The sequence below is a fragment of the Dunckerocampus dactyliophorus genome, chromosome 15 (genome assembly GCF_027744805.1).
Source record: "Dunckerocampus dactyliophorus isolate RoL2022-P2 chromosome 15, RoL_Ddac_1.1, whole genome shotgun sequence".
Classification (NCBI taxonomy): domain Eukaryota; kingdom Metazoa; phylum Chordata; class Actinopteri; order Syngnathiformes; family Syngnathidae; genus Dunckerocampus; species Dunckerocampus dactyliophorus.
In genome coordinates, this window is record NC_072833.1 from 13,677,388 (window position 1) to 13,799,283 (window position 121,896).

At 40.3% G+C, this 121,896-nt stretch overlaps 5 protein-coding genes across 10 annotated transcripts; 4 read left to right on the plus strand and 1 right to left on the minus strand.

The window, feature by feature from the left end:
- Nucleotides 1-281: 281 nt before the first annotated feature.
- On the plus strand, nucleotides 282-9,827 carry LOC129168516 (uncharacterized). The gene is made up of 7 exons (XM_054753877.1): nucleotides 282-400; nucleotides 1,979-2,088; nucleotides 2,167-2,251; nucleotides 5,331-5,526; nucleotides 5,649-7,476; nucleotides 7,546-7,749; nucleotides 8,881-9,827. Exons 1-7 carry the CDS (start codon nucleotides 309-311, stop codon nucleotides 9,132-9,134), a joined length of 2,769 nt encoding a protein of 922 aa, XP_054609852.1. The 5' UTR covers nucleotides 282-308; the 3' UTR covers nucleotides 9,135-9,827.
- Nucleotides 9,828-11,192: 1,365 nt separating this feature from the next.
- mfsd8 (major facilitator superfamily domain containing 8) lies at nucleotides 11,193-17,593 on the plus strand. The gene is made up of 12 exons (XM_054800385.1): nucleotides 11,193-11,547; nucleotides 11,623-11,705; nucleotides 12,430-12,473; nucleotides 12,562-12,802; nucleotides 12,878-12,991; nucleotides 13,861-14,005; nucleotides 14,085-14,143; nucleotides 14,208-14,316; nucleotides 14,408-14,542; nucleotides 15,825-15,928; nucleotides 16,003-16,214; nucleotides 17,375-17,593. Exons 1-12 carry the CDS (start codon nucleotides 11,489-11,491, stop codon nucleotides 17,579-17,581), a joined length of 1,512 nt encoding a protein of 503 aa, XP_054656360.1. The 5' UTR covers nucleotides 11,193-11,488; the 3' UTR covers nucleotides 17,582-17,593.
- Nucleotides 17,594-18,845: 1,252 nt separating this feature from the next.
- LOC129194885 (tetratricopeptide repeat protein 31-like) lies at nucleotides 18,846-50,524 on the plus strand. 2 transcript variants are annotated; one of them, XM_054800383.1, is made up of 15 exons: nucleotides 19,715-19,954; nucleotides 23,310-23,340; nucleotides 31,877-32,034; nucleotides 32,119-32,199; nucleotides 33,696-33,884; nucleotides 35,755-35,959; nucleotides 36,033-36,123; nucleotides 36,562-36,703; nucleotides 37,352-37,456; nucleotides 37,539-37,708; nucleotides 38,241-38,315; nucleotides 38,404-38,506; nucleotides 38,581-38,699; nucleotides 42,543-42,586; nucleotides 49,967-50,524. In XM_054800383.1, the coding sequence occupies exons 1-15, from the start codon at nucleotides 19,715-19,717 to the stop codon at nucleotides 49,999-50,001; spliced, it is 1,788 nt and encodes a 595-aa protein (XP_054656358.1). In that variant the 3' UTR covers nucleotides 50,002-50,524. The 2 variants fall into 2 exon arrangements, with proteins under 2 accessions (XP_054656359.1, XP_054656358.1); XM_054800384.1 differs by lacking the exons at nucleotides 19,715-19,954; nucleotides 23,310-23,340 and adding an exon at nucleotides 18,846-18,977.
- A 2,170-nt stretch (nucleotides 50,525-52,694) lies between these two features.
- Nucleotides 52,695-97,268, plus strand: LOC129195096 (RNA-binding protein with multiple splicing-like). 5 transcript variants are annotated; one of them, XM_054800823.1, is made up of 9 exons: nucleotides 52,698-53,071; nucleotides 64,707-64,784; nucleotides 67,020-67,058; nucleotides 70,270-70,332; nucleotides 75,865-76,015; nucleotides 80,741-80,868; nucleotides 86,335-86,404; nucleotides 94,101-94,218; nucleotides 95,443-97,268. In XM_054800823.1, the coding sequence occupies exons 1-7, from the start codon at nucleotides 53,015-53,017 to the stop codon at nucleotides 86,395-86,397; spliced, it is 579 nt and encodes a 192-aa protein (XP_054656798.1). In that variant the 5' UTR covers nucleotides 52,698-53,014; the 3' UTR covers nucleotides 86,398-86,404; nucleotides 94,101-94,218; nucleotides 95,443-97,268. The 5 variants fall into 5 exon arrangements, with proteins under 5 accessions (XP_054656802.1, XP_054656803.1, XP_054656801.1 ...); XM_054800824.1 differs by having other exon boundaries at nucleotides 86,335-86,398; XM_054800827.1 differs by lacking the exon at nucleotides 80,741-80,868 and having other exon boundaries at nucleotides 52,695-53,071; nucleotides 95,382-97,268.
- A 3,334-nt stretch (nucleotides 97,269-100,602) lies between these two features.
- On the minus strand, nucleotides 100,603-103,203 carry LOC129195097 (fatty acid-binding protein, intestinal-like). The gene is made up of 4 exons (XM_054800829.1): nucleotides 103,037-103,203; nucleotides 101,264-101,436; nucleotides 101,059-101,166; nucleotides 100,603-100,986 (listed from the first exon to the last, which is right to left on the minus strand). Exons 1-4 carry the CDS (start codon nucleotides 103,116-103,118, stop codon nucleotides 100,936-100,938), a joined length of 414 nt encoding a protein of 137 aa, XP_054656804.1. The 5' UTR covers nucleotides 103,119-103,203; the 3' UTR covers nucleotides 100,603-100,935.
- Nucleotides 103,204-121,896: the final 18,693 nt, after the last annotated feature.

Consider the following 121,896-nt stretch of genomic DNA (forward strand, 5'->3'; position numbering starts at 1 on the left):
ACCCGGAGTATATTAGAGCTGAGGCCATTATTAGTGGAACTCCAGTATGCAGGAGGTATTTAATTATAATAATATAGTAATATTAGATATTATATCAGCGAATACAAATAATTATTAAAAAAATATGAATGAATAATTTTTTTAATTTGAATGAACAATTATTTAAATGTTATGAATAAATAAAATCATTTTTCGGTGTTTATTACTTAATCCCATTTTACTACTAGCAAAACAGCAGCTACTGCTAAACAGGATGCTGTGCGCCTGCGCATTTGACACCACCACCACAGTCTGGGAAGGCAGTCCTAATGGCGGAGAATGTGCGGTCGCCCTTTGACTACCGGGAGCCCCCGACGCTCGACAGCGACGGTGATGGCAGCAAACCACCGCCGCAACGTGGGTGAGTAAAGCCTGCTTTTCAGCTCTTCTTTCATTTTTGTCCTACTATTCCACCGGGCTACATTGCTAGCTTAAACGCTAGCGCTGAAGACGCACGTTACAAGCCCCGTTGTGTATGCTTTTTAGCCTGTTATTATGACACAAAACTACGCATTTGAGATGTTTTTGTGTATGTTAGGTGTTATATATTGTGGTATCCCCTACCAGGCGTCACTAAATATGTAATTTCAGCCCCAAGCGTGCTTATTCGTCATGTTTTGACGCTCTTTTTAGGAATGCTAACTGGTATAGCAAGCTTCAGCATTGGATGTGTTGATGATGAATGAAACTGATCTGAGATCTGCTTTGTAGTGCATTGTAAACGTCAAGTGACATTAAGAAACGTCTGCAGTAGAATATAAAGCAGAAATTACATTTTTTTTTTAGAAAAATAAATGTTAGATTCCGAATTATATGATCAGAAATATAATAAAGCTATTAATATTTAAAACTAATTATGCTTTGGTGACCTTATTTAGGGCAGTTCCACGCCTTGTGTCATGTAAAAATCAACAAAATTTTATGCTGTAACTTTGAAGTGTCGCCAAAACTGTACTTGACTAGGTCCAAACTCCAAAGTTTTTGTGCAACTTAAACACAATTTCCCCCGAAAACTTTTGATGTATGCTCTTCATAAGTGTTGCAAAAACCTCAGAAAATAAAGGTGCATGTATTTTATTGGACAGGGACCATATAACAACATTATTAAATATTTATATGATTTTAGTATTTGTTTTTAAAATGTCTTATCGAAAAAACTGCAATACATTTTCCTTGTTTCGGTATGCATGCATTTTATTATGCAGCAAATTGTTCAGTTACAATATTATTTAAGAATATGATTACATATTTTATTTTGGTATTTTTTCCAATAACAATTTAAAATAAAATTGCAATTTAGTATTTATCTTAACAGTGGAAACTCACTTAGCGTCCGCCCAGGTTTGTGTGTTTATGTCGGAAATTTACGCCACAAATTTGCCTCGTTTTGCGTGCATTCTCCAGTTAGCATGCAATATGGCGTGTCTTTTCGAGTTGTTAATACACCACGTGAGTCTAACTGCGTTCTGAATGAAACTTTTATCACAAAACATCCTTCCTTGTTAGCATTCTGTTAGCTAACAAACCCTGCAGTGGTAGAAACGTTTTTTTCCACTTTCACAAAATCAACTGGAAAAGATGCCCCAGGCCAGCTGGACCAGGCGGACAACAGGCCTACAACTACAATGTCGCTATAGCTCGGTTAATATGCAGGCGCGGCATGTAACTGAGGCGTTGTTGGCGGTTTTTGGAAGGGTTTTGTTTAGGGGGCTTTTTTGTTGAGGGAATCCCATTATGTGCATTATTAGCGTCCTTGTGCTAGTAGTTTTTCACTATGTAGAACACACAGAAAAGGGAAATACGTGTGTTATTGTCACACAAAAGGATTCCAGAATAAAGTGCAGTTTTACTTTAGAAGTTTATTTTTCTCTAACAACACTTTCTGTTTTACAGATACCACTTGCCAATCAGGGTGTTTATTTTTTGTTTGTTTTTGCAGTCGCGTTTGTGGGAGAAAACGGAAAGGGACGCCCGTGAAAGTGTGTGACCGGGCATACGTAACAGAGGATGAGGAGGAGGAGAGCTTGTCGGAGCACAGCTACAGCCCTGGTATACGCTAATGCTAATGATCATGGAAGTAAGAACCGTGTTGTCGTGGTGGATTCACACTGCCTTTATTTACTACAGGTGAGGGCCAGTACCCAGAGGGCGCAGAGGACCGCCTCCCCCCACCCGGCAGTCCCTACTACCTGCCCGATCCCGCCCAGCTCTGGTAAGGAGGGCCATTGTTATTAGGTTTGGGTATCAATCGATCTGCACCGATTTCCTTAGTTTGGGGGGATCGGCCGATCCTTACATATGAAACTGATCTTATCCACTGAACTCATCTACCTCCGCAAAGGTCTGAAAGTCAGCCACTGTTCCCTTTTGCTCTGCCATACTGACAGCTAGCAATCAAGCTAAGGCTAAAGCTAAAGCCAGCCGGAGCAAAGAGGCAGGTAGCGGCCTGTTGTTAGTGCTTATGAGCAGTGAAAAGAGCAAAGCTAATACAAGGAAAATGATGGCGTTTGTGGCATTGGACAACCAGCCATTTTTGGTTGATGATGTGGATTTTAATTTTGGTAAAAGGCTCAAAGCAGATTTGCAGTGTAACCTGTTGCGAAAGTTTTGTTTGTTTTTAAAAGACTAAACCTCATGTGCAGTTAAAACATGTTTGTATTTTTTCACAGATATTGTTCAATGTTTTTTTAACAAAATAAGACTGGAACATTGAAGATGTAGGCTGTCAGTTATTTAAACATTTTTTTTTTAAACTTTATCGGTCAAAATGGGACTTGGCTGGTCAAGCTTTTTAAAGATTGTTGATGGGCCAAAAAATTGTAATCGGTGCACCACTAGGTATTAATCCAATACCGGCGACAAATCAGTGGTGGTGCTTAAAGGTACTGTCCCTCTTCAGCTCCAGCTTTTTTGAAAATAAAAAAACATAACACCGTCACCACTGACCAGCATATGTTACCAATAGTGGTTTAAAAGATGATTGTCACAATTTGAAGTCATACTTTGTAAGCAGTTGTTGTGTGTGCAGGCTAAATAACATGACACGTTCATGGCTTTTGCTTACATCTCTTGTACATGCATGCATGTACGTACATGCCTTTAGTGCATCCACAAAACAAAAAGCAGTCTCGGAGAAGTGCCATACCATTTTCAGTCTGTGTGTGGTTATGATATGCTGTACATTATTTTATTAGCTGACAACAAACATAATTAGTGCTTGTGCATGGGTGTTATGTGGGGCGTGGCTTGTTGGAACAGGAAGAGGGCAGGTTTAGAATCTTTGAGCACTTTCAAATGTTAGCGCCCCCTCCCATGCAGTACCTAACTAAGGCAGACAGCACTTTTAAGCGGTGGCCGAACAGATACTTAAAAACAGGAAAACACAAAATTTGTTCCACAATACCTTTTTTATTTTTATGGAATATTGTGACATGCAAGTTCAACAGAATAGTAGTTTAAATACCGTCGTCGCCACTTTGCAGTTGGAACATCACTGCCTCACTCGATTGTGGTTCTCCAAAAATGTGTTGATTTATAAATGATTGCTGTTTCGTGGTTAACTATGGCCTATTATTAGTCAAAAACTATTGAAAGACAAGTCATGTATTCTGGTCACTAAGCGTCAGTAATATTACACTGTTGCAATCATTCTCCATCAAACCGAAGATTCATTTACAAGCTAGCAAGCAAGCAAGCCAGCCAGCCAGCGATGACACAGGAGACGCGGCACGAAGGAGATTGATTGACAATGGTCTACAGCCGATCAGGACGCACATAACAATGGGCGGTGCAGAAAGCAATGGGCGATGCAGACGAGAGAGGGAAGAGAGAAACACTCAACTTCCCACAAAGCAATTCTTCTTAAAGGGCCAGTCTCGGCCTGTAACAGTGTTAATAAAAAAAAAAAAAAGACTCACAAAAAAAATCAGTGCGACATGAACCGCGATAGAGCGAGGGAACACTGTACTTACAAGACGTTAATTGCGCAATATACCCTTCAAGCACTTGTTTCAGGTGGTGAAGTCGGCATCTTTTGAGGTGAAGTACAGTTTTGTAGTTGGAGCATAGAAAACCTATTTATGACTTTCTAAATATGTTTTTAACATTATTAGAGGCCAAGAGACATTAAATAACACCCCTATAGTCACCATTACACTCCTGTTATTCATTGTTTACACCGAATTGCACAACTATTAATGCTGTAGGGACTCTAGATGGCCGCTAACTAGTGAGCTAACCAGTTAGCCTCAATTTTTTTTCTTATAAACTTGAGAAATGGTGTCAAATGGAGTGGGGAAGGAGGACATAATAAGAAGCCACAAACGTATGACTTCCACACGGAATGGGAGGAGATTCTGTTTTCAATCTCAAGCGCAAGGTAATTACAGCTGTCTTGTGGCAAGAACACTACATATCACTTGCATTTCAATATGTTTTGACTAATAATAGACCGTAGTGTGCCACAAAACAGCGACGAAGCAGCACTACGTTCCTCGTCACGGGAATCCGCCCAGAACTGGACTCTCTGGACCAAATGTTGAGTCGCTGTTGATATAGTCCACTGCTGATGGGGATGTCATACAACTTCATGTAAAAAAAAAAAAAAAAATCCGAACTATCTCTTTAAGTTCTGAAAAACCGCAATATCATGAACAACTGTACAACCAAACTTTGATATGACAGTCTTGTGAGTCTTGGAGGCACCTGTAGTGAAGACCTGGGGTAGGCTGTCTTAAGTGTGTTGGCTCACCCTATTAAGAATGATGACAAAGACACTAGGTCGTCACGCCTCATGTATATAACAATGCTGATATTCCTGAATTTTTCTGTTCATGAATGCACACTGTGACCATGATTCGTTGATAATGGTAAGTGTTGTGTTGCTGTTGTGGACAGCACTACAACGAAATATGTGTGTGATGTTGGAATTGAGCACTGCTGCAATAATGTTTAAAAGAACGTCAGACTATCTGACAAGGTTTAGAAGGCATGACTTGTACAAAATCATCTTCAAGAACTTGAGTCTGCATGAATGTTTGCATTTTCGTCGGCACCAGTACCACGGAAGTGAATTTTGGTACCCATCCATACACTCCATTTTTGCGTCATTTCCGTTCAGTATTATTAATTTAGCACTGAAATTGAGGCACCGATATTTACTTAGTTTTTTGGCCTGGTTACTCCCGTTTTTGTTGGCATTATGGTACAGAGTTTCGGTATTCATTCTCACTTGTTACCATGGTAACCGACCATGCAGGCTCTGACAGTCTTCCACGTTTGTGCCTTGACAGTGTGCCAGAGCTGGGCGAGGAGGGTGCCGGCGGAGTCCGGGGCCCTGTGCTGTTCCACCCGCCCCCCAATTGCAGAATCCGTGAGGTGCACTGCGGGACTCAGGTGCGGCTGGTCGTCATAGCGATCCGGGACATTGCCAAAGGGGAGGAGATCACGGTAGACTACAGCTTGACGGACTGGGGCGAGAACGCAATGGTATGATATGGACAGTGTGTCCACAAATACCTTACCCCTAATAAATTCCTGGTACTCCGTGCATTTTTTAGTAAATCCATGGTTACTGTGTTTGGTTCATGTAGTTCTCTTACATTCACCAGGAAGAAGAGGGCGGCCCCCACCCACTCTCCCTGTCCGTTTCCGATTACCTCACCCCTTCGTGGTCGCTATCGCCCTCATCCTCCCCACTCACCCACTCGGAGCCCAGTGACTCGGACCGTGAGGAGGACGAGGAGGAGGAAGACGATGATGATGATGACGATGATGAGGAGGAGGACATGGAGGAGATGCGGGGCCGCATGCTCCGCCGCCGCAAGAAGCGCAAAATCGCTGCGGTAGGGGTTGGCGCCAAGAAAAAGGGTGCCCCTACCTCCTCGCGAGGGCCCGGCCGCCCCTGCTTGTCCTTTTCCCGCCCCACGCCTGTTGGACCGCCCCCTAGGTCTCCACCTAAGCCGGTCAGCGCTCGAGCACCGCCGCCTCCAACCACCAACATCAACAATAACATTAACATAAACATCGGCAGCTCTAGTGGCGCCACAGTGAGCCGTCGGCAGCACTGTCCCTACTGCGGACGCCACTATCGCTCTTTGCCACGCCATCTGGAGAAGCACCACGCCAGCCAGCCGGAGGTCAGGTCGGCCATGGAGCTGGCGCACCTCCGCACACACTCCAATGGCACCGCCAAGCACCCTTTGTCCACTGTTGCCTCCTCTCACGGTCATTCCTTCGCAGTCCCGCAGTCATCACCTCCCAACCCGACGGTGGCGCCACCCTCTCTCTTCACTCGGGAGCGGGAATCGCCACGTACGGGCACTGGCGGAGTTTCTTTCTCATTGTCCTTGTCGCCGCCCGCTTCCAAAAAAAATCCACCGGCGGCTAGCTCGCCCACAAAGCGCGCCGCCCCCCCTCCGGTGGCGCCTCGGATAAAGAGCCCGACACCTCCTCCCCCGCCTCCATCACCTCCCAGGCGGGGTCGCAGGTTGAAGAGGGAGAAGCATGAAGAGCCGCAGAAGATAGAAGAGGATCTGGCTCCGCCTCCGACGCCAGAACCAGACATAGATCCGGATGAAGATATAGAGCTTAGTGCAGATGGCGAGTGTGACACTCCAGAGGAGAAGAATGGGGATGCTACAAGGTCACGTCGGCATCACATCTCCCCACTTCTTTCCTCCCTCTCCATTTTGGTGCTCTACCTCCGACAGCAGCAGCGATCTGCCTTCCTTGCGCTTAACCATTCCCGCTCGGCCGAGGCCTGGCGTCAGCTGTGCCACTCCAGCCTCTCCCTGCTCATCCTCTACAACCGCCACCGTGAGTGTGAGGTGGCCAAGCTCACTATCCAGGACTACCGTAAGCGAGCCACCCCGGAGAACCCTCGTAATGCCTCCCCCTCTGACATGGAGGCTCTCCTGTCCCCCTTTGAACGCAATGTCCTCTGCCACCTCTCACGGGCCAGCGTCATGGGCAAACGCGGGCGACTCCAACCCCTCATCCTGCCCCCGAACTCTGAATCCTGCCTAGACCTGCTCCTTCAAACGAGCCCCGAGGTGGGCGTGGACCCTGAGAGCCCTTATGTCTTCTCCCGCCCCTATCATTCCCCCGCTACACCTCTCCGGGGCACAGACCTCCTGCGGAATCTTGCACGAGCCAGTGGGGCCAAGAACCCTGGGGCGATAACGGGAACGCGAGTGCGCCGGCAGGTCGCCATCTTCACTCAGCTGCTGCTCCTCGAGGAGGGCGAGGGTCAAGGCGGTGCCACCAAGCGCTTGGAAAACTTCTTAGAGACGGAGTACCATGTGACGCAGAACTGCTCTTCCATCGTACGGGACGCTGCCCTTATGGGTCGTGTGGGGCGCGTCGTTCTCTACGGGGAGAAGGAGGGCGTTCTTTTCCGTGGGATGAGCCTCCAGCACATCTGTCTTGAGTTGGATGGTAAGCTTTCAAACATTTTAAATGACATACCTAAATGACTTTAAAAATAATTATCTCGTTGCCTCGCAGTGATGTCCGGCAACTCGGCAGACTCCTTCTCGGAAGAGTCAGAGCCAGAAGACCACAAGGAGGAAGTGCAAGAAAAGGTGGACGTCGTAGTGAAGAAGAAAGGACCGGGGAGACCACCGAGGAAGAAGAGAGTGCCCATTACTCCGCCAGTTAGTACCTCCGTAGCTGGCACCCAGAAGAGGAGATCGGCCCCACCCAAATCAGGTAATCCTGAGCCTTGTTGATTCCATCTAAATGAGACCTATCATATACAAATAAATATTAAAAAATACCCAAACACAAATCTGTTTTTTTAAATAATGTGAATGGATGCACTTTATTGTTTTTATTTTAGTTTGGATGTGAATAATCCATTTTGAACATGACTGAACATATTTTTGTTAATTATTTTATAAATGTTACTTTATTTTTAATTCATTTATACACTTTGATTTTCAGTAAGTTCATATTTACAACTTGCCAAGGGTATCTGGTTTGGGAGCCTGAAGATCTCGTCTATGCTGTTTTCAGATGATGTGGTCCTGATGGCCTTTTATATTAAATAATTATTTTGTGTATTTCAGTATTTTTTTCCCCATTGAAATCCATTTTTAAAGAATGTTTGTCACATTTTAAAAATACATGTATTAAGGGGACTGTATGCAGCAAGTTCCCCAGCTGCCCAGAGGGCAATGAACTGCAAGCATTATATCCAGACCCTTCCTGCTTTGAGTACATGAGCTACGCCGACGTTACATGCACACGCACAGTAGTCATGATTCTTGTCAGTTACTGATAGCAATTTGGCTACGTTTAGCTACTAATGTTAGCTATCACTGAATGTATAGCTTATCGTAATTTGAATGTAAATAATGATCGCTTCCCTTGAGACAGCTTTTATGCGTGTGCACGTGCTGCGGAAATCTATGTGAATACCAGTCAGCAGTGAGTGACTTATTAGGGTTGAATGACATTAATTTTTATTCCTTCATTTTCTATGCCGCTTGTCCTTGTTTGGGTTGCAAGGGTATACTGGAGCCTATCCCAGCTGACTGTGAGCGAGAGGCAGGGTATACTTTGGACTGGTCGCCAGCCAATCGCAGAGCACATAATGTTGAATGACAATTTACGCAAATTTTTATGAAGTTTAATCTGTAATTGTGAAAAAAATATTTTTTGTACAATCTGTTTTTTTAAACCACTGGATAACATGCTAGCTGGTGGTGGTTTTCTTGTATTTTTTTAATTGAAAAAATGTAGTCTTGAGCCAGCTGCATACAGTCCGTTTCAATAATACAGTATTTTATACTATTTTGTGCACTTTGGATCACTAATGTCTGTATTGACCTTTCATAGGGAAGCGTGGCGTGTTGAAGCGTCCCTGGTCGGAGGCTGAACGCATTTCTGTGGAGACGCACCTGAAGCGTAACCTGGTGGAGCTGCGTGTGCCTGCCAAGGCTGACTGCGAACGCTGCCTGGAGCTCTGCCCGCTGCTAGTCAGCAACCAGCGTGACTGGCGCGCCATCAAGTTCTACGTGCACAACCGCATCCAGCTGCTGAAAAAGCAGGGGCGCAGGGAGAGTGCAGTCATTGCAGCTGCATCCGTTTAAATCGACGACAACGGTAACCTTATTTTCATATAAAAAATAAACACCAGCAATCATGGTGGAGTGCAGCTTCCAACTGTAATATAATATAAAGGGAGTACTATAACAACTGGCTCCCTCTAGTGGTGAACAATCACTTTGTCTCTTGTTAATGTGAACTGCCAATGTAGCATTCATGTATGGGCTACTAATATTCTTTTGATGACCAAACGTGAATGTTTAAAGCAGCAGCATTTTTTCAAAAAGGCCCACAGATGGACTGCGTTGTCTTCTAGGTCAGTGTTTCCCAACTTTCATTGAGCCAAGGCACATATTTTATATTAGATAAATCTCAACTAAACAGCAGGATACACAGGTTAATTATGTATATTCTGCCATCTAGTGGAAGACCATGTATTTGTTCTGCCTGCCCGTATACGTTGCTTACATACAGTAGATAAACAAAGATACATTATTTGTAGTAAATACGTTTTTGGGCCAATGAAGTGAAATTGGATCATTTTCTGTGACACGCATGATGATCACTCACTCTGTATCGGCACAGTGGTTGGGGTTCACTGTTCTAGACTGAGTTGTTTGTTTTTTTTACACACGTATATATGTATACATGTGTGTGTGTGTGTGTGTGTGTGTGTGTATATATATATGTATATGTGTGTGTGTGTATGTATATATATTTCCTGAGAGGGGTACAAAGCATGACATAGCAAGCAAAATTTCTAACCAATTTGCATATTAAAATAAAATATCACTTTAATATATTGCTACATCATCTGTACCTATTACTATAAATGCTTTAAACTTACCTTACATTGTCACAAACATGCACCAAAATGGTGATATATCTTGTACATAACAGAGCTAGTGGATAGACCCCACTTCAAACTCTGTGAGAGACTCAATGCTGTGTTCATGTTTAGTTAGCACACTAGTAACACACTTCACCTTCCACGGAAGCACGATGTTAAAAAAAAAAAAACGGTTCCCCAAAGTGTATTGATTCGCAAAAATAGATCAGTACAAATCATGTATTTTTATGTGGTTATATCTGCAAATCACTGTAGTCTGTGCGTCATGGCCCTCAAAGTGATGGCACCCTCTCTTGTACCCCTTTCAGGAGACTGACTTGTGCGTGCGTGTATGTATGTACAGTATATATATATATATATATATATACAGTATATATATATACTACGTGTGTGTATTCAACTTGTCTTTGCATACTGATATTCATTGGCTGATCAGAAAAAACTGGCCAGTAGTGATCTAATGTACATATTGTAAATATTATCTGTATTAAAGTTAAAGGACTTGTTGTTGTTTTTTAAAACTCGTTGTGAGTTTCTTGTAGTCTGCCTTGTTAAATATTTTGACATTCATCACTTTCACATTTTTATAAAATTTTAGAGCGTAAGTCTTTTTAATTATTCACTTACTGAAAATCATAATGGCATCAAAGTCGAACCGCCTCTGCCTTAAAATTGTGTTTGTAAAGTGTGACACTGTCAAAACTACACTCAAACTAGATTTTCTGTCTATTCATTGTCACTAAATACCAGTTTCTACTTTAGGTTGCAAGCAAAAACAGCTCAAATACACTAATATAATTGTAGTACAATATATATATCAAAGGCTCAAGCATACCCGCGACCCTAGTGAGGACAAGCGGTATAGAAAATACTGTAGATGGATTGACTACAGTATATCTTATTTTGAAGTCTAACCGAAAGTGTTTTAGCTGCTTGTGTGGTATTGTGCAGCATTGCAGCCCTTTTGTGACTCCATCAACTTGTTCAAACATAAATTATTTAGAGACTTACAGAAAACAACGTCGTGTCAAGGTATGTATTTCAAGGTACCGGAAGTGTCTTCAAAATAAGTTTACGACATGTCTGCTATCCATATAAACCTATATAAAACTGGGTTTGTGAATGTGTAATATATAAAATTTTATTGTCTGCTTTATTTTTGCAAGCTGAAATGCAGAAGTACTTAAGATAAGCTTTTATACAATGATACAATTTTGAAATTTAACAGGAAGTGTGTTTTAGCAGCATTAGCTTCAAGTGAAAAATGTCAAGGGTTGCTTGTTGGTATGGTATTACAGTCGTCCGCCTTTGTCGTCATTTTGTCCGGGACTTGATTTAAACATATCGTTGTTAATTGTACATTAGTCAAATTAACACCATGCGTGGCATTTATGCACTTCGCAGACACATAAACGCATGTAATGTTAGTTGTACTGGCTAAAACTAGGCTAGCTAGCTTCTTGGAGGTTTGTGGTAGTTTGTGCTCGATGATAGCCAGTTTACAAATCCCCCGAATTTAGCCTCATACTATTGATATTTTTTCTAAGAATGTCTCAGTTTGTAGATGAGGACGAGACAACGCCATTACTCAGAGACGATCCATCGAGGTGAGTGCTAATATAAGGTATTGAGTCGCCATTTGTTATTGTTTACTTTTTACTGTTTTTTTTTCTTGTGCGCAGCGATGACTTCCAAGATGACAACTACAAAAGCCGATGGAGTTCTATCAGAGTCATGTACTTCACTATGTTTCTCAGCAGTGTGGGTGAGCGTTAGAGTTATTAAAACATGCAATTTTGCACATAATGAACGAAAAGTTTTAAGGAGCTGATGGTGCGCATGACGTGACGTCACTTCAGTTTGCAGCCATTCACAGAATCAAATGAGCTCAGGCAAGCGTATTCGTCGCTAGACGTCATGTAAAGTCAGAGCGAAAATGCCGCATACATTTGCTGTTCTCCCATGCGGAAATCGTCGGAAAAGGTTATTACTAAGATCATCGATCATAAAGGGGAAAAAAACGTTCGAGAAACAACCAAAAAATGTAGAGAAAGGTGTCGACTGAACCTGTTTCGTCGAGTGGAGACAAGTATGAGCACGCTCCAGTTTGCAGGGGTCAACAGAAAGTAACATGTATATTTTACTCCAAAATTCTCATGAAAATGTGAAATGCAGTAATAATAACCTCAACAAAAAAAATAACACTGCTATGACAGCAAAAAAGCAACTTTAAAATGTCTGAAGACTTAACTCATTTCAGACAAGAAATGGAGGCAATACATACACTTGCCATTCACAAAATCTAAATTTTTAAACCATTGCTAGACAACAGGGATGCAACTGAAAAAATGTATTTAACATTGAGGCACAACACAACATTACAGCAACTGTAGATGCTCAATTATAGATGACAGCAAAATATTTGAGAATTGAAAAAAAAATTGAGAATTGAAAAAATAATTTGGACATGTTTTTTTCCTGTCTTCTAGGTTTTACTATTGTTATAACATCACTTTGGCCATACTTGCAAAAGGTTGGTGTGTATTTTCTGTATTTTTATTTTAGCTTTATCAGTATTAGCAGTTCTTTCTTTGTATCTAAATGCGTTTTTTGTCTTCTAGATTGATGACACCGCCAACGCCACCTTCCTTGGCTGGGTTGTGGCCGCCTACAGCCTGGGCCAGATGGTAGCATCGCCCATATTTGGCCTCTGGTCCAATCACAGGCCATGCAGAGAACCACTAGTGTGCTCCATTTTCATCAACCTGGCTGCTAATATCTACTATGCCTACGCACACCTGCCCAAGATGGACAATAAGTACCACATACTCATGTCCAGAGCCTTTGTGGGCTTTGGAGCAGGTACCAAGTCATTCTAGGTCATACATTTTGTGGTACCCACCTTACGTATGCTAACATGAGTCAATGTTATGGTAGGTAATGTGGCTGTAGTAAGGTCCTATGTTGCTGGAGCCACATCCCTGAAGGAGAGGACAAACGCTATGGCCAACATGAGCGCATGTCAAGCTTTGGGTTTCATCCTCGGACCAGGTAAATATGCTTTTTAAAAAAATATATATATCTCTGAGCCGTGGTGCGGGGGGAACCCGCTGAGGGTTACAAATGGTGGTTTGTAACATACAACAACCACGAAGCATACTTCCTGGAGAATGATCCAATATGATTGTAGGCGCCAGAGCACCTGATGGGTGGACATGACCCAGAGGGCACTCAGAGACCACATTTATGCAAATCGGCACAGAGTCCCTGAGAGAAAACTCTTAGGAACCAATGAGACGACTTGGCATAAAACAGCCAGCGTCTAGAATACCAGATTTGCCGGAAGGCCAAGGTGGACTCTGTCAGTATGGGCGGTCGCTGGCGGGCATCCCCTGTTGCTTAGACACATTGAACCAGGAAATCAATTGGATTCTTTTGATAGCAGGTCTTGATACCTTAGGGAGGGTGGTGGGTGGTAAGATACTACGGCCATGTAGCACACTTTCCGGGGAATGAGCCGACCTGATCGTACGTGCTCAGGCAGCTGATAGGTGGAGACGACCCAGTGGGCACTCCCAGACCACGTCTAGGCACATTGGTACCAAGTCCGTGACAGAAAATCTTTGCGAACTGATGGGGCGACTTTGTGTCATAGCTAGTGTCTAAAACACCATTCTGGTGGTTGCTGGGTAGCATCTCCTTGTGTTTTGGTGCATTGTTTGATTAAGCAAAGCGACTCTGTTTGTTTGATACAAAGTCTCTGAAGAAAATCCTGAGGGAGGGTGGTGGTTGGTAAGATACTACAGCCATGTGGCACACCTTCCAGAGAATGGACCAACCTGATTGTAGATGCTCAGGCACCTGCTGGGCAATATCTGAAGTCAGAGAATAGCTTGTCCTGCTTTTATGTGCCCCCTCAGCGCTGCAGGCCTGCCTGTCGTTCATTGGTGAACTCGGCTACACCGTGGACGTCATTGACCTGAAGCTCAACATGTACACTGCTCCAGCACTACTGGCTGCCATCTTCGGCGTCATCAACATCCTTTTGGTGGTCCTGGTGCTCAGGTGAAGTTTTTTGAAAGGCAAAAACAGTTGATATATAAAAGAATGGGTGTGTCTGAAGGTTTCTTGATGTTTTTTGCAGGGAACACCGCATCAGTGATGATGGGCAACACGTCCAAGCCGTCAACTACATATCTGAAGGTAAAGACTGTTGACATCATGGTCTTTATTTGAATAGTTGATCTGAGAGTTTCACGTCTCACAGATCAAGTTGACATCGAAGAGGACTCTGAGGAAACTATCGACCAAGTCGCTGTGCTCACCTCCAACATCCTCTTCTTCGTCGTCATGTTCATTTTTGCCGTTTTCGAGACGTACGTAGTGCTTGCAAGTACGTAGTACGTACGTAGTACGTACTTGCATAGATTTTTGTAATTTACTTCGTTTGCATCCTTTTCTCCTCAGGATTGCCACCCCTTTGTCCATGGACATGTTCGCTTGGACAAGGAAGGAAGCCGTTTTGTACAACGGCATCATCATCTGCTGCATCGGTTTCGAGTCTATCCTGGTCTTCCTGGTGGTCAAAGTGGCCTCTCAAAGGTAACCAGACACAAAATGATAGCCAAAGATACTCTACATGACAGAAATGTGCTGCAGTTTTTAATTACAGACTGCAAGTCAAAGATCATATCAGTGATTCTCAACTGGTGGGTTGCCACCGAAAAGTGAGACCTTTTTTCATTTATGGGGTTGTTGCCTGGGCAAATGGAATTGAACTTTTATTCCGAAGGGGACTTTTTTAATGTAGTGGGTTATCGTATATTAATACTCCTTAAAGTAGCGACAACACTCTGTAGTACCAACAGAGTTTAGCATATTGTGGGTCGAGCTTGAGTTCTGGTGACAACGCTGTGTGTAGTACTATTTGAAACCTGATGTTATAGAAGAAGACCAACAAAGTTTGTTATTATCTTGGGGTGCGCATGAGGAAGGAAATAGTCAGAGGCAAACTTCAGCTTGCTTTAAGAAAGTGCTCTTTATTTGATATTAGCCAGCAAATACTCTCTCCCGTGGTGCAAACAAAACCAACACAACAAATCAATATTAATGGAACACAGCTGCACCACACCGACTATGCAGGTATCAAATGACGCTTACACACTAACATCCATGCAAAACTATACCCACATCTACAACCTACAAGGCGTACTCGGTAACTGTGCCATAGCTATTCCTCCCCACGTGCTACACAGCCCTCCGTGCACGCGACAGTATGCTAATTGAGCATGATGAAACGCTGGTATAAAGGGCAAACCTCAATGTGTTGTATGTGGCGAGGTATTGGTAAAGAAGACTTTATAAGTTATTCCAATTTTAGGATTAAAAAGCTGCTACCACAAGCTGCCACCACAGGCTAAAATATTATTAAACTTGTTGCTCTTTGTTGACCTATTGAGTTAATCAAAAAAGTTACATTTGTTCAAAATCTTGACAAATACTTTTTGTTAAAATCATTTTTCAAGTTTGTGAATAGAAACATATTCTTCCTGAAATGTTCATTAAACTCCTCTTTTGCTGGCACACTGTTATTTTGCACAACCTCATATAGATATTTGAGAAATTTTAGTTGAAATATATCCGCAATTTGGGTCACAGCTTGTTATTAAGGGTTGACAGTGGGTCCCGCAGCCAAAACAGTTGAGAACCACTTTTCTATGTGACAGGAGGGCTGTGCTGTTTTTAAACACCTACAACTGGTCAAATATCAAAGATATCACATGATGGTGTTCTCCAGGGCTCGATTCAAAGTCCCATTCTTTTTAACCTTGGCGACTTTTAATTTTTTTTAAAAATTTACTTACAGTAATTGCATAATTTTTAGGGTTGGGGATCGTCCCGTCTTGCTTGCAGGCTTGGCCATCATATTCTGCGGCTTTTTTGTCCTGCTTCCATGGGGGAACTATTACCCAAAAATCCAGTGGGCAGGTATTTTTTTTAATGCTCTATTTAGCAAAATGGCTAAACCTTCAATGCTAAAGTTTTGTCCTCAACATCCCCAGATCTTAAAAACAACTCATTGGTCAGTCAGATGTCATCCAACGGTACTTGGGAGCCAACTGGGTGCCCGTATGAGCAGACGTGGTGCCAGTACACCCCTGTCATTCACCTGGCTCAGTACATCTCCTCGGATTTCCTCATCGGGGTTGGCTATCCGGCTTGCAACGTAATGTCCTACACCCTCTATTCCAAAATCCTTGGACCGAAACCACAGGTAAAATACTTATATACTCAATCACTGTCTTGATTAGAGTAAGGTTCCCCAGGCTGGCCAAGTTAAACATGAAGGACTGAGGTTCCCCTTGGTCTTGACAAATGTTAATTGAGTGAGGTTCCCCAGAATGGCAAAGACAAAAATGAATGGAGGAAACAAAGGCAAACAGAGTGAGGTTCCCCAGAATGGCAAAGACAAAAATGAATGGAGGAAACAAAGGCAAACAGAGTGAGGTTTCCCAGAATGGCGATTTTATTTTTATTATATTTAGTTTTAAACTATTCTGTCCAGCCAATAGGGCAAGTAGTATTGTTGATCTAGATGCCCTTACGTGCTAAAGAGATGGCCCTGCAAGGGAAAAGTGTAAGATACTTCTTTTGCATAGTTTGTATTGAACTTCATTTGATGTTTTATTATGATGTGTATTTGAAGCAGCCAGACCAGAGCAGGAGGGGATGGAGGAGAGAAAAGGAGACAGATGGGGAGGGGGGGACAAGGCAGAGAGAGACAATTAAATCCACCAACAACAACAGGACTACTACAGGAAAATGTCTACAAGAAACATGGTGTCCGCTGTAGTAATAACAAGATGATTGTAACAAGAACAATGATAATATTGTAGTGACACTGTAATACTTAGTAGTAATAATAATAAATATGCACAACAATAATACAGTAATATTAACAATTGCTATTGGTATGCTTGGAGGGGGACCCTCACCACTCGTGGGAGGAGCTAGAGAGAGAGGGGTCGGTTGCAGTGTGAAATGGGTGACAGCCGAACAACGTACAAGTGACCGTAATTGGTTTCCTCCATAGGATGGCTAGGCTCTCCATTACAGAGAGTGTGAGAAGCTCTTGTCATTCGGGAGAAGCGCGCAGCTTCACATAACGAGGAGCTAGATGAGGTGGCAAGGGCATCTGGCCTCCCAGACGCCTCCCTGGGGAGGTGTTCAGGGCAAATTTAGCCTGTCAGTATCCCTTGCAACTTGGCTACCTAGGTGTCTTCACATGTCACTCATATTTTACAACCATTGGCGTTCCTTCATTTAGTTGTAATTGTAACTACAAAGGTGAGCTGAGAACCTCTGACCATTCCTCCTTTAGTTTGATGTTTGAGTCCCTATATATGTTTTTCTCATGGGTTTCATGTCTTTCAGGGTGTGTACATGGGCTGGCTTACGGCATCTGGCAGCGGAGCACGGACTTTGGGCCCTGTGTTTGTCTCCCATGTTTACACACTCTTGGGATCTCGCTGGGCCTTTGCTCTCATCTGCGTCATGGTGGCGGCCGCCATTGTCCTCCTTAGCGCCGTCTACCACAGACTCATTGCCTTTTCCGTACGTCATGGGAGGATGATAGAATGAGGAGGACGTTTATTTCCTTTTTATGAGGGTTCAAAGATGAGTTTTATAAAAGGGACCAATGAGTTACTACAGTTTTGTTATTGAAACAGCATTTTACTGAACACAATTTTAAAAACTCACTGGTTTAAAAAATGTGACTTAACACGAATGTGAATATCATGCATCGATTTTTAAAACAAAATGAAATATCATATTTTATATATTGCTAAGCTAATATTGTGTTATTTTGTTATTTTTTTTAATTGTATGTGGAGCCCATATAGTCGAGTAATTCTTGAAAAAAATATATACAAAAAGAAAACGGATACAAAAACTTCAAAGGCACTGGTAAAAAAAAACAAACAAACATAATAGTAAAGTTTTCTAAGCTTTTTAGAAATTGTTAAATGTTATATATTACAAATTATTTTTTGTGGGTGTGAATGGTCCAGTAATTCTTTTAAAAAAATATATGAAAAATATGTCCTAAAACATCAGCCACGTTTGCTGGTTTAAATCCGTAATATGATTAATAATGGTTTTTTTTCCTTCTAGAAATAAATCAGATTTATACATTACAACGAACCATTTTAAATCTACTATTTTGTTGGGTTCCTCCCAATATATTATTGTTAATGTTTACATTAAAAAGAAGTGAGCCATTTAATAAAAAAAAATAATTACCAAAGCAGAATTTATGCAAAAAAAACAATACGACACATTGCCATCTCCATCCATCCACCCATTGTCTATAACTCACTAGGGTCGCGGTTATGCTGGGGCCTATTTCAGCTGACTTCGGGCGAGAGGCGGGGTACACCCTGGACTGGTCGCCAGCCAATCGCAGGGCACATACAGTATAAACAAACAAGCATTCACACTCACATTAATACCTATGGACAATTTGGAGTCGCCAATTAACCTAACATGCATGTTTTTGGAATGTGGGAGGAAACCGGAGAGAACATGCACATGTGGAGAGACTCCACACTAGATGCCCAACAGAGATTCGAACCCACATATTCCGATTCTCCTGACTGTGTGGCCAACATGCTAACTGAGCTAGCTTCTGCTTACCTGAGCATGCGTGGAATAACTACTTCCTGACACACCGGAAGAGACGTTAGTTACCGGAACTTCCGAATTGCAACATCAAGACTAGCGCAAGAGTCGTCGGCGAATGTTTTGAATGGGATTACGGCGTTTATTGATACTATTTGTATCATACTTCCATACGTATTAGCAGATTTCAAGGAGTCAGTTGATATTTTTTTGGTGCTGGAATGGGTAAGAAAACTTTTAGAACTTCATACGGTGTGTGACTTGTATGGGTAGCGTTAATTAGCTATTGGCGTTAGCATTTAGCTAATGAAGTTCTCGTTTTCTGTTTTTTCCAGATTCAACAGAAACCCCCCTCGTATGTACACCCTTCGTTTTGTCCATTGACTCGTGTCTGTACGGTCGAAAGTAGGAAAGCTAGAACGCATTCCCATCTGACACCTTTTCATGATGGGTATTGGGTTTGATACTGCATTTGTCACACACTTGGTGTCCATCTGCTTGTAGTAAAGTGCTTGAATCAAACACACAGTCATGACAAAAAAAAACATTGGCACCCTTGTGCTTCTTTCAGATAATGCACCACTTCTCCAAAAAAAGGTAGCAATTACAAATGCTTCGGTTTGTTTTGTTTGTGTTGGAATAACACACAATAGCAGAGGAAAAAAGGCTAATCTGATCACATAGAACTCTAAAAATGGACAAAATTATCGGCACCTTATTAAAATTATAAGAAATAATTGTATCACAAGAATGCCATATTCCTTTTAATTTGTAGTTATATACTTCTGTGGCAATATGTGCTTGCAATTTAGAAACCACACCTGCGGCCATTTACAATGAAAAGGTGACTCATCCTTAGTGTTGCATCTCTGTACCACACTCAGCATGGAGAAATGAAAGAAGAGCAAAGAATTGTCAGGGTTTGAAAACCAAGATTGTAGAAAAGCATGGGCAATCTCAAGGGTACATGTCCATCACGAGAGATCTGAATGTTCCTGTGTCTACTGTGCATCAGCAAGAAGTTCACAGCCCGTGGTAACCAACCTCCCTGGACGCGGACAGAAGACAAAAATTGTTCAAAGATTGCCACAAATGATTGTTCGAAGCTCGATCCACTTTCAAATCCATTCAAGCTCACCTGTAGACATGAGTACAACAGTGTCATCTCGCAGTATCCGTCACTATCTGAATGAAAAGGGACGCTATGCTGGGAGACCCAGGAGGACCCCACTGCTGACATGGATACATAAAAAGCCAGGCTGGAGTTTGACAACACTTATGGAGATGCCAAAATCCTTCTTGGAGAATGTCTTGTGGACAGATAAGACCAAGGTAAAGCACATCACTGTACTGTTTACCAAAAACTAATTGAGGCCTTCAAAGAAAGCATGGTTCCTACGGTCAAAAATGGAGGCTCATTGATCTTTTGGGGTTGCGTTGCGGATGCCTTGATTGTGTGGACGGTATCGTGAAATCTGTAGACTACAAACTATTTTTGGGGTGCAATGTAGGGACCAGTGACAGAAAGCAGGGTCTCTGTCAGAGGTCCAAACCACCCGTAAAATGGCTAAAACAAAGTGCTGGAAAGTTGTGAAGTGGCCAGCAATTAGTCCAGATCTGAATCCCAGAACACTTGTTCTGTGGGATCTGAAAGCAGCAGATCCCAAACAGAAGTTGGGAAGAGGCACCCTTTAAATCAGAGAGATCCGGGGCGAAGAAGAGTGGGCCAAAATTGCAACAGAGAGGAACAGTATAGGAAACTTGATTACAGTAAACGATTGATTTCAGTAATTTTTTCCAAAGGATGTGCTACCAAATATTAAGTTTAGGGTGCCAATCATTTTGTCCAGTCCATTTTTACACATTTAGCTTTTTTTTTCCCCTGTGCTTTTTTGTGTTGTTCCAATGCAAACTAAAGAAAAACGTGATACAAGATGTATCAGCGCAGCGTATTTGTGCAATTTTCAATGTGAACATGAAAAACTTCCACATACGCTGCGCAAGATACATCTTTGTGTAGTCTATGAAGCGGACATACAAGTTTGTTTGCATCTCAGCTGCACGTTCACCTAATGTTCTCAGAAGGAAGATGGCATTGCAAGTTCTTTCTGTCTTTCTTAAAGCCAACTTGCTCTTCTGCAATCTCAGGATGGATCTTAGTGTTTATCCTCTGTTTGCAGACTCTCAGTACAATCTTAAGCACTGTGATGTTTCTGTAAAACAAAGAAAAGAACGTGGTTGATCTTTTACTGTTAACAGGTTGGAACTCTACTAACAATATACAGTACAAACAAGCAACTTGTACACTTCTTGGTTCCATCCAGTAATTGTGAATTACACCTATCATTACAAGCACATGGCTCATGAGCTTGATAGTTTGGAAGTTGATCCAAGACTAAATTGCAATAAAGTATAAAATTCAATTTGAATTTAAGGCTTTAAAATGTCTAAAATTCATATAAATCTGACAAAACACCTTCAATAAGATTTAAACTTGTCCGTATTAACTGCTACTGCTGCAATTAGTCCACAAGTCAAAGTAATCGATTGAAATTTAGTTTTTTAATATTAATTAAATATTTTTTGTAGTCAACGCATCATTTTACTTTTGGCAAGCCAATCAAATCTTTGCGTGAGCGCGAAACATTGCGACTGTAAATACAAGACAGACGAGAGAGAAGTGAAGTGAGCTCATGTCGCAACGGAACTCGTCTTACTCCAAAATACAGATCCCAGATAGCTTCTACGTGTCAGGCATTTTTTTATTTTATTTATTTATTGATTTATTTTCCCGGCATACTGTTGACTGGAAACGTAAAAATACATGTGATGACCGCTTGTTGTCCAAAATCCGAATAGAAAAACTGCTGTTGCTGCTAATGCTAGGCAGACCAAACCACATTTACAGATGAGCATTCTGCTTCAAACAAGTCAGTGGTTTCAAGAAGAAAGTTTGAGGATTTTGTAAGAATATATGCAGAGGTTGACATCCCATTTGGAACCTTTCCAATTTCCGTTTTTGGTAAAGCACTGCAAACGGGGAGGGACACTGCCTGCAAATGTGAGCAGCCTTCGTCAAATACAGGGAGGCAGGAGGAGAGGGGGGGTGAGAGGTGGTCCAAGCTGATGTTGGACCCACAACTGTCTCTCACAGCTACAGCTGGGGGGGTCCAACTTCAGCTCGGACCACAAAGAAGTAGCTTCTCAACAAAAATGCACAATATATAAAAAAAATTGTGTCCCTCAAATAATTGCTAGAGAGAATATTATCATTAAGAACTAAACCCTTTTGAGAGAATCTAATCATTTTTAGTTCAGTAGCTTAGGGTTATGTTGGGTGCATATACTTTTTGAAGACAAATGCACACTAACAACAAATATTTCCTGTTCTTCCTCTCTTCAAAATAAAAGTCTTGGATGTTTGGCATTACTTGTACAAAAGCACATACATTTAAAAGCACATGTATTAAAAAAGAAACAGTTAAAATTATTTCTTGGTATGAGACACAGGAAACTATTTATATTGGTAAAACATTAATATTGGTGTGTCAACACTACACAGGCATTTTAAATGATTGGGATTATTATCTTTCAGGAGCTGTGAAGTCAGATGCTTGTGCAGTGTGGACATACTCATATTGCTGACAAGTCCACTGCATTTGGGAGTACTGCTCTGAGACATGATCATTTCAGCATTAATCACTTGTTAACAAAAAATATCAAAACAAATTAAAATGTACAATTAATTGTTTTAATCACAAATTCAAATTTGCAATGAATTATTTTAATATTGACGAACTAAAATGTGCACTAAATTATAAAATTATTAACTAAATTATTACTAAATTACTAAATTATTCATATAAAAAATGTGCTTTGAATTATTTTTTTAAACGGTCATAAAAAAAAAAGGTGTGCAATTAATTAGCCAACGAGAGGATCCGGTCAATTTTCAAATTAAAAATTTCAAAATAAAACAGAGACAAATAACCGTAGCCCTGTGTGTGCGCGTTAGTTGCCTATTTGTGTTATTTATCTAAAAAGAGCCTGACAGAGTTGAAAACACGCATCGACACACATATATACACAAAGGCTGCCTATACACACACACCCATATACCTTCAGGGTACACATATCCTACACCGACACACACCCGCAGGCTACACATACACCGACCGTGTCAAGCAGCGCAGAGAAATGAGCCTGGTGTGAGCTGGAGGGCTGCAGCTAGCGTGCGATTTTCGAGGGCGAGCCGCTTCGCAGCACTTCGACGTCCGGTGTGACCCAGGTGGCGTCGGCTGAAACAAAATTATTTATACTATTTACACTTGTCATGGTATAGGTGACGTGTTATATTTTGGGTCTTGAGCTGTATTAAAAAAAAAAAAAAGACGACGAAATTACACACGTTTTTTCAATAAGGCAAATAGTTGAAAAATTTGTCGAAAGTTTAGTTGTAAGAAAACTAGATGTTAGTGGCACGACAAGTGTTACTTTTATTTGAAACAAATGCATGAACTTCACTCTCGCTTTGAAATGTTTTGATTTTTGAGGACGATATACGATAACTACAAAACGGAACAAAGGTAACTGCAGCCGAGTCACAATTCATCGAGCACAAGCAGCTGGACCAGCTAGGAGTGTTTATATGACATTTATCTATATGCAATTCACCTTCCCTTTGCAGGAAAAGGAAGACATACCATCCTCTTTTCTAGGTAAGAAGTCTATATTGTCTTAAAAAGTCTGACTTCATAAATTAATTCCCCAAATATTTTAGCATTTTCTTTGCGCAATTATGACTTACGTAGTTTTATAATATTGCGACTCAAGTCTTGTACAACTCTAACTTTGTTCTCTGTAAATTAGGACTTGTCTGCATATTTTGAATTTGCCAATTCTTGTTACGGTGTGGCGTGTGTTTGTTTGGACCCCAGATGCAGAGGCGAGGAGAGGCGCAGGTTTTTGTCAGAGTCTTTAATGGACGAAACTTGAACAAAAAGCGATGGTGAAAAACGTACCATGAGAAACAAAGCCACAATTTACCCTGGCTGAGGCAGGTAGCTGCTGGAGGCAAAAAGTAATCGGCGAGAACAAAGCTCGGGCGTTTGGTGTAGCAGCAGGTTCAATAATCCGACGCCTCACAGCTGGCAGCACAGGGCCTAAGTAGGTCGGTGTCAATTGGAGTCAGGTGCGTCCAGCAGCTCCGCCTCCCGCTGGGAGTGTGGGGTCTGAAGAGAGGGAAAACAAGGAGAAGGCAGGAACCAAGCGAGGACATGGAATGTAACAGTATCCCCCCCTACCAATGGGCGCCGCCTGGCGGCCTACCTGGCTTCTCCGGGAAACGGCTGTAAAAGTCTGCCAAGAGAGTGGGGTCTAAGATAAGGGCGCGAGCGATCCAGGAGCGGTCCTCGGGACCATACCCCTCCCAGTCTACCAGGTACTGAAAACCCCTGCCCCTTCTTCTCACGTCTAAAATGGCCTTGACCGTGAATGCTGGGTGACCATCGACAAGCCTGGGAGGAGGGGGAGGCACCTCGGGAGGGCTCAGGTCGCTGGAAGTGACCGGTTTGAGGAGGGAGACGTGGAACGCCGGGTGGATCCTGAGGGAGTCCGGGAGGCGAAGCACAACGGAGGAGGGATTGATGATACGTTCGATGGTGTATGGGCCAATGTACCTGGGCTGTAACTTCTTAGAATCCGTGTGGAGAGGAAGGTCTCGGGAGGACAGCCAGACCCTTTGTCCAGGTTTATAATCCGGAGCGACTGTGCGATGCCGGTTGGCCAGGCGTTGATTCCGTTCCGACGTTCGTGCCAATGCTGCCCTGGTGTTGCGCCATGCCTGGCGAGCACGCCGTAGGTGGGACGACACAGAGGGAACTGCAGAAACCGACTCCAACGAGGGGAAGGCCGGAGGCTGATATCCATAGGCCCCATGGAATGGGGAGAGGCCAGTGGCAGAACAAACCAGGGTGTTACGGGCGTACTCTATCCAGGGTAGGTGGAGGGCCCAGGAGGCGGGTTGTTGATGGCACACACATCGGATGGCGGCCTCCAAGTCCTGATTGGCCCGCTCCGTCTGGCCATTAGTCTGAGGATGGTAACCAGACGACAAGCTGGGCGACGCTCCTAGCGCCTTGCAGAAAGCCTTCCACACCGCAGATGAGAATTGTGGCCCCCGGTCCGAGACCACATCGAGGGGAATGCCATGGAGCCGGAACACATGGCGCACCAGCAGGTTAGCCGTCTCGAGGGCAGAGGGGAGTTTGGGAAGGGCGACGAAGTGGGCCAGTTTGGAGAATCGGTCCACCATCGTCAGGATGACTGTGTTGCCGCAGGACGGTGGGAGGCCTGTCACGAAGTCCAGAGCCACGTGAGACCATGGACGGGAGGGCATGGGCAGCGGGCGAAGGAGTCCCGCCGGAGCCTGATGAGACGGCTTGTTCCGGGCACAGATGGGGCAGGCTGCCACAAATGCTTTTGTGTCCGCGCGAAGGGAAGGCCACCAGAACCGCTGCGAGAGAAGGAACATGGTGCGGGACACTCCTGGGTGGCACGCCAACTTAGACTCATGTGCCCAGCGCAGTACCTCTGAGCGCAGTCCCGGGACTACAAACAGGCGCCCGGCAGGGCAGTTCTCAGGGCGGGGGTCGTCCTTGCAGGCCTCTTCAACCCGCCTCTCAACATCCCATTGCAGGGCCCCGAGGATGCGGGACTGGGGCAAAATAGATTCCTGGCGAGCCTCTTCGGAGGGAGGGGAGTGCAGTCTGGAAAGGGCGTCTGGTTTGCCGTTCTGGGAGCCTGGGCGGAACGTCAGTGTGAAATTGAACCTATTGAGGAAAAGGGCCCAGCGTGCCTGTCTGGGGTTCAGTCTTTGAGCGGATCGAAGGTAAGCAAGGTTTTTATGGTCCGTATGCACGATGAAGGGGACCTCTGAACCCTCCAGCCAGTGCCTCCACTCCTGCAGCGCCAGGACGACAGCCAATAGTTCCCTGTTGCCAATATCATAGTTCCGCTCAGCGGGGGTCAGGCGGCGTGAGAAGAAAGCGCAGGGGTGCAGCTTGTGGTCGGAGGTGGAGCGCTGGGAGAGAACTGCTCCCACACCGGTGTTGGAAGCATCCACCTCGACAAAGAATTGAGAGGCGGGGTCAGGGTGAATGAGCACGGGAGCAGAAGTAAACAGTGTCTTAAGTTTTTCAAAAGCAGAATTGGCGTCTGGGGTCCAGTGAAAAGGTACTTTAGTGGATGTGAGCTTAGTCAGAGGTTCTGCAACTCGACTGAAATTTCTAATAAACCGACGGTAGAAATTAGCGAAGCCCAGGAACCTCTGAAGGTGCTTCCTTGTTGTAGGAGCGGGCCACTCGACCACAGCCTGAATCTTGGCAGGGTCGGCTCGGAGCTGCCCCTTCTCCACAATGAACCCCAGGAAGGAAACAGAGGAAGCGTGAAAGGTGCATTTTTCGGCCTTGACAAACAGCCGGTTTATAAGAAGTCTCTGGAGGACTAGCCGGACCTGTTGGATGTGTTCCTCTAGGGTGGCGGAAAAAATTAAAATGTCGTCTAAATAAACGAAAACAAAGCGGCCGAGCATATCGCGAAGGATGTCGTTGATAAGATTTTGGAATACAGCTGGGGCATTAGTGAGGCCGAAAGGCATGACGAGGTATTCGAAGTGACCGAGAGGGGTATTAAAAGCGGTTTTCCATTCGTCCCCCTCCCGGATCCGAACTAGATGGTAGGCGTTCTGCAGGTCGAGTTTGGTAAAAAATTTTGCACAGTGGAGGGAGTCAAAGGCAGAGTCTAGTAAAGGGAGAGGATATTTGTTTTTAACTGTGATGTCATTAAGTGCGCGGTAGTCAATGCACGGGCGGAGGGAGTTGTCTTTCTTTTCCACAAAAAAAAACCCTGCTGCTAAAGGTGAGGAGGATGGGCGTATGAGGCCAGAGGCGAGCGAGGTCGAAATGTACTCTTCCAGAGCCACCCTCTCTGGTCGGGAAATATTATAAAGGCGTGACGCCGGCAGTGCTGCGCCAGGCAGCAGGTCAATGGGGCAGTCATACGGGCGATGGGGGGGGAGTGAGCGAGCGCGATCTTTGCTAAACACCTCCCGGAGGTCGTGATAGGCAGTAGGAATTACGGATAGGTCGATAGCTTCGGGGGTGGAGGAATGGGTGGCGGCGAGGCGCGGGCGAGCAGCCTTAAGACAATGAATATGGCAAAATGCGCTCCAGTTGAGGATAGCGGGTTTAGCCCAATCGATGTGAGGGTTATGCTTGAGAAGCCAGGTTAGACCTAACACGACAGGGGCTGAGCGAGATGGAATAACAAAGAACCTAGCGGATTCGAGGTGATTGCCGGATAAGCGTAGCGAGAGAAAATCAGTCTGACGGGTGACGTCAGCCAGAGGACGCCCATCGAGAGAGCGAACTACTTTAGTAGTGTGCAACGGAGTTACAGGAATAGAAAAGCGTTTAATCAAGGCTTCATCAATGAAGCAGTCGTCCGCCCCAGAGTCAATAAACGCCATGATGTCTATGTCCTTGTCGGACCAGGAGAGCGTACCTGGGAGTTGTAGGCGGCTGGCCGACAGCGTCGATGTGGCGAGTCTGGGAGCAGGGGCCGGCGCCGAGGAGTTCCTACGCGGCGGGCTGGCTGCTGGAGAGCGATGGCGGTCCGGGCGAACCGGACAGCGGGCGATGGGGTGATCAGCTTGGCCGCAGTAGATGCAGAGGTGCAGCTGGTGGCGTCGACTCCTCTCTGCCGGCGTGAGGCGGCTGCCTCCAAGTTGCATGGGCTCGTCGCCCGGGAGAGCACCGTGTGACTTGGTGTAGGAGTGGCGCACCCCGTCATCGTTTGTGGCGTGAGGAAATGTTGAGGGCGCCCGTCGATGGCCTTTATCCTCCTCTCGGGCGGCGAGGCGCTTATCCATCCGGACAGCCAGGGAAATGAGGTCGTCCAGGTCCGAAGGGGATTCTACAGAGATCATGTGATCCTTGATGGCGTCTGATAGTCCGGAAAAAAATGCATCCAGAAGTGCCGCGGGGTTCCAGTCACTTTGGGCTGCAAGCGCACGGAACTCTATGGCGTAGTCCGATACGCTGCGCCGTCCTTGGCGGAGACGAAGGAGTGCACGTGAAGCCTCGCGGCCTGGCGGCGTCCTTTGAAAGATTTGTTCCAGAGTTCGGGAGAAGACTGCATAGGAGGAGCAGACGGGGGATTGGCGCCCCCATTCGGCAGTGGCCCAGGCCGCCGCTCGTCCAGACAGGTGAGAGGTGACAAACGCCACCCGGGCCCTTTCAGAGCGGAAGGCCCCTGCTTGTAACTCGAAATGGAGTTCACACTGAGTTAAAAAAGAGCGTACGTCACCGGTGTCCCCAGAAAAGCGCTCAGGCCTTGAGAGCAAGGAGCAAATGGAGGGCGAGCCGGCGTCAGGGGCCGCGGGAAGGTCGGGGAGCGAAGGGGTCGCGTCGGTTGCAGGAAGGGGTGTGGAGGCGGCGCTGAGCTGAACGGCCGACAGGAGGGCGCTGATCTGGGTCTCGAGGGTTTTCAACCGAGAGTCCTGTCGCTCGGCCATGTTGGTCACACAGGCGCCCAGTGCACCAACCTGCTCTTCCTGCTGACCCATGCGATGCGCAAGGTTGTGGAGTGCTCGCTTGAGGGGGTCGGACTCCGCGGGGTCCATAATCCTTTGGTCGGATTATTCTGTTACGGTGTGGCGTGTGTTTGTTTGGACCCCAGATGCAGAGGCGAGGAGAGGCGCAGGTTTTTGTCAGAGTCTTTAATGGACGAAACTTGAACAAAAAGCGATGGTGAAAAACGTACCATGAGAAACAAAGCCACAATTTACCCTGGCTGAGGCAGGTAGCTGCTGGAGGCAAAAAGTAATCGGCGAGAACAAAGCTCGGGCGTTTGGTGTAGCAGCAGGTTCAATAATCCGACGCCTCACAGCTGGCAGCACAGGGCCTAAGTAGGTCGGTGTCAATTGGAGTCAGGTGCGTCCAGCAGCTCCGCCTCCCGCTGGGAGTGTGGGGTCTGAAGAGAGGGAAAACAAGGAGAAGGCAGGAACCAAGCGAGGACATGGAATGTAACAAATTCTGCCAGCATACTGTTGACTGGAAATGTAAAAATACATGTGATGACCACTTGTAGTCCAAAAGCCGTATGAAAAAAAACAAAGAAACAAAGCGTGCTGCTGCTAATGCTAGTCAGACCAACCCACATTTACAGATGAGCATTCTGCTTCAAACAAGTCAGCGGATTCAAGAAGAACGTTTTAAGGATTGTGTAAGAATATATGCAGAGGCTGACATCCCATTGGAACTCTTCCAATGTCCGTTTCTGGTAAAGCACTGCAAACAGGGAGGGACGCTGCCTGGAAATGTGAGCAGCCTTCGTCAAATTCACCTGCCCAAAGTGTTTGAGCGACACATCTTTGTGGGAAACCTAAATGGGGAGAGACCTCACAAGGACTAGCGAGTCCTACTATGAGAGTATTTGTCCTAAGGCAATCATTTGATAAGGTGATGTTTACAATGTTACGATGTTTGTTTACAAAGTAAAGTTCCGTTCCATAACTCGAGTTTTATTCCTTCCTGCATCATTGCCTTGCTTTTCATGCATTTTTTTTCCAATTCCAGGTTGTTTTAAGAGCACCTTTTGTTACAGATAAGAGAGGCTGAAATTAAGTGTTGTTTACAGTCTGCGTTTACATAAACAAAAAGCTTATTGAGCACTGTTTTTCAACCAAAAAAACTAAATGAAATGGACTTGGTTACATTGTTATTTCTTTTACTTGAAACCATGTAAAATTATAAGCTCTTTGTACTTAAATTACTTATGGGTACAACGCTACTGTATTTTAAATGTAAGGATTTTTGTATTAAAACACATTTTATTTAGTGACACAAAAAGCACACATTTTATGGTGATAAAATAAGTGTAAAAGACAGAATTTGGGGGGGAAAAGAGGGATTTCATAGGGTCCTAAATTTTTACCTTGTATTCGTCATTCTGAGATGTTGCTTTCATAGATTTATGACCTCATTCTTGCATTATTCTGCCTTTATTCTCATATTTCAATGTTATTCTCATAAAATGACTTTTCTCACAATACTTAGAATTTATTTGCACAATTTGCAAGGCTTTGCGTTACAAAAAAAGCTCGCAGTTCTGACTTCTAACTAGGGTTGAGGCGGTCATTTTTATATACCGGTATACCAGCATAAATTCTTCCCAATTATAAGAAAATGACTTATACCGGTATAAATGATCATTTTAAACGGAAAAAAGCAGGAAAGTGTTTTTCCTGTGACTGCGTGCCGCAGCGCACTGTATTGACTCATTGGCGCCTCACGTGTACCACAACATGGTCCAGTGGTGGCAAAAGAGAGAAAATGAGCATGACTGAAGGCGGCAGGGAAGCGAAGACTATAGACGAAGGAACTGTTGCTAAATGGGGAGGTACCTCTGTAATATGGAAGTGGTTTGGTTTCGATAGAGCAGATGTGGAGCAAGAGACCATAATATGCAAAGTTTGCAAAGCAACGGTGACGGCAAAAGACAAATTTGTTCTACCATCTCAAGCGCAAACTCATAATTGAGTACGAAGTGTGTCAAGAAGCGTCAGACAGAGTCAGCGAGCACGTCTACACTACACACAGTCAAAAATACAAAACGTTTTTGCTCATGGCCGTCCTTACGAAGGAAAGAAAAGTGAACGATGGCATGAACTGACTGACTGTGGATCTATATTATTTAGCCAAAGACATTATGCCTTTATACTAGGGCTGGGCGATATGACCTCAAATCAATATCACGATAAATTGGGGAGTTTTACCTTGATAATGATAAAGGCACGATAAATCCCTGATCACTATATATCTTTGCCATCCGAAAATAATTGCAGGAAATGCAAATTAACTGCTTTTTGTTGATTTATTGAAGCATAGTGTCCTTAAAAACTGCTACCAACAACCAACTAAGGATGGAAAAAACAGATTTCATAGGACCCTAAGAGAGTTTGTTTAAAAAAAAAAAAAAAGCCATATATTGTAAATGACACTACATATTGATCTATAACCATGTCAAATGATTAGTTAGTTTTGCATGACCCATTTTTTCCAATTTGATCTTTTATTGGACGGACTTTTATTGGATTACTCAGAGGTTTGTTAAAAAAACACATTTGTTACAAAAACCACATTGTTGGTCATGCTGTGTAATAAAGTAAATTCAGCAATATGCTGAAAGCATTTGAAGAGCCATTTTTATAACCATATTAAATTGCACATATTCATGTTTGTAACAAAAGGTTATTATTATAATTTTAAAAAAGGATAGGTAACGGATCGGCAAGACTATAAAAAAACATCAGGTCCAAAGCCAAAAAGTATGGATTGGGACATCCCTACTATAAAGTAGGCCTGGGCGATAAACCGAAAATTTACCATTACCGAAATTTACCATGATAACTGATGTCATTTTGCCTATGTTGGTAAATTTGTTGTTTTAATAAAAAAGAAAAGTCTTTTTTTTTTGTCTGCTTTGACTGTGTGTGCTGGGATGCTATGTTCATTCCCCTTGAAGACAAGGTACAGCGTGTGTAGTCACGTGACCCCACCCATCCAGCCTATTACCCGATCTTCAAGATACAGCGGCTCGGCAGCCGGATTGGAACAACCCTATTTTATACAAAAGGACAATATTTAGCTGTATTACTGCTTTGCAATTTGCAGTTGATACTAAACTGTATACTTCTGAATACTTTGCACTGATCTAGTTTGGTAGACACTAAATGTGCTTGCTGTATTGCACAGTTTGTTACCAATAAATCAATAAATGTGCTTTACAATTTGAAACAAGTGTATTTAATTGTGTGGGGTAAGGTTTGTAGCTTTTTATACAAGACTCAACTGAATGTAATTATATCGTCATATCATGATACATGTCAAAAATATTGTGATACATGCTAATGTCCATATCGCCCAAACCTACTTGTGACTATATAAGTTCTCTTTCTGTAAAATGTCGACTTTGTCATAATTATGACTCCAAATGTCATTCTGAGCGAAATTGTTATTCTTGTAATAATCCACTTATTTTTACTCTGTGAAAATGACGACTTAATCACGATTATTATTGTTTACAAAATCATTTCTGTAAAATTTCAAATTTGCGTAATTCACAACTGACCTAAAATACTAACTTTATGGACGTGAAATGGCAACTTTAACGTTCCCTTTTCCCTGCCTACAGACGTAAGATCCAGAGTACGGGAAGACCAGCTGGAGTTGTACGATTTCTTCTACGGATTTCTCCACAACGAAGACAGCGCAGAATCAAGCAGATTCAGGAAACTATGTAACATTCCTATTACTCAAACACGTTTTGTTCAAGAGAAGACCCAAGAGAGTGTACGTGTTCTTCTAGTTAGCGAGCTAAATGTGGCTATTTTAATGGTTATCTTAACAATATTGTGCAACTTCTTTTCCCTGTAGGATGCTGAATTGAATGAGGCGTTCCCACCTGAGCAGGATAAAGTCAAAGGAAAGGCGGAAAAGAGTCAGCTGAAGAAACTGGTAGCAATTAATGTTACAAAGTCATTGTCATATAATTCCGACCTTATTCATTACCGAATTCCTATGCAGTACACACATTAATTAGTAAAGAACGAGAAGTGTTTCTTGTGTTATGTGTTTGCTCGGCAATCAAAATATAAGCAGCCACCAAAGGCAACACATTCACTGCAGAAGCGGAGATCCACGTGTGCACGGCACTTCCACAAGTCCGGGGAGTGTGCATTAAAGCAGTCATAAAAAGACAAGACCCTCTCCTTCCCCGTCTTTGTGTCCTCTGTCCATTCTTTTGATTAATTTCCATCCATAATTGCTGCTGAAACATCAGCACACATTACAAAGCATACCTGCCATTTGAGATTGAAGACGTGATTCATGACGTGACTGTTCCCAAATACACAATGTGGCAGCGAGATCAGCACAGGCACCACATTCCTGTTTTGCCATGAGTTATTTCTTCAGTTCAATAGTGTTTCTCACCTAACCCAAAATGGAGCCAAAGAAAGTTGTGCCAGTGCCAAGTTGTGACAAAGCTCATTTTTTTCATCTATTATGATCCCCCAAAATTTATTTTTGTTCACCCTTTCAATGTCCACACCATTAATTTGTACCGTATTTGCGCGTACATGTCCTTTCTGCTATTACCAAATAGCATCATTTTAGTTTTACTTAGGTTCAAGGATAATCTATTTTAATCAAACCATCTTTTTAATATGACCATTTCACTTCATTTGTACATTCAACAGGAGTTGTTTGGTAGTGGTGGGAGCCTGTGTCAGTCACCTAGCCAGTACCGCCGGTACACCTTCCCTGCGCCCTCTTTTCTTTTTTAGGTGGTGACATTGTAATTCATTTTCATTCAGAGTTTACATTCTGTCTAGCAAGGGATGAATATGCATAAAGTTACCATTTGTCATATTTTCAGGATGAAGAGCAAGTAACAGCTGGTGACTATAAACAAGCCTGACAGTGTCTCTGCCACTGGCCTGTAAAACATAGGTGAACTTAATGTTTAAGCGAACCTTCGAGCTCAGGGCACTTGGGTGCTAGGAGACTAGGAGACTACCAGACATTCAAACTGCTCGTGGGTTGCACAGACCAGACAGCGTTGAGCGCCCCTTATCATAATACCAGTTGAAAAATTGCAAGAATTCACATTTTACACGGTTGGATCTTAAGGAGGTTTTAAGTAGAGCTTCAAAATGCAAAAAGAAGAAATGAGTAAGACAAAAAAAATTGCGTAAGCATTCCATTCTATTTTCATCTACCTACCCGGGCTGCGATATTTTGACTTCATTCTCACAATTACATTATGCTGTTAATTTTAAGATGTGATGTTTGTAAAATTGGAACTGTATGCTCGTATTATTTTTACTTAATTCTCGTAATTGAATTCTCATAAGTGTTAAGTGGAAAAGTTTTATTCTTTATTCATTATTGTTGTAATGTTGTAACAGTTTACCTCCTTCATTTTTACACATTTTTTTTCCATCCGACAGAGATTGAAGGAAAGAAAGCGCCTGAAGAAACTGGAGAAGACAAAATCCAACATGGAGGAGGAGGATAACACCAAAATCGTCGACAAAATGGAGCACAGCATAGCTAAACCATCAACTTCAGCTAATGACCTGCACCCCGTTGCTAGCGACAAGATTGCATGCGACAGTGACGAGTCCTATGATTGTGAGGTATGTTTGTAATTGTAAGATTGCATTTTAGAACTTTATTCTTGAAAAAAAAACATAACAATGATAAGAAGAAAAACATTATTCCTGTCAAATTTACTGAGTATTTTGCTCTGGTGATGATTCTTAGTATAGAAAAGTGAGTACCTGTACACCCCTGACATTTCTGCTGATGTTTTATTATGTTTTTATGGGACAACACTGAAGAAATGACACTTACACTTGATACAATGTAAAGTAGTGTACAGCTTTTATAACAGTGTCAATGTACTGCCAACAAATGGGAGTACATCCCTAAGTGAAAATGTCAAATTTGGGCCTCAAATTAACCATTTCCCCATGTGACTTGTTAAAGTTACAAGGTGTCAGGTGTGAATATGGAGCAGGTGTGTTAATTTTGGTGTTGCTTATATAACTGCTATTACCCAATATAGTAGACAGAGTAAATAAGCCATTAAGACATGTGCTTGTGTGTGTTGCTATAAATATGTTCCTTGGGGGAGATGAGTGGCAGGCGGACAGGAAGTGACGTCGATGGTTCAGCATTGAGTTTTAGCTTGCCATGGGTTATGGCCGCAACAGTAGCTTGTGCTTTTACTAGGGGTTAATGTGCCCCTTGTGAGATAATTCAGACCTGCAATAAAAGCCTGTTGTTCTGGCGAGCAAGTCTCTTGTTTCTGTCTCACCGAACATTAGAGACACCTAGTGACCAGTATAAAGTACTACATATTCACAGCGTCTTCTGAATGCCTTATATTTGTATTTTAGTTCATTTAGCCATTTCTATGCTAGAAAATAAATTTTAATTTTGCTAAATACATAACATTTCTTGAATGTACATATTTTTGATTAATAGGACGTATTGAACCGCGACACAGCATTAATTATTAATATATTTTTTAAAATAAATAGTGAGAGTGAATCTGTGAAATTTGAACTACGAAGTGACTGAAATAAGCCATCAAATACATTTTACAAAAATGTGTAGTCTCGGCCATTTTAATTTCATTAAAAAAAATGTCTGAGACCCCTGGCCTAGGCTATATGAAGATGGCCAACACAGAGCTGAAACAGAGCTGCAACATGGTAGCTCAGACCATGCAGCGATTTAACAGGATGGCTTTCACTCAGAACAGGCCTCGCCATGGTCCACTGAAGAAGTTGAGTGCACGTGTTTGACATTATATCCGGAGGGTGTGTTTGGAAAATAGATGTAGCCTGTAGTGCTCGGACCATACGCTGCACACTGCATCAAATTTGTCTTCATGGCTGGCTGTCGTCCCAGAAGGAAGCCTCTATTGAAGATGATAAACAAGAAATCCTGCTAACAGTTTGCTTAAGACATAGAGGTTTAGATAGTGTCAAGCACATACAGTATGGCGGAAACCAGGTGAGGAGTACAATGACAAGTGTGTTTAGACACTTGGCTGACATAATCCCACACTTGTTTTTTTACTGATACCGGACCGATATCAATATTATATCGGGACACCCCAGCTAAACCTTACCGAGGTGGTGGTGGTGATGGTGAGGAAGATGACCCAAAATCGGGGTGTTTGCATTTAACGTTTAACGTCTTTTAATATTAAATTGTATCATTTTTTCTTTCTAGTTCACCAATAGCAAATCTCGTCGACAAATTATTATAATCAACTGTTGATTATGTCGACTAATTGTTGCTAATATTTTTCTGAAATTAACATTGTACAGTTTTTGTTTTTTTTTATGATGTGGGGGGTGATTGAACACTGCAGTAAATATGCAATTTTTTGGTTCAGCTCAACTTTAAATTTGGACTCCCTTGCCAGGGTTTTAGTTCGCAAGTTGGGAGAATGTGTCCTAAATTATATTTTTTAACTTGGTGTCTATTAAGGGACTGGATATGAAAAGTTCTTTTGTGAACAAAGCTGCCCAAAGAGTTCAGAGCAAGATGGATCAGAAGCCCAAGTTGGAGAAGAAGGAGAAAAAGAAACCGCCGCCGCCCAAAAACGTACTTCCCAAGGAAGGAGACGAGGCAGACGATGAGACTTGTGACGTTGCTTTCGAAGACAACGTTAAGATAAGCAACAAAATTGCCGGTGAGCGTCTCATCTTGTGCATTTTGAGCTTCTTTATAACAAACTAGTTTTCCCTTTTCTCCCACCTTAAAAGCCATTGGCAATGACTGCGCTAGTGCCGGGCAGTTTGATGCAGCCGTGCAGAATTTTACCAAAGCTATCCAGTACAATCCTACGGAGTACAAGTAAGACCACTGACTCTACAATGTTTTAATTTTATGTTTGCATTTTATATATTCTGTGCATGTGCATTCATAGATACAAAAATAGCACATTTATAGTAACATTTCATATACAGTATATGTGTGATATATATTTATTATATAGGTAAGATGAAATATCGCTTTTTTTTCTCTGTAAATATACATATTATATACACAGAGAAAAAAATGGCAATGCATGCTTTTCATTAGACAATGGAAAAACATATTTTAATAATCTGTATTGTATACAATTGTTTATCCATCCATCCATCCATTTTCTATACCGCTTCTCCTCTTTAGGGTTGCGGGGGCATGCTGGAGCTTTTCATATTTTTCACCCTTTAGTCAGGAAAAAAATGTATCTCCACATTTTGTGAATATATACTGTATATATTGAAACAACACTGCTTCACCTTTAAGGTTCTACGGAAATCGTTCCTTCTGTTTTGAGAAGCTGAAGAAATACGAGAAGGCTCTTGCCGACGCTGAGGTGTCACTCAACTTGTGCCCAGGCTGGACTAAAGGTTTTTTTAGGAAGGGACGGGCTTTGGCCGGGTTAAAGGTGATTATTCATGCTGTGGACTATATCATGCTATGGGTGCAAGTTCAAGTAGAGCGGGTACCTTTATTTGAGGAAAAAGGGTATATCCCAACACGTTAAGTCATAGGAACGGTAATCACTGCCCCTCGTGGCAACTGCCTATTTTTTGTTGTTGTTGGTTTTTTTTGTTTTTGTTTTTGTTTTTTTTACTGGAGGCATCTATTTGGCGGGGGATGGCGTCCAGTAGAACTGGGGCCATTATTTGAAAAAATAGAGTATTTCTCTGCATGTCATATTAAAAGGTAATCACTGCCCCTAGTGGTGTTGTTTTTGTGTTTTATTTGGTAGGCTATGTAGTCTAGTAGAGCAGGGGCATTTATTTGAGGAAAAAGGGTATATTTCAACACGTTAAGTTAGTAATGGTCATCACTGCCCCTGCCTATTTTTTTTTTTTACCTGGAGGCGTCTATCTGTTGGGGTATGGTGTCTAATCCAGCAGGGGCCATTATTTGAGGGAATAGTGTTGCGCAGCAAACCAACAGTCTCAAAAACAATTTCAGCCCCTTAGTGAGGACAACCAGCTGTTTTTAGTCCTGATGTTCTCTATTTGGGGCGTGTCTACTCGATGAAGCCACTGTTTGACGAAATGATGTGTTCATCCCATGCCAGAGACACGAGGAGGCTGCCCAAGCCTTCCAGGAGGTTCTGAACCTGGACAACACTTGTATTGAGGCATCCCAGGAAATGATGAAGGAGCAGATACTGCAGCTAATGGTGCGTTTCAGGCTATAATTGAACCACCAGATGAGCAACGATAAATGGAAAGCTGGTGTCAAAAGGTGCGTGTTTCATTCAGGAGGGAGGCTTCACGCGGACACAGTGCACCAATGCCTTACTTCTACACGGCACAGTCCAGAAAGCACGGGAACTGCTGAACGAGCTACGTTCAAGTGAGTTGAACACGGCGGGAGGCAGACCGTTCCTGCCGGACCCTGCAGTTGGGGCCTCTGGGGTCCCCAAACCCTTGTAAGTAAATGACCCACCAATTTAATACCTGGGGTAAACTAATGATCCATTTATCAATTTAATTTGTATTTTTTTTAATCATATGTTTACTGCTTGTTGCTACCAAGTAGTGAAAATCTAAATTAGTATTGTACACATCAGGGGTGTCAAACTTACACGTGGCCTACCTTAGCTCAGGCTCGTGACAGCTTTCAATGGTGTTTGTTAACAAGTTAGTCACGGATGCGCGGATGGAGACTGCTGCGACAGGAGACTCTCGTGTTGCAGCAGTCTCCATCTGCGGATGTAAACACACACAATATGTGTGTGTACAATACATCCCAGTATTGGACAGGCAGAAAAGAAAAAAAAAGGACAGAAAAAAAGGACCAAAAATCTGCAAAAAAAAAAAAAAAAGCATCCAGGACCATAAGTAAATAATGTGCAAATGTGTGGGTATCCACTGTACATATAAAAATTCTATCCTGCACCACCATTTAATAAGTGTGCTTGGAGGTAATGATGTTGATGTTGATGTTTCTCCTTCCAACAGGGAGCTGTTCCCAATCTGGGTGGGGAACTTGAGCGTTTCAGTGACTGAGTGGAACCTCAACAAGCTGTTCAGCAAGTAAGACCAACAAAACAAAAAACGCCAAACACAACCTCTATACACTTGATATTTTTGTAGTGGTAATAATAAAGGTCTTCCTCTGCAGGGCTGGCTTTGTTTACAGCCTCAAGCTCCTGACCTTCAAACAATGCGCCTTCATCAACTTCACACAACAGGAGAGCTGCCAAGAAGCCATAAACAGATTTAATGTACGTTCCACCATTTGTTAAATACTTTAAAATTATATTGGACACAACTAATATATAGGCTCACCTCTCACCAGGGCTATGAGCTGATGGGCAGCCAGATCAGCGTTCGATACCCAGACAGGATGCCTGTGGGCATGGGCATCTCCAAGTTGGCCCTCAAGGCTCGAGATGTCCGCAACGACAGTTGCCACCTGTAAGTCCGATTAGTCTTCGTATAAACATTGTATAGACTTGAGTAAACATTATGCATAATCCTGTATTGACCCAAATATCAGACAACTTAGCTGAAATTAATTCAGTCATATTTAGACAATTTTTCTTCTGAACTTCCAACTTTGCAGATGGCATTATTAGGGTTTGTAATTATGGATCCCAGATGGAGAGACGAGAGGCAGATGGCAGGAATAAAATGTAGTTTTAATAAAGACTAGGGGAAAAACACAAATCCATGGTGCCAAAAGGAACACCATGAAGGGTCAGTCAGTCAATTAGGTTCCCAGTGGTTTCGCTTCCAGCCAAAGTGAGGGACACTGCAATGACAACAGCAAACCACAAGGAGTAAGCAGAGACAAAACAATAGAAACAGCAGGAGCACGACGTGGCACACATCAGCCATGTTGTACTATGGCCCCCGTTCCAAAATTGTACTTGTTTTCATATTTGAATATTAAATAATAGTAATAAAACAAGATACTATATTAACAGCGCAAGATAATAATACACAAATGTAACAAATACAATTAAATTTGACTTCTTGTAAAAATGTATAATTTTTTGTTGTAGTTGATTTCAGTAGTAAATAAAACATACATATTTTAAATAAATACATCAGGAGAACATTTATACAGTATCAGATTTATTATATTAAATGTGAGCAGCTTCTTCCTGAATCCAGTATTACAGCCTTTTCCCTGTGGCTTTGCTTTGTAGATGCCATGTTGTATTATGGCCTCTGTTACAAACTTTAATAACCTAGAATTGTTATCCATAAGTTAATATTAAATAATGCTACAATAAGATACTATATTAACAGTATGAGGTAATATTTACACAATTTCAGAATATTTTGACTTTAATGTCATAAAATGCCTTACTTCATATATACACTAGGTCCCCAACTTACGAACACAATTGGTTCCAGACGACCGTTCTTATGTCAAATTGTTCTTAAGTAGGGGAAAAGGTAATATTACCAATGATATAGGTACTACATGTACGTGTATACATATACAGCATATGTGTATGTCTGTGATTATGAGTTTGGATGCAGTAGTAATATTAAACGAGGATAATTAATGAAAAAAACAATAATAAAAGTGATATAATACGTAATGATAAATGTTATTTACCTTTGAAGAGGAGTGGTCGAGCATGCGTTTTTGTGGTGGAGTTGGAGGAGGAGTTATTGAAAAAAAGGACAAATCGTTGTCGTCGTTAGACTCTTCTAAAAGAGGTAGTGTTCTGTGGGTGGTGTAGAATTAAGCAGGCCTATTAACTCTTCATAAACTTTAATCATACGCTCTGTCCGGGTTGTATAATTTAGCTTTCCATTTAGCTTTATCTCCCCAGCGTCTAACTCTTCCTCTGTTGGTCCCATTAGCAGTGTCCCAGTGCCCTCTACTGGTCAAGCATGTACAGTAGCAGTATAAATACTGATTGAGCGACTACAAGGCAAAATAAAATAAAATAAAATATAGACCAGTTGGCTTGTGTTCGTATCTGCGAATGTTCGCTAGTCGAGTGTTCGTAAGTTGGGGACCTAGTGTGTGTATGTGTATATACATATATATATATATATATGCACGCACACACACACACACGCACACACACACACTCTTGATCAAAATCTTAAGACCAGTTGAAAAATTGCTAGAATTTGCATTTTGCACATTTGGATCTTAATGAGGTTTTAAGTCAAGCTACAATATGCAAAAGCAAGAAGAGGGAGTGAGACAAAAACAATTTGGAGATTGTAATTAGGTTGTTTATAACCTGATCAAAAGTTTAAGACTACAGGCTACAGTAAAAGCCAAAATCTGCTCAAAATGTTCATTTTCTGTCAGGCATTCACACTGTCATGCCCTGCTGATGGCCAAAGCTAAGAAGCTTTCTCTTTTTGAACGTGGTCGGATAGTGGAGCTGCATAAGCAAGGCCTCTCGCAGCGTCCATTGCTGCTGAGGTTGGGCGCAGTAAGACAGTCATTCTAAAATAAATTTAAAGACCTGAGCATTGTAGAACAAAAAAGTCAAGTGGTAGACCCAAAAAAATCACACCTGCACTGAGCCGGAGGATCTGATTGGCTGTCCATCAAGACACAGGGCGGTCTTCAACCCAAATTAAGGCCCTTAATGGTGCCGACTGCAGCGCAATAACCATCAGATGGCATCTGCAGGAAAAGAGTTTAAAAAAATAATTTGAAGACCTCATTTCCTTCAACGCTACAAAACTGCCGTTTAGCCTTTGTCAGGGAGCATCAAACATGGGACATTGAAAGGTGGAAAAAAGTTTTATTCTTTGATGAGAAAAAATGTAACCTTGACGGTCCAGTTGGCTTCCAACGTTACTGGCATGACAAGGAGATCCCACCTGAGATGTTTTCTGCCCGGCACAGTGGAGGGGGGTCCATTATGATCTGGGGTGCTTTTTTAGTCAGTGGAACACTGGTGCTTCAGGTTGGTGCAGGGTCATGAAACGGCGGCTGCTTACGTGCGGATGTTGCAGCTGGCATCCCTTATGACTGAGGGCTCTCATCTGTGTGGTAACAGCTGGGTTTTTCAACAGGACAACTCTGCAGTTCACAATGCTCGCTTGACCAAGGACTCTTTTGGACCATCCTGCATGTTCCCCTCATTTAAATCCCATACAGAACATTTGGGGATGGATGGAAAGGGAAGTTTATAAAAATGGCCATCAGTTCCAGACAGTTGATGCCCTTCGTGTAGCCATCGTCACCACTTGGAGCAATGTTCCCACGAGCCTCCTGGAAACACTCGCATCAAGCATGCCCAAACCAATTTTTGAAGTGATTAACAAGAACGGTGGAGCTACTCATTACTGAGTCCTACTGAGAACATTTTTGGTTCTGGTTGGGAGAGTTTTTTGTCATTTTTTTGAGCGATGGTCTTAAACTTTTGATCAGCTCATAAACAGCCTATTTCAGTTTAATTGTTTTCAGTAAATTAGTTTCCCAAAGTGCTTTTTGTCTCATTCCCCCTTCTTGCTTTTGCATATTGTGGCTCTACTTAAAACCTCATTAAGATCCAAATATGCAAAATCTGGCAATTTTTCAACTGGTCTTAAGATTTTGACCAGGTCTATACATACATACATACACACATACACACACACACACACACACACACACACACACATATATATATACATATACATATATATATAAATAACTTAATGTGTTGTTTCTAGGCAAAATGCGGGCGGAGGCTACTATGGACACCCTAACAGAGTGCCCCCAGACTCCAGAGGCTATCCCAAACACTAAACACTGCCAAAGTGACATTGTCGTTTCTCTACCTGTTTACTGTTTTTTGCATGTTAAATTTACACTAAACCAAAGACATTCTATCATGTTTCTGCCTAAAAGGACTACAGGTGGTCTTTGGGTTACGAACGAGGTCCGTTCCTAGACTTCGATATAAGTTGAGCTTTGGTATAAGTCCGATCTTACACCTAAATGAACACCTATGTCACTCACACTGTACACAGAAAACATGAAGGACATGTAAAACAATATTTAAGCCTTGTCTTGAATCAACATAAGGCTCACTGGGATATTAATTCTGTTTTTCCAGTCAATAATAACACCACCTTAATTAATACTGCTTCTTTCATAGGAGCAGATCCTATAATATGCTCAAGAATATGATCTTTATCCTTAACGATGGTTGCAACAGTTGATAAGAGACCAAAAGTGAGGCCAAAAGTGTTCAGTGTTTCTCCTCTCTCAGGCACTTTCTACGATGTTCGTTTTTGCTTCCATGGTAATGGCTTTTCTTTTCTTTGGTGTATTTCCACCAGAAGAGCCTGCCTTCCGCTTGGGAGACACATTGAAGTGCACAAAGGTAATTAATAAGCAATGTTAGCTACTCTGTATAGCTGAGCTGTGTAGCACACTGTATTCATCTGCGGCGAGCAAGACGAAGCATAAAATGCATCCATGCAGCGTGCAGCATGTACTGTATTCGTCCACTGTAACTAGTTCTCAAGCGAGGACCAATATTAAGTTTTTAATGATTTTATGGGAGTGCGTTTCTAACCACGAAATACCCTAACATGGAAGGCCATAACTAGAAGACCACCTGTACTTTTGTATTTTTATGTGACATTAATTGAGCCAATGTTGCCTTTTACACTCAACAAAAATATAAATGCAACTCTTTTGTTTTAGCTCCCATTTTTCATGAGCTGTACTCAAAGATCTAAAACTTTTTCAGTGTTCACAAAAGGCCTTTCTCTCTCTCAAATATTGTTCACAAATCTGTCTAAATCTGTTAGTGAGCTTTCATAAGTCATCCCCTATTCATTATAATCGATTATTAGCACCCCAGGACCACATGAAAAGTGTCGCGCATCGATTCTCGAGCATTGACTAACATTCCAATTCTCCCGTGATCGTTAAAATGTTTTAATTTCGATTTCTAGTTTCGATGTCCTGTCTGCCAACTGGAAGAAATAGTCGTAAACACCAACGAAAGAGAAGGAGCAGGAAGCTGTTCATTGCAACCATGGTTAGTGTGTGGCGGCACTCAAAACTTTGGCTGAACTTTAGTAAGAAAAAAAACAGTCTGCTCAGTGCAGCATTTGCAATACAGTTAGATTGTGCAAAGGAGGGTGCATGACCAACATGATTAAACACCTCTGAATTCATGGTATAGACATAAGAGAGCCCCGTCTTTGACGTGTTGCACTGTCCTTCCTCTAGGGGTCGGCAGCACTCTGCTCCGGAACCGCATGCAGTTCTTCAGCTGCTTTGTTGTGGCTACCTTTGCAAATGATACACTGGAGTGGGGAAAATGCGCATTTTTTAAAAAGGCAGCTGGGATAAGCTCCAGCATTCCCCGCGACCCTAATAAGGATAAGCGGCACAGAAAATAGATGTTTACTGGTTATATTTTATATATATAAGAGAGAGATCATGTTGCCCTGTAACTTGTATGGTGAAAGTGTGCACCCCTGATATACAACGTACATAAATACTCATATTTATAAATAGCGTAACTCTATTACACAATTATATATTTATAGAAATGTTTTCGATGTTTATAGCAGGAGGTAGATCGCGAGCTGAAAAAGTGTGAGCACCCCAACACAGGACAAACAACAGGATATGTGTAAATGTTTTTTTCATGAGTTTTCTTTTGTGAAAGTGTACTCCAGTGGAAAGAAACTTCATAACATTTATATTCAAGTTGAATGGTTTGATATTTATCTGCTGGTGGAAAATAGCCTTGTGAGAAATTTATAGAAAAGTTATATAATAAAAAAAAAAAAAAAATCTGGAAAAATTCCAACATTTCATCCAAAAAGAACTCTGGTTAGCGCTCTCATTTGAACTATGCAAACTTTTATGACCTGTCTCTTAAAAGAATCTGATTCGAAACAAGGAATTGGGAGCAAAATCGTTCACATTCAAACAATGCCCAACTCTACGCTTGCGGTGCCCACGAGCCAGGTTTTCATTCAGGTTTCCAGTCAATAATGTGAAATACAGTGTTCCCTTGCGGGGGATATGTTCCCAATATGTTCCGCGAATTAGCCAACTATATTTTTGTACAATTATTGTATATGTTTTAAGGCTGTAAAAGCCCAGACTATATACTTTTCTCAGACAGGCATTAACATGTTATCACATTTCTCTTTTGTTTAAACACTCTCAAAGTTGAACTTTGATGATCAATTTACAAGATTGGACACAAGAAATTAAATGACTCACGCGAATTCACTCCTCTGATCGTGTCCTTGCGCCGTTAGGCTGTAACGATTCTGTATCCTTGTTAAACATATTCCTCCTCATCGTCCTCCAATCTTCCAACCGAAGATTCATTTACAGTATTCCAGGCGCCCTACAGCCGCGTACCTTCTGCCTTCATTTTGCATGTATGATCACTAGCAGCTAGCGATCATACAACAGGAAACAGGCAGTGTTGCATGAAGGAGATTGGCTGTAGACCATCAATCAGAACGCACAATGGGTGGGTTCTCCTTTAGCCAATCAGGGCTGGTGTGGCTCTATATCTACTGAGAACCGGACACATCTTCAACTCTCACATGAGTATACAACACCCTCTACTGGTAGCAGTAGTAAATACAATAACAGATACATGCAACAGAGCACAGATGGATCCCTCTAATAGACCACAAGGACACAGAACGCAAGGAGCGTGCATAGCTGTTAAAAAAAAAAGTACAAAATTGCACTTAAAAATCCACAAGAGCGAATCCGTGAAAGGTGATGTAGCGAGGGAACACCGTACATTGAAATGGTTTGAGATCTTTGAGTTAAGCTCACGAAAAATGGGAGCAAAAAGTGTTTATAATTTGGTTCATTACTTGCTCTGCTCCATCCATTTAGCCATGTTGTACAATTCCAGACAATTGTGATGCTGTAGCATTTTTACCATATTGAAACAACAATGAAGAATATTTTACGTTTGTTTGATGAAAGGCACACCTTGATTTTCTGTTCATATACGTTCATATTGAACATTTTCAGTTTTATATCAACGCAGCGTGTTTTGTACTGCATTTTTTAAATATGCAGTATATATTGAACATTTAATTTACATGTTTTATAATCTGTGCAGTATACATTTTTTGATTGCTTCAATAAACACAAGTTTAAAAAAAAAGTGAATGTATTAGATATATTTATTTTAAATGTGAATGATTTTAGTTTTAAATTAATTCTATAGAGTAGTACCACACAAAACTAAGTATATACCTTTTCCAGTACTGCCTTAAGTCTCCTGGGCATAGAGTTCATTAAAACTTCACAGGTTGCCTCTGGAATCCTCTTTCAGGCCTCCATGACAGCATTATGGAGCTGGTGGACGTTAGACACCTTGCACTCATCCACCTTCCGTTTAAGGGATTCCTCACGGATGCTCAATAGAGTTTAGGTCCATCACCTTGACCCTCAGCTTCTTTTGCATGATCATGCTCTGCTTCAGTGTATCACTACATGTTGCATTCATGTTTCTTATCATGAACTGTAGCTCCCCAGTGCCAACAGCACTCATGCAGCCCCAGAACATGACACTCCCACCACCATGCTTGACTGTTGGCAAGATACTTTCTTTGTATTCCTTATCTGGTTGCCCTCACACATGTTTGACACAATCTAAACTAAATAGGTTATACTGGGTCCAGTAATCCACGTATGATTGTCTTCAGCAAACTGTTAGGAGGCTTTCTTCTGGGACGACAGACAGCCATGCAGACCAATTTGATGAAAAGTGTGGCGCATGATCATCATCAGAGCATGGGAAACTGAGACGCAGGGCAGTATTCCAACATGAAAGGGATCCAAAACACACTGCTAAGTTGACCACTGCCTTGCAAAAGAAGCTGAGGGTCAAGGTGATTGGACATTTTCACTTCGTTCTTGCCAGCAGTTTAGACATTAATGGCGATGTATCGACTCATTTTGAGGGGACAGTGAATTGATACAGTTGATACAGTAATGTCCCATGAAACAATGTAATAAAATATTTGCAAGGTACTGTGTCAATGAAATATATTGTGATATTTCATTATTAGGACTAACATATACATTTATTCATCTTTTCATAAAAAAAAATACATGTAAAATAGCCAGTAAAATAATGATTTAAAAAATTCTCTGTTAAGTAAATGTCAAATATAACCATAATTATTTTTTAAACTGTCTTTTTCGATATTTCACATTAAAATTGATGAATGGATTTACTTTGACCTACATTTATTCTTATTTGGATTTTTAAAAATTTGAATAAAATGTGAAATTCAACCATCACTTTTGAAGCAAATTAAGCAAGTTAAATTAATTCATATACTTGCCATTAAGTTTAATATTAATTTTAAACTACTTATGCAATTAAAGAAATTCAGCTACTGGATATTTAGATTGACATTTAATTGCTTTTGATTGACTTAATTTAATTTAGGCTATGACATATGAGGGTTTTTTTTCCCCCAAGTCAATGGAATAAATACAATTCACATTAATTAAATAAAAGATAAATTAATTACTTAATTTGTACATTACTTTAAGTGTGACATAAAATATAAATCAATATACTTATAATTTGATTAAAATCACAATAATGTCATAAATTTAACTATTCTGGCCACTAGATGGCAGCAATGATTATATTAATTGTGTGTGCTACTTTTTAGCGAGTCACATGACCTGACCCATGGAAAGGTCACAAAGTCATTGACATTTTTGGTGGCCATGTTCTGCTGTATATGTTCATGCTCTCTGTCTGCAAGTTTAGTGTTCTAGTTTGATGTCTAGGTTTTCCTGTAGTTCTGTATCCAAATCTTATGACATCATGTGTCTATGTTCTATACGTTCACGTTCCATGTGGATGCGTTCTTGGGCTGTGTTGTGCGCTGGGTCCAAATTGTATGTGTTCATTGCTGTGTTTGTGGTGTGTGTGTTCAAGTCTGTGTGTTCATTTACTAGGGAGTCTGTTGTAGTTCTACGTCTGCATGTTATACTGTGGCCATGTTTTATGTTTCCACATTCGTGTTCTGTGCCATGTGTTAGAACATTGACACATTAAATATTATGTGTCCATGGTTCTATATGTTCACAACGTGTGCCCATCATTAGTGTTCTATTTTTGTGTCTATGGTCTCTCTGCCTCATATCATACCAGGTGTCCGTGTTGCTATGTGGTCTAAGTCTGTGTCCATGTTCTATGTGGTGTAGCGCTGTGTAGCCATAGAACTAGTACATATAGAATACGGACACAGTTATGTGTGTATGTGTTATTTGTGTAGTAGTTCGACAGTAGTTGTATGTGTGCATGTTCTATAGGTAGGAGTTCTGCAGCAGTTGTATGTTCATGTTCATATATCTGTATGTTAATGTTCTAGTTGCATGAGTGGATACAGTATGTCCATGTTCTGTTGATGTTCTATGCTGATGCTGCGCTATGAAGATATCGTTGTCGCATACAGTGTAACAATAGTGTGACTGAGCGGACTTGACTAAGAAGTGTGCATGCTTGCTGTCCTGTGTAGTGTGCACTCCCATGTTATTGAGTAAAACCAGGAAATAGGGTGGGGGGGTGTAATTTCTCTTTCAAATACACAGAGGAGAGCTAAAAATAGCCGTCTCCAAATATAGAGCGTCACATTTGAACTTCCTCTCAAATTCCTGCCTTCACTTATCATCATCTTCATCATTGATATTTTGTTTGTGATTAAACGCCCCCCCCAGCACACTCACAGCATCTAACATGTCATGTTCCCAAAAATACAAACTAATAGAAAGGAATGGCCCTGTGTGACCTCCATTACTGCACTAATTGAAGTGCCCATAGGAATTCATGCAAATAAAAATAATCTGTTTCAGTCAAACCGCCACCATTAGAAATGATACACAGTCGTCCCCCGCTACATCGCGGTTAGAACATCGGGGTTCAGCTCTGTAGCTTGTTATGCTGGCGGCAGCTGTCTTTTATGTCCCTGCAGTGATCCCACGAGTTGCGCAATGCGGTGTAAACAAAGAATAATAGGAGAGTAAATGTGACCATAGGTGTGTTATTTCATATCTACAGGGCCCTAATGTTAAAAAACGTATTTAGAAGTCATAAACAGGTTTTCTTTGCTCTAACTATGAAAATATTTCATTTATTAATATTGAATCCTACTTCGGAGAAATTCACTTGTCGCGATCGGGTCTGGAACCAATTAACCGCGATAAACGAACGACGACTGTAATAAATTTGTAATTCATTCTTGACAGTCACACAAGTATAAAAATAAGATGACCACTGTAAATAAAATCAATAACAGTGGGTGTGGCTGACATTGGCCAGTGGGTGAGTACTGCCGTGAACTCTGCAATGGCAATAAGGGACCAGGGAGAAGAATGCTAGTTCAGGTGGAAAGAAAGATGAGAACCTCATGGAGATGGTTTTACTTTAACTTTTTACTGGATTCACTGAACTGTGAAAAACAATCTAGAACATTTTAGGAGCACTCAGTTTTCAAAGGGAACATTAAAGGCCATTCATTACCTGTGTCAACACTTGGACTTGAAGCCCAATATAGACACTTACCAATATGGACGTCTACATGTCATTTAAACAACTTCAATGGGTATGGGTGGCATATGCCAATTTTGTTTCATTAGCCTAAGGGTTAGAATGGGCCTTAGGAATTCTGCCTAGCCACAAGTTGCTGGTGTTACGTGACCTGGGCCCTCATTTATGAAAGTGTGCGTAGATTCCAGCGCAAAACATTCCATAATCACAAACCTCAGAATCGACATATGCAAGAAAAAATTCGAATCTATAAAAAACAATGTGGAAAAAGTCTTCTCATAAATCCCACCTGCAGTGATTTATGCGCACAAGAGCTTCAACCTGGTGTCATTCCACTACTCCTCCCACGATCATTCTAAATCAGTGCTAAATAGCTCATGAATATGTTGATGCTTTTAATGAGCACGTGTTGGCTCTGTCGACAATGTAAAGATGGAAAAGAAGAACAAGAGGGCGACATTTACAGATTGTGAAATAGAGATGGTCATTACGTCAAGCGCCGTATTCAAGTTAAGTTTAAATTCAAGTTAGTTTTTGGATATAGTAACAAAAAACAATTGGAATGTCAAGATTTGATCAAGTTAATAATGTCTCCTCCATTGTGAGATTTTTTTGCTGTCGCAACAAATGAGTTTCCGCAATATAGGTTTCAATGTTAATAAATGGAATATTTTTGTAGTTAGAGCAAAACCTGTTTATGACTTTCTAAACACAGTTTGTAACATCATTAGAGCCCTGTGAAATGAAATGAAATATCATGCCTATAGTCACCTTTACACTCCTATTATTCATTGTTTGCAGCGCAGTGCACAACTCATATGCTGGAGGGACTCGAGATGGTCGTTAGCTAGCGAGCTAACCAGTTAGCCTCAAATGAATGAATGTATAAACTTAAAGGGTTTTAAACGGAGTGGAGAAGAAAGACAAAGTATAAAGCTAAAAACTTACCACTTCCACATGCAATGGGAGGAGAACCTTTTTTCACCCCCCCCCCCCGATGGGCGATGGGCAACCACGTCAACTACGGAACAGGTGACCATTTAGTAATTAATTCTTTTTTTTTTTTAAACTGCATTATCATGAGGGAGCGATATTCGAACCACGATATAGCGAGGGACAACTGTATTTGTTTTGTCATAATTCATCCATCCATCCATTTTCTATACCGCTTCTCATCTTTAGGGTCGCGGGGGCATGCTGGAGCCTATCCCAGCTGACTTTGGGCGACAGGCGGGGTACACCCTGGACTGGTCGCCAGCCAATGGCAGGCCACATATAGACAAACAACCATTCACACTCACATTCATACCTATGGACAATTTAGAGTCACCAATTAACCTAACATGCATGTTTTTGGAATGTGGGAGGAAACCGGAGTACCCGGAGAAAACCCACACACGCACGGGGAGAACATGCAAACTCCACACAGAAATGCCCAAGGGAGAATCAAACCCAGGTCTTCCCGATCTCCAGACTGGTACTGTGTTGGCAAACAAGCTAACCACTAGACCGCCGTGCGGCCCGTCATAATTCATCATTGATTCATAATTGATTAAAGTATTTTTCCTTGTGATCGTACAGCTTCATTTGCATCAATGTGCTACTTATTCTTGTTTTTTTTTTGCTTTTGTTCATTTCTATTTTTTTTCTTGCAATATTATCATTATTATTTGTAGTAGTATTATGATTTTTGTCATGTGTTTGAATAGCATCATTGTCTATAAATAATGTCTGCATATAAGGACGTCCTCCATTGCTTTTCTCTAAGCAACTAAACAGCTAAAGTGTGTGCATGTTTTCCTTCCATAGCGGGTAGGAGGCCTCCTTCCTCCCCCCCTGCTCTCCCTTCCTCTCTGTTCCTCCCCCTTAGTCCCCTCCCTGTATTAGCATCAGACCACACAGCTCAGCCGTGAGACCTGTCAAACACAGCTGGGACATGTCCCCCCCCCTTCCAGTCCTCCCCTTAGACTCCGGCAAGAAGCTTTGATACCGAGGAACATTTCCATTTTTATCCCTCCTCCTCCTCAGCATAAAACCCACTTTTTTTAGACGGCACTATCATTGCAAGAGACATGATGGGGAGAGGCAAAAACGTCCCCTCCTGTCCACTTTCCTCTGTCCAACCAGCCATACTGTCAGCTTTGAGGGTTTTCACTGTGAAATAAAAAAGAGAAGAATCAGCAGCTGAAAATAAATGTCCAGGGAGTGTTCAAAGCCTCTATGATGTTTAAAAGCGATGTTATTGTTGCACAAATGCAGTAGATGTGCCGCAACATCTTCAGGCATCACTTCCAGAGCTGCAGTGTCTTAAAAACCCCCCACAAAAAATAACATCTGTTAATCATATCTCCAGCTTTTATTGTCTTAACTTCATTTAGAGGTGTTGTCTTCTTGAGTGTGTCATCAGTGCTCATATACTGCTGAGTCATACATGTTTCCTCAGTCCCCCCCACCTGTTTTTTTTTTATTACTTAACTGCAGATAGTGCCAGGGGTCCATTAGAGGTAAGATGTTACAGAACAAAAATTACATTTTTTATGAAACAATTTAAAACTTGATTAAAAAGACAAAATAATATTCTAATCTTTAATCTTTAATAACCTTCTAACCTTTAAAATGTTAATATATTAAAGGGGGAAGAAGAAGAAGACGCTTTATTGTCATTGCTAGGGGATAGAATGAAATTCCGATTGGCGGCATCTCCTGGAAAGGTGTTTATTAGGAGAAAAGCCTCTATTTTATATCCATTCATTGTTACAATTAAAAAAAATGAACACATTTTATATATACAGTATGCACTATATATATATATATATATATATATATATATAAGATTTATAACAAATTTGAATGAGCTAATATAAAATGATCTATTTTTTAAAATTTGAAAACAAATAATGATAAATAAAATAAAGTTTTAATTTGTGCAATATTTTATGTATTTTAATAACTTTTGTAGTATTTATTTTTGTTTTCATTTTATTGTCATAAAATAATAAAGTATACGATATTGGCCTCTTCCTCTCATAATTTATTGCAGTTGTTTTATTCTCATATTTTTAATTATACAATATTAATAGTTGACAAAATAGCTACAAATTTGTTTTATGAATCATCAAGATCATCAAAATAATATATTACTATAGAAAATATTCTTATATTTTGTCTTTTTCAACTTTATTCTCATAAAATTACTAAACCTCTTTGACTAGGGGACCAGGTGTCTATTAGAGGTAAGGCATTTATGTAATAATTATAATCTAATAATCTAATAATTTATTGCAGCTATTTAATTATGATCTTTTTAATGAAACAATTGGAAAAAATATTTTTCAAAAATATTAATCATTATTTCCTCAAGTAAAGGATGATAAATGGCCATATAATATCTTCCACAATTACATGTATTTTAATCATTTTATTCTTGTAATATTTCTTCAAGTTTATTCTCATAAAATGACTCAACTTTGACAAGGAGACTTGGCGTCTATTCGGGGCAAGATGTTTATTCAGGGGTGGCTTTTATTTGTACAAACCACTTCTTGATAACAACATGAAATGTTTTGGGGATTAAAAAGTATATATTTTTATTTACTTGATGTCAAAGGGTACCATGCCTCTATTAGGGCCAAGGTGTCTATTAGGGGAGCGAGCGGTATCTATTTTTGTAAATTCATTTTTTAAAAACTATAGCTATTATATGATTACTAACATTTTTTCATCACTTCTGAATCATGTATTGCTACTAATGCAATTAAATATTACACAGTAAAAGAGATATATTTTAATTTTTTCCACAAATAATACCAGAAATGTGCCCGGCATGAAATACAAAGCTAACCACGCCCTTGCCCTTATCCATCAGAAGCCCCGCCCCTATCCTCCTCTCACTATTCCATGCATGGTCTCTCCCTTCCTCCTCTCCCTTCCTCCTGTGAGATGAGGCGAAGTTGAACATTTTCCTGTCATTGATTCACATCAGGAGGACATACTGAGGACTATCTCAAATACTTCACTTTTTTTTTTTTACATGTTTTTAGTTAAAACAAGAAGAAGGAAATATTCCACATCGATGCAAACTAATTAAGTGGGAGGTTCTGGTCGGACAGCTGACGCACGCGCACGGACTGACTTGTCTGTTTAATTAACGGCACTTTTTGTGCACATCCATATTTTTGTACATTTGTGTTTATTTAACGAGGACATTGTTGTGTCAAAGTGTGACTCAGGATGAACAACAACAAAATCGAGAAGGAGAACGAGCAGACTGAATTCCAAGAAGAAGAGGTGAGGCTCGCGCACCTGGTCCTCTTATTTGTTGTCAGACTAGAATAAAACTCTACTTTGAGCTATCTGTAAAGTTTTTTTAACGTTATTTTAACAGTAAATACCGTCATAACTGTGACTTGTAACTATCTGTAACTGTCACTTCCATGTTGTACTTTTTGTATGTTACGGTATACGAACTTTTAGATAGCTAATATTCCTGTGTTGCTAATGCTTTTATCAATAGTAGATGTACTTTGTATTTTTGCTTTTTTTCAACTTTTCTATCTCCTCTTACCCTCCCTGTAGTTTTTCAAATTCAGGCATATTGTACCCACAATCTGATTAAGGTTTAGCGCAGAGGTGTTATTCACTTATTGACACCATAGCTAGCATTATGATATAAACTCAGTACAGTATATGCACTGGAAATATATTTAATGTCTTCAATGTCTGACAATCAGATCATTTTCAGGCAAAAAGTTATGAGACTTTGCATTATCATTATTATTATTATTATTGTTCACATACATTTGTTGACTTTGCCATATTGTACTGAGCAGCCAGGGCAGCGATGCATGTAACCCAATAGCTAGAATTATGACGTAACAATGTACAGTATTTGTCCGAAAAAACACTTTCCAAAAATGCTTGTCTACCTCTGATATGTTTGTAGTCTCAAAACAATTTTTTTCCCCGGAGAAATACATTTATTTCTGGATCACAAATGGGGAGTGTCCTCAGCTAACTAACACGGATGTCAAGTTAAGAGAGTTAGACCAGATAGCTAGCGTAATGACGTAACAGTGTACAGTATTTATACAAAAAATATGTTTCAGAGATGCTTGTCTACTTCTGATATTTTCGTAGGCCCAAAACATTTTTTTTCCTATATAAATACTTTTGTTACTGGGTCGCCAATGGGAGATGTTGGGGGGCCTGGGGTGCGCCCCAGCAACTAACAAGGGTCAAAGTGACGTCAATAACGAACACTGCATTATAGTCATTCTCATTAACATAATAATGGATGTGCTGTACCACACATGATTACTCATGTCCTTAAGAAATGGATATTTGTTACGTAGCGTTCACTGCTGAAACAATTCGTAATGTAACGTTGTCGTATTATTATTGTTGTTATTATACAGTATATATGTATACATACAGTTGTCCCTCGCTACATCACAGTGAGAACATTGAACCTTCACTGTATCGCGTTTTTTAAAATTAATTACTTAACTCATTCACTCCCAGCCATTTTTCAAAAGACAACCTCTTCAGTACGGCCGTTTTAGACAATTTTGACTGATCTTTCAAGCTACACAGAATATTATGTTCTATAGCTATATAAACATGGAACCTACCAAAAGAAGAAGATTAGACTCATCAGAAAAAAAAGTCTACCTTTTTCCATTCTTTGGTAATCAGCAGGAGAGCATAAATGAGTTTCAGGAAAATTTCAGATCCTGACTAAAAAAGGGAGAAAAACAGCTTTTTGTGAAAAGATACAGTTGAAGCCTAACTTTCACTGTGACACAAATTATTTTTTGCTTTTGTGACAGCTGAAATATCTAATTAACCATACCAACATTACCAACGCAAAAAAGGGAATCATCAGAATAATAACACGGGCGACTGTTGGGGCCATAACCCAAGACAACCTAAAACTCAACTCTGAACCTCCAATGTAACTTCCTGTCTGTCCGCCACTAAGGTCCTTGCGTTTTATTAACGTCTTAAATAGTTTATTTACTCTTATTATGTCTACTATATTGGGTCATACAAGTATAAAGCCATTTAAAGCTGCCATCATAGCTCTAACTTGTGAGTCTGTTGTCTTATTTATGTCTAATATGTCTTCTTTTCTCTGATTATATCTATTATATTGGGTAATACTAATGTAAAGGTGACTGTATGGGTGGTATTTTGTGTCTAAAAATTTATGTATGTATTTACAAGATCTAAAGAAAAAGCAAAAACACTGGCAGAGTTCATCTTTTAGTTGCAAAAAAGAGCAAGCTACTCTAATGTCTCACGTTGTCGCAATGAGTTCCATTCAGCTAATAACATCTGGTATTACTTTTGTTGCTAGGTCTCAAATGGGGGGCATCAAGTTACATTAAAAAAGAGAGTTTGCATTATTATTAGTATCATTAATATATTGACGCATGCACTGTACCACTTATGTTGCTACGCTACCACTACATAAAAATATTTTTCTCTTTCTGTGCTGGCGTTTCCTGAAGTTGTGTACTGCTAGCACTTTCTTATGTAACTTTTAACTCACTTCTGAGCATACAGTTTCAAAAAGGAATGACAGTGATGCCGTTTTCAAGAATTTCTACTATTACTTACAGCGTTTCTGAAATTCATGTGATTAAAAACAACGATAAATGGAACCAAACCTTTAGAAAGGCACCAGCTTTGTCTTTCAAAGAAAAGTATCAGCTGAGAAATGTGGTGTTTGCGGGATGGTGGAAGTTGCGTTAGCTATAAAACGCTAACTCTGACCTTACCAGAGGCAAAGTTTAACAACCTCTAAGGTATGACTCTCACATGCTGAACAACAACACAAGAATGTAACACACCACTCAATGGATCACTGATTCGCAGCAGTTAAAGAGCCGTAATGCTGCTCATCATGCTTCGCTACACTCCCCGACATCATGCGCTACCAAAACCTGATGCAGGGTAGTTGTTAGCCAAATACGGTGCTGCTGCAGGCAAGCTATGTCGGCATTTTATCTTGCTTTGATAAGCTATCAGGTGCTCTGGATGCTTTCACGTAGCATGACACTTAGCATTTGCTGATTTTGCGGAGGTGACCACTAGCTTCCAGACCTAGTATGGACATGTGACCTTAACATTTTAAGACTGCGCTTGGGTTCCAATCGGAAAATCCGGGGTGGCTGACGGGCCTTGCGTTAGCGACATAAATAGAGTTAGTTAGCATTGTAGCATAACATAAATCTGCGTACTGACAACTGTGAAAAACCTCTCCGTCGATGGAGAGATCATTTGACAGATCATTAAGAATAGAAAAAGTTATCACATTATCAATGTTATCACCATCTTCTTCAAAATTTGATTCAGATATATTTGCATTACGTTTATTGTACAGTTGGCTCCCTAACTCATTATTGCTAATATTGAAATCCCTAAATCTAAAATGTCTAGCATCACCATAAGATACATTTTCGCCTTTTTCTGCATACTTTCCGTCGTTTTTCCGCCAATCTAAAATTACAAGCATCGTGAGAAGTTACATATTTTCCATTGTACAGCATTTCCACCATGGAAAATTACTAGCTAGCTAGCTGCTGGGAATGTTTTGGTTGTAAATATTGTTCTATTGTTTCACCTAGATGCTATGCTACTGCTACGTCGTAATCAGTTTATATAAGATAATTGATAACCTAATATAATTATCCTAATATTTAATAAATACAAAGAAATAAAAAAAATGAGGTTAGTATAAGTAACACGATGGCCACAATTTTACCCCGGAACGGATGATTTCTTTTTAATTTATTTCCAACAAATGAAAAGTCAAAAATCCAAAAATATCAGGATTTTTTTCTGCCAAATGAAAACATTTGATTCCATTTGGCCTGGTTGAGCTTTGATCTAGTTTTACTACTACCGTGCATGTCCATCTTTTTTTAAACATTTTTTATAAACGCTGTCACATCGAAAACGTCTTTGTAACGCAGCAGGGGTTTGACCCTTGTACGACGTTTGTTGACTCTTTAGTTGCAAGCTCCCCCAAGAAGATAATATCACTCCAGCATTTGGGGGGGTACATCTCCCTGGGGTGTCACAGTCCATTTTTTCTTGGAGTTATCATCCGCCAGGTGGAATAGCGGGTCAGCCGTGACCTTTTCCCTGTATGCTACACGGGGGGCTACACAGTGGTCCGTCGCTGCACTGGCGATGAAAAGGGCAAACTGATATATTAACTCTCTGTGACATCACATGCTTATATTGTAAAATAAATAAATAAATAAATAAAGATACTACACAAAAAACAGCTTTTCTCTCACCCCCCCCTCCGCCCTCCCTCCCTTGTCTGATAGCTTTGCAGTTTATTTATAAAAGCGGCGGGGGAATTGTCATCTTATCTTAGCCATTTGTCAGCTGTGCGACAAGAGCTATTTGAAAAGACAACAACAAGACTTAACGTCAGGAACGGCTGGCTAATGAGAAAGTGGCATGTGAGCTTACTAAAATACATCGTATGCACTGTATAAACTAGTTATAAAGAAGTCATCGATTGGGAAAATAGCTTACAGCAGTGCTCACCAACCTTTTTGAGACCAAGATCCCAGGTCTCAGCCGTGAACCTGAATAAGCTCTCCTTTTTTTTTTGGAGGTGCACGTCTATGGAGTTATATTTGTGCCTTAACTTTGCGGTAGCAAAGGCAGACTTTGAGCCCTATTAACGTGCAATAACTACTGTTGTGTGCGCAAGCACAACGCTGCAGCACTCTGTCACTCCCTCCCTCTCTCACTCAACCTTTTTGCTAGCGTGGGGGGCGAGTCGGTTACTAGTGTACCTCTGGCCGGGTTTTGGGGACTGAGCGTCTTGCTGGGTCTTGCGGGTTGCTGCCTGGATAGCGGCGAGGCGTACGGGTGTGTTCAGTGGACAAAATGCGTGCCTGTTGGTCACTCTACGGGCGGCGAGGGCACTGATATGATAATACATTTTTTTCAAAATGTTCTCGCAATCGACCAGCAAAGTCCCAAAGATCGACTAGTAGCTCACGATCGACGGGTTGGCGACCCCTGGCTTACAGAGTTCCATGGTCAAACTGTCACTGGTCAAACTGTAAAACCTTTACTAATTGTATGTGTTAATTCATATTTATTATTCAATATCAAATAATGTTTTAGCTGGTTAATTGTATTTAATGTGTTTATTATTTTTAGCAATCATACAAGTGTTATTATGTATTTATTTTATCCATTTTCTATGCCGCTTATCCTCAGTAGGGTCGCGGGGGCATGCTGGAACTGACTTCGGGCGAGAGGGCGAGAGGTGGGGCGCATCCTGGACTGGTCGCCAGCCAATCGCAGGGCTACTACCAGCTGGAGTGTCATTTATTTAACTTTAATATAGAAGTAACTTAAATGTATTTATGTACAGTATGTTTAGGTACAGGCACATTCATTTATGTATTACTCTAACATACAAGTAAAAGTTTAATTTTTTTATTGATACTATTTTTTGAAGTCATACAAGTGTGAAAAGAAGTTAACTATGAGACCACACGTGTGTGGTTTACACCAGAATCTTACAACTTTAATTTACATTTTTTTATTTAATATATTTTAAAAATATATTTATAATAAAAACAATTGGTTATGTAAATATTTTTTTCATTTTTTAAGTATAAAATTCTACTTAAATATTGATTAAAAATAATAAAATTCTAATTATAAAAATTTATATTGATTTTTGTTGTAATTTCTTATTATTTTGTTAATGATAAACACATTCATTATTTGAATAGAATACTATTATAATTGTTCCAAAATGTCATGAAACAATCCAATTATTTTTCACTTATTTTTTTGGAACAGAGGTTCTATTTTAAGCCCCTAACCCTTTGTCTGGGAACTCCTATATTAAATATTACAATTTATAAGTAAAGAAGATTCTACCGCCTTTGTCTGTCTCACTATATTTATGTGCTTATTCTATCCAATGCAAGCTATAATTAGACACTTCACCTTCCTTTCCACACTTTTATCTGTCCTTTTCCTCACTTCCTTCCCTCTGCCACACCCCTTTTCTTTCAGAAACAACTTTATCTTGTTCTGGAAGCAGTTTCCTCCCTTCCTCATATAATTTTGCCACATTTGCTAAACCATTTAATCCCAGTCGGCTCAGCTCCTTAAAGGGAAGTACCTTGAGTTTCCAAACAGAAGCACCATATATGGTCACAGGGAAGTGCCAGATTGTCATCTCTACCAGTGGCAAGACTGATAAAATTCCAGAAAATGGCTAAAATTGTGGCAAAGAGCTTTATTACAGCAAAAAAAAAAAAAAAAAAGTCTTAGCATGTAACACACATGACTTGTCACACACGACTTGAGTCGGGTAACAACGTTTTGCAAAACATAGTAAAGTGGCAAACAGGATAAATATGCACATTCATTTTGAAAAGGTACCAAAGTTTATTGATACCACGACATTTCGAATGCAATCTGCTTTGGGATACTGGTTGAGTTTTGTGCAATTTTGGGTGTATTATTCCGCATCCTGCAACCCCAGCTCCATGTGTTTTTAGAAGTTCCACTCTTCTGTGTGATTTATTATTGTTATTATTAAACCACTTTAAGGGCGTGTTCGTGGGGAAGCGGAAACAAAGGGAAGTCCAGGAAGTTGCCGACATTGGCTTGGCCCATTAGCTCGCGTTAACGACTGTTTTGGAATGCTGGAAAAATGGAAGATGTGAGTAAAGTAGTCTCTGAGCAAAGAGACATAAAAACCTTTAAAGGTTAACCTGTTGGATCATTGACAGGTCTGGCAAGCTTTAATAGCTGCTTGATAGAACATCTAAGCTAAAAAGTGGAGGAGTGCTCTCAACCTCGCCCTCGGCAATAAATGCACCCAACCTCTGACCTCGACGTTTGCGCAGCTCTTGGCATCTTGAGCTTTGGCGATTAGCAGACAAATGGAGTCGTCTTACAATGCTAATGAATGTGGTCTGTCACTCTTCACAAACTCTTAATGCTAACGGAAAGCAGCGACTAGCAACAAAACTCAAACTTCTCCCATTTGTTTTCGCTGAAGGCAAGACGAAAAGACACAATGAACAATAAAGTTTGACTAGTTGTCGTAAATTAATTATCAAAGTTGTTTGTTTGTGTGTAATTTTTCAGGAAAAAAAACAACATACAGCTATTATCAAGTAAATAATAAGAGTGATAGTATGTTAAAAATAGCCATAAAAGAAACCTGGAAAACAACTTTGGGCGTCTTGGCCGCATACTACACAGTAAGTTAAATCAATTTAAATGTACGTAGTGTTTGTATGACGGAATGGACAAATGAAAGTAATGCTAGTGGGCATAAGCTTGTGGTCAGTTCACATTCAAATGTCCACATGAAACCGATCAGATATTCATGAACAAATGTGCAACTGGAGTTAAATTTTACTATCCAATACTTCACCTCATTCACCACAAGGTTGTTTTACAGCGGTGCAGGTAATTGTTCTACAAATTAGACTATAAACATTTTGTGTTTTCTGGCTAATATAAGCTCTTCTCAAGTGTCTATTGTGGCCGTGAACAGTAGCTTCTAAGACGACTGACACTTGTACAACAGACTACTGTGCTTCAAAATTGAAGCTGTGTCCATCCACAATGTGGATAGAAGGTCCTCTTATCTATTAACTTGGCTGCGGAACACACGCATGCACACCAAGGTCATGTCCCTCATTGAGACAGGACGGAACGGTCACCCAGTCCTCTTGTGAAGTGATAACTTGGGATGGACATGTTGAAGGTAACTTCTGATGTACGGTATATATAGTTCTTCTCTTTTCACGTTCTTCTCCTCTTGACACTCCTTGTTCATGCTACTTCTATTTTCGGCATAAGTATCGCAAAAAACTGCGCTTTGCCAGATGGAACTCTGAAGTTGTATGCAATGTAAACGCACATTTTTCCTGAAAAATTTGCATTCTCAATTATACTGTAGTGAAAAAATTGTTAACTGATGATTTTTTGTTTATTTAACCATGGAGCTGTATTTCCCCCCCAAAATTCTGACTGCCGATGTACAGTAATCCCTAAATTCTGACTGCCGATGTACAGTAATCCCTAGTTTATGGTGGTCAATTGGTTCCAGACTCGACCGCGATAAGTGAATTTATGCGAAGGAAGATTCCTTCTTTATAAATTTAATGTTTTGGTATTTACAGCTTAGGTCTTCCAAATATGTTTTTAACATTATTAGAGCCATCTAGACATGAAATAACACACATAGTCACCTTTACATTGGTATTACCCAATGTAGTAGATACTGTATGACCAGAGAAAATCAGCCATTTAAGACAGTTTACCTTGTAGGGAAGTAAACTCAATGGCGGACAGGAAGTGGCGTCAGAGTTGAGATTTAGCTTGCTATGGCCGCAACAGTAATTGTTATTGTTAGGCATGTTGGCCACACAGTCAGGAGATCTGGAAGATCTGGGTTTGAACCTCCGTTTGGGCATCTCTATGTGGAGTTTGCATGTTATCCCCGTGTGTGGTTTTCTCCGGGTACTCCGGTTTCCTCCCCCATTCCAAAAATATGCCTGTTAGGTCAATTGCAGACTCTAAATTGTCCATAGGTATGAATGTGAGTGTGAATGGTTGTTTGTCTATATGTGACCTGCGATTGACTGGTGACCAGTCCAGGGTGTACCCCGCCTCTTGCTCAAAGTCAACTGGGATACCCCCAGCAAACCCCCGTGACCCTAGTGAGGACAAGCGGCATAGAAGATGGATGTTACTATTATTGTCACTGATAATTTAAACCTGCAATAAAAGCCGGTTGTTCAAGTCTGGTCTCGTTGAATAATTACAGACACCTTGTGACCAATGTAGAATACTACATTGACAGGTTGTGGTCTTAATGGCTTATACTGTGTATGTATTTTACTGCATTTAGACATTTTTGTGCTTGAAAATCCTTAATTTGGGCAAAAATATGTACAATTTACTAATAATAGGCAACAGTCAATCATGAAACAGCGATAATTTATTAATTTATGTTTGAAAAAGAGCGATGTTCGAACTGCAGTTTTCCTCTTCCCACTTCCAGAACTTCTAAACAGCACCTAGAACCGCGTATTTCATGAAAGGAGTCAGTTTATTGGGTGTATTTCAGCCCACATTTCAACTTTATAGAGTTCCCCATTGTCGTCTGTGACTGTCACCAGCTTATGTAAGCCACTGAACACATATGTAGAATACTTAGTAACACACCATAAGTGCAGAACTACAGTTAGAGCTTTGAAAGCCAAAGTTTTCTGTATTTCAAAGGGATTTGGATGATTTTTTTGGTGCTCCACACTCTGCGTTATCGTTGCTAAGGAAACCGCCCCAGGTATTTGATCAAAATCTGCATGCCCATATATGGTCAATGCTTCAACCGCCATTCAGCACTACTACTAACCAATAAGAGCCAATAAGAAACATGCTTTATCTGCACTTTTACCCCCCCAAAAACTGCACCTTGACCGTCTGAAAGCACTATAAATAATAATAAGATGGAGCTGTGCTGTAATCCGAAGCAGATGTTCCTGTGAATCAGTGCGGAAACGATGGTGTATCACAACAGCTGACGTCAGGATTTGTGTCGGCAAGGGTCTTTTAAGGTGGACTTTTTAATTAGCTTAGCAAGGAGTTTTCCATTTAAAGAAGTCATATCGATCACCTTAAAAGCCAGAGATGCCCCCTTAGCCATCCCCCTAGCTTTGATAAGATAAGGTGATAAGATTTGGTGGGGTGCCTCAGGATGACAACCACTCGTAACGCCTCTCCCCACCCCAACCCCTCCACCATCTACCAGTTGCTAAGCTCCTTTGTTTTGTGTGTAGCACTCGCCATTGGCATCAGCGCTACCTATCAAGTTACATGTGGGAATGAGTTGTGCTCAGCGCTTTTCCTTTGTCTCCCCCCGACTGATTATTGAATACTTCTATTACTAGAGGGCTAGAAAGCCCCCCCCCACTGCCGCCTTAAAGTCATACAGGATATACTTGGCTCTTACACATGACAAGATGTTTACAAAGCGGCAACATGGCTGCTAATGTGCTTATATTTAGCAACTAGCATTTCCCTTATATGTTAAAAGGAAATAAACAGAACCCCCATGTGAGCAAGCACTTTGGCAGCGGAGGCAAGGAAAAAGCCTCCCCTCAACAGAAAAAACATGGAACAGAACTTAGTAGACGCCTCCATCTTCTTCTCTCCTAGCTTAGCAGCTAACATCTTACAGCAGCTAACAGCTAAAATCAGAAACTAAGTTTTTTAACTTTTTAGAAGTAGTAGTCGAGAAAAAAAAAACCTAATTGTAAAATATCCAGCCAGTTACGGGGAGTTACATGCTCTGATGGACGTTTGTTACAAATTTGACAATAATAATAATAATAATAATAATACGACAATACGCGGGATAGACCTTTTACATAGAACCTCGACAAGACGGGGATCCCGCAATCTGATAATTTGGTGGTGTTAGCACCACAGTGTTTGTTGTAACACGAATAAAGCGGAAACATGGCCTTAAATGATGAACTCCAGCTTTACAGATGGCATGTTTGCTGTATAGGTGGTGTGTAACAACATCAAAATTAGCATTATGTTAATTGTTTAATCCAGATTTTCTGTAGACTTGTTAATAGTAATGAAAAATGTTTACATATTCAGCCAGTTATGCAGAGTTATGCAGTTTGACCGACAATTCATCAAAAATCGTTAAGAGTTGGCACTATTTTCTCGGGCTATATATTTTTTTTCTTCAATCTTCACTTTTAAAACTTATAGTAGCACAAAAATGTGTACATATTCAGCCAGGTACATGATTTAATGGCCAAAAAAAATCGTCCATTATTTCAGTGGCGCACAGGTAGCCATTTTCCAAATTATCTTCAAAATAATGCTGTAAAGATACAGTCTTTTTTTGGTTAATGTTGAAAATTTACGCTATAATTTGTCCCCAGTTTGCATACATTTTCCGGTTTACGTTCTAAATGTCATGTTGGTAATACACTGTTAAGACACAATGTGGCAGCGAGCTCAACACAGACGCCACCTTCCTTTTTATTTCATGAGTTATTTCCTCAAATATTAACAGTTCAATTCAATAATGTTTCTCACCTTCTTCATCAAATGCTGGTACTTCCAACTTTCTTTGGCTCCATTTTGGGTTATTGAGGAGAGAAACACTATTGAATTCGAGAAATAACTCATGGCGAACAGGAAGGTGGTTTCCATATTCATCTCACTGCCACGTCATTTGGAACAGTCACCATCATGTCTTCAATGAAGGTAAAAGTAACCTGAAATGTTCATATATTCCTTTCATTTAGATTTTATATGTATTTATATGCATTTCAAATTGTTTTCTGCATATAAAACTGTAAAAACGTGCTTTGTGTTAACATTTTAGTCTTTCTGACCATGGCAAGAGCACGGGGATGACTTATTCAACACGGATTAAGTCAATTAACATAATTTTACTTGTTGTAACACAGGTTTCTATGCTAGGGCTACCTTTATAAATAAATTAGTCTTAGTTTACTTGTTTTAACACATATTTCTGAGTTAGTGCCACAGTTATAAATGAATTATCATTTGCTTTGTTGTTGTAACACCTCGGTAGCGCTGTACTGTATGCAGATTAGCATGTTGTTGTGCAAGGTAACATCTGCTTTTGCATCCCTTACTGCCACTCTACCTTTTCCTCTTTTCTGTTCTCTTGTTGTAGAACATTTAAATTCCCTGCTAAGGTTGAAAAGTTCAAATGCAAAAGGGAGGTTAGGAGAGCTGCCTTGTTCTGCTGTACTGTACTGTTAAAAAAAGCTCTTAACCTCCTTTGTTACACTGTCTGCTATTTATATAAGAAGTTAATGAAAAGTGCATGTCTTCTTCTAAGGTCCGAACACTCTTTGTGAGCGGGCTACCACTGGATATTAAACCACGAGAGCTCTACCTCCTCTTCAGACCATTTAAGGTATGTTTATATGTTTTAAATGGATGAGCAGCAGCTATTCTTAGCAGCTGTTCTTTCCAGCAGCAGTCCCCCATTAATAGTGATGAAATTAACCGCTATGGAAACTCTCCCCAAGTGTGCCCCTTGTAGTACCAAAACATACAGAAAAAAATCCACAAAACATCATATGAAGCATATTCATGCTGTATTTTTAAAATAATGTATGTACACCACACACATACATACACATACAGTATATACGGTATACACACACAGTATATATATATATATATATATATATATATATATATATATATATATATATATATATATATATATATACATATATATATATATATATATATATGTGTATAGAGTGGTGTGCAAAAGTGCTTGCCCCTTCCTGATTTCGTATTTTTTTGCATGTTTGTCATACTTAAATGTTTCAGATCAAACAAATTTAAATATTAGTTAATGACAACGGCAATTTCTAAAGCTTTGGGACTCCAGCGAACCACAGTGAGAGCCGTTATCCACAAATGGGGAAAAAATTTAACAGTGGCGAAGGAGTGGCTGGCCAACTATAATGACCCCAAGAGCGCAGCGACGACTCATCCAAGAGGTCACAAAAGACCCCACAACAACATTCAAAAAGCTGCAGGCTTCACTTGCCTCAGTTAGGTCAGTGTTCATGACTCCACCATAAGAAAGACACTGGACATAAACGGCCTACATGGCAGACTTCCAAGAGGAAAACCACTGCTGAACAAAAATAAGTTGTCTCAATTTTGCCAGAAAACACCTTGATGAACCCCAAGACCTTTATAAAATAGTCTGTGGTCTGACGAGACAAAAATTTTACGTTTTGGAATGTGTGTGTCCCATTACATCTGGTGTAAAAGTAACGCCACCTTTTAGAAAAAGAATATCATACCAAAAGCAAAATATGGTTTTGTTAGTGTGATGGTCTGGGTCTCTTTTGCTGCTTCAGGACCTGGAAGACTTGTTGTAACAAATGGAACCATGAATTCTGCTGTCTACCAAAAAAATCTTGAAGGAGAATGTCCTATTTGTGACCTCAAGCTGAAACAAACTTGGGTTCTGCAGTAGAACAATGATCCAAAACACACCAGCAAGTCCAAATCTGATTGGTTGAAGAAAAACAAAATGAAGACTTTGGAATGGCCTAGTCCACAGCGCTACTAAAAGACTCATTGCAAGTTAGCGCAAACGCTTGATGGAAGTTGTTGCTGCTAAGGGTGGCCCAACCAGTTATTACGTTTAGGGGGCAATCACTTTTTTTCATACAGGGCCTTAATAGTACAATGTTTCATTTAAAAACTGCATTTTGTGTACAGTTGTGTTGTCATTGAATCATATTTAAATTTGTTTGATGATCTGAGACATTTAAGTGTGACAAACATGCAAAAAAATAAGAAATCAGGATGGGGGCAAACACTTCTTCATACCACTGTATATACTGTATATATACAGTATATATACTGTATATATATCCATAGACATATATATCCATAGACATATATACATATGTGTGTGTGTGTGCGTGTGTGTGTGCGTGCGTGCGTGTGTTTGTGTATATTAGGGCTGTCAAATGATTACAATTTAGCACAAATTAATCTTGATTAATCATAATTAATCACCATTTGCTAGGATGTGTGAAATATGACTATTTTTGCAGCAAATTGTACTTCTGTCGTAAGAATTACGTTAGTGAGAGATAAGAATAGCCACTTACTGTTTTTCTTTGTCTTTGTGTTTATTTAGCTCACACATACACGCATAATAAATACATTCTTGTGATTTTTGGCGTGTCAGTGAATGCACATCTTTGTTGTCTAGTGTCAATGAGTAAATGTCGTTCCCAGGACGAGCTGGCTAGAGACGTGTTTGTAAATTGGGGTTACACATATGGTGTGAGATTGCACTGCTGTTGATGTGTTCAGGTCAGAATAAAGTTATTACAGTGCAGCAGACTCTGTGGGGCCGCTATTGTGGGAGAAAGATGTGGCTTGACAAGATGTGTTTTTCTGGGAGAATGAACAGAACAAGAATTTCATTGCATAGCAGAACTACCTGTTTTACTGTGCATATGACAATAAAACTCTTGAATCTTGAATCATGAATGTGTATGCGTTAATGATGCAAAAATATGATGATGCATTTATGTAATAAATGATATGTATGTATAATATAATATTTTTTTATTTATTAATTGTAACATTTTATTTCTTTCAGGGCTATGAAGGTTCCTTGATAAAGTTTACTTCAAAACAGGTAGGCAACTTCTCATGCACTAGTTTGCTGTCTATGAAAAACATGGTGTTAGCTACAGGATGTCATGCTACCTCCACTGTGACATTGTTACTGTTATATTGTTACTAATAATAATAGGATCAATATCACATAATATTTTTGTGCACTTTTCCTTTGTACTTAACACTGAATTATTTTGTTATAAAATATTTCATTTTGTTATTTTAATATTATTTTTGAGATCAATCAAGGGTATTTATGGACCTTACAAAAGCATTTGATCCAATGAATCATAATATCTTAATTAAATACTCTGACCATTTTGGCATTAGAGGTGTGGGTGAAAATCTACTTAAAAACAGAAAGCATGTGAGGCTAAGACATCAAACTTCTGCATGCCTAGATACATCTTGTGGCGTACCTCAGGGGTCAATTTTAGGACTAAAACTGTTTAACTTCTATATAAACAACATCTGCAAAGTCACAAAAGACCTAAAGCTCGAACCTTCACAGAGGAAACACAGGTTTGAATGGAACAGGCTATCTTTGAATCACAACAAACAGTAACTGGTAACAGTAAAAAAGACACATAGAAATCGAGGGTGTCGATATTGACAGGGTGAAGTAAAACACATTTTAGGGGTCATAATAGATTACAAATTCAGCAGGAAATCTCACATTAATACACAACATAAAATGGCAAGAAACACTTTAATACGGAATAAAGCAAAACATTCTGAGCCAAAAATTATTTTGTTCTTTGGTGTTACAATATCTGAATTATTGTGTGGCGATATGGTAAAACAATTAAATCACTAGAGAAGACACAAACCCAATCACAAGTATTGAAACCGCAGATCTAGTACAATTCCAAACAGCTTAGATTATGCACAAAAGCAAAGAAAAACCTGCTACCAAACAATGTATAACGATTCTTCTCAACAAGCAAGGAGAAATACAACCTCAGGGGAAACTTTAACTTAAAATATTTGTACACACGAACAGCACCTTCAGCGTATAGATTGAGTGAAGAAACCAAACAATATACATATATGAGCAATTTCAAGAAACGCTACAAGCTGTTTATATATATTTACAAAGTATAAGGAACCAAAGCGTTTGATATAACCATCTATTCATCATACAATGTTAAGTAAGATCTATTCTTTTTTTTTTTTACTTATTATTGTTTGTTTATGTCAGCTTAATCTAGACCAGGGGTTACCAACCCGTTGATCGCAAGCCACTAGTCAATCTTTGGGACTTCGCCGGTCGATTGCGAGAATATTAGAAAAAAAAGCATCATCAGTGCGCTCCCCTCCATGTGCCAGTCCTCCATTGTCACGGCAGCTGATCAGAGCTTTGGCTATACAGTAAGGTGGTCGGTCCCTGTTGTGGTGGTAATCCCAGAACCCGTTGGTGAACATCAGTGGTGTGGGATGCCTTCAAGCTGAAGATGATGTCCTATCAGGCCTCTTTTGTCCATGGGGCTCTGGAAGAGCTGACAGGTACTGTCTGTCGAGTTCTTTTGGACTTACGCCATCCTGCACTTGAAATGGCCAAGAAGATTGCCGAGGATGCTTGATCAACTCAACTCCAGTAAACTTTCTTGAGTTTTATTTCACACTTCAACTATTTAAAGGAGCACAGGTTAGGTTGATAACCTTTGAATCAAAGGCCGAGGCAAAAACTCTGACATGGGATAAGTTTGGGGAGAGCGACTTCTGGATGGGTTCAAAGACTACTATCTCTGAGACGGAGGGTGAAGCAGTGCATGGGTAAAACCGTGTATGGTGGGTTGTGCTTCTTCAAAGACTTCAAAGACCTCCTCAATCCCACCGACATGTATTCCAATGAGGAAGCAGTGCCTTGGGACTCTAGTGGGCGCTCCTATCTAGAGGTTACCAAGGTGGTCAAAAACAAAAAGATCCTTGGTGGCAGTTTTGCAGGACACAGCAAGGTTGCATTATCCATCCATCCATCTTCTTTGCCGCTTATCCTCACTTGGGTCGCGGGTATGCTGGAGCCTATCCCAGCTCACTTCGAGCAAGGGGCGCGGTACACCCTGGACTGGTCGCCAGTCAATCGCAGGGCACATATAGACAAACAACCGTTCACTCTCACATTCATACCTACGGTCAATTTAGAGTCGCCAGTTAACCTAACATTCATGTTTTTGGAATGTGGGAGGAAACTGGAGTACCCGGAGAAAACCCACGCACGCACGGGGAGAACATGCAAACTCCACACAGAGATGCCCAACGGAAATTCGAACCCAGATTTTCCCGATCTCCTGAATGTGGCCAACATGCTAACCACTAGGCCACCATGCAGCCCGGTTGCATTATTGACATGCATTATTGCCATAGGTCAAGAGAACTTAAATCTCTATCGTTTGCCAAATTTATAGCATTTCCATCGTATATTGCCCATTCTTAGTTCGAAATATATAAGAAATGTTTAGTAGTTTTGTCATACAGTTTTCTACTTTCCACTGTCTAAGTTGTAATAAAATGGTCAAGATTTTTTGTCGCACCTCGCTATTATTGCTTTTTCGCTGTTTGCTTTATTGTCAACAAGTAAACGGTAAAACGGTAATACCTACATTTTTTCAAGTTTTGACAGAGAAAACATTGTACATACTCAGCCATAAGCACAAATGTGTATTTTGATGGTCATTGTTAAAAAAAAAAAAAATCTGTAACATTTTTTTTAAATCTACCGTCACAAAAGTCTGTAATTTCTTCTGTCTATGTATATTTTTGCTTATATTATGTTTGCTTATTATTATATTATGCTAAGAGCAAGCATAACAAGTTTCCCTTCCGTTTTTTTGATGATGCTATAATGTCGTTAACAAAAAAACCTAACGTCTTTTCACGAATCGACATAGTGCCTTTACCTTATAAGGAAAAAGTCCCATCTCAGAAGCCTTTCTAATTGTATTCTGCCTGTTGACGTCGCCTTTTCTTTTTTTCCCCCTTTTTTCTTTTCAGAATTCCCATAACCCCTTCATACCCGTCTAGCAATAATAGCGAAGATGCTCCGTTATTTCTCCCCCTGGCTGCTTCCTTATTTGGGCGTATAGGGGAGCTTTAATAAACACTGCGAGAGCGCCTACATGAACAAGGAAACAGGATGGAGGAGGGGGGTTGAATAGATGTTTATGTCACTCAGACAGGAATGCCGACTCAGTTTTTTGCCCTAAAATCTGTGTTTCTTGTCTCCCTAGCCGGTGGGGTTTGTCAGCTTTGACAGTCGATCAGAGGCAGAGGCTGCTAAGAATGCCTTGAACGTAAGTACCACGCCCTCAACATCTCCAAGACAAAAATAATCCTCATATTATGCACCAATGCACACAAACACAAACCCTTTGTCTGGCAAAATACGCTGTTATTCCACATAGAAACAGAAGTTATTGAGCTAGGGTTTTATGTGGTTCTCACAGAGACTTATGACCCCCGCTTCCCCAAAAGTTCTCACAGAAACACTAATGAGATCCAATAGTGGATCAAAGTATGCCTTTAACACGACAATTATGCTGTGTTAAACTACATCGTACCAAATAGTAGTATTATTGGTTCTGTATTTTGGGGCAAAAATATTAAAAACAATGCAGGACTTCTAACAAATAACACAGTAATGGTCTAGCTGATTTAGGTTGAATCCCAATTCCACCCCTTAGCCCTTCCCCTTCGTCTTACCCCGAGCCCTTAAAACCAAGGGCCAAGGGGAAAAAGCCATTAAAAAATGGGATACCACTTGATAATAATAATAAGAATAACAATAATAATAATAATAATACAATTTATTTGACGCTTAAGACACTTGATTCTCATTACGTCATCACCCTTCACCGCTTTCTGACTGTTACATACTGTATGTAACACAGCACCACACTTCCGGTTGCCACCTTGGTGTGGCAGGACGCAACTCCCTTTAAGTTCCGTGTCATTCTGTCATTCCTCCTCTTGCTGCTGCAGCTTCTGCTCATCACCGTGGCTGGCGTGCTCAATTGTTTGCTCGCGCCACAGCGATTGAAACTACTGCACCGATACCATTGCTGTTTGTGCTAGTAACCATCCACTCAGGGTCAAATTTTTTCCTCTGAACCCATTGTGTTACATTCCATACCTCCAGTAGTTGAGTCTACTTCTGAGTGCTGCAGTTATACTCATTTGACCGCAGTCAGTTTTTAGCCCCCAGTGCGTTACACATACTGTAGGTAGATGGGGCAATTAACTAGTTCATAATACATGTTACCTACCATAAAGAAAGGTGCATACATTTCTACATTATTTCAATGTTACATAGCCTACCTGAGAACACTTTTTTTTTAAATAAAAGGAACACTTTTTTTTTTTTTACAAACTGTGATATTTATTGCAAAACAACAAACCCAAAAATGTATCAAATATACATATAAAACCGAAATAACAATATAACAAACTTTATGAACATCAACAAATGTATAAACCTTATCAAGCATTATTTCAAGGTTTACAAAAACCTCCCTGTTTTGGCCTCATAGTTGATGTTCTCTCTCAGATTCTTTTGTAAGAAAGGCAAGAATTGCATTTTGTTGCATTTGACTTTTCCGTACTGAGATTGCAGCTTTTGAATGGTACTGGAGTGCTGTGTGGTGTAGCAGATGGCTGACTGACGTTGGGTCAGCATCTCCTGCAGGAATGAAACATATGCATGATTGTTTTGCTACAACTATTAACTAATTGTAAATACCATAATAATAGTAATAGTAGTATAGTATTAGTGCGCTGAAAACAAATATAGCGTGACGGTAAAAAAAAAAAAGATTTTGTAGCAATACAGTATGTGCTGATGCGCCGCACGGTGGCCGAGTGGTTAGCATGTTGGCCACACACTCAGGAGATCGGGAAGGTTCGAATCTCCGTTGGGCATCTCTGTGTGGAGTTTGCATGTTCTCCCCGTGTGTGCGTGGGTTTTCTCCGGGGACTCCGGTTTCCTCCCACATTCCAAAAACATGCATGATAGGTTAATTGGAGACTCAAAATTGTCCATTGGTACGAATGTGAGTGTGAATGGTGTCCTGCGATTGGCTGGCGACCCCGCCTCTCGCTGCGACCCTAATGAGAGTAAGCAGCATAGAAAATGGATGGATGTGCTGAGGCTGACATCCCATTCGAAAAGTTAGCTAAACTACATCCATTTCTCAGTTACTTGGCAAAATGGGCCAATGATGTATTGCATCAATAAATGTAAGGATTTTTGCATTTTTTCCACTAATCCAAATAGCACACATTCCATGCTGGTAAAATAAGTGGAAAAGGTAAAAAACTGAATTCTAAAAAATTAAATGAAGAAAACTGAATTTGGGAAAAAATAAAACGGATTTCATAGGGCCCTAAGAGAGTTTGTTAAAAAAAATCTTATTCTAAATCACACCACAAATTGATCTATAACCATGTGAAATTATTAGTCCTACCCTAAAAGTATTTTGCATGACCATTTTTTCCAATTTTATGTTTTATTGGATCTTTTAGTGAATTAGGGACCTGACTCACAGAGGTTTGTTACAAAAGCCATATGCAATTCCACAAATTCATGTTTCTAACAAAAGCTTATTAAAAAATGTGGATGGGGACATCCCTAGCTGTGTTACATGAGTGATTAGATAACTAATATAAAACGTGAAGGTCACAGTACAATTCAGTAATGTAGTTTCTACAGTAGCTGCGTGAGCTAGCTAGCGAGCAATTTTAAAATGCAACATACTTACAGTGGCTTCAGGCGTTGTGAGTGACGCTGAGACTAGAGAGGTGTTGTGTTACTCAGCCAGGTAAATATAGTTTTTCGTGTTAGCTGCTACAATAACAATATAGCTCTAGCCTGGTTATTATACAGGTATATAATAATAATATATATATAATAAATAATAATAAATGGAACAATGTTTGCCTTTTTTTTAAGGTTTTTTTTAGGGCTTTATCGTCAAAATATCTACCTCCCATAATGTGCAATGTTAGCTGCCTCCCGTTTTCTCTCGTTAGAATGCACAGAAAAGGCAAAGAAATATGTGTTCACGTTTCACATAAGGATTGTGGATGATGGGCAAAATTCCAAAAAAAGTGCAGTTTCCCTTAAAGACTACACAGCTCTACTCCTCGTATGATGTCACAATACCAAGTTAATGAACCCCACCAAATTTGAAATGAAATAGCTCAAGTTCCTCGCAGTGTGCAACATTTTGGAAGCTGTTAACATACTTGGACATGTGGGGAGGTACTCTACATGTCCTCAGTATGTGTTTAAAGAAAATAATCCTGTTTGGGATAACCTTTGAGGTAAAACACAACAATGAGGAATTACGCAAGATGGGACTCACGCATCTCACTTTTTAGCATTCATATCACATAAGTGTAAAAAGAAATTAACCATCGTTAATAGTAAAACAAAATAGTTTTTAAATAAATGGTAAACAGTAAATAAAAAATAGTAAAAACAATAGCGTTAATGAGTTATTACACTATTTGAAGATGGGTCACATCACATTTTTAGCACATTTACTTTATTTTTATATTGAAAATACACGTAACAAATGGGATACAGGCGCTTAGTCTTAAACAATACCTTTCTTTCTCAAGCAGCAAGGTTATAAATAACTTTGAGGGAGTGTGCTTGAAGTTGTGATGAAGCGCAACGAATTTAGACAACCGACGACTCGTTTTTTTGTGGAGCTCTTTGACATTTCTATTTTCGTAATCAGGTGTCCACTTTTTATCTCTCCTTTTTTACAAGTACATAAAAGAAACCTTGGCAAGAAAGGAAGGAAGGAGGGGGGAGAACATTGTCGGTTGGCGGCTATAAATGGTTCAGTTGTGGATTAGCGTGATATTCTGTTTCGGCGGGCATGATGATGGGCGGCGGTGGTGGACGTGATGATACAAAACTGGCATGATGTCATTGAAGGCTATCAATGCTCTCTCAGGTTTAATAGGCGCAACCTTGTTTTGAGAGCACAGCGCATTAGCGGAAAGCGGAGGGATGACTCTTCCCATGAAGGGGAGGGGAATTAACTGGGATTGCCTTGGCTCAGCGTACTGGCAGCCGCTGCCCGTTGAGGCTGTGGAGGTAGAATAACAAATCAAGGCCTTAGCACGTCTCTGATCTTTGAAGAACGTATTGTTACTATGCCTGAGTGTAACCCCTTAGTTCGAAAACAATAAGAAGTAATCAAAATAATCATAGAACTCTTGGGATCAGACCTGACCAATCAGCTCACTTATCTGGCCCACCACCTCTTGACAGACTCGTTTCATAAATTGCTCACAAAATAAATAGACAGACCGATACAAAACAATGAATAAATGGTATTAATTGACAATGTTTTATGTTAGTTTTGGCAAAAATTTGGGTATGCAGTACATCACTAACCCGTTCCCTTTTCAAAAAGTTAATAAGTATATTGTTGTATTTATATTTATGTATTTCATGACTTTTTCTAATATTTTTGGACATTTTTACTTATTTCATGCCATTTTAAAACAATCAATAACATTTCTATTGCTTTTTTCTAATTTATTGAATTGTGTTATTTTATTTTCTGAAATGCTGAAATATATATTTGTTGTTTTGTTTGTCACACTTAAATTTTTCAGATCATCAAACTAATTTAAATATTAGTTAATGACAATACAACTGAACACAAAATGCAGTTTTTAAATGAAACTTTTTATTATTGAGGGAGAAAAAAAATCCAAACCTACATGGCCCTGTGTGAACAAGTGCTTGCTCCTCCCGCCCGATATCAAGAAGCTGGATTTTAACACCAAAACTTTTTGTATTTACAAATGAATTGCAATAGACTGAAAATCCTACGTGTGTATTTAGTTAGTCAGTGGCTAACACAGCAGCTACAATCTCCAAGCTAGACATAATTACCTTAGTGTCCTAATTAAACAGCACCACTTTCTAAAATACAACATTTCGAAAGTATCCCGAACTTCTTGTGAGTAGCATATGAAAAAATGTGTGACTTATACTCCAGAAAATAAAGAATGTTTCACAATTAAATTGACAATGTCATACATTTCACAACAATGTAATTATCTATTTAATTGGGTTTATATTAAAAAGAATTTAATTTCGTTTACTTTTTTTTTGCTGCAATATAAAATATAAAGATAATTCAAACAGGATTTAATTTGTGGATAATTGATAAAATTGTCATTTATTAAAAAACTTGATATACTGTAACCTTGAAGGGTTATATTAAAAGATGTATTAATTCATTTTGTTAATAATTTAACGCCCAATATAATTGTCATGGCCAATTTATATATATTATACATATTACCTTTTTAATTATTTTAAATTGTATTTATTTGATGATGCTGAAATATTTACATGTGCCATGAAGTAGAAAATATATAAGTTATATATCATATATAAACAAATAAATATAATTAAATATACCATACTATAACTATATTTCACAATTTAATTAATTAATGGACACTTATTAAACCATTTCATATGTATTCATTAATTTATATTTCAGCGTAATATATATATATTTAATTTTGGTACTGGTATCAATACGCTTCATTTTATTTAAAAAAAAAAAAAAACAATAGCAGTGTCAGTTAAAAGGTAAATAAAACAGTGGTCTTAGTTGGGGCTCATTAAAACAAAAGCGCAATACTTTCTTTATACTTCACAGCAGCTTGAGCGGATTAGGAGAACACACTTCCCGGTTGTGTTGATCCACTTTGTTTTCGGTATCGGGTTTCGGTTGTCCTCAGTGACGCCAAGAAAACCCTCATTGATTCTCCTTTTTCCATCTCAGGGGGTCCGGTTTGATCCAGAGATCCCGCAGACCCTCCGGCTGGAGTTTGCCAAGGCCAACACCAAGATGGCCAAGAACAAGCTGGTGGGCACCCCCAATCCCCTTCCCTCCCAGCAGAGCCCCGGACCACAGTTCATTAGCAGAGACCCTTGTGAGTACTCCCTTTATTCTTCTTCATGGACAAGCATTGGTCTAATTGCTGGAACGGTAGCCCCTGTACATGCATCAGACCCCTCCGCTACAACAAAATTAACAAAAAATAGAGTTGGTTACCTTTTAACATTTGAACCGACATTTCACACCTCTTTGTGAAGTTCCAGTTTACATGCAGTATCTCTAATTCGGTTGTTGGCCAAATGCTGTGTGCTGTGCTGTGTCTGAATTGCAAAGGGGCCATTGTAGCTATATCAGTAGAGGAAGAGGATGCTACAATATCTGCAGTCAGTCTAATATAAATAATATAATATAACTTTCCACACCTCTTATGTGTTTTCAGTAGTGATGAGCAAGTACACCACTATCTGTATCTGTATCTGTTCACCCATCTAAATTATCTGTATCCGACATCACAGTTTATACATATTTGACAGGGAGGGAGGGGTGTTAACAAATGAGTGTGTCCATGCTGTGTTTTCCTAGCACTATCACTAAATGACCCCCGCTATACGCAAAGCCTGGATGCAGGCTTCCACAGAGGTGCACACTAACACACCGGTTTGAGGAGGTGCGCTCCGGCGGCAAGCCTCTCGTGGGGATTACACAGTAAATCCATGACGAAAGAAACACTTCATAGCTTTCTCTTTTAAGATGCACTGCGCAGGAATTCGGAGCGGAGTTACGATGCATACAAACGAAAAAAAAAGTCCTTTTAACGCATGAGTGGGACAGTACTTACGTCACAGAAAGCACACAACTTTCCTGCAACGCTCCAATATCCATCTGATAAGATAGCTAGTTAGCTACAAGTGCATCTTGTGAGATCAAGGATTCTACGTGAGATCGGAGAGTGCTGTGTGTTCGCGGAGGCCTGGCTGGATGGAGGATTTACCGGACTCGGCGGTCTGGTTGGAGACATTTGCCGCTTGCCGGGGAGATCGGACTTCGGTGTATTGTGGACACAGAGCCTCGGGACTGTTCTCCCCAAATGTTACCAGCATGTAAGCTTTCCCACGAGGGCAAATAGCATCCTGTACCAAGTCTACAGCAAGATGAAAGGTGCTTTGAAGGCTCTTCCAAGTCCCCATTTTGGAAAAGCTAATGTCTCTTCTGTTGTTGTTGCTTAATTTATTGTTATTACTTTATTACTTATTCATTTTCTTGTGTTTTTCTTTCTTTCTTTCTGCTGGGAGAATGAACAGAACAAGAATTTCATTGCATAGCAGAACTACATGTTACTACTGTGCATATGACAATAAAACTCTTGAATCTTGAATCTTGAATCTTGTGCGGCTGAGACGTCATTGCGTGTCACCGTGAGAGTTGCCAATGTGAACGAAGAAAAGTTTTAGGAGACTTGTAGATCTATATACAGACATGTGACAATTTTACTGTAGTTTGATTCCTTTTTGTATGAAGTTATTTCAGGGCAAAATGCGGATGAAATGGTTGAAAAATAAACTCTCACGAGTGCTCCCTTATGTGAGTGAAATGCTCCATACTTTTGACACACTGACACAATACAGACGGGCGCTGCCTGGGCGCTGGCCAGCGAGTCTGTCTCGGGAGGGGCGGTCACTGTGTGTGACTGGCCAATTACAGAGCGTGAAGAGTGAATACATAATGAGGATTTTACATCATAACGATCACAATAGTGAATGGATGTTTGTTTATATGTACCCTGCAATTGGCTGGCAACCAGTCCAGGGTACGAAAACATTCCATTTATCGAGAAGTAATCCTACTTTGCGGAAATTCAGTTATCACGGTCATGTCTGGACCAATTGACCGCAATAAACGATTACCATAAAGCCAAAATCAGTCCCATAACAAGGAAATCTCACATTTTACCATTCTTAATTGTTACCAAAGTGTAAAATGACATTAACCACTACTTATAGTTTAATGTAAGAATGACACAAGATGTTAATACCGTACGGAATCGCGTAATGGAAAACTGGGTCACATTTTTAACCTTTTTACTGGTCTTGTTAAATAAGTGTCAAACAAAACTGTTGACCGTTCATAATAAAACGTAAAAACATAAAAAACAAAAAATCTACGTTAACCTAGGGAACAAGCAACAGCATGCATCCTTTGGATGTAAATCCGAATTTGCATCATTTCCGACATATACACATACTTTGTCTTCTGCCCTTTCTTTTCTTTCGGAATAAACATCATCAGAGAGTCAAATACAGTTTGTGCAACTTTTGATGCGATTGTACCTGGAAATGTGGCTCAAATTGTGAATTTGTACAACATTTCCATGTTCCACTGTATATGGTATGGAGTTCAGTGTTGCTTGCAGGTGTATTTGTCATGTGATAATACCGCCTTTGTACATTTCCCTGGCCTTGTAAGTAAGTTAAATATTTTTCTAGAAGGTCCCAGATTGTGCAAAGACTCCTGCATTCTTCCTCAATGACTGAAGTTGTTCTTATCTAGGATATTTGCTGCCAGAAAAAGGGTGTGTGTGTGCGTGTGTGTGTGTGTGTGTGTGTGTGTGTGTGTGTGTGTGTGTGCTTTTGGGAGGAAATAACATAATGGCTACCAATTTCTGATACGAATTTTTTTTTTTATGCAAGTTGTTTTTGGATTGGATTTTTAAGGTGTATCACTGTACACCAGCCAACACCAAATAGCGGACCTCGATCCGGATACAAACCCAGTGATGGCCCTTTACGGACTTGTGACCAAATAAAGTGAATGGGAACTATAATATAATAATATTACATATAATCATGCTGACGGACGAATCGCAGCGGCAGATTGCGAGTTTAATGACTTCAGTGTAATGATGGTTACGTGACGGCAAACGTGGTGACATCACTCAAAATGACCCAATGAAATAGTTTCCTTCCCGAGAAGTAAATGGGAGAACCCTGGCTTGCTTCAAAGTAAGAAAAGTTGATAAGAGAAAACCGAATATTTAAACGTGAGTGGATGGAACAATATTGTTAATTCTTCCAGAATCCAGTGCTAAACCGATGTGCCTCATGTGCTCTGAAACTGTAGCGCTGGTCAAAAGCGGGATGTGACGCGCCATTATGAGACAAAGCACAGAAGTGTTCACCGAAGTCTGATGAGAGAGTGCGGATAATATAGTCGTTTATAACCCAGTATGAAAAATCTACGAGAGTCATAACACATTCATTTACAGCACAGTAACGTACAAATGAGTGTTCACTAAGGATTGTATTGATATTGGGACAAAACAAAAGCCATATCTCTCGCTTTTCAAATCGGATATCCGGTCATATTGGTTTATCGTTCACAGCCTTAGCATCAGCATCAGTCTTGTAAAGCAAAAAGTTATCGTTATCGACTTGAAAAAATATATTGCGCATCCCTAATAAAAACAGGTTTACTAGTATTAATAGTAAAACATAAACCATTTTGCAACCATCATATAAGAGTTAAAGTTATATAAACCACTGTTCATCGTAAAACATAAACATTTTTAACTGTCTTACAAGCTAAAAAATAAGTGAACCACTGTTAATCGTGGAACGTAAAATTCTTACTGCATTGTTATAAGTGTGAAAATAACTTTAAGCCCTGTTTGTCACGCTCAACATAACAGCTTGGACTCTTGTGTTTGATTTCCTTTTTTTCCTGTCTTGTGCCCTTGTTTTGTGTTCTGGTTTCCTGTTGCCAGCACCTTTACTTTTGTTCTGAGCGTATCTGCCGCTGATTGGTGAGCTGTGATTATTTTAGTTCAGCTGGACTCTCTGCTTGGTGCTGGTTCATTGTATGTATTTGACGTGTTTGGTATATTCTGGCATTCATCTTCCGTAGTTATTACCTGTACCTGTTTTCTGCTCACGATGCTTTTGTTATTCCTTTTTGCACCATTGCCTTTTGGTAACTTTTTGACCCTACATGTATGTCTGTGATTGCTTGCACCTGTCTGGGCTACAATTAAAGACTCGCACTTCACTGCTGTCTCTGCATGCTGGGATCACAACCATGCCAAGCCGTGACACTTATGACTTTTGATGTTACAATGTCAACACAATAAATCGGTCTTAACATTTGCTTAATTCATTCATTAAAAATTTGCAAGTAGCTTAATGTGGCAGAGGCTCATTTCGCTTTTTTTTTTTTTTTTTACATTTGTACTGTTGGCAAGCGTTATCAGTAACACAATAACAAAAAATGACATGTAAGGTGAGGTTGGAGTCTTTGAATGAAAGTCTGTGTTTCACAACTATAAAGAACATTAACCACTATAAATAGTAACATTTAATATTAATGATGAATCCTGTAGCGTGAAGATGAGTCACATAGCAATAATGTCACTTTTTAGCGTTCCTAATTGATAAGTATGAAAATAAGTTAGCTAACAATTAAAAAACTAAGTTAATTAGAAGAACAAGTGACACGTCTGTACATTCTGATGTATTTTCAGACTTTGTTCTCTTCTTTCAGAATAAATGTCACAAAAGTAAAATGCAAACAGAGTTAATCAATAATAATGAGGTCTTGAGGGTAGATCCAATTCTGACATTTTGTGCCTTAAGGGGCACATTGTTTTCCTACGATGTCTGTCTGGAGGCAGGCTTAAGCAAACTGTTCAAAAAAATCTACTTCGGAGACTCACGCTCACACACCTTTCCATCACAGGCACCGACCGTGTAACTGGCGACACTGGCACCCCACCCCTCCACTAGCCACCCACCTCACCCCACTGGTGGTCTTCTTCTTCTTTCCACAGATGAGCTCACAGTGCCCGCTCTCTATCCCAGCAGCCCAGACGTGTGGGCATCATACCCGCTGTACCCGGCGGAGCTGTCGCCAGCCCTGCCACCCGCTTTCACCTACCCCTCCTCGCTCCACGCTCAGGTAACCCTGCCCACCCTTTTAGCCCCACCTCTTTCTCCCGCGCCAACCATTGCCACATCTGCCACCCCCCTCGAATGCCACAGCACCATCATCATCATTGTTTGCTGCACAAATCTACAGAACCTAGCATGAGCACAAAATAGCTATGAATGTGTATCGTATTTTTTTTGCAATACTGTTTTGTTAAACGGACGTAAAATTTTGTTAATGAATTTATGTCGATTTTGACCCTTTAACTGTGTTCAACTTTTTGTTTAACAAAGTAAATTTTTTGCGTCAGTTTCATAATTTAAAAAAATATATTTTTACATTTTTTAAAATATTGACATTGTGATGTTTTTTTCTTGCAGTTCAGTACCTCAACTAAATTTGAATGGTAATTTTATAATCAAGGATTTAACTATACTTGTGGGACCTACCGTTTCTTACGATACAGCAACAATATGCGAATGTAAAATGTTGATATTAAGTATGTACTTTATGACTAATTTTGACCTTTTAACGATTTGTTGTTTAATCTTTGTACATTTTTAACATTGAAGGAGCTTACGTGTAACCTAGCTCAATAATTTATGCCAAAATCTTGCTTTGCGTACACTTTCCGGTTAGTCCGGTTAGCATATATTGTGGCGTGTGTCTTTTCGTCTTATTAATACGCTGCGTGAGTCCAACTTCTTAAAGTATTTTTATCCCAAATATCCTTGTTAGCAGCCTGTTAGCTTGCCAAGACAAAGGAAACAGGAACCGGAAGTCAGCGCCATTGGCCATTTATGATGTCATCAGCGGCGCTGTAGTTCTTTGCTAACTAACATGCCACAAGTCTCTGCTTTTCTTTTGGTCACGACTGCAATATAACCGACAATTCAGCCGAAGAAAGTTGCAAGTGTCAGCATTTTGATTGACTATTGAATTCAAGAAATATAGCAAAACACAAAGGTGCTTTTCCGTGTGGATCTCGCTGCCACATTGCTCTTTGTCAACAATCGCGTCTTCAATCAAGGTAAAAGTGTTAATTTATGTCTTTCATTTATCATTTATATGCATAAACGTGTTTTGTGTTAACATTTTTGGCACACTGGAACGGATTCCCGGGATTTGATTCACATGATTTCTGATGGGAACATTTTACTTTGTTAGAGTACGTTGCGGTTTCAGTCGGACCTTCTGGAAGAGATTGACGCTAACCATGGTTCCACTGTATCAATGTTGTGGCGCATCGTTTTTTTGGGGTACAGTATCAAATGTCAAATGTTCCCATGTCCAAGTACTTTTTGATGATTAGGAAGTTTTTTTTAAATTTTCAAATATGATGCACACAATGCATATTATGTATTTCCTATGTATAGCATAAGTCTGTCTAAGCATTAAAAACATGAAACATACAACATAATCAGCATTGGGCAAATTACTTTTTAAAAAGTAAATAGTTATAGTTGCTAGTTACTTTCCCCCCAAAATATTTGAATTTATCACAGAATTACTCCTTTATAAGTTGAATTAGTTACTAGGGAAAGTGCACTCAAGAAAAAGTATGTGAGTATGAGTGAGTATGTTGGCCTTGCAAGAACTAGGCTGTCAGCTTTCAGGATCTTGTCACGGGATCACTGTGCATTCAAAATGCCATCAGAAAAATGCACCTGTCTTGTGAGAGTGTGTGGTCCATGGTGGCGGTGAGGTTATGGTCTGGCCAGCTGTATTATGAACAACAAACTAATGTGCATTTTATTAATGGCATTTTGAATGCAATCCTCATGTTGCAGCATGATAATGGACAGATCCATGTAACATGGATCCATGTTACATGGATCTGTACACAATTCCTGGAAACTGTAAACATCCTAGTTCTTGCATGTCCAGCATACTCCGACATGTCAACCATTGAGCGTGTTTGGGAATCTCTGGATTGGTGTACAAATGTCCCTCGAAAGATCACGGTTCAATTATCACTCCCTCGCTATATTGTTTTTTTTCATGAATAAATAAATAAATTAATGATGGCTGTTTCGTGGTAGTAGTATAGTACTTTATAATCGCACAGCAGGGAAATTCACTTGTTACAGCAGCAAGCAAGATACGCAAGTAAAGAATACATAGTGACTACAACATGGTTCAGGTGGTGCAGGTGTTGTAGAGCCTGACAGCGGTCGGTATGAAGGACCTGCGGAACCTCTCCTTCTTACACCGTGGGTGTAACAGTCTGCTGCTGAAGGAGCTGCTAAGGGAACCCACAGTGTCATGTAGGGGGTGAGAGGTGTTGTCCATGATGGATGTAAGCTTAGCCAACATCCTTCTCTGCCCCACTTCCTCCACGGAGTCCAAAGGACCGTCAAGTACAGAGCTCGCTCTCCTGATCAGTCCAGGCTCTTGTCCCTGTCCGTGCTGCCCCCTCTCCAGCAGCCCACAGCATAGAAGATGGCTGAGGCCACCACAGAGTCATAGAAGGTCCGTAAGAGAGTCCTGCACACACCAAAGGACCTCAGTCTCCTCAGCAGGTGGAGGCGACTCTGGCCCTTCTTGTAGAGGGCGTGGGTGTTGACGGACCAGTCCAGTTTGTTGTTAAGGTGAACGCCCAGGAATTTGTAGCTGTCTACCAACGCTCCCTGGATGTTCACCGGTGTGAAGTGGGATGTTTTCCTCTGGAAGTTAATGATCATCTCCTTTGTCTTGCTGGTGTTGAGTTGCAGCTGGTTAAGCTCACTCCAGCTGACAAAGTCCCTGATGACCGTCCTGTATTACAGATCATTCCCCTCTGAAACACAACCAATGATTGCTGTGTCATCGGAGAACTTCTGGATGTGACACTGTGTGGAGTTGTGTGTGAAGTCCGAGGTGTAGAGGGTGAAGAGGAAAGGGGAGAGCACCGTACCCTGAGGGGCACCTGTGCTGCAGAGTACCATGTGAGACACACAGTGACGGAGCCTCACATACTGTGGTCTGTTGGTGAGGTAGTCTATAACCCATGCAGTCAGTTGTTGGTCTACTCCCACACTCTCCATCTTCACTCTGAGTAGTGACGGCTGGATAGTGTTAAAGGCACTGGAGAAGTCACAAAACATGACCCTCACAGCGCTCCCGCTGTCCTCCAGGTGTAGCAGTGATCTGTGCCGCAGGTAGATCACTGCGTCGTCCACTTCTATCCCAAGGCGGTAAGCAAACTGCAGGGGGTCCAGCTGAGTGCCCACCAGGGGTCGCAGGTGCTGCAGGATAATCCTCTCCATGGTCTTCATCAGGTGAGAGGTCAAGGCAACAGCCCTGAAGCCCTGAAGTGGTTAGGGACGTGGTGTCTTTGGTATCGGGACCACACAGGAGGTCTTCCACAGGGCCGGGACTTTCTCCAGGCTAAGGCTAAGATTGAACAAGTGCCTGAAAACTCCACAGAGCTGGTCAGCACAGTCCTTGATGATTCTTGGGCTGATGCTGTCCGGTCCCTGGTAGACTATATGGTCTATTATTAGCCAAAACATATTGAAATACAAGTGACTACAAGTCACTAGGATCACAGGCAGTAATGACACAAAACATTGAGACATTACCTTACCTTACCTTACATTACCTTAACACTGCATGAAGTCAGCCATGGCATGTCCAACACGATAGAGTAAAAAAAGGTTCTCCTCCCATTCCGTGTGGAAGTAGTAGGTTTTTGGTTTCTTAAGTTTAGAAGAAATGCATTCAAGGCTAACTGGTTAGCTTGCTAGCGAGTGGCCGTCTGCATCATAAGAGTTGCGCAATTTCTGGAAACAATTCATAATTGGAGTGTAAAGGTAACTATAAGCGTGTTATTTCATGTCTACAGGGCTCTAATAATGTTAAAAACCGTATTTAGAAAGTCATAAACAGGGCTTCTGTGCTCTAACTATGAAAATATTCTATTTATTAACATTGAATACTACAGTATATCGTGAAAATGCATGTATCGCAGTCAGGTTTGGAACCAATTAACCGCTACAAGCGAGGGATGACTGAGGCAAATAGTGATCACACCAGATACTGACTGTTTTTTGGACAGCCCCTAACTTGAAAAACCTTCAATATGTGAAATGTGAAATAATTTGGATTTAGTTTGGAGTGCCGTTGAGAGATGTTTCATTAGAGTTTCTCCCAACAGACGTGGACAAACACTCTGGGACATAATGACATTGAAGTAGTGTCTGAACTTACATTTTAAAACGAGTTCCAACTCCACAGACTGCCTCATACTTGCCATTGTTCTAATCGCTTGTGTGGCTGTGGCGCCTTGAGGCCAACACCCACCTACCTGAACTCTGCCACTGATTGGCTCAGCATGAAATTGTACTCCATCTATAGCCAATTAACATTACTTGTTTATGTCACCCCTGTCACGCAAAAAAAACCCCACTTTTTTTTTGCAGCTCCTGTCCTGTGCGCTGGCTGAGCACGGATAACGGCTGTTAGCTATCGGTGCACAATAACGGGCCAAATTTCAGTGTCAGTAACGGTGTTGTAACATTTGAAATGGTATTTAATTAGATTACCCCATCTGGAAAACAGGAATGGTGTTAGTAACATTTTTCTAACATGGTTACTCCCAACTCTGTACAACATACAGTGATGACTGTAGACAAAATAGACTTACGTTTTACAGTACATTTTCTAACTACCTTTTATATATTGTTTTTTTTTTGTTATAAAAACTATATTGTTTTTATAATGAATAAAGTGTGATATCGTACTTGAGTAACGTTTTGTATGCTTAGTGCGCAAAATGACATTTTACTCATAAAGTTTTCCATCCTTTAGGTAAATAGATATTGTGATGTAATGTACAGTAGCTATATCGCATGATCGTTATCAAGTTATAAAATACAAAAATATCGCAATAATACTGACCGTTTTCCTGAGACAATTCTATTAAGGTTTAATTGCAATATACTGATATTGTACTATTGCTGTATCATAGCAATAGTATCATAGCAAAATTTCACAATATCATAGTTAGTCTACGATACCTTCTAACTGTGACTTACTGGATTCCCATCATATCACAATAAAGCTTTTTCCAGAAGTTTCCATCATTGTTTTAATTATTCTTTTTACCATTAACTCCTTTTTTTCCCTCACCTGCCTTGATCTCCTTCATCAAGCAAAAGCATCTTAATCTGCAAATCTCCACTGCGACTTCCCAATAGAGTTCACTATTGATCCTTTTTAAAATTCTTCTCATGAAACTCGCTCGACCTGATTGGTTAGCGATCTCGCTACCTCTTCATTTCACTTTTAAACTTCAGCGTATTTTTAGCACAAAAGGGCCTCTTGGTATTTATTCCTTGTTGTCTTCTTTCCTTTGCTAGCATTTCCATATGTCTGATGTTCAGCTTCAGTCAGCCTTTTTTTTTTTTTTATTAAAGCACTAGGTTTCTCGTGATGACATGTTGGGAAATAGCTAATGTCTCATATAGCGTGGAGACAGACACATCATACTAGTTGTAATGTTCTGTGTTTTAGATCCGTTGGCTCCCACCTGCAGATGGAACTCCTCAGGGATGGAAGTCAAGGCAGTTCTGCTGAAGTATGTGTGAGTACTGCAGACACTTAGGACACTTTGTTTACATGTGCATATGTTGACGCATCACAGCCTGGCCAAAAAGACTTAGCGTAAGCAACTAATGTCACATATATTGCCTTCTAACCTGAAGACGTACCCAAACATGTACATTCTGCCCATTTGATTGTTTTGATTCTCAATATTTACTTCAAAAATGTATGAGATTTGCATATATGCTTACACTCATTACCCTCTGGACCAAATTGGTTGACTCCAATTATAACCACATATTTTGATATACTGTAATAGTGTGCAGTTACAGTTTACATAAAAAACTACCCAAAAAAATTCAATCTATGGTTGTGTCTGAAGTTGTTGTGAAGATTTGATGTGGTGAAAGTGCAAAAGAAAAAATGTACAGCAAAAATTAAATTTGTATTTGTGTTTATTGAGAGGGACCTCATTGAGAAAAAAGCAGGGCTTCTTATGACAAAAAGGGTGTGAAAACACACACAAAAAAATTATATCTTTAGTTGGGTCTGAATTTTTGTGGAGTGAAACTGGAAAAAATGTACAGTAAATTACACTACACTATTTATCACACTTTTATATGAGGGATCATTTTGAGACCAGTTTGGACCACTAAGGCATTTTGTGTGTGCCGTTTGCGTGTGCTCCCCCAATCCTGGCCGCCCATCTGTTACCAAGCAAGAAGGTCCCTGGTTTACTTCACGTTTAGACCACCACTGTGAGCACCCACCCTTTGGGGGTCTTTCTAAGTGGAGTTTGGGTTTTGCTCCAGTTTTCCCCACAACCAACAACATGTAATGTTAATTTCCAAATGGAGGCCCTGGAGAAAAAACATAAAACCTTGCTGGACATGTAAAGTCCGCAAAGAAAGACCTTCAATGGGTGGGTACTTTGTTCAAGCTGGTGTTTGCCTCCGTTAGGAATTAAAATGGTATTGTATTGTCCTGCCATGCATCACCATCCTCTTCTAGGCAAGAAGGTTGTTTGTTCGCTTTCAGATTAGACCACCACTCTGATAACCCACCCTTTAGGGGCCTTTGTGAGTGGAGTTTGGGTTTTGCTCCAGTTTCCCCCACAACCAAAAACATGTTCCATGTTCGACATGGAGGCCCCAGAGAAATGAGTTTTCTATAACAGTTGAATGAAAACAAATGGTTGCCTCCACCTGCACAGCACAGATGCAAAAAAAAAAAGAGGGAGTCCAATCCGAGGCCCCCTGTAATGTGTAGAAAAGCCTTTAGTCCCTGGCTGTGTTTCTCACGTACCAGCAATAGTTGGTGGAGTGGGGCTGGTGATGAATGCGCCAGCTGACATCTATCTGGACTTGTCCGGGTGAGCTTGTGTGTTATATGTCAACAGTGGTAGGTGGGAGTGCAGGGGGGGGTTCCGCTTCCTTATTAGAAGGGGTGGCCCCAGCTGGTCAGAGCTGAGCAGAAACCATTGGTTTTGTAAGGCCTTGGGGCTAGCGTCCAGACGACATAGCACGCATGGGAAAGAAGCGCATGCATACACACAATGCCGCCCCCCCACCTCCACCGCCACCCATCCCCCGTCATGTGTTGTCAAATGGAAAATCCGGATTACCTTTCCCCTTCACTTCACTAAGCATTAATGTCCACTATTAGCTTGTCTCTGCATCCACAAGCCTCTGCCTGTGCAGCAGGCATGCCAAATACAATTCAGCTTGTGAGGAAGAAGACTAGCCTCGACCTCCTCAACGGGTGCTGTGGGTGGGGGTGGGTGCATCACGTACAGGCACCTGTACAGGAACTGCTTTCTGTGCTAGCATGGCATTTAGCACAGCGCCTTGCAAAAGTATTCACCCCCTTGGATATTTCAGCCTTCAATTGCTTTTATCAATTAAATCATGTTCAATGTAATTTGGCTTTTTTGACAAGAATGTGGAAAAAAAGCTCCTTTAATTTCAAAGTGAAAACTGATTTTTACAAACTGGTGTCAATTAAACATATATAATGTAGAATAGTGCATAAATATTCACCCCCTTTAAAGTGACTGAACTAATTCAGCAGAGATCCAGCTAGATGATGCCTGCAATGTCGCAGTTAATGAAATGTGTGTCAAGTGATTGTACTATAAGAACACGTGTATGGGAGGTCCAGTCTCTGGTTCATAACATCCTTGCTGCAATTGCAACACAAAGACAAAATAAAACTCCAAGCAACTCAAGAGAAGATGTAATAGAAAAGTCTAGAGCAGGAGAAGAAGATTTCCAACTCACTCGGCATCCCATGGAGTTAAGTTAAATCCTTAATTAAATAATGGAAGGGTATGATATTTAAATCTAAATCATCTAAATCTACCAAGAGCTGGCCATCCTCACAAAATAAGTGATGCGGTAAGAAGAAGACTGGTGAGCGAGGCCACCAAGACGCCTATGACCACTCTGTTGGAGTTAAGAGCTTCAGTGACCCGGACTTCACATGAAATCTTACTTGGAATTTGCTTAAATGAAGAGGAACTCTTTTTGGTCACACTCATCACCACAAACCCAACATTTCCACCGTGAAGCATGGCATGATGTGGGGATGATTCTCAGCAGCTCGTCCTGGATGGTCTGCCAAGGTTGAGGGGAACATGAATGCAGAAGAATATCGGTAAATCCTGGATGATAATCTCTTTCAACCTGCAAGAGAACTATGCCTTGGAAGAAGATTTATTTTCCAGCAAGACAACATTAAACTCTCATGAGCTATATTTGTTATCATCATTATATTTGTCCAAACAAATATATCTTTACTGTAGTTGCACCAGGCATTAAAATGGATCCATAAACTGAAGAAACAAGGGTGGTCTCATATTTTTTTCCATGACTGTATAGTTGTAATTAATTTACACCAATATTTCAAAACCTGTTTTCACTGACTATTTGACTGACATTAAATATGAAATATTGTTTTCAAACAATTGTCAAAAAAGCCCAATTACATTAACCATGAATTCATTTATCAAAAGCAATAAAAATCTAAAATATCTGGGGGGAATTAATACTAGGGCCGCACCGTGGCCGAATTGTTAGCATGTTGGCCACACAGTCAAGAGATCAGGAAAGATCTGGGTTAGAATCTCCGTTGGGCATTTCTGTGTGGAGTTTGTATGTTCTGCCCGTGCGTGCGCTGGTTTTCTCCCGGTACTCCGGTTTCCTACCACATTCCAAGTGAGGTTAATTGCCGACTCTAAATTGTCCGTAGGTATGAATGTGAGTGTGAATGGTTGTTTGTCTATATGTGCCCTGCGATTGACTGGCGACCAGTCCAGGGTGTACGCCCGAAGTCAGCTAGGATAGTCTCCAGCATACCCGCAACCCTAGTGAGGGTAAGCGGCATAGAAAATGAAAGGATGGAAGGATGGAATTAATACTTTTGCAAGGCACTGTACCGTTTTAGCAGTGAGGGTCATGATGGAGAAGGTGGACTTTGAATGGTATGAGGATAAAGTTGTGATATTACAAGCAAATTATTGTAATATTATGAGAAAAGTCAGTGCAGTATGACATTAAAGTTGTGTGAATATGAAGTAGTGATATTATTTTTTTAAAACTCAAAATTGTACGCAAATTAAATTATGTCAGATGATTAAACTAGTAATATTATAAGAAAAAAGTTGTATTATTGCAAGAAAAAAGTAGTGGTGATACATGAATAAAATCTTGCTATCATGAGAAAATAGTTGGAATATTACACAAAAAAAACTTGTAATGGCACCAGAACAAAGTTGTGATATGAAACAAAGTTGTAATGTCAGGCGCATGAAATAGTAATATTACAAGAAAATTGTAATATTAAAGTAGTAATACAATGTTATTAGAAAAAAGTTGTGATGTTAGGAGAAAAAACTCATCATATGATGAAAACAGGAGTTTCTTGGTCTATCAACAAGGTCCATTAATATGACTGCAATTTGATCTTTAGTGTAAGTCGTAATTTATGCCTAAATTATACCTAAACCCTCAAACTGTACATAGAATACATGAAGGACATATAAAATACAATATTAAACAGATTAAATCCAATAATTAAATGAAACATTAATAAAAAACTAAATACTTTTATTCCTGTGGTCGGCACACAGGTAGATGTGCAAGGGAGGGTGAGAGAGGCTTATTGGGAGGAGGAAGTTTCAATAATGAGACCGCTGTACCGCTGTAACAGTTATCACTGTTCATTTCACGGGAGGACATCCTCCCGCATGTTAAAAAATAACATCTTTATCCTTAAAGATGGTTGCGGCGTTTGAGCGACTTGGATCGGTGTTTAATTTCACTGAATTTTTCACTTTCACTTTCCTTTTCTTTGATGCGTGGCCACACGCTGGCACACATAATGGAGGTTATAGTTTAAAGGTTTACTAAAAATGTACTAAAATGAACAAAAGGGAAGTGAACGTTGAAAAATGAGGACTGCTTGTATGATCACAAAAAGTATAATCATAAAAAGTTAATGTGCATGAATTAAGTTAATTAATGAATCTGTTAATTACAGTTTACTGCACGTGAGCAAAGTCGTGATAGAACAAATAAGTTATGTTAGGAGATAAAAGGACTAATGGTATGAGGGGAAAAAATCCAACTGCTATGAGAAATAGATTAACACAAAAATTATATTCGTCTGTGACCTTATTAATGATAGTGACAGCAAAGTCTGTTGTTACTGTGAGTACTAGATGTCTTAGCCTCCCTGCTGCCCCTTTTTTGGGCCCCACTGTGAGGCAGATGAGGGAATGTTATTGTTTCAGTGAGGGGCTAATATCCACAGGGCCAAATGAGTTCTTTCTGGTTTGATAGCAGAGCAATTACTGGATGTGCTGCAAGAACCACCCCTGAGTACTCCCTTACAAAAAAAAAAAAAAGGAGGCTCAAAGCATAACTTGAATCAATCAACAGCTTTATAGATGTTAGCCGACATGCTAGCACCACCCACGCACTGCTGAAGGGTCTGCTGGTATTTCTTCCTGTCCATGCAGGGAGTGTGACAGTATGCTTGGCGCCTGGTGCAAACATAGGGAGTCGACCAAGCGGGGGATTTGCACTTTTGTTTTGTTGTAATAATAAAAAGGTGCACACGAATAAAGTGGTATCAAAGAAAGGCATTAATAGTACGCAAAAGAAGTTGTGATATTATAATGGGGGAAAAAGTCTGAATGTGTGAGAATAAAGTGTAAATCGTATTCGAATAAAGTCATGTTATGAAAAAAAGTTGTTATATATGCAGTATGTACAGTATATATGATACAGCACAGTGTATGTACAGTATATATATATGAATAAAGTTGTGATATTACAAAAAATGTCACAATATTATGAAAAAAGTCAGAGTGCTGTGAGAAAAAGCATTCTTGACAGTATGAGAAAAAGATATAAAGTTGGAATGTTCTGCAACTAAAGTTCTAATTTACAAAACTCTTTACTTTTGATGTCTGACCTCAATGAGCCTAAAGTAAACAAAAAAAACATGGCTGACGGCAGAATTCTCAAGAATCTATTGGCGATTAACCCTATTTGAGACTGCACCATCATTTTACCTTCTGTCTATTTATCGATTGTAGTTTCACAGCTTCCAAGTTCATTCTTCTGAGGGGACAAAAAATGATTCTCACAAAACATAAAGCCAAAAAAAACGTAGCACTCATTGACGAGATAACAAATCACCTCCCACATTCTCTAACAGGACTTGTTTACCTATCTCACGTTATGCGCCTGGCTTCCCGTTCTCGGATGTCACACATTAAGCCGGCGAATCGCTAAACCGTTGGCAAACCCGCTCCGACGTGTTCAATGATCAACCCGATCTTTAACCTTGGGGGAGCGTCTCAGGCAGAACAAATTAGGGCGCTAAGCTAAGGAGAGCGCATCCATTCGCTCATCCTTGATTGAGCGCGCAACGGGACATTAGTTAGGCCAGCCGTGTCGCGTCAGCAGAGGAAAATAATCTTTCCTTGTCCAAAACACAATTTCTATTTTTGGGATAGCTTTGTTGTGGTAGTGTTATGGGAGAAACATCGTTATTTAATACTGTTATTGACCACACTCCCAGAATAATGGGAATAAAGTTGTGATATTGTAACAAAGAAGTTATTTTAACTAATATTATTGTTATCATAAATAATATAATATTTAAGAAATATTATATATTTTCAAGAATAAAGTCACTATATTATGAGGAAAAAGTCAAACTACTGCCTTTTTATTGTAATACTATCATTCTGCTTTTTTTCTCGTAAAAATTACAATTGTCAAAAATAGTGCATTAACAACTAATTTATTTCATTAATTACGTTACATTTTTTAGCTTAATTAACACATACGCATTATGGCAAGCCCCGCCTCTCTGTTATGACAACAAACGGAGGCACAGTTTAGCATCCCCACACAGTCACACACAGTCTGACACTATTTAATAACTTTATTCTGACCTGAACACATCAACAGCAGTGCAATTCCAACACTGCATAACTCACAAACGTGTCGTCATCTCGTCCTGGGAACAACACTCCAAAAATCACAATAACGTGTAATATGTGCAAATGTGTGGTGTAAACGAACAGAAAGACAAAGAAAAACAGTAAGTGGATATTCTTATCTCTCACTAACGTAACTTTTACTGTGAAAGTACAATTTGCTGCATTTAAGAATGCTTGGAAATCCCAGACAATACAGTACACTACAGTACAGTACACATTAATTCAACTGTAGTTACGTGGGGTCTGTGAACTTCATGGCTCATAATAAAGCGGTTAGAGTGTGATTCAAATGCTACTATTAAAGAGCGTTCTATCTTTTGGCTTTCTTTTGAATTTTCATTTCATATTTTGCACATAGTGGCAAATTAATTATGACTAATTTGAAAACAGATTAATTTTGTTAGGGCCCTGTCACACCTTGACGATTTAGCCAGCTTACGCCAACGTATGAAAAATTTGGCCAATACGCTGGCGTACGTCGAATAAGTTATGAGTAAGTTTTTTAAGTTTTAGAGTGTGATTCAAATGCTACTATTAAAGAGACTAGTTTTCAGACGTGTGCTATCTTTTAGCTTGATTTGAATTTTCATTTGATTTGGAGCTGTTAATACATACACATATATACAATCCTGTCCTGTCATTTATCTTTCTCTTCATAAAATACAGCATATTTTACAGCATGGTGATTAATTATGATTAATTTGAAAACGGATTAATTTTTATTACATTTGTAATCATTTGACAGCCCTAATCATTACTTTTTGCTCTTGTAATATTGCCTGTCTGATTTTATTCTTCTCATATTGCTATTTTTTTCCTCATGATGTAGTATACCACTGTCTTCTCACGACTTTTTTCTTACAATTTTACAACTTTGTTTACATCGTATGGCATTGCTACTTTTTTCTCATAATGTTGCGACTTTATTCTCGTACCTTTGCAGTTTTATCTTTCTGGCTTTTTTCACGTACTATTATGACTTAACTCTCGTACAACTATGGCTTTTTTAAAAAACAGTTAAACTTTTGTCTTGCAACATTACAACTTTTGTTTAGTTTTTAGTATAAAGTCATAATACTATGGAAAAAGCTGTAAAATTGAAAATGTAAAAATTTAAATGAAATTAAAAAAGAAATGATCATCATTGTGTTCCATCTGTATATTGGTGTGTTTGCTGCTTCACACATTCTGTATATGACAAGATGAGATGTCTCCTCAGGTTCCTGATGTGTGATGGTGGCCTCGGCCGGCTGTGACGGGCGTTGCCGACTGGACCTCTCTGGTCCGCTTAGAAGCTAGGAGGACTGACGCTGGGCTTCACGAGCAGCCAACCGTCGGTAAGTGTCGATGTTATTGCTCATTGATGGCGACAGACAGCAACCGAAGGTGTAAACATCACACCTTCACCTCCTCTTCTCTTCTCGCTGCCCTCTGGCTGCTTTCACTTGGCTTGTGGGAGGCAGCATAACACTACATAGCACGCAGCAGGACTACTTCTTAAGGGTCCTTTGTCATCAATAATAGACAATAATAATTGTCTGTCACATTGGCCTGTGCAAAAAGGTGGTAAAGCTTCTATTTTGGATTTTGACCAAATTTTGCCTAAAAATGCACCCAGACAACATCAAATGTTGAACTCCAAGACCTCGGTGTGATCCAGTCGCAAGTCAGGCCAGGCAAGTTGTAGGGTCACAAGAATAAAAAGAAGATTAAAGAAAAAGTTGTAGTTGAATCAAAATTAAGTTGTGATATTACGTGCAAATAATTATATTACAAGAAAATAGTATATTTGCAATATTACAAAAATTTAAGAAAAAAAAAATGTCATAACAGCATTTTGTTGTAATATTATGAGAAATAAGTCGTAATAGTACAACAGTTAAGTTGTAATATACGAATAAAGTCCTGTTGTTACATGAAATAGTAGTAATATTAAGAGAAAATAAGTTGTGGTGGTATGAAGATGAAGTCATAATGGCACGAGAATGCCAGTGTACCATTCCAGAAGTTATAATAGAGATAATTATCATAGAAAAAAGTTGTAACGAGTAGTAAATAGGTTGTAAAATTCTAAGATTAAAGTGGAAATGTTACACGAAAAACTCATAACATTCCAAGGAAAAAAAGGAAAAACAAGAAGAGAGTTGTAGTATTTGGATCAAATGGAATGGCTTAAGAATCTAACATAATATTACAAAAATTAATTAATATTACAAGAGAAAAGTCAAAAAATAGTGTGAGAATTAAGTTGAAGAGTGGTGGAATGTGTTATTGTTTTCTTTAATACTGACCGTGTTTAATTTCTTTTTACGCTCGTATGGCTGAAGAACGCTAGCGTGTTATTGTATGATGACGCTTGTCTGATGTTTTGACCCTGGCTGCTTCTGTTTAAACAAACCAAGACAACAGAGCTTGGACTGTACAGTATTTTTGCTTTGATGGGTGTTTGTGTCACCCCTCACTGTGGCGATCTGCCCCCCCTCCTTTGTGTTTTCATTAGTGTTCAGTCACCATAGCAACCTCACAGCCCCCCACCCCCCGTCTCTTTGTGTCTCTGGCAGGCAGCCTCTGAGGACATAGCAGACCCCCGCCTCCATCACACATCGAGAACCCACCACCTCCTAACTCTTTTCTTTTTTTTTAAGATACACCTCCCTTTGTGAAAGGTTTATGCATTGGAAGTGTGAATAAAGCGCCTCCTGGTGGCTATTATTATTATTATTACTACTACTACTATAATATACTTATTCATGTTAGTACATGTTGGAGCATGACTTTGCAAAAAAAAAAAAAGCCAACGTTGTACATTTGGAGATATTTTCCAGAAAGGTATTTTTGTAATCTAAGCGTTGGGCTGGAGTGTGCATTTAAAGCTCAGCATTGTTTGGCTAAATACATTAAAATACGTCTTTTTCTTTGCCCATGAGAGTGCAATACCAAAGCCGTCCTCTTGGTGTGCTGTTTTCTCGTCATAGTTACATTAAAGCCCCCACCCTCTATTGAGACTGCATGCTATAATTAGCAAACAGCAACACACCAAAAGCATTTTATTTGTGATGATTCGATCTCTTGACGCCTTTTTTTTTTTTTACTGTCACTCCGACTCTTTTGTCTATCTCTAGGCAGCCAAAAGATTTTTTTTTACTATTAAAATGTACATAATAATCAATGGAAGATGAAAAGAGAACTTTTTATTTGTTTGCTACGTCTGCTGTAACAATTAAAAAATGTTCAGTTCTGATCGCTAAACAATCTTCCCAATTTATAATTAGCCCAGTGACTGATCATATCCTCGACGGCCATGATGGGAAGCAAATTATGGGGAGAAAATGTTATTGAGTTACAAAAAAAGTGATGACAATCTCAGCTCCTTTTAACGCCAAAATGTGTAATGTTGGCCTCCAGTAGCTAAACAATCGTCCTGATTTATTTATAGGCCGGTCGCTACGTGTTAAGGTCACGATGAAAAGCAAATTACGAGAAAAAAAGTCACAATGGTACAAGATTAAACTTGTAAGGAGAATCAAGTTGTAAGATTACTGCAAAAAAGTCATACATGACAAGAACATGACAATAAAGTTGAATGTTATGAAAAAGGTTTGTTTCCAGAAAAAAAAAGGTGAAATGCTACCAGAAAAAAAGTCTAAACAGTACAAGGAGAAATATTATGAAAAAATACTGTCATTTAACAGTTTTTTTTCTCGCAGTATGACAACTTTAATCCTGTAAAATGTTGACTCATTCTATTATTCTCTGCCTTTTCTCTGCAACCTTAATCTCTTTCAGACTAGTCTGTAATGAATATGGACAATATGCACATTATTTTTGATTTCATTAGAATTTATTCTTATTTTGGGGTTGGGTTGAAGCATCAACTTTATTAGAACAAGTATTTATAAAGTGTGTGTGTGTGTGTGTGTGTTTTTATTATTATTAAGGGTGTTGTTTTTAAGAAGATTAATGAAGAAGCCAAGCATTCTATTATTATTCTTATTCAATGTATTGTATTATTGTATATTCATTTTCTAGCTGTGACTACTGTATGTATGATATATAAATACTGTATCATTCACTGTGAAATACAACGGTCCTTTTTTTTTTCTATTTTGGCTGCCATATGGTACCGCAAAAAAAAAAAACAACAAAAAATTATGATGACTTTTCCTTGTTGCTGTATTCAAAGTGGGTGCATTTTATGGTGCATGTGCATGTGTTTGTGTATGTGCGCGCGTGCGTGCGTGTGTGCGTGTTTGTGTATGTGTGTGTGTTTTATTTAGCCGCTGTAAGGAGATTCAATGAAGTGTTTTTGTTTTTAAAACCAGAAAAACATGTTTTTATGGAAATGTTAACTGAGACCGTTTGCCATTAAAGATCGACAAGATCCTCAGTGATGTTTTTTCTTTTGCCGTTTTTTTGTGTATGTAGAGGTTGTGTGTTTTCTCATTCTTTGTTGCAGGTGAAAACTGTATCTTTGGTGCATCTCTGGAGGTGATGCGTTGTTTTTTTGTTTTGCTTTTTTTTTTTTTACTTAATGTATTTTCAAAAATTTATTATAATAATTTTAATCATCCTAAAATAAAAAGTAGAATTTTTTTTTATTTATTATAAAAAAATGTGTCTAATACTGTATATCAACAACATATTCCGCGGCAAGAAAACTTTTTTTGGCTTAGTAGTGTTCGGTGGCATGGTCCTCTGATTGAGACTACATCCCGTAATAGTGTGTCACAGTTTTCTCCAAATGTAGCATTTTGGTTTTGTTTTTGTTTTAGGTTTGTCTGAATAACAAGTAAATTGTGCAGAGTTTTTTTTTAGTGTTGTTGACGGAACTGGCGAGTTGAAACATCAGCTCACCAAAATTGTACGTGTAACCTTGTTTTAAAAAAAACGGTACAGTATTTGGTTGTCAGTGTCTGTCTCTTGTTAGGCTTACGTTAAAAATACAGTGGAACATCGGTATACAGTAATCCCTCGTTTATCGCGGTGATTTCCCGCAAAGTCGGATTGCTTCTTTATGAATACAATATTCTTGTAGTTAAGCATAAGACCTTCTAAATTCGGCTGTTAACATTATTAGAGACCTCTTTAAATGAAATAACATAAATAGACATAAATAAGATTTGTGCTCGTGTGTGTTGCAGTAAATGTGTTCCAGATGTGTGGAGGACAGGAAGTGGGGTCAGGGGTTCAGAGTTGGATTTTAGCTTGGCATCGGTTACGACCACAACAGTAGCCCGTGTTATGATGATCGTTATTATTATGTTATTATTATTGTGCCTGTTGTGAGATCATTCAAACCTGCAATAAAAGCCTATTGTTCCGGCGATGACGTCTGACGCTTGTATGTTTCACGAACATTACTGACCAGTGACCAGTGTAGAACACTACATATCACAACCTGAATGGATCATCTTAATGTCTTATATTAGTACTTTAGTTCATTTAGCCAGTTATTAGGAACGTTCAGATCGATCGGCAACCGATCACTATCGGACGATTTCCATGCAATAGCTTGTAATTGGAATATGTCGATAAATGCCTTTCAACAGCGATCGCAAAAGCTGATCACCTCTGGCTTGTATTATTGCAGCCTTTTGCCTTTTGCCTTTAGAGCGTCTTGCTCTAACGTCTTGGAGAAGCGTCCCCGACAAACATGTCTGATGTGTCGAATTGTCATTTGTGAGAGTGATATCAAATGAAAAACATTTGAAAAGCAAACACTTGACGGAGGACGGTGAGTTTCCAAGTCTCACGGTGCAGCATCAGTCAAACCGCAGCCAACGCTGGACACTCACCCGTATGTGCATCAGAAGGCTAAGGAAACAACCCGAAAAATAATTGAACATCCGATGTATCTTTTATTCCAGTCTGGTTTTGGGGTGCCATTTAAATGGGTTGAATTTGAGCTTCATTTTTTTTGTCCACTACAATAACAACACCAAATTGAAGGGGAAAGTTTAACAATCATGTAAAAGCAGTATCCAAAGCACAAAAATACTTACAACCAAGCCTATTTTTCGAGGATTTTCACAGTAACAAGTTTTCACCACTGCGCCGTGCGGGGATTGGAACGCGAATGTAAATGAACTCTTCAAGACGAAACACTTTTAATGCACGAAATCATCAAATTTACTTATTTGCTCATATGATGCATTCAGAGCAATGAACACCGTGGTGCTGCGTCTCCTTTCTGCTCCGTTCTCCTTACGCCGTGAGGCGTTCAGGCACGCTAGTAATTTTGAGTGTTAAGTGCTAATTGTTTTTCATTTTCATTCACGCACCCCCTATTACAATTGGCGTACCCCTGGCGGTACGCATACCCTACTTTGGATGTAAACAGGATGTAAACTAAGAAACTAGCAGTGTAACTAGTGTAACTTACAACACGATCAGTGCTACTAAGGTACCGACATACGACGCATACGTACGGCACATTATTGGTTCAATTGTGAAAGTGACAGTTCTCTGCTGACCAGTCCTCGGACTGACTTGTGCCTAGCACGTTAATTGTACCGTATGACTGTAATCTAACTAAATTCCGTAATCAATGGAAACACGGCAAAAGTAAAATGTCCTTATATGGTCATCTCCATGACTTCCTCCTATGACATGTCTTATTTCTCGGTGGAGGCGGAGGCGTCTTCGTGTCATTGACAAAGGATAGACGAGGACGACGCTTCTTCCTCTTGACTCGGTCAAACACACACACACACACACACACACACACACACACACTCACACACACACTCACGCACACCATGGACACAACACCATGAACATACTGCTCGTCACATCACAGATCGATACACAGAGGCGGCCATTTTAGTTATGTATTCACTGGTAACCATTGTATGTCTAAAATCAATCAAAATAACTTTTGTTAATTATTTGGATTATTTATGTAATAAAGTAATACATCATTTGTATATAATAAATATTAATGTATTCAGTTTTTTATCATGTCATTGTATGGTGTGATTTTTAATATGTGCAGTGTTTCACCCTCTCTAATATTTATATAATACTGTAGATGTAGAATATTTTGGAGCGTTTTCAGAATGGTGTTAAACAATTAAATATGACTGTGCTATGATGCATTTCTAATCATTGTTACCTAATAGAACTAGCATACCGGCAAACACAACAGAAAATACATGGAATTCTTATAGTAATTAAAACACGCATTTCTATGATTTAAAATGATCCCACATGACAGATTAGAATTATTTTAAAAGAATAAAAAAGAAAAAGAATAACGCGCCTGTGAATATTGTCATTCGTCCGGGTATCTGCACTCTCACGGCATTGAATAGATCGTAAGGTCTATAAAGAAAAACTGTGTTTTAAATAATAATAATAATAATTTAATCAAATAAAAAGGTGGGGCCCAAACCAGTAATAACATTATTACTATTACTCCCTTTGACACGCACAAATTATGAGAAAAAAACACTCTAAATGTGGATTAATATAATATTCAATAGTGTCTACAATAATAATACTAATAAAAATAATACACAGAAAAGGTCCTCAAAACAGTTACAAATAGAATCAAGCTGCCCTCTTGTGAACAAATGGTGTTATTACATATAATTACAAAAAATATACTATACTGTATATATATATAAATGTACATTGTTAAAAAAGGAACTCATTTGTTTAAAAAAAAAAAATCTTAAATTATTTTTGTACATTTAAATAATATCCAAAAAAGGTGGGCCCAAAACAATACTAAAAATGTCCCCTTGTGGACAGAAGATGCAGTTACACTCCCGGGTCTTCCAATTGGCATTGAATGCATCATTGTCCACCATTATTCCCAGCATTCCTTTTCGGCCATTGTCCATTATGTTGGACATGTCACAATCGGACCACGTGACACCAGACACACTATGAAAAAATCACTTTTATTGTCACTTTTATTAAATGAATTAGTGCAAAAATCCAGTGTTACCCTATGAATGACTGGAACATAGGAATTATTAATCTAGTGTTATTTATTGCTCTCTCTCTTTCTACATATATATATATATATATATATATCAAGATAAAAATTACTGCTTCTGGAAAATTCTCTTGGCATCAACGCCTTCATAGCTGTAAGTCTGCAGGAAAAACACAAAATGGGTCATTGCTGTACGGAAAGTAAAATGCTTTTTATATCAATTCATACTGACCTGCACTAATTCTCCGTCCACGAGAGACCTGGTGGTGGTTAGCACCTTGGTGTTGTCTTTCCTGGTAAATTTACCCTTTAGCATGTCTCCATCCATCTGCCATGTGCCCTGATGGTGGACATTTCCATTCAAAAATGTCATTTTTCAACGTTGTACATATGCGATCATACAGTGTATGCTGTAATTACTGTATACTCGTGCTTACTGAGACGTCAGTGCCGTCAGCCAGGCTGTAGTCGAATGGCGTCCCCAGGGTGAAGTCGATGTCTTTAGTGCGGAACGTGCTGGATTCTTTGATGTGGAAGTCGTCACCCTTCTGTTCAATGGTGATCTTCAGGTTGTCGTGCTCGGCCAGCTTGCGCTTCATCACGTTGATGCCTTTTTTTTTTGATGGGAGGAAAAATATCACACTTAATTTGTGGTCTGTTTTGTGTTAAAAGTTAGGATTCCCTTAGCTAGCTACATTAATGGATACATAGGGTTGGGTATTGGTAGCAGTGCCACAGTCCCTCTTCGGCTCCAAGCTACACTTTTTTTAACCAAAAAAATATAAGAACACCACCACCGACTACTATTAGTGGTTTAAAGTGATTGAACACATTAATATGTAGATATTAATGTGTCACAAGTCAAAGTTTAATTCAGTTCAACATGAAAATGAGGCTTGATATTCGCGGCTAAACACTAACTTACATTAACAACTACAACAAAATTCAACTATATATGTTCTATTAAATTCTATGAATTTATTCCCAACAGTCTATTATCTTCTTTTGTAGCGGGTCTCTTGGCTGCACTGCTTCCAGTACGTGTCTGTCGTATTTATTTATTTTTGTCCAATCAGTTTTTAGCTTCTATTTGTTGCCATGTCAATGTAATCTCTTTATGAGTGCTGGTCCATGTGACTTAAACACTTGTATTAGCAAAGATTTCAGATTCACCTCACAAGGACGGCTAGCTGGCTCACAGAGACGGCAGCATGTTTCCGTCCTCTGATTGGTTGATGTCTGAAAGCGTATTCCCTAACACTCAAAGTTACCGGTGCTCTTCAATGCAACATCACATGAACAGCGCAGCACTTAACTGATCCTATTCCAACATGAACAAATGAGGCAGCCATGTTGTGTGTGAGTTACATAAACAGATAAATTAGTTGATATATCTGTTTTATATATAAGTCAGCCCGGGAAAGGATTTGTTCGCCACTTCTGCTTTCAGACCAATGCTTTCAAGTGAGTGTGACGTATTTTATATCCAGAAATGATAAAGGACGTGCACTTGCTGGTGTCGGTGAGGTGGAGAGAAGCGAGGCTGAGAAAATGAGAATTTTGTTTTCAAGACAAAATTGCAATATTACAGGAAAAAAAAAAAGTTACAATAATAAAATAATGTAAAGTTGCACGAACAAAGTCGTAATATTCTGAGGGAAAAAACGTTAATGTTAAGACAATTAAGTCATTACAAACAACAAGAAAAAGCTGTACTATTACGAGGGAAAAGTTATAAATAATTTGAGAAAAAGCTGTAATCTGACCAGAATTAAGTTGTTCCATCCAACAAAAAAATGCAAATAATATTAGGAAAAGTTTTTATAAATTGAGCCAAGGTCCTTGGTCAATTGTCCATCAATGGCAAGTGCCAAGAAGCCATTTTAAATCTTTAAAAGTCCTTAGACGGTTTATTTGTACTCTGTTTCTGTCCCTGAAACACTACTGTCGCCCTTATTTCTTATTTCCTGAGACAAAAACATCCATAGATGATTTGTTGCTACTCCATTTCCTTCCATTAAGGTACAATGTCACCCTTAAGTCTTTTTTTCCGTAGACAAAAAGTTCCATAGATGGTTCATTGGTACTCCGTTTCAGTCCCACACTCGCTGCTAATGTACCAATGGGGTCCTTACAGTACCCCGAGTCTTCCTTGAAGGTTTTTTCTTATATGAAAACTTTCAAACGTAGTACCAGGACACAGGACTCACCCATTTGCTCCATGAACTTGTCATAGTTCTCGCTGCGGTCCACCTTCCAGGTTCCATTGAACGCCATGTCTTGTGTTGTCATAGACCGTGGGACTGTCCATTGAGTTCCAATTTATATACTGCCGCCCACCCTCAGACGCCCCCCCACCATTATCTCCTGATGTGGCCCGACCCGTCCAGGATACGCTGATAAATAACCAGAGGGCCAGTCGGGTTGACTCCCCCCTTTCGCCAAACACTGAGCCACTGTTCTCCTCCAAAGGGAGAAAAGACAGAACAAGGGTGGGCTCTTTGGTGCAGGGGGTGGGGGCCCATGGGGTTGGGGGCTGGGGGTGTAGGCAGTCAGTCAACTGAGGCCCCCACCACAGCCCCCATGTCACCCTGTGTTTGTGACCTGCATAGAAATGTGTCGCTATCCCACGCTCATGCAAATTATTACAAAAATTCCATTGGCCGTCCTTGGAGTTTGAGGAAGTCTTGCCTGGCAACATGAAGAAAGACGATGTTGTACCGTATGAGACATTGCGATATTTGATGATGGCATATGATGATGCCGTACCATAAAAGGTCATGAAAAAGACAAAATAACGTGATTCATCGTGATATAAAAAAATGAATGCTAGTACTATTTGGTGTATCGATACTGGCGATATCAATGTTTAATGCTGGTTGATAGATACTGTATCATACAAGCTAACAACATTATTCATCACTGTATTGATATTTAATGCTAGCATATTTATACCACAAATATAACTAAATGTATGATTCATCATTGATGCTGGTAAAAGATAACGTTATGATAACGTTGATGCTGCTAAACATCAGTGAACTTAAAATACAAACTGATTTGTTGTGATATTATTTAAAGGGGACCTCCATCCATCCATTTTCTATGCCGCTTCTCCTCATTAGGGTCGCGGGGGTATGCTGGAGCCTATCCCAGCTGACTTCGGGCGACAGGCGGGGTACACCCTGGACTGGTCGCCAGGGCACATATAGACAAACAAACATTCACGCTCACATTCATACCTATGGACAATTTAGAGTCGCCAGTTAACCTAACATGCATGTACCCGGAGAAAAGCCACGCACGCACGGGGAGAACATGCAAACTCCACACAGAAAATGCCCAACAGAAATTCCAACCCAGGTCTTCCCGATCTCCTGACTTGTTACGATGTTGTATTCTCGTATTAATCGATGCCAACTCGTCAGATAATGAGGTTTGCGCATTTGAAAGTGAGCCCTGAAAGCATTTTTGGACGGCTCTGTACGCTGTGTTTTACAGAGTTTTTTTTTAAACATCTAAGTTCCACTGGCATATTGGCACGCCCAGCACCCCCGCTCCGGTCAGGGAGGTGGGCCAAACCCACCAAACATTCATCAAGGAGGCCGGGAGGCAGGACACAAAGATGGCAAAAAACGCCACTTTTCCGACGGGTCGATTTTCAACCGTTTTTTCAATGGCTGTCGTGAAATAGCATTTTTTAATGATTAAAACAACCCTTTTCCAGTCCCGGAGGTGGGCTACACCCCCCGAACATTCATTGGGGGTCCCGGCAGGACCATGGTGGCAAAAACGGCACTTTTCTGATGACTCGACTTTCGCCCGGTCGGTGGTTTCCCCCTCATCCCGGAGCGGAAAAGTGTAGTTGTGATGGAAGTTGAGAAAAAATAATTGTGGAATGGTGCCCCATTACCACTTTTGACGAAAACCAAAACCTGAAAAAACTAGCCTTTTCTGCATTTTTTGGGCCCAGTATTTTTTGTCAAAAATCAACACCTCAAAAAACTGGCATTTTCTGCCTTTTTTGGGTCCTTTTGGGGTCACCGAGGAAAGTGTGGGTGGTTTCCCCCTCCTCCTGGAGCGGAAAAGTGCAGTTGATGGAAGTTGAAAAAAAAAAATTCTGTAATGGTCCCCCATTACCACTTTTGTCAAAAATCAACACCTCAAAAAACTGGCATTTTCTGCCTTTTTTGGGTCCTTTCAGGGTCACCGAGGAAAGTGTGGGTGGTTTCCCCCTCCTCCTGAAGCGGAAAAGTGCAGTTGATGGAAGTCAAAAAAAAAAAAAATTCTATAATGATCCCCCATTACCATTTTTGTCAAAAATCAACACCTCAAAAAACTAGCATTTTCTGCCTTTTTTGGGTCTTTTTGGGGTCAACAATGAAAGTGTTGGTGGTTTCCCCCTCGTCCTGGAGCGGAAAAGTGCCGCTGATGGAAGTCGAAAAAAAAAATTTGTGTAATGGTCCCCCATTACCACTTTTGCCAAAAGTCAATCCCTCAAAACATGGGCATTTTCTGCATTTTTGGGTCACCGAAGAAAGTGCTGGTGGTTTCCCCCTCCTCCTGGAGCAGAAAAGTGCAGTTGATGGAAGTCAAAAAAAAAAAAAATTGTGTAATGGTCCCCCATTACCACTTTTGCCAAAAGTCAATACTTCAAAACACGGGCATTTTCTGCGTTTTTGGATCCTTTAAGGGTCACCAAGGAAAGTGTGGGTGGTTTCCCTTTCATCCTGGAGCGGAAAAGTGCAATTGATGGAAGTCGAAAAAAAAAAAAATTTGTAATGGTCCCCCATTACCACTTTTGTCAAAAATCGACAACCTCAAAAAACTGGCATTTTCTGCCTTTTTGAGGTCCTTTTGGGGTCACCAAGGAAAGTGTGGGTGGTTTCCCCCTCCTCCTGGAGCGGAAAAGTGCAGTTGATGGAAGTCGGGAAAAAAAAAATTGTGTAATGGTCCCCCATTACCACGTTTGCAAAAAATCAACACCTCAAAAAACTGGCATTTTCTGCCTTTTTTGGGTCCTTTCAGGGTCACCGAGGAAAATGTGGGTGGTTTCTCCCTCCTCCTGAAGCGGAAAATGTGCAGTTGATGGAAGTCGAAAAAAAAAAAATTTGTAATGGTCCCCCATTACCACTTTTGTCAAAAATCAACACCTCAAAACACAGGCATTTTCTGCCTTTTTTGGGTCCTTTAATGGTCACCAAGGAAAGTGTGGGTGGTTTCCCCATCCTCCTGGAATGGAAAAAGGCAGTTGATGGAAGTAGAAAAAAAAAAACAATTGCGTAACGGTCCCCCATTACCACTTTTGTCAAAAATCGACACCTCAAAAAACTGGCATTTTCTGCCCTTTTCGGGTCGTTTTGGGGTGACCAAGGAAAGTGTTGGTGGTTTCCCCCTCCTCCTGGAGGGGAAAAGTGCAGTTGATGGAAGTCGAAAAAAAAAAAAAATTGTGTAATGGTCCCCCATTACCGCTTTTGTCAAAAATCAACACCGCAAAAAATTGGCATTTTCTTCCTTTTTGGGTCCTTTCAGGGTCACCGAGGAAAATGTGGGTGGTTTCTCCCTCCTCCTGAAGCGGAAAAGTGCAGTTGATGGAAGTCGAAAAAAAAAAAATTGTGTAATGGTCCCCCATTACCACTTTTGTCAAAAATCAATCCCTCAAAACACGGGCATTTTCTGCCTTTTTTGGGTCCTTTAATGGTCACCAAGGAACGTGTGGGTGGTTTCCCCCTTCTCCTGGAGCGAAAAAGTGCAGTTGATGGAAGTCAAAAAAAAAAATAATGTGTAAAGGTCCCCCATTACCACTTTTGTCAAAAATCAACACCTCAAAAAACTGGCATTTTCTGCCTTTTTTAGGTCCTTTCAGGGTCACTGAGGAAAGTGCGGGTGGTTTCCCCCTCCTCCTGGAGCGGAAAAGTGCCGCTGATGGAAGTCAAAAAAAAAATTTGTGTAATGGTCCCCATTACCACTTTTGCCAAAAGTCAATCCCTCAAAACACGGGCATTTTCTGCGTTTTTGGGTCCTTTAAGGGTCACCAAGGAAAGTGTGGGTGGTTTCCCTTTCCTCCTGGAGCGGAAAAGTGCAGTTGAAGGAAGTTGGAAAAAAAAAAAAAATTGTGTAATGGTCCCCCATTACCACTTTTGTCAAAAATCAACACCTACAAAAACTGGCATTTTCTGCCTTTTTTAGGTTCTTTCAGGGTCACCGAGGAAAGTGCGGGTGGTTTCCCCCTCCTCCTGGAGCGGAAAAGTGCCGCTGATGGAAGTCGAAAAAAAAAAATTGTGTAATGGTCCCCCATTACCACTTTTGCCAAAAGTCAATCCCTCAAAACACGGGCATTTTCTGCGTTTTTGGGTCCTTTTGGGGTCAACAAGGAAAGTGTGGGTGTTTTCCCCCTCCTCCTGGAGTGGAAAAATGCAGTTGATGGAAGTCGGAAAAAAAAAAAATTGTGTAATGGTCCCCCATTACCACATTTGTCAAAAATCGACACCTCAAAAAACTGGCATTTTCTGCCCTTTTCGGGTCGTTTTGGGGTGACCAAGGAAAGTGTTGGTGGTTTCCCCCTCCTCCTGGAGGGGAAAAGTGCAGTTGATGGAAGTCGAAAAATAAAAAATTTGTGTAATGGTCCCCCATTACCACTTTTGCCAAAAGTCAATCCCTCAAAACACAGGCATTTTCTGCCTTTTTTGGGTCCTTTTGGGGTCAACAAGGAAAGTGCTGGTGGTTTCCCCCTCCTCCTGGAGCGGAAAAGTGCAGTTGATGGAAGTCGAAAAAAAAAAAAATTGTGTAATGGTCCCCCATTACCACTTTTGCCAAAAGTCAATCCCTCAAAACACGGGCATTTTCTGCGTTTTTGGGTCCTTTAAGGGTCACCAAGGAAAGTGTGGGTGGTTTCCCTTTCCTCCTGGAGGGGAAAAGTGCAGTTGATGGAAGTCGAAAAAAAAAAAATTCTGGAATGGTCCCCCATTACCACTTTTGTCAACAATCGACAATCTCAAAAAACTGGCATTTTCTGCCTTTTTTGGGTCCTTTTGGGGTCACCAAGGAAAGTGTGGGTGTTTTCCCCCTCCTCCTGGAGCAGAAAAGTGCAGTTGATGGAAGTCGAAAAAAAAAACAAAACTGTGTAATGGTCCCCCATTACCACGTTTGTCAAAAATCAACACCTCAAAAAACTGGCATTTTCTGACTTTTTTGGGTCCTTTTGGGGTCAACAAGGAAAGTGTTGGTGGTTTCCCCCTCCTCCTGGAGCGGAAAAGTGCAGTTGATGGAAGTCGAAAAAAAAAAAATTTGTAATGGTCCCCCATTACCAATTTTGTCAAAAATCAACACCTCAAAACACAGGCATTTTCTGCCTTTTTTGGGTCCTTTAATGGTCACCAAGGAAAGTGTGTGTGGTTTCCCCCTCCTCCTGGAATGGAAAAAGGCAGTTGATGGAAGTCGGAAAAAAAAAAATTGTGTAATGGTCCCCCATTACCACGTTTGCAAAAAATCAACACCTCAAAAAACTGGCATTTTCTGCCTTTTTTGGGTCCTTTCAGGGTCACCGAGGAAAATGTGGGTGGTTTCTCCCTCCTCCTGAAGCGGAAAATGTGCAGTTGATGGAAGTCGAAAAAAAAAAAATTGTAATGGTCCCCCATTACCACTTTTGTCAAAAATCAACACCTCAAAACACAGGCATTTTCTGCCTTTTTTGGGTCCTTTAATGGTCACCAAGGAAAGTGTGGGTGGTTTCCCCCTCCTCCTGGAATGGAAAAAGGCAGTTGATGGAAGTAGAAAAAAAAAAACTATTGCGTAACGGTCCCCCATTACCACTTTTGTCAAAAATCGACACCTCAAAAAACTGGCATTTTCTGCCCTTTTCGGGTCGTTTTGGGGTGACCAAGGAAAGTGTTGGTGGTTTCCCCCTCCTCCTGGAGGGGAAAAGTGCAGTTGATGGAAGTCGAAAAAAAAAAAAATTGTGTAATGGTCCCCCATTACCGCTTTTGTCAAAAATCAACACCGCAAAAAATTGGCATTTTCTTCCTTTTTGGGTCCTTTCAGGGTCACCGAGGAAAATGTGGGTGGTTTCTCCCTCCTCCTGAAGCGGAAAAGTGCAGTTGATGGAAGTCGAAAAAAAAAAATTGTGTAATGGTCCCCCATTACCACTTTTGTCAAAAATCAACACCTCAAAACACGGGCATTTTCTGCGTTTTTGGGTCTTTTTGGGGTGACCAAGGAAAGTGTTGGTGGTTTCCCCCTCCTCCTGGAGGGGAAAAGTGCAGTTGATGGAAGTCGAAAAAAAAAAAATTTGTAATGGTCCCCCATTACCACTTTTGCCAAAAGTCAATCCCTCAAAACACGGGCATTTTCTGCGTTTTTGGGTCCTTTAAGGGTCACCAAGGAAAGTGTGGGTGGTTTCCCTTTCCTCCTGGAGCGGAAAAGTGCAGTTGAAGGAAGTTGGAAAAAAAAAAAAATTGTGTAATGGTCCCCCATTACCACTTTTGTCAAAAATCAACACCTACAAAAACTGGCATTTTCTGCCTTTTTTAGGTCCTTTCAGGGTCACCGAGGAAAGTGCGGGTGGTTTCCCCCTCCTCCTGGAGCGGAAAAGTGCCGCTGATGGAAGTCGAAAAAAAAAAAATTGTGGAATGGTCCCCCATTACCACTTTTGTCAAAAATCGACACCTCAAAAAACTGGCATTTTCTGCCCTTTTCGGGTCTTTTTGGGGTGACCAAGGAAAGTGTTGGTGGTTTCCCCCTCCTCCTGGAGGGGAAAAGTGCAGTTGATGGAAGTCGAAAAAAAAAAAATTTGTAATGGTCCCCCATTACCACTTTTGCCAAAAGTCAATCCCTCAAAACACGGGCATTTTCTGCGTTTTTGGGTCCTTTAAGGGTCACCAAGGAAAGTGTGGGTGGTTTCCCCCTCCTCCTGGAGCAGAAAAGTGCAGTTGATGGAAGTCGAAAAAAAAAAATTGTGTAATGGTCCCCCATTACCACTTTTGTCAAAAATCAACACCTAAAAAAATGGGCATTTTCTGACTTTTTTGGGTCCTTTTGGGGTCAACAAGGAAAGTGTTGGTGGTTTCCCCCTCCTCCTGGAGCGGAAAAGTGCCGCTGATGGAAGTCGAAAAAAAAAAATTGTGTAATGGTCCCCCATTACCACTTTTGCCAAAAGTCAATCCCTCAAAACACGGGCATTTTCTGCGTTTTTGGGTCCTTTTGGGGTCACCAAGGAAAGTGTGGGTGTTTTCCCCCTCCTCCTGGAGTGGAAAAATGCAGTTGATGGAAGTCGGAAAAAAAAAAATTGTGTAATGGTCCCCCATTACCACTTTTGTCAAAAATCGACACCTCAAAAAACTGGCATTTTCTGCCCTTTTCGGGTCTTTTTGGGGTGACCAAGGAAAGTGTGGGTGGTTTCCCCCTCCTCCTGGAGCGGAAAAGTGCAATTGATGGAAGTCGGAAAAAAAAAAAAACTGTGTAATGGTCCCCCATTACCACTTTTGTCAAAAATCAACACCTCAAAACACGGGCATTTTCTGCTTTTTTGGGTCCTTTAAGCGTCACCAAGGAAAGTGTGGGTGGTTTCCCCCTACTCCTGGAGCGGAAAAGTGCAGTTGATGGAAGTCGAAAATAAAAAAAAATTGTGTAATGGTCTCCCATTACCACTTTTGTCAAAAATCAACACCTCAAAAAAACTGTCATATTCTGCCTTTTTTGGGTCCTTTCAGGGTCACCGAGAAAAATGTGGGTGGTTTCCCCCTCCTCCTGGAGCGGAAAAGTGCAGTTGATGGAAGTCGAAAAAAAAAAAAATTGTGTAATGGTCCCCCATTACCGCTTTTGTCAAAAATCAACACCGCAAAAAATTGGCATTTTCTTCCTTTTTGGGTCCTTTCAGGGTCACCGAGGAAAATGTGGGTGGTTTCTCCCTCCTCCTGAAGCGGAAAAGTGCAGTTGATGGAAGTCGAAAAAAAAAAAATTTGTAATGGTCCCCCATTACCACTTTTGTCAAAAATCAACACCTCAAAACACAGGCATTTTCTGCCTTTTTTGGGTCCTTTAATGGTCACCAAGGAAAGTGTGGGTGGTTTCCCCCTCCTCCTGGAATGGAAAAAGGCAGTTGATGGAAGTCGAAAAAAAAAAAAAATTGTGTAACGGTCCCCCATTACCACTTTTGTCAAAAATCGACACCTCAAAAAACTGGCATTTTCTGCCCTTTTCGGGTCGTTTTGGGGTGACCAAGGAAAGTGTTGGTGGTTTCCCCCTCCTCCTGGAGGGGAAAAGTGCAGTTGATGGAAGTCGAAAAATAAAAAATTTGTGTAATGGTCCCCCATTACCACTTTTGCCAAAAGTCAATCCCTCAAAACACAGGCATTTTCTGCCTTTTTTGGGTCCTTTTGGGGTCAACAAGGAAAGTGCTGGTGGTTTCCCCCTCCTCCTGGAGCGGAAAAGTGCAGTTGATGGAAGTCGAAAAAAAAAAAATTGTGTAATGGTCCCCCATTACCACTTTTGCCAAAAGTCAATCCCTCAAAACACGGGCATTTTCTGCGTTTTTGGGTCCTTTAAGGGTCACCAAGGAAAGTGTGGGTGGTTTCCCTTTCCTCCTGGAGGGGAAAAGTGCAGTTGATGGAAGTCGAAAAAAAAAAAAATTCTGGAATGGTCCCCCATTACCACTTTTGTCAACAATCGACAATCTCAAAAAACTGGCATTTTCTGCCTTTTTTGGGTCCTTTTGGGGTCACCAAGGAAAGTGTGGGTGTTTTCCCCCTCCTCCTGGAGCAGAAAAGTGCAGTTGATGGAAGTCGAAAAAAAAAACAAAACTGTGTAATGGTCCCCCATTACCACGTTTGTCAAAAATCAACACCTCAAAAAACTGGCATTTTCTGACTTTTTTGGGTCCTTTTGGGGTCAACAAGGAAAGTGTTGGTGGTTTCCCCCTCCTCCTGGAGCGGAAAAGTGCAGTTGATGGAAGTCGAAAAAAAAAAAATTTGTAATGGTCCCCCATTACCACTTTTGTCAAAAATCAACACCTCAAAACACAGGCATTTTCTGCCTTTTTTGGGTCCTTTAATGGTCACCAAGGAAAGTGTGTGTGGTTTCCCCCTCCTCCTGGAATGGAAAAAGGCAGTTGATGGAAGTCGAAAAAAAAAAAAAATTGTGTAACGGTCCCCCATTACCACTTTTGTCAAAAATCGACACCTCAAAAAACTGGCATTTTCTGCCCTTTTCGGGTCGTTTTGGGGTGACCAAGGAAAGTGTTGGTGGTTTCCCCCTCCTCCTGGAGGGGAAAAGTGCAGTTGATGGAAGTCGAAAAATAAAAAATTTGTGTAATGGTCCCCCATTACCACTTTTGCCAAAAGTCAATCCCTCAAAACACGGGCATTTTCTGCGTTTTTGGGTCCTTTAAGGGTCACCAAGGAAAGTGTGGGTGGTTTCCCCCTCCTCCTGGAGCAGAAAAGTGCAGTTGATGGAAGTCGAAAAAAAAAAATTGTGTAATGGTCCCCCATTACCACTTTTGTCAAAAATCAACACCTAAAAAAATGGGCATTTTCTGACTTTTTTGGGTCCTTTTGGGGTCAACAAGGAAAGTGTTGGTGGTTTCCCCCTCCTCCTGGAGCGGAAAAGTGCAGTTGATGGAAGTCGAAAAAAAAATTTGTAATGGTCCCCCATTACCACTTTTGTCAAAAATCAACACCTCAAAAAACGGGCATTTTCTGACTTTTTTGGGTCCTTTTGGGGTCAACAAGGAAAGTGTGGGTGGTTTCCCCCTCCTCCTGGAGCGGAAAAGTGCAGTTGATGGAAGTCGGAAAAAAAAAATTGTGTAATGGTCGCCCATTACCACTTTTGCAAAAAATCAATCCCTCAAAACACGGGCATTTTCTGCGTTTTTGGGTCCTTTAAGGGTCACCAAGGAAAGTGTAGGTGGTTTCCCTTTCCTCCTGGAGCGGAAAAGAGCAGTTGAAGGAAGTTGGAAAAAAAAAAAATTGTGTAATGGTCCCCCATTACCACTTTTGTCAAAAATCAACACCTACAAAAACTGGCATTTTCTGCCTTTTTTAGGTCCTTTCAGGGTCACCGAGGAAAGTGCGGGTGGTTTCCCCCTACTCCTGGAGCGGAAAAGTGCAGTTGATGGAAGTCGAAAAAAAAAAAATTGTGTCATGGTCCCCCATTACCACTTTTGCCAAAAGTCAACACCTCAAAAAATTGGAATTTTCTGTCTTTTTTGGGTCCTTTCGGGGTCATCGAGGAAAGTGTGGGTGGTTTCCCCCTCCTCCTGGAGCGGAAATGACGCAGCTGTCGCAAAATCACATTTTGTCAAGTTGCTGAAACGACACTTTTCTGGTCCGGGAGGTGGGCCAAACGCCCCAAACATTCACCGGGGGTCCCGGCAGGACCCAAAGATGTCAAAAAACACCACTTTTCCGACAGCTCAATTTTCGCCCGTTTTTTCCAAGCCTTAGCATCAGTCAATTGATATTGTGTCCCAGTCATAATTATACTGTCAAAATTATATTGTAAGACTTCTAGAAGAATTTTAGTTCATCAAAATGAGCTAATATTCTTGTTATTTTTTTATGAATCAGCATATTTGAAGATAGAATTAATCGAGGAACAATTTGTGGAGGTCCATGCAATATCATTAACACTGAGAAATGCTGAGATAATAACTATGGATGATCATTCCTTATGGTAGTTGTATTATTATATTACATCGGTATTACTTGTTTCAATAAAATGAAGTCTATTCATACTCGATGCTCAAATGAGCTCGCATGCAGTAGTTGACTTTGAAATACAGTGATTGTGTTCGCCACTTGAGGGCAGTAGAAACAAGACAAAAAACTTCTTGTGTCTTTCAGTCCTTTCTCTTTGTCATTTAGGTTGTTGCCAATAAAGACATTTGGGACTTTTAACCTGACATTATAGCATGTTTATAGCCTGTGCAGTTAAAATTTTAAGTTAAATTAATATTAAATATTAATAATGTAACCTTTAAAAATGTTGATTCCAGCGGTTTCAATGTGGCCCAATGACGTCGATCACAGCTCATCACTGACATCTACTGGACATTTGCTGTTACCTCTGATAATGTTTCACTGCACCACTGTTGTAATATCGATAGCATGATAAAATTGTAAAACTAGCCAAGTGTATGTTACGTATAAGAATACAGTAGCATCAAATATTGATACGATGCTAAGTGTGATCTTATAGGGCACGGTATCATGGTCGCCAAACAACGACATTGTGATAAATGATGCATATATTATCTTTTGCAGTACTGTACTGCTATACCAGTATTAAATATTGGTATTTGAGCCTTCAGTGGGGACTTCACTAGCCAGAATTTTTCTTTGCAGTATGAGGGCCAGTATTGTTAAAAAAAAAGACAATAAAAATAATGATAATAATAACATATGTTTTTTACTTCACAGGTGCGCCTTGTCAGGGTTACTTAGTGGAATGTCTTGTATTGTGTGTCCAAACCTTTGGCCTGTACTGTTTGTCACGGTCGAAAGATGGCCCCTGGGACCCTCTTGGCGAAGCGTTGCCAAGCGAGGGAAGAATATGTCTAAGTCCTGTCTTAATTGGGACTGTAGCTGGTCAGCGGTTAGGCTGCATTGTGCGATATCAATATAAAACATTATATCACTATAACAGCATCATATCATGATGCATAGCATATATTTTTTAAATTCAGTATCATTATACCAGTAGTAAATATCAATACCTTGATAAATTATGTTGGTGTCATTTATGGTACAGTATTGTGATACAGTATCAGTAATCAATATCAGACTGTAACATGTCTTCTTTGATGGAATAATGTTAATATGCCATCATCAAATATTGATTGTGCAATAAGTTATATCGCTATCTTTTTATACCGGTAACAAAATATTGATTTTGCAATAAATCACAAAACTAGCAGTGTATACAGTCAAACCTGTCTTAGCGGCCACCTTTATAGAACGGCCACCTGCCTATAGCGGCCACTGGAAAATCCCCCGCAGCAAATTTATATGTTATAGGCCCTGTGTATAGCAGTCACCTGTCTAACACGGCCACCCATCCATGTATCCCTTGGTCAACATCTGACCGCATATAGCGGCCAAATTACCGACTTAAGTAGAAGCTTCATGCACGAAAAAGTTTTGTTTTTCAATCAATGAAGCCGTCGTGTGTAGACTTTAATTACTGAGTTCTAGCTCAGTCACAATCATTCACAAGATCCACACAAACTGTCAGTTGTTCCACATAAAAAAAGCCGTCTTCTTTTGAGCTTGCTATTTCCTGGTCAAACATGTAACTTTAAGAGCATTTGCATCAAAACATTACCGCAAAGTAGGCTGGGAACAGGACGTGCTCCCAGCGACGCTACAATACAATACAATACTACCTGCACGCTAAAATCATGCTAGCATATGTTTTTAAAAAGCAGCGGGAACAAAACTGAGTTCGGTTGTAATGTTAATTGAAGTATTTTAGAATGTACTCACGTTATTTTTGATCAATCCTCATCTTCTGTATTCGACACAAAAAAAAGCCATCTTCTTTTCCGTTCGCTACTAGTCTGTTAGCTTGTCAGTGTTATTCAGCTCCAGCAAAGAAGGAAACTTCTCCTGTTGCTTCTGCCAACTTTATTTACTGAACGCGGCCACCAGAGAGCAGCTCAGAACACACACACATCTCTCAGCATCGTCTCTCCTTCCTGCTTGCCCACAAGGCAAAGGTTAAACAAGCCCCACTACATAGCTGTCCAGGCAATGCCTGTAAGAAATGACACCATTTATTTCCTGGTGTGCACTGGTCAATACTGTAATGCTGCTTGTTGTGGGGAAGGAGAGACTCACGTCGCCGATGCACTTTAATGGCTTTATTAACAGTGGAGAACACTGCAGGACTTTACATCCACGCCAACATAAACACACTTCCCAACTCTCTCCAAACTCACAGCTAGCACTGAGCCTAGCTCTCCTGCTCGGGACACCCACCGTCACTTCCTGATGACACTCTGCCGTATAAAAAGTAAAATATTAAAAACAAGCGTAACTAGCACAGAACTATCACAGCTTTGTTCTGTGGGTGGTGGATAATAACAAGCCTAGTAATGCTGTACAACTTTTATCCGCAGTCACACAGTGCCCTCTACTGGTCAACATTATTATTATTATTTTTTTTCCCTTTTTTTTCCTCTACTGGTCAACATTCAAACTGGACACCAACCTGTTTATAGAGGCCAACTGTCTATAGCGGCCACTTTTGAAGTCTCCCTCTAGTGGCCGCTATAGACAAGTTTGACTTACTTTTAATGTAAAATTGTCGTGAAAATTTATAGAAAGCATTGTCTTCTGTGGGACAGTATTGCCATTACCTTTTAAGATCGATGGTACAGTATCATGATACTGCCGTAGTCACCGTACCATATATCTACATAATAGCATTAAATACTGCTATTTTGATCAATTATTTTGCTATTGTTTGCGATACAGTACCGGTGTCCACATTCGGTATCATGTATTGCAATACCAAACATCAATACGCAAAGTGACGACCAGTCCGGGGTGTAACCTGCCTTTCGCCCAAAGTCAGCTGGGATAGGCTCCAGCATACCCGTGACCCTAGTGAAGACAAATAGCATAGAAAATGAATGAATGAATAAATATGTATCAAAAGTATCAAATGTGTTTTTTTACAGTATCGATATTCCAGTGCCAAAGATATCACATACATTTCACCATGACTCATACATGCTATCTTTTTCAGTCCACTATGGTGACACCAGTGACGTGCGGTGAGGTTCATGGCTGGTGAGGAGCTGACACCTTTGGTTGCTCATTAAAAGGATAACAAGAAAAAGAAGAGAATCATATACTTTGGTTAAAATGTCTTGAAATATTTTTAAATTCTTTTGAGTACCTTTTTTTTTTAATTAACTGAAAAACATTTTTGTTCTTACTTTTATCTGTGTGAAGTGCGTGCAGCCTATCCTTCTCCAGGAAAAGTCTAAGCGTAGGCTGTATCAGGATACATAATCCTCAACCTTGGCAGTCAAATTCATTCATTAGTTCAGTAGAGTCCGGACGAGTGGTTTAGCATGTTGGCCACACAGTCAGGAGATCAGGAAGTCCTGGGTTCGATTCTCCCCTGGGCATTTCTGTGTGAAGTTTGCATGTTCTCCCCGTGTGCGCGCAGGTTTTCTCCGGGCACTCCGGCTTCCTCCCACATTCCCAAAAACATGCATGTTAGGTTAATTGGCGACTCTAATTGTCCATAGGTATGAATGTGAGTGTGAATGGTTGTTTGTCTATATGTGCCCTGCGATTGGCTGGCGACCAGTCCAGGGTGTACCCCGCCTGTCGCCCGAAGTCAGCTGGGATAGGCTCCAGCATGCCCCCGCGACCCTAATGAGGATGAAGCGGTATAGAAAATGGATGGATGGATGGATGAACAAATATTCAACTGAAAAAGAAAATTGCAGAAAAAATGTGCAGAAAAAAATAAATTAAAAAATACATAAAAAAAGAGAGGCAAGAAAAATTAGGCAGCATCTTGCCGCACAGCTGGGTCTGGCCACAACGCCACGTCCACATCACAGGCAATATCTTCCCTTGCCAGACATGGAGGTAAAGAAGCGCCTTGATTGCCTTATCCACCCCTGAATGTCACCCACATCAATCTCATCACATGCCTCTTCCATAGCCTGAACAACATGCATGCGCACAAAGAGCTGCCAGGCGTATTCCTTTCCGTGCCATTGCCCAAAAGAACTCACTTGTTGTCTTTTCATAGCGCTTGCTTCCTGACTGAAGTGCTAACAAATAAGCATTGAGGTGTTTGGCCAATTAGCTCATGCACTGTCATTTTGAATGGCAGTGTTTTGAAATGGCAAACGTGTGACCTTATGTCAGATTGTAGTGTCTTATGCAGAGCATTTAAAAAGTGCCATTTTGAATTGCAAAATGTGTGTAAACCAGAACATGTGTTTAGAGTTTTGGTGACTTGAGAAGAGGTTTTGCTCTCTGTCATTGTGCTATGCATGTAATTTTAGTGTTTTAGCAATTGGAAAAAACTGTAATGGAGTTGCTCATACCTGTTACCTGTTGTCCTTATTAGTAAATAGTCTAATAATTGATCCCACTGTGTATCTGCTCAGGTTGGGTGTCACTCTATGTCCTGATTCTTTCATTGTCATTCCATGAATCAGAACATTATCAATGACTGTGGCACAAATTTCATCTGGAAATCTACTTCTTTGCGTCGGTCTTTGTCTCAGTCTAGGTCTCGGCCTTCGTGTTTGTCCAGGTTGTGGTCCTTGACCAGGTGCACGGTTAGGTCCAGGTTCTGGGCGTGGTCTGGCTTGTCCACGTCCACCATGACCTCTTGCTTCTCTGACATCCATCCTGAAAAGCCAATGCTGTTTCACAGCAAGTTTTATAGTGTGCAGTTCATTGTCTTAATTGTGACAGCTGTGTTGCTTCTTAGTGTTTACCTTTTGAATGTTCACTTTTTGAATTTTTGAAGAGTGCAAGAGTTTTGGAAACTTGATGCACAACAATGAATAATGTTCAAGGTTTTGACACCACAGTTCTGTTTTTGAGAATTGTGTTGGTAGCTGCATTTAGTGTCTTATCAGTCGAGAAAAACTGTAATATGTTTATTTTCTTATTGCAGCTGTCAGTGAAGAACATCACGCTTGGCTTCTTCCTTCCTTCCTGTCACTGCTGGAAGCCACCTGAAATGAAGATGGGATGGGGAGCTACCAGCATGCCCCCTCCCAACCTCTGTAGGTTCCACAAATGATCTGAGATGAGACACCACCCAGTTCCAGACCCTGAAACAACCCCCCCCCATAATGTATGCATGCACACATATTGTATGCCTTCATGCTTCATTCTTCTGCTCGCTAGCTAGCCAGCCGGCGCACTCATAGTCAGCCAGGGCGCGCTGGTAAGTGGCTAGCTAGCCGGCGGTTAGCATTCCCGTCTTCAGCCATGGCAAGTTATGGAGAATACGCGACAATCCTCTTGCGTTGTTTGTAAGACACTGTCCACCGATTGCTTCCGGTGCGCATCTCCACAATCGGTTAATCTAAAGATTTATGACTGATTATTATCGATATCGATATTATCAAAATCGCTCCCTGCTCAAACCGGACATCCAGTCGCATCGGTTTATCGTTCACATCCCTAATAGGGCTCTAATAATGTTAAAAAGCATATTTAGATGGTCGTAAACAGGTTTTTTTATGCTGTAACTAAGAAGATATTCCATTTGTAAATAAGGACTCCTACTTTGCGGAAATTTACTTATCACTGACGGATCTGGAACCAATTAATCACCATAAACGAGCGATTAGTTTACTTGTTTTAAATCTCTTAATTATATTAATTATGTACTATATTATGTACTATATATATTTGATGTTTTTTACCATTTTAACCTCCATTCAGACAGTGATGAAAATTGGTGCAATGAAATACAATAACAATTGAAAATATTTCAAAATGTAATTTATTAATTACGATTTTTATTTTATTCATTTATTACAGTCATGTATAAGTGGAAAATATTCACATGATTATTGAAATTTTAATTTTTTTTATTTCAATATTGAATTTCCCTTCAGGTATTAAAAGTAACATAATGCATTTAAGTAAAATATAACACAAATGTAATAAAAATAAAATTACAATTAAAAATAGATTTTTTTAATGTATTTTTTGGACACATAAGGTAAAATTGACAGACAACATAATGGAGAAGGTATGTACGTGTAATGGAACAGGCACACTGGCGACATTTGTAATGGTGACACTGTGTCGTGAATGAGTGTTTTATATGTCATCTATTGGTTGTTTACGGTGTTGTGGAGCGACAGCATTACACCTCCTCTTCCTTCCTAGCAGATGTATTCATCCCTCCGTCATCTAACATATGTTCCTACAAACAAAAGGCTTCCTTTATTCATTCATTCATTGACGATTGTGCTGCTCTCACATGTCCACACAATCACACTAGGTGTAAGGTGACTGTCCTCCTGCATCCTGTAAGGAATATTCTGTGACAAACTTCATCGCTTCTTTCGCAGCTAATCTTTGGACGTTTCCTCTCCTCCTCACTCAGGATAAGCTCTTAATTGCAGATGCTCTAGTATGTGTGTGTGTGTGTGTGTGTGTGTGTGTGTGCACGCACACTCCCACACCTTCTTTGTTCACACACAAAACAAAAGAAACCCTTTTTTTTTGTTTTGTTCGTGAGGCGGAGGGGATTAGCGCAACATTTCTCATGACCTTTGAGATTGGGGGTAACGGGGCACAGGGGGAGGAGTGGGGGGAGGAGTCGGCCGAGGTACAGAGGGTGCCACCTTTGCTTGGGTTCATGGTGGAACGTGGACAAGCAAATAAAATAAATGTAATTCATTATTTCATGATTTGGGGGTGATAGTATTATCATTCGTTGATGTGTAGCGATACAGGTAGTGTGATATTTGATGGATATTAATCATGGCAAGCTATACCACCATCCTGATTTTGTATTGCGCTTTTAACTCATTTCTTGTACTCATTGATAACTTATTCTTAAGTATGTCGGCATTATTAATAATGTATACCTGATTCCCTTACAAAAAACAACAGGAATCTAGGAAACTTCACCTGCACTGTCCAGTATCCAGCTATTTATTTCACACAAAGAGATACTGAATCGAATTAAAGTTAGTGAATTGTTTCGGATTGTATCGTTCTAAATCGTCCTTGAATCATATCGGCAACCACGAATCGTGATCGTATGGATCGTATCGAATGGAGTCCTTGAGCTAGAGGTGGCTGCAGTGGAGCACCAGTTCATCTTCATTGATGAGGTTGGATTCAACCTCACAAAAAGACGACGGAGGGGGAGAAATATCATCGGCCATTGTTGAAGTCCCTGGCCAGCGGGAAGGGAACATCACAATGGGTGCAGTGATTACCCAGCACGGCGTCATTCATCACCATGCTAACCTTGGCCCCTACAACACAACACACCCATTCCACCAGATCACATATACGGCCCAGAGCAGCTCAGGTACGTTGCAATTTGGGACCACGCAAGTTTCCACCGGGCTGCTCTGGTTCGTAACTGGTTCACTGGCCACTCACGCTTTTTAGTTGTTTATCTCCTTCCATATTCTCCATTCCTCAAACCTAACGAGGAATCTTTTTCTGCCTAGAGATGGAAAGTGCATGACCAAAATCCACATACGCGTATACCCTTGCTCCAAGCTATGGAACACGTATGTGGCGATATAGCAGTCGATGCTTTTCATGGCTGGATTCGCCATGCTAGGCTATATTTCCCTCGCTGCTTGGCCAGGGGAAACATTGCGTGTGATGTGGATGAGGTAATGTGGCCAGACCGAAACAGAAGAGAGGATGCAGCATTGTTGTTTTTTTTTTTACTTTTATACAGTAAATTCTTGGGGTTTTTTTGTATGTAGACCACTGTATGCAATGTGCATATTTGTGTGTGTCGGTTGGGATGTACATTGATTTTGTTGGAAAAAAATATATATATTTGTGTGTTCTGAGTATAAAAACAGTATTTCTGTAGCACACTTAAATTATGTACAGTATGTACTGTCTGTAATGAGTGCAACACTGAGCAAAAAAAGGCCTAAGTCATAGAAGTGCTTTCCACTGAGCACATCAGTATGCAACTGGTTCTTCCACAAATGTCTTTTCATATGATGGTTTGTGTGTGTCCTTTGAACACAAAATACCATTTTGAGAAGAAATAACTTTGTTTTGAATGTAAAGTTGAATTGTGCAGGAGAATTGAGGGGTTTTGCCCATTGTGTGTGTGTTTTTGGCTTGTGTGTAGAGTTCTGAGAATATGAGGCATAATGTGAGTAATATGAGAAAATGTGTGGAAACAATTGAGAAAAACTGTAATATCCATGCTATAGTCATAGCACACGGGCTTGGGCGATACCAGTGATTATTGATAGCAATGATAATATGCTTTGCAGTGGACTGAAGGAAAAAAAATACACACCTTTTATGGAAATTAACCAGCAACAAATATTGATATTGCAAAGAATCATAAATATCTC

Coding starts and splice junctions, on each gene's coding strand:
- LOC129195097 (XM_054800829.1), bottom strand. CDS start 103,118: ATGACAACACAAGACATGGCGTTCAATGGAACCTGGAAGGTGGACCGC. Junction 101,167..101,263: donor CTGACGGCACTGACGTCTCA/GTAAGCACGAGT, acceptor GTCCACCATCAG/GGCACATGGCAGATGGATGG. Junction 100,987..101,058: donor TGGACGGAGAATTAGTGCAG/GTCAGTATGAAT, acceptor TTTTTCCTGCAG/ACTTACAGCTATGAAGGCGT.
- LOC129194885 (XM_054800383.1), top strand. CDS start 19,715: ATGATTGTTCGAAGCTCGATCCACTTTCAAATCCATTCAAGCTCACCT. Junction 36,124..36,561: donor TACAATCCTACGGAGTACAA/GTAAGACCACTG, acceptor TTCACCTTTAAG/GTTCTACGGAAATCGTTCCT. Junction 38,700..42,542: donor CGCAACGACAGTTGCCACCT/GTAAGTCCGATT, acceptor TATTTCCACCAG/AAGAGCCTGCCTTCCGCTTG.
- LOC129195096 (XM_054800823.1), top strand. CDS start 53,015: ATGAACAACAACAAAATCGAGAAGGAGAACGAGCAGACTGAATTCCAA. Junction 53,072..64,706: donor CTGAATTCCAAGAAGAAGAG/GTGAGGCTCGCG, acceptor TCTTCTTCTAAG/GTCCGAACACTCTTTGTGAG. Junction 80,869..86,334: donor CCTCCTCGCTCCACGCTCAG/GTAACCCTGCCC, acceptor TCTGTGTTTTAG/ATCCGTTGGCTCCCACCTGC.
- LOC129168516 (XM_054753877.1), top strand. CDS start 309: ATGGCGGAGAATGTGCGGTCGCCCTTTGACTACCGGGAGCCCCCGACG. Junction 2,252..5,330: donor CCCGATCCCGCCCAGCTCTG/GTAAGGAGGGCC, acceptor GTGCCTTGACAG/TGTGCCAGAGCTGGGCGAGG. Junction 7,477..7,545: donor CATCTGTCTTGAGTTGGATG/GTAAGCTTTCAA, acceptor GTTGCCTCGCAG/TGATGTCCGGCAACTCGGCA.
- mfsd8 (XM_054800385.1), top strand. CDS start 11,489: ATGTCTCAGTTTGTAGATGAGGACGAGACAACGCCATTACTCAGAGAC. Junction 11,548..11,622: donor CTCAGAGACGATCCATCGAG/GTGAGTGCTAAT, acceptor TCTTGTGCGCAG/CGATGACTTCCAAGATGACA. Junction 12,992..13,860: donor GGGTTTCATCCTCGGACCAG/GTAAATATGCTT, acceptor GTGCCCCCTCAG/CGCTGCAGGCCTGCCTGTCG.